Here is a 133,504-nt window from a genome sequence, read left to right on the forward strand (position 1 = left end):
AGGAAATCAAGTTCCCTGTAGAGCCGCAGAGGAAAAGAAAAAAAGGGAGGGAGAAAAATATTGTCTGTCTTTGGATGTGTCAGTTTTGCTTCAGTGTCCTGCTGCCTTTTAATCACAGAACAGACATGCTTTTCACTTTGTCCACCTTTAAAGAACAGGGAAAGAAGACCGTGGCTGTCAACAGTGTTGTAGCCCTGGTGTTTGTATAGTGTGTGGCATGCATGTTCTCCGATCTGGATATGTGTTCTGGTCTTCATTAGACTCAGACTGAACATCTTTGCGGCCTGACAGAGAGATCCTTTCATGTGTCCCCTGCCTGGTCCCACTCACCAGAGCCTAACCAGAAACATGCCACTGCCCAGGGCAAGGTCAGATTTCTCACCATACCACAGCATTAAAGCAACATTGCTTTTCCTAATAGAGGGGGAAAACACTCTGGTTATTTTTCATCAGTCTCACAGACAATATATTCCATCTCATCATATTGATGGAGTAGCAGCACAAAAGTCCAGGTGGAAGTAATCTGGAGGGAGCGCTTGTCTCTGCTCGATGATCTCACTGACCCGAAACTCGCATGAGAGCGAAATTTGGAGCTTTCAAATTGTTCAGGTTACGATCGGTGTGATCTCAAAAGGGAAAGTGAAGTCCATCAATTTTATTTTTTTGCCTCATACTTCAAAGTCACGCTAGGATTGTACCTATCATCTAAAACTAAATTCCATCCAACCTTTAGGGAGTAGTGTTACAGTTGCTCTGTCAAGTATCGTGGAATGATCCATAAAAGCTGCTTAGATCGATAAATAGCGATGCATGGCTCATTGCAATGTTAATCTGCAGAACGGGTGCCGAGAGGTCAGAGGAAATGTGTGGGAGAAACAGCCTATCTTTGTGCTCCTCTGAAAGGACTCACTGTGATATTCTCAATCCTATTAAAAAAAAAGTCCCTAATGTCAACCAGAAGATGGGCAAATATTTAACTCCAGGGATTATCCACAGAGGCAAATAAATATAACTGTTTTCAGAAATGCGTTTACATTTGAAAGCAATATTACCCTGCCTGACTTTTACAATAAAGATGCAATGTCATGCAAAGTGTATGAGCCCTCGTTGGCCTTTTACCATCAGAGACAAAGCTTTGGTACTAACGACCGGCCTATTATTTAGTTGTTGCATTTTTTTCCCCCATTTCTTTTATGTCATCTTGGACATCTTGCAACATGCCTCAAAGGAGGCTGGAGGCCCTATTGTTTTGAGGTTTTCACACTTGAGGGTCTTGGTATTTTGTGTGTGTAGAGAGAGACTGTGACAGCCTGAAAGAGAGAGAGGCTGGGCTGGCTCGCACAGAAAGGAGACTTCGCTAAACACTGGCCCGGCTCCTAGAAAAGAGAGAGGGATTAGTGTGCACAGACCAAGAAACTAATCTCCTTCGACATAATAGAACTGTACATAAACAACATCCCTGAGAAGTGAGCGGTGAAGCGCTGACTGACTGAAGAGGCCGAATGTGTGAACACAAGGGCTCGGAATAAATTGCTGTTTGCTGTGGAAAATGATGATGAGAATCGACTTCCATCCAGAGATTTGAACATCTGGACGGCATCATCCCTTTGCAAACCCGCACTTAGAAAAACAAGCACAAGCAAACACAAATATGCAAACACCGCAACCCCTTTATACAGTATAATAGCCACATTTGCATTAATAAGCTTGCGTTTGCGATAATAATTAATCACACTGATTAATTGCAACAGCAAATTTGGGAATCTAAGCTGCCAGTAGCAGCCTTGAAAGAAGACACTAACTGTCCATTTATCAAATTCAAACGTGTGGCCTGAAGGCGTGCACAACTCATAAGGTTGTGTTTTACCAGTCGACACTGAGTATATATAAAAGATGAATGAAGCCGCAATACGTTTTTTAAAATAAGACACTTTTTTTATTGTTTTTTTCCAAGGACAAAGTCCTACAGAATAGGGCACATACTTCCTTAACCTCCTAGGACCTGGCGTCCACATATGTGGACATCACATTTTGGGTTATTTAGACCAAAATACTGAATTTTGCTCTACAAGGGGCTGATATCCGCTTATGAGGACATTATACTGCTACTGTTCTATCACAATTTTAAATGAATATCCTCATATGTGGCTCTTATTTTTAAAAAAAAAAAAAAAAAAAAAGGTAAAAAAAAAAAAAAAATCTGATAATTCTTTGTTTTTACATTCATCGGGCCCAATGTGACCTAATATCAAAGAGAAATTAAAAATGCATGCCGTGGAAGAGTTCGGGTCTTAGGAGGTTAAAGGACTATTTATATATTAATAGAAAATTGTATTTAAAATGATTTGAATTGTTGAGTACTGTCACCTCAAAGGAAGAAGGTCCTGGTTTTGAATCCAGGGTTGAGTTTGAATTGAGTTTGCGTTTGAATCCTTTCTGAGGTTCTGAGCAGGTATTCCAGTTTCCTCTCAAAGACACACAGGGGTTTAGGTTGATTGGTGTTTCTGGATTGGCTGTAGCTGTAAATGTCTGTCTGTCTCTTTCTGTTAGCTCTGTAACTGTCTAGCGTGCACCCTGTCTCTGCCCCTCCAACAGATTGTATGAGTTTCAGAAATATAATAACAGAACATGATTAGCCTGCATTTTATTTTTTGTACACATTTCTGGGGGTTGGTTTTTTTTAGTCTCTGATTTTTATAATGGGAACAATATAACTGATGAGAAGTTGCCCTTTTCCAAACAATCACATTTTACATGTCAAACACATCCTGTGGTTTGAATGTTTTGAGTCTCTGTGAAAAGGACATTAAGGAGACTGAACCACCATCTAGTGAAGATGCACTTAATGCAATAATGGCTCATTGTAAGTTTAAAAAGTGAGAAATCACTGAGACTAATTTGAGTAGAATACAATGCATGCCTCCAGGCCTGGAAAAATATGATAAAATGCATTTTTTTTAACTTAAAGTACTTCTACACACTTTAACTATTAAACACCGTTTAGCATGCACTGCATTTAGGATTATCGAAAATTCACTCACAAGGCTTTCATCCAACATATACAAATAACTCAGCATGAGGTTTTCACACGCACTCAGAAATCACACCCTCCATGCGTGTACAGTACATTAGGCTCAACTGTGTCGCACGCTTTAATTTCTTGTAAACATTCCCACTTCTCATTTTATGACGGTGAAAGGCTGCTGAGCAGAAGAGGCGTTTAACGCTTTTCAAACACACGAGCTCAGAGAAGCAGCGTATTATGTTGATCAACCTCGGCAATGGCAAATTCACTCAGGCTGAGCTGCTGAGCTAGATGACCTGTTTATTTAGACTTAGAGAGCACGTGTCTCAGGCTCCTGGACCGATCAGTGAATATGTTGTACACAGAGCCTGCCACGATGGAGTTTACAGCCAAAATAAGCAACAGTAATTGCCAAATACTCGAGTATTGGAAGGGGAAGCAGGTCTATTTACTTCTCTTAGCAGCTTCAATTAAAGCAAACAGCCGAGAGGGCACAGGTTAAGGATTATTTTATTACTTAGCAGTTTGTACAGTTTCTACCATGGAAAAATAACATGTAACATAAGACCGTATTTACATTTCCATTTTTACAAAATGTCTTTACAAGATTTTTCTTTTTTTTTTGCCAGTTCCCAAAAAAAAAAAGAAAAGAAAAATGAGGCTAAAACACACAAAACATACACATTCACACACATCCAAACCAAACTTTGTAATACACACATAAATAAATATAGACATTCACTGACTGTCACGACAAATATTTCTACAGCCAAGAACATGTACAATTCATCATTTCCACACAAGTTATAATTTCATTAATAAACATTACATATTACTTCCAATATAATTCTTTGTTAATCTGTTAATGAAATATTGCTAACATATTAAAAAGAGGTAACACAGACATTTCATGCCAACAGAATGCTAACGGCTGTCATGCAAAACCATTACAAGCTTTCAATTTGAAGCAAGTAAATCATTTACAGTTCTAAAATCAAATGTACTACATGCAACATACTACGCGAAATATTCTGGGTTAGACAACGATGACTTTAGTTACATTGACCATCAGTACTGACTGTGTGCCAAAGAGCCTCTTTAACTGGTAACACAAAATAAATACTTTAATTTCTACTTTTCTTTCTTCATTAATTGTTTTACATTTATTGCATTTCCTATCGAATATTCCATCATCTTCAAACATGTTCCCAAATTATTTTGTTTATTTCAACCGTGTAATAGCCAAATCTAAATCAGTCATTGTTGTCTACAATGACTGCTTCATCACCAATTCTGGGGTTCCTGGATCTAGTTTTACTTATTACATGAACTCCTTATGGGATAAGTTGGGGAGCTGTGTACTAACCAACGCGGATTATGAGACTTCAAAATATAAATTTCACTCTATAGATAAACCCCTTCCGGTTACTTGGAAGTCAAGAGAGAGGGGCTATGAAGGAATAGCTGACGTGTTGTGGAGCCTGGAGGAGATAGACCCATATTTCACAAGAAGGGGGGGTCAGTTCATGGTCTGGTGCGCTGTGTTTCTGTTTGGTTCCACACATTCCTTCTTTGACAGACAGGAGCAGAGAGCCACTGGTACTTCTTCCTACTGGGTTTGCCTCGACTTCAAACTCAGTGTCTCTCTACCGACGGCTTCTGGTGATGAGAGTGGTGCTGCCGCAGCCGTGGTCCTTCAAAAAACACACAGATTCAAAGAACTGTCAGATACGACTTCAGATTGAATCACTTTGAATTGTTTTTTCAGGGAGTAGCAATGTGCTTCTTTTTGCCACTTGTATGAAACCTGGTGTTTAACTACAGCTTGCCCTATTGCAACATATGTAATGTGATTACTGTTCAGTAATATTACAGTTGCTAATCACCTATAGTTTCTAATTTTTTTTTTATGTTTAGGCAGGTCAGCCTTTAGCCACCTTGATTTTCCGAGACGAGCACTGAGGCTTGGTGCCTCTCTGAATTGCTTTGAGGGTTGTAACTCTGCTGGCTGCTTTGTGGTTTATTGAAGGTGCATAAAAGGCTGATCTTGCACATGCCGTAAGAAGGACAGGGATTTGCGCTGGCACGTCCCTATATGTAAAGTTTAACATTGTGTTGTTTACTTAATTTTAACAAAGATTCGGTAAATGCTCTTTTTTATATAATTGATTTGACTGATTGATAATTTTGTTCTGGCATTGAAGCCGATTATTGAGAATCATGTAGTTTTACTTATATTGGTACTGACTACTACATTTCTGATATAGTGGCATTCCTACAATAAAAAACAAAAGTTGAAGATTAATGTGACTTTTCAATAATACTATTATCTTAAACTCTTGTGGCCATAGCATTTATGATGGGAAAACCTGATATTGTAACAGCCCTAATAATGAGATGTGTATATGTGTATATTACACCTACATTGCTTTTCATGTAGCTATGACAACGCCACTGTTGACACAACACCTTAACATTTACATTTTACTTTCAGTAACAGCAAAAACATGCTGATTTACACAACCAGCAGAGGAAAATAGGTAGATTCATTACTTCACAAGAAAAATGTTCTTACATTTTATTAGGCATTAATACCATATATAGTCATATATTTACTGCAAAGACAAAACATAACTGTTTAGCGCCATGGTTTAAGCAGCTACAAATAGAAGATCTACTGTTCAGTATGCTATTAGGACTGAACAGTAACAGACACCAAACAAAAGAGTCTCGATATGAATTTCAAATGTTGAATCACTGGCATTATCATTTCAACTGAGCAAATTGAGGTGCAGCTCATAAATTATGGAAGCTGACAGTGACTTGCTACTTACGATGTTGTATGACAGGCAGTATGTTCGGGGTCTGAAAGGTCTTAACTGTGGCAGGACCTTCTCCTCCAGTTGTTATAACCTGCACCTCCAGTCTGTAGTAGGTGGACGGCCGCAGGTTGGACACTACAAGCAAGTTATGATCCTGCAAAACGAAGGAGGGGAGCAGGAGACGACATGCAATCAGATGAAATGCAACAGAACACGCCTTTGATTCTGACAGGACTTTAATGTGAATGGGCCGCAAAAGAGGGGAGTGTAGCTGTTTTTGCACAAGTCACAGACAAAAACAAAGACTTTGTTTTCATAAGGCTGTCTGTCTCTCTTTTCACTGCCAGGTTGATAAAGTGTGCGGTGGGTGGTTTTATTTATAGACAAGCTCTAGAGGCCGGGAGGTGCAGATAGGCGGAACGTGTTGTTGATGGAACAGATTATGTCAAAGAGCAGCTTTTTCAGAGCTTTCACGGAGGATGAAAGAGGCAGACGTGAAGGGAGATGAATACGCAGAGGAGGAGAACTTCCAGCAGGACAAAAAACTTCCTCAGATCTATCCCCGTGTCTGTCTACATACTACCGCTTATCAAAAGATTCATGCAAAGAAGCCACAACAGCATTATCCTCAAATCACGGTCACATCTGACAGATAAATTTCTTTTCCTGTTGCATACACTAATAGTCTTGTCACAACACGATCTCCTGTGGTTTCATAAAAACCATATTAACATTCAAAACTTTAGCTAAACTCCAATTCTGCTTCAGTGAAAACAGACTTACCGGTGGCAGGATCTGGGACTGGGAGATGATGCTGTTGGGCAGGCTGTTTTGCCGGCTTTCAGTTGTGATTTCAGCCCAAGTGACCTGGAAGCCTGTGATTCGCTGATGGGGAGCCAGCCTAGAGACGCGCCAGTGGAAATTGCCAGTGATGTTTCCCTCGTTGGTCGTGAAGGAAGCCGTCAGGTTCTCAGGTTTAGCAAGAACTTTCGGAAGCCCTGAAGCTGTTAGGACAAAGTTGGTGTTATTATTAAGAAATACAGCTACTCTGGTTTTGTAAGAAAGGTTATGTGAGAAACTATTTATCCTGAAAGTGTTAAACCTATATTTTAAGTCTATAGAGATTTTTTTCATCATCATGATAATAATAATGATATTCTAACAAATGTTTTTGTATCGTCTCCACTAATGCGGGTCGATTTTAAAATCCCCCCAAACAGCAGACTACTCACCTCCCTCTCCTGGGCAGGGGATGTGTTTGTGAGTCTTGCTCCGGATGGTAGCGCAGGATGGGGTGAGGAAAGTGGTGCTCTCGTCCTTCGAGCGCCTCTTGGACTTCAGCATGTGAACAGTGACTTTGTACTTGCAGGAGAACAGCAGGCCTGGGAGGTTGATGTAGTTCTCCTGTGCAAAGAAACACATTACTCAGTTCTGATGACTTTGACATGTCACCCAGGTCAGGTCCCATGGAGCTTGGGAGATAATTAAATACACGGTGCAGATCACGTTCCCACTCAGGCCCCAGGAACACGTACCGTACTGGAGGACTACTTTGAACTCTCACATGGTAGGGGTTAGGCTACTATTCTCCTATTCAAACTGTAATAGAAATGATTTTTTCATAGCTTCCAAATGTGGCACAGCATAAACACAAGAACCTCAACAAGAAGCAGCGATCAAAGCGAATTCATGCCTAATTTGAGACGGCCTGTAAATCCACGTTAATGGGTTCTTTGGAGCCATGTAACACTGACACTAATTTCTAAGTTTAATCATCTATTGATCTGAACGAGAAAAGCTTTTCTCAGCTCTCTGTGAAACAAAAAAAAAAAAAACCCGGTGAGTAGTGGATTTAGACTTTCAGTAATAGAACAGGGCCTCCATTAATAGACAACCCTTTGGGAAAGGGTGTGTGTGTATGTATGTATGTACATACATACATACATACATACATACACTCACTCACTCACTGATATTTAACAGCTTTGATTAAAAGTGAATGAGGCACTGTGCTCACATAAAAGCACAAGGCTGCAACCCTTCCTGGTGATCTATAGAAAATGGAAATGTATTTCCTAGCAACCACGGTGCTGGTTTCTAAAGAATGTGTTGATTACCAGGCCTCTGCCATCACGTATCAGCCTGAGCACAAACAGTTAACCCTCTCTGTGTCAAGCTCTCCAACACAGACAACACTGCATCCTAAAACAAAGCCCCACACAGTCGCACGGCTGGGGCTGCTAAATTCTGGGAAACATTGTTTAAGTAAATAAAAGTTACTGGCCAACACACCGCATGCGTGACCACACGACTGACTCATAATATTCAAAACAACAGCCACTGGTTTGCCTAGTGCAAATCTAACACAACAGGGCTCCTGATTCACTCGGCGCAGTTGTTTTCCTTAGTGGAGCTATTCTTCCTGAGCATCAAACAAAGGCTTAGGCACATGCTTTGCTTAACACAAAGCTTCTGACCATGCCCCAGCTGGAAGTGGTGTCTAACAGCTTCTGGGGACTGACCTGCGTGACGGACTTCTGTGGTCCTTGGGTCTCGTTGTGGCTGCAGTACTCTGGCATCCACTGGACATGGTAGCGACTCACAGAGGAGTCTGAAACAAAGAAAGGAGGAGAATAGAGAATGTAACAGAGAAATTACTCAGTAGTCAGTTATTTTTTTTTAATATAATTTAATTATGATGTGTATATAAAAGAAAGGGAAGTTGTGCGTTAAAAAAAATATTACAAAAAACTATGGGTGTATTATTACAGCACGTATGGACTGCCATTTATTTAGCACTTTTCTGGCTTAATGACCACTCAAAGTGCTTCAGAGCACAAGCCACGTTTAAGCAGATATTCATCCAGTGTGTCATTCTGCCCACTTTGAGCACTTCATCTACCTCATATCCACGGCCAATTTAAAAATCACCAATTACCTAACATGCACGTCTTTAAACTGTGAGAGGAAGCCAGGGTACCCAAAGGAAACCCACACAAGCACAGTAAGAGCATGAGTAACTAAGTGGCTGTAGCTCAGATGCAACCATGGCTGATTTTGATGTTTTTTAAGTTCTTGAACTTTTTGACCACATGCTTGAGAAACACTCGATTTACTCCCAGTGGTGGACATGACATATTCCAGTGGATTAAAAATTAGTATTTAAGCAACTGTACTTAGGATTGCATTGCAGCCATCAAAACTTTATCTGACATCAGAAGCAAATCTGACAGGCTGAAATTACTGATTTCCTTGTTTGGGATCAGATACTATTAGTATCTCTTTCCTAACATGAAAAAGAGTGAACTCAATTTGTTGTCTTTGCAATTATCAATTACAACTTTCCAGCTTCCTAGATCTGCCCTTTTGTCTGCTGAAAAGCTCATCGTGGTCCAAATCCTGCTTCTGCGAAACAGCAGCTGTACACGGCCCAGCTCCTGACATTTAGCAACATTCACTTCATTACTGTACAGTAGCCCAGCACAACCTCATCAGCAATATTTATCTACCTCATCTTATGTTACTGGATTTATTATTCATTCAGCAGTGTCCCTTGAATATATGAAATACTTCTCTGATTAATAATTGAGTTGTGCTATGTTCACCCCTCAGTAGGGGCCTGGGTTGTAGTTTGCAGATAAAAGGGGTCCTTTGAAGGCTTAGACACAGATCTGGCACTTAAAGCCCCAGAGCTCTTTGGAAGCAGAAGAGAGGAATTGCAGGGAACCGGGAAATCGGGGAAAGAACATAAACAAGATATGCCTAGCCCGGTCTGACTGAAGGAGGGCAGTGGTATGTAAAACAAGAAATAGGACATGGAAATCAGGTAGAGAACAGAACGCAGCAGCGTTCGATAAATCATGACTGGAAGCCAGCCTCTGAAGTCCCACCACAGCTGATCTGCCGTCTATTGTCTGGGTGTTAAGCAGACAGATATATTATCTGAGCTCGTGTACAATATGGTTCTCTTTCGTCTGCTGGACACAACCCAGAGGCTAGGCTGTTTTGAATCACAGAGACAATGAATGAGAGTTTAATCATGGTTCAGTTAACCTGTCGCTTTCTCTGTCACACAAGCCAGATGTCCAGAGACTCTTCAGCCCTCCTGAGGCCATCCGTATGTCTGTGTGTTTACGGTAGTGGAGCGCCCGTTGTCAGAGTCCAAGCCAGGGTCATCACTCAGACTAATGAGTGGCAGTGATGCACACGCTGCGGACGGGGACCCACGAAACAAGACACAGAAAGAGAAACTGGACCGAGATTAGCTCTTTGCTCTGCAACACCGTGATTCCCCAGGCATGCTTGATCCCGTCAGCATCACTCAGCTCTCTGAGACCAGGCCAACCTTGCTAACAGCTCTGGGCCAACTCCATAACCTCCCCCCCTTGTTCTGATTCAGCAGTTGGTGTCTCACCAGGCCTCTCCTTCAGCCAGGGTTTGCATTCTTGACTCCAAGATGTGGAGTTTGGCTTGGGCGATGACATATATTAGTAACATAACATAGACCAGTGAATGGGACTTGACAGGTTACCCTGAGAGCATCGCTTTCAAGGTTTCCATATTTTCATTCTGGTATTAACAGAAAGTTTTTGGGAGTGAATGCCGCAGAGACAGCCATTCCTATAGGTTTTTTTAACCTGTTCTAGTGCTTCAATCCACCACCAAGCCCGCTTTCTATGACATCAAGTCTCGTAAAAAGAAAATCGACCGCTTCAACGCTAATGCGAAGGCAAGAATCTATTAAATACAGCTGTCAATAAATCCCATTGCACAACTCTGACTCTCTGTGTTTATTGTTCTTTACTAAACGGTGGCTCTGCTTTACCCGTCCGTGTGCGGTTTTTGCCGAGCACTCACATTACACAGCTCTCACAAAGACACATTGTTTCATTTACACCATCTGATACCGCATTCATTAAAAAAAAAGAAGGAAATTTCGATTGTTTGAGTAAGTGGGAATCAGTCATAACATTTTATTATGGTACACATGAGTCATAGTGATTGATGGGCATGATGGGGTGCTAATTAGATTCTAACGAAGCCATAAATCACTACAGTAGGGAGCTCACCTCCTCTCTTCTTCCAGTAGACACGGACCTGCAGCTGGCCGTCCTGGTAAAAGGGCGTGCCTACTTCTAGAGGGCCAGAAGGGCGTTTGGCCAGGGTCGAACCAAGAGCGGATATCTCCTCCTTCTTTGACTTGAGCACAGATTTTGCTGGGATGAGAAATGAGAAATGTTTGTAGCTAAGACATGAAAGTGACTATGTTGCAGAAAACAGTCCAGCATGGTAACAGAAACACTATTATTTCTTTGTAAGATCATGGCAGTGAACAACATGTTCTTCATGCACAAATGTGCTGTAACTTGATTTGTACACAAAGAAGCAGGTTGGCAATTCAATTCATTTTAGAACCTCGTATACATTTGAAAAAAAAAGAAAAACACTCATACACACACACACACACACACACACACACACACAGATAGCTTTGAGGCTTGGCCTGCGCTTCCCAAGAGTTCAAGAACTCCAAATGATTGCAGATGTGCTGTCAGTGTATCTTATCTTTTCCAGCTTTTTTTGTTGCAAATCTCATGATGATTGTTTATCTCAAATTAGGGAAATTCAGCTATCATGGAAAGCAAACAAACAAAAAAGAAAACTGGATTCAGCTAGAATGTTTTTTCTCAAATCCCATGTGGTTCAGCAATTAGACAGCTGCAGCTTCATCCAAGTTTCTTTTGATTTCAGGTAGCGGTGGCCCTGTTTGTGCATCAACAGTAAGTGCCTAACCTCAGTTGTGTCAGTTTCAAAGGAGCTTTGGCTAAACATAAAGATTATGATTAAAATATAATCAATTCGAACATGTTGTAAATGGAAGTAAAAGTTCCACTCCTGTAATTTCTGGTTAATATTGGACTCTCGGGAGTTTAATTCCAAAAATGCAACTTTCATGTTTTGTTTTTCCAGTTTTCATTGTTTTCAACAGAAGGCATCAGAATAATATCCTTCCACCCTTCCATCCTCTTCTGCTTATCCAATTCAGGGTTGCAGGGAGGCTTAAGTTTATCCCAACTAGCATAAGGTGAGAGGCAGGGTACACTCTGGACAGGTTGCCAGCTTGTCGCAGGGCCAACACAGAGACAGAAAACCATTCAAGCTCACCTTCATACCTATGGGCAACTAAGAATCACCAGTTAACCCAACCCCACTAATTACATGTCTCTGGACTGTGGGAGAAAACCCAGACAAAAATGGGTAGAACATACAAACTCCCCACAGAAAGGTCCCCATCCAGATGGTGGATTCAAACCCAGGACTTTCTTGCTGAGAGGTAACAGTGCTCACTGTCTGTGCTGACCCCCAAATAATGTAAGATTCTTTTTTCTTTTCAGTGTAAATTTATTACAAAAGTTATGGGTAAAAAATATTTTATGTAAGCAATTATGATGCCATGCACCACAAGCCAATTACTACACATATGATTTCATGCATCATATGAGCCATCTGATATCTACCACCGCACCAACTGCTTCTTATGCACACGTGCAAATTTCCATATTGATAACTATACTTCTATCATGGGTTGTAGTTTTTGGGTGCAATCTTGGAAAAATGTGCATTAGCAGAATTCTGTTGTTTCAATTCTATAATTGTGAACCTGTTACAATTTTTTTTTAAATATATACAGCAGGTTTTTTTAATTTAGCCATTTTTCTCTGTTAGCTGCTCTTCCTTTAGGACCATCTCAAAAACGTGCTTTAAATGAATTCATGATTTATGCCAATCATGCTAGCAGATCTGAGGGGCTACGCTCAGGCACACTGGTAGTTTGAGTTAAATGTTAACGCCCCTTTACGTGCTAAAATGTGCAAAATAATGCGCTGTTTAGCATTTAAAAATCAGTTGGGTGCAGATTAAATGCTTGATAACATTTGACAGGGATTCAGGCACCAAAATGAATCACAGAGTCACGAGAATCAAGGCAGAATCAGTTATTTGGATTTTCACGATGTGACTTATGTCTGTTCAGAATTTCATCGACCGACTGACATTCTGTCTGTCATTCCCGAAGCCACGCTTCTAGCAAGGGTAAAGAATAGGATAATAATGTTTACCTGAGTCATTATTCTGACTGGTGCTGAAGTGAAGGGAGGCCTTGGAGCTCTTCAGACGCACCTGCCCCCAGTATGTGACAGCCTGCAGCTCCACAGTGTAACTGCTGTTTTGTTCCAGTCCCTCCAGATCTACCCAGTTTTGAGCCTGTAACAACAACAAAAAAAAACCACTTGGCTTTTGCCATTTGTATGTAACCACACTGTCACATGAGCTTATATTTAAAGTCACTGTACCAGCCACAGCTCCAGCCCAGCTCAATGCCAGACAACACAGGCCTGTGGGAAAGCCCTACTTATTAAGAACACATGTGGAGCTGAAAAAGGGGATGGTGGTGAGGAGATAGCCTTTAGAGCCTTAAGACAGAGCCATGTTATCAGAGCCTCCCAGGGCTTCTTCACTGTGTTTGGCTTCTAGCATTCCTCCATCAGCATGAACTTGATGAGTTCTTGTTATTGACTATGGGTGTTTTGACATTCCTCTGCCAGCAGGCTGCTTTCAAAGCCCTGAGGTGCCAAAGTGGAAACCAGTAGTACATGTGTCAATAGGTGTCCGGTGTCTACCACCTCAATCTCCTTTGTGGCACATCTGGTATGCATTTCAAAAATTAATTCAGGAGAAGACTCTATGAAGGCAGGTCTGGACTATCTCAGACCTGCCTTCATCCACTTTCTGAATGAAGGCAGATCTTTTGGCCGAGTCTCTTAATGACATCCTCCTGAGCCACATCTATACCATATCAGGTCAGATGCTAATGGAAATATTGTGTAAAATCTCAAACAAGTATTCCATTTTTGAGAGCAGCCAGTGATCTTGGTCATGTGATTTATGTGTAATGTCTACGCTAAAAAAGATGCCAAAGAAACTCTTGTTTCTGGCTGGTACAAACAGCTGAGAGCAAAATGTTCTAGCATGCAAAATAAACTGCTCCAAAGAATAACAAGGGCGTTAATAAAGAGGATCAGCACAATTCACTCTAAATATGCTATTCATGTCATTATTAAAGAATGTCTTAAATATACTTTGCAATGATTGAAAAGAAAGTAATAAGTTAAGAATTTTGAATGCAGCTGGATTTAACAGCTAAAATGTGTGTAAGAAAACGGATTTTTAAAATAACTACATTACACAATCAAATAATGAGCAGCAGAAAATGAAATGTACAAACATCGATATAAGAAGCACATACACACACCTTGAAATTGTGATTTATTGCTTTAAACAAGGCTATCCATCACACTAAATGTGCTTTCTCTCAAATCTTAAATCTGTGTTTAAAGGTTCTTTCATCAGCGTAAGGAATTAAAACAATCAAGAACTTATTGTATCACTCTGAGGATAAGTGATCTTCCCTACACATATAAATAAATATCATTCCGATTCCATGTTTATCTTTTCCCCCACTGCGGGCCCAAGCATATTTGCAGAGTTGTACCGAAACTGGGAGAAAAGATGCTGAAATAATCTTGGAAGAGCCCTTGTAGTCTTAGAGACCGGATAAAGGAAAGAAAGAAAAAAAAACACATCACTCAGACAGAGTGAGAAGATTACCCCATTGGTGGTCTTTCTCCTTTTCTTCTTGGATGGCACCATGGACTTGGTGGGCACGGTCCAGCTCCAGAACACTTTGTAGTGATGTATGGGGATATCGGGCTCCTCTGGCAATGTCCAGTTGAGACGAACTGTCACCAGGCCTTCCTCGCCCAGAGTCACGTTGGTGACACACAGACTGCTCGGGCTGGGAGGGGCAGATGGATCTGAAGACATAGCAACAACGCAGACATAGAAACAACACTGTGAGTTGGTGTTGATTCTAAATACATCTGTTAACACTTAGAGATGGAAACAAACTGGACTTCTAGTTCTTGGATATGGCAAATCTTGGTCCAAGGCACTTTTCAGGTGGAAAGTATTACAACCCAAGATACCTTTCACCTCCACAGCTGAGGAGGGGAACACGCATGGCACTGTGCAAAGTAATTAGTCCCCTATTAACAATCTGTCGTGAGGTGTTATGACAGGTGTCGTGTCATTTCTATGACAGCGTTCGGCAGGACTGAGAGTACAGGTCAAGGGTTAACAAACACATGCTGCTCACTCTGGCTGCACGGTCCACACTTAGAATTCCAGTACTCCTACTAATATGCGTGTGTCCAGCGTAAAGCTGAACCTATCCGTATGTGCAGCAACCCAGCCTACTGCTGTCGGCCGATGTAGCCCTGCCTGTCCTCCTGGTGCAGGAGGACAGGCAGGGCTACATGCCAGATGACAGACCAGAAGGGGAACGGTCTTTCTGTAATGAGAAAATGATTCATGCCACAACCCAGTTGGCTCTCCTCTCTCCTGCCCTCTCCCACCTGAAACATTTAATCCACTCTAAAAAAAAACACAATCGGACACATCGGTTCTCCAAACCAGCTGATGCTGGCCATGAAATATAAATAAGCAGTCAGCTTTTACAAATTGCCCTAACAAAGTATAGTAGTGTGAAATTGCATTCAGATGATATGACCGAACTATATAAATAACAGCGGCATGACAGAATGGTCAGGACTTCATCAAAGCCGTGGCAGCTCTCATCAATCTATCAACATTCTTGCAGTGATTGGCCTGATTGGAGGTCAGGTGGTCTGAAAGCCTTTCAAAATGCCTTGGGGAGCTACGACATGACAAAGGATTGACAGGACAGGTCAACACACCAGGAAACACACTAATACGTTTTGTACTTGGTACCATTTCTAGGATTTGGCAGAACATGGCGAGTACTCCACTAGAGAACAGTTTATGCCTTGTATATGTTTCACGATATACATCTAAAGACACTCAGCTCAAGGCCAATGAAGGCATAATAGTAAAACCTGCTGCCTTGCCAACAAACAGTATCTGATATAAATCAGATGCCCTGTAGACACAGTGTTACACTCCCAATCCTGTAATCCCTGAAGAACCACAAAACAACTGTCCGTGACTTTAACAAATGCCATCTGCAATACAACACAGCTATTTAAAATGTCCCAGCAGTAACACGGGATGCCATCAGAGTTCACTAATCTGTGGCAAAGATCTGAAATGTCCCTGGGTTACATCACTTTGTCTGGAAGCAAGACAACACTTGCATTCATTTGAAACCTGCTGTATCCTGACTAATTCAGACTTATTACATTTTATATGACTGTAAAAAGGGGAAAGCCCTGCTTTGAAGATGTAAGTAAAGATCTCATTGCAATACAGAAAATGAATGCTCTGTGCACCCAAGCACTCCTCATTACTCACATTCCACTTGGCATCAGCGTGAATTTCGTTTAGCTCACTGGGTAAACGTGTGGAAACTTTGGACGGGAGACATTTATTTACAATTCAGGTTTAACATAGTATATGAAAGAATTCAGCGGTTTTAAATCCCAAATTTAGTTTTAAATAGACATATTTAAACTGTCTAAAGCTATAATTCAAATTTAATAAATGTGTGTTTGGCTTAACCAGTCATGTTTCAGTCATAATCAATTTGCTGTTGCCTAATGGAGCTGCGGGACTGAAGTGTTTAGGACACACAATACACAAAACCAAAAATGTCTCAGTCGGTAATACAGAAGGCTTGTAAGCTGACATTCAGAGGGAATATTTACCAAATAGACCTGCTTAAAACACTTCCCCGAGGCTTCACCTGTTCCAAGGTCTCAAACATAACAAATGGAGGTAAGGAACCGACACACAAGGCAAGGCCACACACACACACACACACCTACACACACACACACACACACACACACACACACACACATATGCAGATAAACACACAGACCTCTGGAGGAGCGGAAGTGTTTGCTGGGTGCAGTAAAGCCGCGGGTCCCGTGGACATTGACTGCTGCAACTCTGAACTGGTACCATCTGCTAGCTCTGATGTCAGCCAGTTGGATGCGTTCCTCTGCAGTCTGAGGGACAGATGGGGGTGGGGGGAGCAAACCACAGGGGTCAGGGTTTACACAGGGTCACAGCCCCATGTGAGTGTGCTGCCACATCATTCATCTGTGTGTTTCTCATTGCCAAACTATCAAAGACACCGTGAGGAACGTGCGACCGCATGCTGCAGTGCAGAGCAGCAGTTTCGCAGCTGTGGCATGCTGGGACACGTGAAACTGTAAATTCATTCGGATACAAATGTGACGAGAAGGAGTCCTCGCACGACAGACTTCATGCATTTATGGGATTCTCCAGTATTTTATCTGTGTGGTGTATCGGTTTCTACCTGTGCGACTGTCTGCCACTCTGTGGCATCATCCTCACTGGGATGAATACCGTAGTTCCAGCGGCGTTGCACCACATACAGCACAGGCTCCACAGATATGTTGAACTTGGAGGACCAGCGGATCTCCAGCTGACCGGACGGGTGCTCCAAGAACACCAGCTCTTTCCTCGGCTTCAGAGGGACTCCTAAAAGTACAAGAAAGGATGTTGAAACACTGACAAGGATTAATATCGCCACTTGTGTGGAACATTGTTGGAGAAATTATACGTGATATGTCTTGTTTTCCTCTCCTGACTAATGTAGGTTGGAAATATGAATGACTCCCTCTGAATTGGACAGATACAGATTTCAAAATGAGACATGATCTCATCGCAAAAGATTAAATACATGCTGCGGGTCAACAACGTCGTCTTTCTACTGTGGCAGATTGGGAGATTTCCTGTGTTTTAGTAGCTGCGTTTCTTAGTGATGATACACGCAGTTTGCATTTAGGTATGCTCTCTTTCTCTCGCTCGCAGACGCAAAATAATCCAGTACAAGCATCCGCGCACATGCACGCAGCGTTAATTTGCATCACTGAACTTCAGATTCAGCCTTTCAGTCAAAGTCAGTGTGGCCATGTGCAATAAATTAGAGATTTATTAAGTGCGGGACCGGCCAAACATTCTGCCAAGTCAGACTGACTCTCTCAAGTAAATTTATTGCACTGGACACGTAGTGAGTTGTTGATTGAGCGTCGGGCACGGTGATAATGAGATGGAGATTGGAAAAGCAAGTTTGGAACTACAGGAGAAGGCCCAACACGTCCAACAGTTCTCCATAAATCACCTAGCACTTCAGAACATTATGTTGGACCTCTGTCGCTGCCGAACGGCCCACTGCTGCTTCGCATTTATGATCGGCACCTCTCCACGCTCAAGGCTATCATGTCGGTAAACAACATAAGAGTGCGATTTGCATTCAGAGCATCTGATAGGCTTATATGTCTATTCAGCCCCCTTGCAGAGCATGAAAAAGTGACTGATGCGCAAGAATCATGGAAGGAGGACCCCTTGAGTCATATGCATAAGGACTCAGTACTTTGTTTTGTCCCGTTGATAACAGCTTTCTGCATACTAACAGCTGGGGGTCATTGTGCTGTGGTTTCACAGCTCCACAGCAGAGCGTGCGCGAACAAACGTGTCATATTTCCTGCGCAATAATCAACACCAAGGTAACCGCAGCATTCCTCTTCCCCTTCTGTCTTCGCTCATCTTCCCACAAAGTCACACAAGTGCTCGCAAAGCTACACACGAAAATACAAAGACGCACACACGCCGCACGTCTCTTTGACAATACGTAGGAGGACAATTAATGCTTTTCTGTGAGATAACCTTCGTGACAGGTTTGGTCCAAAAATAAATAAATAAATAAATAAAATAAATAGAAAAATCACGCTTCATTCTTTTTCTTCTCCTTGCCACACACTTACTCCAAATCATGATGCAACTGTTGCTGAAGCACGATCAAGGGTATAGCGTTCATTCATGTCTTAATGATGCCAACAATTACACTCCAGGAATATAATTCTCAATACTCACGCACATACTGTCATAATGACTGCTCTAATTACAGGGGGTGAGGAAAACAGTGTAAATACTCCGTGTAGCACAATGATTTACAGTAATGCGAGGGGGGCTTGCGGACTGACTGACTTGTTGTGACAGTGTGACTATGGCTACATTTAATTAAATTCTGACATTCTCTCTTTCTTTTTTTTCGTCTCAGAAATAGAAAGCATGCAAAACGTGCAGGCTTGTGTCGCATGTCGAGCCAATTCTTCCCAGGAATGAGAAAAACTAGAGAGAACAATATGAAAACAAAAGAAGTATAAAAGGAGAGACTGTCTAATAAGCTGGTTATTTCTATTTCTATACACACTGCATATTTTATAAGGCAACGCTGGAGAGCAGTGGATGATGTGTATCTTATTGGTGCAAAAAATAAAAATAAAAAATGGGAGAAGAAGAAGAAAGTTTGTTAAACATCAAAAGCCCAGGGGGTCCAGTGTCTTCAAGACTTAAGTTTTTTCTTTTATTCTTTTTCTTTTTTCTTTTTTTTTGGGGGGGGGGGGGGGGGTGTCTCTCTCAGGGACTTTGACATTAACTGGGGACCCTAACCTGAACACAAACACACACACAAACACACACATCTGAGAGTGATCTCAGTGGGGGGAAACGCTCCATTTCTCCCCGCTTATGTTTGCTAATGGCTTCCAGCATCAAGGCTCATCACGGTGAAGACTACACGCACACTTGCGCACACACAGAAACAATTACACTCTTGAAGGCATGAGCATCTAATTAGACCTTTAACACTGAGGACCGGGACAGGAATTCCATCCAGACTTTCACCAGAATACTTGGTGTAATTCAGTGTAAATGCAACGCTGAAGGCGACCCATCATGAGCTCAGTGTTTGGGCTAAATCAGCAGGAAGGCTGCTCGATATGAAGGTCTCGCCGTGCCGTGAATGGTTTTCATTGACTCGGTCACTGTACAGAAATTCTCAAGGTCACGCCAGCTTTCATCTTTCCCAGATTAGGGTGCTGTACACCTTTTAGTGCATGACATCCACCATGACGTCCCTGAAGATCAAATCAAATATAAATGCTTCCATGTTCTACTGTGTGCACAAGCTCAAACTGACATATCACATGCTCTTGCCATGCAATAGTAAGCGTGCTACACAGTAAACCATGCTTAAAGTGTGATTCAAAGCATGCACTACGGTCTATCAGTGGAGCAGTTCAAAGCTTAATTTAGACTCTCCTACCACCGCTTCATCTCCTGAACTTTGTTATGGCCTCAGGGTGCCAGCAATTGTGTGCTGACAGCGTATATAATGCAGTTCCAGCTCCAATCTTCTGAGTTCAAGGGCCCTGGGTTCTCTCACATAACGACTCAGCACCCCCGGTACATCAAGTCGCCTTGGGCAGCACTATTAAACCATTTTACTGGAGCAAAGATTCTTGGGTACATCTGTGTCTATGAAACCCTCAAGCTTATCCTGCAAATTCAATGCTGAATATCTATTCCCATTTACAGCTGAAATGGCATGAGGGATGTGTGGGTGAAGCACAATGCAAAGAGATGAAATAAAGATTTTCAGGTTCTTACTGCAGTTGTCAAAAACCCTGCAAGATTATCTGTGTTTGCGTCACTGAGATTTAAAATAATGTTTAACAGGGAGGGATTAATTGGTTAAACGGTATTTATGAAAATTATGCAACCTGAAGCAGTTAATCATATTAAAAAACAAGACAGCTGCATTGAACCGGTACCAGATATGAGACTCCACATAACGAACAGGAAAAGTAGAAAAGCAGTGTATGCAAGATTAGGCTGATGAACCGTGTTATGTAATCTAGTCCTTCTTATAAGCCATGCTCAGCAATTATTATAAATAATTAAATAAATAAAGACAGCACTGTGCAAAAGTTTTGAGCCACTTCTCATTTCTTTATATTTTGCTTCCAAGGAGACTTTCTTGCAATACTTCTCCTTGCAAAGTTTTTCTCCATTCCTTGTACCTCACCATATTTACAGTTTGTTTGTGGCTATGAATGATTCCATTATTTAAAAAGGCCCCTAACTCAAGAAAAGAACTAGTGTTGTGTCTTTGTTAGTAACAGACTGTCACAAAAACACTTTTATTCTTCTTTAGTTGAATCTACAAAAATCACAATTTGACAGACACAAAAAGGTGATTCTCCCATCATGGTGTGGAGTGTGTCCTTAAAACAAACAGGACACATGGAGGTGCAAAAAGGCCTAAAAAAATCGATTAATAATAATAATGATAATAACAAACGCTATCTACAGCAGGTGAATAATATCTGAAAGTCTTTAAAAATCGGGACCTGAGAGATGTCAAGAAGCCATTCTTAAGGAAGAGAAACAGGGAGAAGAGGCTGAGGTATGCCAGATTATACAAGAACTGAGCTGGAAACGCCATAAAACCTGTAGCAACAGGTTTTATGGAGTTTTGAATCCAAATTTGAATTTTTTCAAATATGCACCTTCAAGCTTGTTAGAATTAAACAAAATTTGCTTTTGCCTAATATATTCTAATTCCATTCAAGTTTGCAAGTTTCAAAAAATTGTTGAATTTATTTCACATTTTTGTAGCAAAATAGAAAGAAATGAGGGATACCTCGAGCATTCCCATAGTACTGTGTGCCAAGTGACTGACAGTCAGCTAATCTGTGCTTACAACCTGATGTTTAGACACTGTCCCTTAAGGTCTGTCAACCTTGCTGACTATTACCCTGTCAATAATTAAGTATTAAATAAAGAACGATGTTTATTAAATAACAATTTTTAGAGCCTTCTCAATTGTCACAGAGCATTTGAACTCTAAAGGTTTCCCTCTCTCTGTTCATTGATCTCAAATGTTCTGCCGGCAACTAATTAAACCAGTGCTGCACAGCTTTCAAATTCACTGGATTTTACAGAGATATTTATAAAAAAAATGTACACAAGACATTTGGAAAAGAATTAATCAGTTGAAATGAAAAAGAAAAACATTAAGTCTTAGGTGCGACGTTTAATTCAATGTGAGCATGACATGGCTTCAACGAGCAGCTGGAACAAGCTGATACAAAATACCACTTAAAAGGAAACTAAATTGGGGACTTGGATGTCTAGAGTTTAATGTGTGTAGTCAGAACCGCAGTTAATTGCAAGCCTGAAACAAGCAAATAAAGGTGCTGATATATAAGGAAATCACAGACAGAGTTGTTTACAATACACAGTATGCAACCTTTTAATACTTAGGTTCTGACTTATTATAAACTGCTATTAATGCGGCAATTTAGGAATGCGGAAGTTACGATCCTTAAGACTGCCATTTCTGACAAACCTTGTTTATATCTGTGGACAACATTTGTCAGCATTAGGCTGTCAGTTTATTTACGTTCAGGAATGATTTCTCTGATGCAGTCGCTTTGATTGTTGGTGGGAGGTCTAGTTATTCCAGCGATGCTCTACATTTAATCAGGCTTGACTGATTTGGTTTTGTCTGAATGATAACAGCGTCTTTGATTACACTTTACTCTCCCACCAGTGGTGCTTCACATTTAAAGCATGGGAAAACACAGCAGGCTTTAAACGTGAAGCTGTCACTAGAAACGCAGTGCATTTGTCACCTGTATTAGTTACCAAAAATATACCAAGACATGTCTTCTCCTTGGTAAATCTTGTTAAATATTTCGGTAATGGAACAGGAAGCAGTGGCACTTAGAAGCAACACGCTGTGCCGCTCCAGCTTCTCGGAAAGGTAAAAAACTTTTAATGTGGTTGGAAAACTGCTTGCGTCGTGGGCGGGACGAAGCCAGGTCAAACAAAATGACTTGTTTCGAAATGGCTGCTTTTACTGTAAACCGATACCCCGGTTAGAGGTTTAACAAAGCAGCAGCTCAAGGAGTGTTTGCTGTTGTATTCATTAAACAACCGGGGGCTGCCAAATGAACCATATATGACTTCTTAAGGATTTACACGGCGATGTACTGTTGCAGAATACGATAAAATAATGTTTGATTTTATCTGCCTTCAGCATCACCTTTGTAGAGATTCTTTGGCAGCTGGCAGGTGTGGCCACAGCCATTGGAGCAGCACTTTTTGACAGCTGAACACTCTCCATCCTCCTCGCAGCTCTCCACACAGGCAGCTGCGAAGCCGCTGGCCTTCTCCGGGGCAGGGCAGTCACCCTGCTTCACTCCCTCCACAGACTTTAGGAACTCGCAGCTAGTGAGACACTCGTAGTGTTTCTTGGGAAAGAGGGGCTGAGGAAGAAGAGGGAAGGAGAAGGGGAGAAAAAAATATAAGTCAGACTAGTTTTTTAAGGCAGGGCTGTGAGCTAACAGTGATTCTCCTGTTTACATTTCTGCTCATGACTCACTGGAGCGGCGAGTACATTAAACAGCTTAGGCTCACAGAGGGTGTCGTTACAGTGCAAAACCAGTTGCTTCACACCCCTTTTCAAACTTTCCTCTTACTAAATCTTCCCAGTGGGCCTGAAAACCCCCCTCAAAAGCTCAAAATCTGAGGCAACCGCAGCATTTGTGGCAGTGACATACCTCACATAAATCTTGGCACTGGTTTTCCTTCAGGTCCCAGGATTCCTTGCAGGGCTCCAGGCACTGTGAAAAGGAGAAGGGTGTCAGTTCTTCAAAGAACCAGCCACATCAAAGTGTTAGTGCTGTGGAGATGGTGCCTACTTGTGGTGGGCTGACAGGCACCTCGCTTAGGCACTTCCCCTAGCACCTTTGCAGCAACCAAACACACCACTTTTTGCTACAGATAATGGCCGAACTGTCAAAGGGCACAAACAGTCCTCTACAAAAGCAGATATGGGAGAAAGTTTTTCTGTCAGGTGCAGGCTGTCTCTTAAAAACTCTGCTCTTGCTTGGGTTTTGCTTGGTGTAGGCCTTGACAGATTCTCTCTTCACGCCTTAACACTAGTAGCCTCCCATGCTGTCTACGCCTCCTTCTCGTCCTGCCACTTCCCCAGCACATGTCTGGGCTTGATACACTTTGGCACTGGCACTAAGCTCCCTACTTTTTACCATGCCTAACAGAGAGCATTTAATAAATGATACACTTGGTTTAATGTTCCTGGGATTCCCTTTTTTAACACGCGGAACAAATTTACTGAATGCTCAAAATAGGCGAGGGATAAAAGATAAACTTCAGCGTAAAGTGTAGCTCTAAGTCGTTTTGCCAAACATAATTCGGGATGATAACGTTTAAAATTAAAGTTCAGGATTCCAGTCAATACTCCTTTTTTCTTTTATACGCAGCTGCTCACCCCGAACTAATCAAATTCAATAAAGGTGAATGTAATATAACAAAAGGTCCATGCGTGTCCGATAGAATCAGGCAGATCCCGCTGCAGAAAAAGGAATGTGTTCGGATTGGGTTTGAGAAAAGCTAGGGTCTTATGTGCTCTTGCTCCTGGCCGCTGAGAACTGGTGTGAAAAAGAAGAGCGAGCTCAGTCAAACCGCTGCCAGGCTGCTTCTGTACTGCACTGGGAGCAGCCCAAACCGCACCAACGACCTGCCAAAGCCACTCATTCAACCCTGTTTAATTTAGACTCCTTCACCAGCTACAGTGCAGCTAAAGTAGGCACAACAGTACATTTTCAACGCTTTCTCCTACATTCATCATCTAGGACAGTTCAACATGCCGGCAAGTAATAGAGGCAAATATAACATGGATACCTGCCATTAGCAAAAGTCCACTTTCTGTTAGAAAAGGAGACCCCTGGATACAGATTATGAGAAGAACACAAAGAATAAGGCACACAGAATGATTAAATCAGGGCACCTACTGTAGTGACTGCATTAAACACTGGAGCTGAGGTAAGAATTTTTTCATCTCAGGCTGGGAGCCAGAGTTTTAGTTATTACTCTTTAATTCACTCATTAGCCGGCTCTGTCATTATTATGCCATTGCCAAAGAACAGTTTATTTGCTTTTTATGGAGTGTGGTGGACGGGCGCATGATGAAACATAAACCTTGCTTCTGGAGGAGCAAGCTGCAATCAGGACCGTGCGCACGTCTGCCAGCACTCTGCTTCTCTGCCGGGTCTCTCCTTTACCCAACCCTGTCTCAAGCAGCTGACAACCTCTGTGTGGACAGTGTGTTGAGTGCTAAACAGGCCATTTCCCGGGGGAGGAGAAGGCTGGGAGGGAAGGTATTTTCTTAATTACTTCATAGCAATATAGATATCACTCCAGCAATATAAAATATAAAGTGCCAAGAGGAAAAAATTGGACACCCTGTCGGGTTATGACAGCAGAGAGCTCCAAGAGAAACTAATGTGGTTTCTACAGAGCTGATCAGGTGAAACCGCTGTAACACCTCGGAGACTTAAGATGACATACGAGCTTAGCTGCGCTGTCCAAGTCATGCCTCATTCTATGCCGTTTTAAAATCATCTGCTATTCATAATATGGTGACCTTATATCATTAATTCTGTTCTCAATTGTGTCCTGCGGGAGCAGAGGCTGTGGCGCAGCAGCAGCAAACCTCAGCATCCCAGGCTCATATACGAGCCCCACGCTGCACCAATGAGGTGTTGAGGCAATAACTGTGTGCTTCACCGGTGTCTAAAGGATATTCTGCCAGTAGACGCACATGTTAAAGCCCCCAAAATCTCTTCTACAAATCACTGAACATACATACATAAGCCTGGGGATCAAGCTCATTTTACTCACTGAACGATCTTGTGTGCATGGCCAGAATGCATTCCAATGACTTTTCTTGAGGATGGAACCCTCTCTGGTTCACCACAATCACAACTGCACTGAGTGAAAATAGCATCATCGTTACCCCGAGATGCTCAGAGCAGCATGCCAAGCAGCATGAATTAACACAGCACATTGCGTACCATGGATATTGCAACACAGATCAGAATGCTGGCTGTGGGTTTAGTGTTGTCTCACCCTCAGTCTTTTTTCTTTCCTTTTTTTTTTTTTGAAATGTAACTCTTCGGGGCAAAAGTTCTTAACTAGCAAAAAGCTGCACAGTTCTATCGGGAACTTGTTTTTGCTGTACAAGTGGCTGCATCATAAGCGACACAAAGATAAGCATCTGTGTTGAGGCAGAGCTCCCTGCAGGTGTGCTGAAAACTGACAGTCTGTCAGCATTTCTCCACAGCCACACCTCCCAACTTGACATTTAAGGAGGGAAGATGAGGACCGACGACAGATGTCTTGCCAAAGCAAATAGGATGCCTGGATATAATTACAAAGGTGCGCTCATCAATCAAAGACCTGATTCCTATTTACACAGTTTGGTGCTCAATCTAAACCATGTTACTGATGCTGCCAGACTAATCCTTTGGATGGGCCAAGACTTATTTTCTATAAACTCTTGTGTAATTTCTTAAGGGTGTGCCACCTCCACCCCATCCCAGGCTGGTACACACACACTCACCTTATTGAAACAGTTCTTCTGTTTTTCTACATTCGACTAACAAGCACCAGACCCCCAGTTAAAAGCCCAGAAGGAGACACAATTGCTTTTAGGGTTGCTTCAGAAAGGGTGTCCAGTGTAAAAGTCTGCCAAATCAATCCTCTAGAGCTACTGGCTATGGTGACCTTTTGTGAATAAGAAAAATGAAAGTAGCCTCATTTTTAAATGCATTGATTTTTAAAAATGTTGTTCTGCTGACCTTTAGTCAATGGGAATTCTTAAAATAAATATTAAATACAGCAAACAAAAAATCCCAACTCAACTAACAAATGGAAATGTCTGGGGCTGGAAAATGACGCCAATGTTAACAAAAAAAAAAAAAAGTAATCAGTTGCAGCTTCCAGGTTAGAAATGCAAACTTGGATGCAGGAATAAACATGTTTACCGCCTGATACAAAAAAATGATGTGGTCTTACTTCCCCCTGTGTGAAAACTGTATTGGATCCTGAAAAGTATGCATTATTAGGTGCAAAGACACTTTTTGCTAAACTAAAACCGTGCAAACTGCACACTCATTGGTCAGTGACTTGTGATTCAAACATTCCCTTCATTTTGAAAAATAATATGACTAAAACTTACAAAATAAATTACATTTTCTATTCAGTATGACCCCAAAATGAGTAACTAAGCCAATAAATTTAGCAGGAAAGCACGTACAGAAGTAAAGGCAGAAAGCCATATTTCTATAGACTTCTATAGGATTGAGAGTCTTTATGCAACCATTGCTATCGCCATCTGGTGGCCTTCTGATAGAATGCTTTATGGCTTTAATTTTATATCCTGGAAGCCAAGTCCATGTGTAATGCTTCAAAACACTAGGTCACGTTAGTGGGGGGGTCATCCAACACATTTTTTTCTATTTGTATGTTACTCACCCCTCATTAGCTGCTAACTATGTCTTTGAGATGCACTTGTACAGACTCCAAACACCAAAGTGGTGCCAAGCAAATATTAAAATCGGGGACATCATAAATGAGTGGGTGCCATCACAGTGGTTTGTAGGGACAGTCTATCTATATCTAGAAGTTGTGTAAAAGTTCCTATATGAATAGCACCACGGTATGATCTTACGGTGAGTATCAGTGGATCCTCTGGAGATTTGAAGTACTCAAACATTTACATTTCTTGAACCACCAGCAACTAATGTTTAACTTCCGAAACATAAACTGGAAAAACTACACCACTGAACTAGAGTGGAGAACATAATTGACCGGGGCGTAGTGTATGTGCTGGTTCTGGGTGCCAGCATCGGGGCTCCCTCGAGCAAATTTCTCAGGCTGGCATCGGAGCTACCATCTGTTTTAGTATCACAAGAAATGCATGTAATTACTCTATGGAATGTTAACATATTTCAGGACAAATTTCACCCCCCAAAAAACACAAATGCTTTCCTTTTCTCAGAGATGTAAACAAGGGCATGGGGTTGTTTCTATGGACTTGAGCTGTTAGCCTTAACAAAAGCATTTGGGCGGCTGATTTCCCCTTTGTGCTCTTATCTTCCTGGCCAATGGTGACACATTCTGCATGGTTAAGTAGGAACATCCAGAGCGCTCTTTCACTCCCCATTTCACGCTGTAATAAAACGCAGCAGTTGTTACTCTGGGGGACCCTGAAAGGCATTCTGTGGGGCCGATGAGAGAGTCGGGCTGAATGGCAGCCAATGCCACAGCCCATCTTCACTTTTTCATGCCTGAGACGAGGCTGGGAGGGGGGTGACACAGGGACTGAGAAGGGAAGGGAGATAGAGCGAGGGAGGGGGGTCTGCCGTGCATGGAACTGCCTTTCTTAGTCATCGTATGGTTATCTCCACCCATTGTAAAATGCTTACTGCCCCAAGTGAGTGACTGGAATAACATAAACTATGAGAAGTGCATACAGAAAATGTCACACAAGTGTATTATTTTAGTTAATGAAGCATGAACTGCTACCAGTCAAGGTAGCCCCAGGCTTAACAATACACAGTGTACACAAAACAGGAGCCATAATTCAAACTGATGCGGATGACATTTTCCCATATTGCTCGAACATATTTGTACAGTCGCGTGGAGCTGTGTGAGACAGCTATGACTGATTCTGTCATTTTGTAAATGAAAATTCAGCAGACACAAATTTATGTGGGTACCTGTGCTTTCCCTCCAATCAACCTGCTATAACACGGGTCCCTGTAGATTTTTTTCCCACCGCTATCCCAAAAGCTTAGAGATGACATCTGGGAGATGAAGGTATTGATCCAGGCACTGATGGTGAGTGTCATAGCTTGAGTGCTGCCAACAAATATTTACAAGGTGCCTTTGCTGCTCCTTGGGGTGAAGCCACAGCTTCTTTTTTTTTACCTGCTCTGGTTGACTCAGATATGGTGGAATCTTTGTTGTTGATCACACACACATTGTAAATCTCACCTCCAATCTCATTGAGTTATGGCTATTTTTTGCTGCCCTGGGGCTTTTCACACTCCCAATGACTGTACTCAATTATTCCAGCAGTTCCCTGCTCATATCTATCGACCCATCCCGGAGTAAGTTGCTGGGTTTGCTCTCTCCTCTAGTGAAGCAGGCACGTACTCCATCTCTTCACTCACTCTATTTCACTTTTATTCAGCTGTCACCCCCCCCCTCCCCCCCAAACTTGCTCAGATTCTCCTAAATTGTTATATCTCCTCTTAATTCTCTATCTCAGCTTTTCATTCTCTCCCTCTCACTCTAAGGGCCAGGTAAGACCTGATAAATTCAAAAACTCATTTTTGGCCATCCATCTGAACTAAGCCACAATGTTCACGTCAATGTTTTCCAAAAATCTCTCCAAAGTAGAAACATGAGAAAACATGCAACTCGCACTGCAGTGTTGACAAAGAATTAGCTTTTTTTTTTTATTATGTAAGATATCTTATGCAAACATGGCCACTGAACTTTTACTTGCCTCCAGCTTTTGTCTGGGTTCATCTTTGTGTGTTTTCCAAGCCGTGTTTGTAACCAAGCACAGTGTAACTGACACTTTTTGTGCCAGCTCTAAGGCAACTGCACCGATACGAAAAAAAAAAAAAAAAGTCATTAAACAAATGTCAATCAAGAGACAAAAAGAGCAGACCTCAAGTGACATTGTGCAGCTTGGATCACATTTTTACTTTTTATACAATCTTGGTATAAGGCTGAAAATTCTTCTCTAGATCTAGAAAAACAATTTTAATCGAGTTGGAGGAAGGGCGAAGCTGAGTGGCAGCCTCCAGGGCTAAAAAATACAGACAACATAAAAGTGCTGAAGCCTGCAGTTCTTCAAACTGCCACTTGAAGCTGGCTTCAAAAGTGAGTCAATCCTCACCGACTCCCATTTTAACATGATCAGCTTTAAAGGAGAAATAAAAAGCATTAGAGCCTGGTACAACAATAACAACAACAAAATAATCTCCGTTGCAGATTTCCACCTACATAACTATGTGATTCTTTTCATCCATTTAAATATATTTCCAAGTCTCACATTTAAGGAAGTGGCCACTCTGAGTGACAGCTCTGTGTTGACACAGATAGTTACAGACGTTAGCTCTCTGCTAGGTTTCACCTGAGCTAAGGTCCCAGTCACACAGGCCTAAAGACTGGTCAGCAACCAACCTGAAACTAGCACTCACTAGGGAAATGTTTATTCCCAGACTGGTTGGCAACTGGTTGCCAGAGGCTGCTGGCACTGACTGGGTGTAAAGAGGTTTAACATTTAACTTTAGCAACTGAAGTTTGACGTAAGTTACTGAACTAGACTGTGTTTGTGGTGTTAAAATATTTCTGCGTAGTTAACTGTATTATGGTGATCTAGTCCAAACCTTCTAAACCAAAAAGATTTTTAGTTTGCTCAAAATTACAAAGTAGTGCTTCTAAATGTTCACACGTGGGCTGCTGAAGCTAACAAACCTCTTTCCAAAAAGAAAAATCTTAACATATAAATATTTTCAAATTTCTCTACATGACAGCAAGCATGACTTGGCATACTCTGTCTGAGCATCACTATTTCTCACAGTAAAGCCATAATACCGACCATTACTCTTAAGGGTTTTCCTGTTTTCTTTCATTGACCCTCCTTTAAACTGCTTTAAAAATGAGCTTCATTCTAATCCAAAATCCATAAAAATTAAAATTAAAAAAATAACAGTAAGCGAGACAGAGAGACAGCAACAGCGAGATTCACATTACACGTTAACCAGGTTAAAACATATTTCATCAAGCGCACGAGCTGTGATCTGATGGACTGTAAAATAATACACTAGTAAAGCCTTCCAATATATCTCTGACGTGCCATTATGTTTCAAAGTGACTGTAAAAATACAGCGAGTAAATCAGGAAGAAGATATCCTCGTCCTGAGCTGTTATGAAGTCTAGACACGCCATTTCCTCAACCTAATGTGACCTTATAGTCCATGAGATATCGCATATTTAATTTCTGCACCGCCGTAAATTAGCACAGGTGTGTGCTGCGCAGACAGTGGGTGGATCGTGTAGATCAAAAAGATTCAGTGTGCTGACCTGAGATGTGAGATTGTAACTCTATACAGCCTCACAATTTTCTTTTTTTTCCCCCATAAGCAGGAGCTTGCTTACGTAAATGCCACTAATTCTATTTAGGGCTGTAAGATTTATGTTGGTTTTATTGTTTCAGAGGCAACAGAAAAGCTATTTGCTGGGATGGAAGTGCATTTTTTATTCATTTTGTTTTGGCCTGTTATTTTTGGGGAAAGAAAGAAAGAAAACTATGCTGTAGCAGTTACTGTGAGGTGTTTTGTTCTGCGATTACATAAACCTCTGCAAACTAACAGGAAACCCACAGGGCTAGTGTCAGTGGAGAATTACTTTAGTCAGGAAAAACAAAAATGATGGCTTGTTTAGTGCTTCTGCACTTCATTTGTTCCAAACCAGGTAATCTATGATTCCAGCAAACTGGTAGCTGTCTGCCCTTCTCCATCTATCTTCAGGCGCATCCATACCACATGGAAATGTGGTATTTTCCACTATCACAACAAACCATCAGTCATAAGTATACGATGTGACAACTCTATTAAGTGATTGAGACTAGGATTTGCAAAGGCTTCTTCAAATTTCTCTTAAACAAATAATGACATATTTTCCAAATGTCCGTGTGTTTTACAGCCCTGTGCGGGACATATGCTGCGAGCATTTAAAGTGTCATAATTCCCTCTTCAATACAACCAACTAAAACAATGTTGTTTTCCAGGTCCAGTGGGGTGAAACTGAATTTATGCGATTCGAGACTTTCTATTTTGTTTGTCAAACCAGGCTCAGAGACGTTGAGTGAGCTAGCAGGTGGTGTCACAGACATTCTTTGAGGATCACTTTAATTATTAATTTAAATGCAGTTGAGGGCGCAGACAACAAAGAGCTGAATAGCAATAGCTTGGCAGAAAGTGAGAAGGAAAAGAGGAGGAGTTGGGAAGGGGGGGCAATGCATGAATTATACATTTACCCCACAATCAGAGGTGCCTGCCTTATTTATGAGCAAAAAAAGCCCGCACAGCTTTGCCAGAATTGTGCTTTGTCTACTGTGGAATGCAATAGGAGTTCACTTAATACTTAATGACTCTGAAGTTTCACCCAGACACACAAACACACCAATGCCCCACTGCCCTTTAAAGGGCTCCTTTTCTTACAGGTCCACGGGCGTCTCACGTTATGTTCTGCAGTGACAGGAGTCAAAATTACAGTGGCTGTAACCAGACCCTCAGTTATCACCTACTTCTGAGCTCAGTTTACATTTCATGACAATTAGACTCAACAGGATGTATCCATCATGTGGGGTCAGATTGGTGATAAAGAGGCTGCCATGAGCTTTTGCTGTGACACGGCATGGGAAAGCCAAACCCTCTCCACGGTTTTCTGAAAAGCATGTCAGATCTGCCTAACACATGATATACTGTATTTACACCAAAACAATCACGCATAATGTGTTGATGACAGATGTATAGAAGCAGAGTTGAAAGCGGGATCGCACGATAAAAACACTTCCTCATCGGCAAAGCCATTTATTCAGACTGTTTACACGGTTGATTTATGGCGACAACAGTGAACTGCTGCTTACCATGCATGGGATGAAAAATGAATTTCTGCCATTGTAGACTGAGGACATGGTAAACAAGGCAAAAGGCATTAGCTCTGCTGGATTGTTCCATAAAATGACCACTCAAGCCGTCTTAATCCCTTCCTGCTTCATCTCAAATCAAATGAGACCAGACCTGGAGATTCTGTCCCAATGTAGGCCAACAACATGTAAAACACAACATGCCACAGAGGGGAGGAAAGCCGTCTTAATCCCGTGCTCCAGTCACATTCCACCACTATCTCCAGTTGTTTATTTGAGTTTCAGACACACTTTAAATTCACTAATCCTACTTGCCCTCTCTAGTGTTCACTAAACAGCCCCTCAGCATTATCGGCATCTTTGAATTGCAACACATCCAGATTGAGAAATAACATGCAGACAAAAAAAAAAAAAAAAGTAGTGTTATAATGCATTCTCTTTGCTTGATGTGATGACTGAATTTTCTTTTACATGTAATTCAAAAAGCAGCGCAAAGACTTCACAAACAGAGGGCAAACCTGGGCATGTTGAGTACGTAAGATAAAGTATACAGCTGTGGAGAGCAAACAAAAGACAAAAAAAAAAATAGACTTTCTCTTCATCTCTGATACAAGTTCAGACTGGAAAAGCTGAAGTATAATCTACTTTGCTGAAGTAGTCATCTACAAGTCAGAAGGTTAAGAGATACATCGGTCATCAAGGCCCTGCTTTTCAGTCGTTCTGAAACTATCACACACAGCACTCAGTGTGGGGTTTATATGCGGGATGTAGCAGCTTTGAGTGCAGCTGGAATAAATTGATAAGCCCCCATCTACTAAGTACATCAGCTTAAAGATTCTTAAATTCTAATCTTTCTTTCACCAAGGCGACTGTTGGCACGATCGGTCTGGAAACGAAAATACAAACAACAACCGCGAATAAAGCCACCGAATTAATTCTTGCTACAGCACCTCTTAACACGTGATCTTAGGAAAGGAAATGATGGCAAAGTTAATGTGATAAGCACGCTGTAATCTGTGATGTTCAGCCAATACGTCCTCAGATTGAGAATAAACACTTGGATGATGGCAGATTGTCTCAGTGTGACTGGTCATTATTGCTAAAAGAGGATTTCACTGCAGCTTTGATTACATTAATCCTTCAAGAGAATTAAATCCTTTCTGACAGGGAGAACATGGGAAATCAGGCTATCTGTGAACCTTTGATTATCTTTAAAGAAAAAAATAAAAAGGCCCCTTATGCTCTGTGGGATCAATAAAAACAGACAGGTATAAGATAGCGAGCATATTTTTTTTCCTGAAGGATTTCCTGGCGCATTCATCACTCAGATGCTGAGCAGACAGGATTGCAAAGACGAGCTCTGGATTGAGCTTTCACTGCTGAAAAAGTCTCAACTGCAAGCCTCGCAGCCTCTTTGCCTCCTCTCCTGTGGCCACGTCTTTGGTGTTTCTTTTTTTTTTTTTTTCTGTGGGGGTTTTCATTCCCTGCCACCCACCATGTGAATAATGAGCTCCACAGATAGCAGCCAATGAAGCGACCCCCCCGTTAACCAATGAAACTTAACAACCATGTCCAGATCAGGTCCTTCCTGCTGGGACTGACCAGCCTTGCTTCACACTCCTCTACCACCCACACACAGACACTCACACTGCCTCAAACTACATAAAATACAAGGGGGGGGGGGGGGAGGCAAAATACATGGCTGTCTTTTTACATGATCTCTCAAAATTGAACACTCGGGTCACATATACGTGAAATGGGAAAGTGAATTAAGTCAGACTGGCTAGGGCTGTTTCGGGAAAAAAATTACACTCTGCTTACACGTACGCTGGCGGGCAATCCAGACACAGTCTACTTGACAGATTGATTTCTAGCCTGGCTTGCTTTGAGGTGTCGGTGCTGGTAATGTGACTAACACGGGGAAGTGCGATGAATGTCTGGCCTCAACATGACCAAAAGGTGCTTTGAAGTCTGTCTAAGCACCTAACAATCCCAGCCATGCCCAGCTGTAAAACTGCTAACCCTTACCCATTGTATCACATCATTTCAGTGCACCCCAACATGTCCTAACCACCAAGAAAAGCTTCAAGTGAAAGCGCCACTTTTCTGATGAATATGCATTTAGTGCTTCAATTAAGATGAACTGGAACCAGGAAATAATAATAAGGTGAGACTTTGGGATTTATTTTATAGGTTCATTTCACTCTGGGAAAAAAAAAAAAAAAGAACAAGTGATGAGGAAGTGTGATCGTTTTATTTTGGCGTGAGAAAATGTGTGGGTTGGTAGAAGGGGGGGTTGTGGTTGATAGTGTCTTTGAAAGACACTTTTGAATGTGACATAGTAGCATTCCAGCGATTGTTATTCAGGAAAACCGCTCCAAAGCTTCCAACATGTGAAGACGAAGGCGCATGTAATCCAAAAGAGTAAACACTTCTTATTCTTGCTCTGGAATTTGAAGCTTAGGGTGTGAGTGATAGGAAAGATCACTCAAAGGAGCCACCTGGTACACGCAAGGCATCTATGAAAGACATGCACGACTCATTGGCGTCGAATGGCAGCCAGACAATGCTGCTCTCTAAAGATTTTTCTCCCTGCAAACGCTTGATAAGTAAATATGGGGCTATGATTGGCTCACAGAAAAATGCAGGACTGAGTCAACATCTCCCCGATAAAGGATGGAATTTTTAAATATGGAATTTAAATATCATCCTAAATGGAGGGAAAAGTGAAAAATAGCCCACTTTCCTCCTGAGTCATTCTGATTGGCACCTTTCAGTGAATTACTGCAGGCCAACCTATCTAGGCATATAGAGTATGCCCTTTCTTCTCATCCTTCCCTGATAGAAGTTTGAGTAATGAAGCGCACAGCTTTCTTGCAGACATTTAGTTGCCTTAAGTCTATCCTAGCATTTGATGTGGAGCCTGGATCACACCCACAGGGAAGCACACCCTGCAAATATCAGCTACGCTCTGAACATGGAAAGCTTCTTGGCTTCTTCTGCATGCTCTCCCATGCTGTGGGCACACAAAATATATTTTCTTTGCCCCACCAGAAGAAAAAATAGAGAGAACACCCTGGAGTGTTTTTTTTTTTTTTTTTTAACTTTTAGGGAATACAGCCAAACTTCTCAAGAGGCAAGCTCTAACAGTAGGGAAACAAAATGACAATAGCTCCTACAACTGCTTGCCGTCTACTTCCCTGGCATTCCCCTGCTGAATAGACTTTGTCTGCTGGCCCACTGTTGTGGCATGATAATGACTCTCCAGCTCTTCAAATGCCACCTCGCTCGGCTCTGGAGAGAGGGCAAGCAGGTTAATTACCATTACAATGGGAGAAACTGAGAGCAGGGCCAACTCTGGACACTGCATACGAGATGACCGGGATGACTTTCTCATCACAAATGGAAACAGGAGGCTTTGATTTCCTAAAACACAGACAGATGGACAGGGTCACAGCATCTTTGTCTAAACTATTAGGCAGCCCTTCCTTGCATTTCCTTCACAGGCAGGGAGCTCTCAGTGGCTTCTTAACCGTTCTCCAGGGTGGACAGGCCTTCTGCCCTAACGCACTCCCCCCGAAGCTGTTGCCTTTGTCTTCTCTGTTTGACTGTGAGCTGTTCATGAAGTGAAGAGGCTAATCAGCGGCTGTAGAGCTATTCACGGGGAACCACTGTACAGCATGGGCCCATTTGGTGCAATTGTCAGAGTGGCAACAATAGCTCTCTGTTTTGACACGCTAAACACAGGCCCTGAGAGCACACTCGAGCCATTGATGTGGATGTGAAGCGTGGTGATGTTTGCTACCAAAATATTGACTTCTTGCTGCAAATTAAACTTAAGCACCATGCCCTGGCCCGCACCCTGAACGGCTGAATTGAAGCCTAGAATTAAATTAATTCGATTTGGAGAGCCCTTGAAATGGAAAGTAGCAGAGCATCACAGCTGTAGAACAGCAACACAAACATATCATTATTTTTAAGGGCTTACATCAAATCCAGCCTCGTGTATTTACAGTCTACAAGTAGGATAAAGAAGTGCTAACTGGCATGTTTGTTACAGCGGGGGAGACCAAGAAGTTCATTACAGTGTTTTTTGGGATATTTGCAGAGTTTCAGCAATGTTAGCTGGTTGATTATGAAAACAGTATGCTGTCTTAGACTTGCAGCCAGCAAAAGCTTTTTTATTTCTTTTCTTTTCTTTTTTTTTTTCAATCATAAAACTCTGAATTACTGAGGGATGACTGGTGCCAAGAGCTGTTGTTGGCTATCGCAGTGGAAAGGAGAGGAACAAGTTTCACAGCATTATGGTGAAAACAAAGAAGGTTCGCCTGCTTGACTGAAGCAAAATGTCACCAAAGTTTTAAAATAAAATAAATGACATATTTTCTTAATCACACATTACATTTTAGAACGAACTTGGATCACACACGAGCTTCAGACTGCACTCACTAATATGACTAATGTAATTTGACTACTTTATTCAAAGAGGATGTGCGACTTTTTGCAAGAATGGACAGTCAGAGCAGCATTAACCTGGCGTGTTTTCGATGGCAGGAGAAACCTGAGCTCTCGGGAGACCATGCAAACTCCAAACAGAAAGGCCGTGCCTGTGTTGGAACTGGGGGAGCACTATACAATGACATTTTACCCCCAAATTAGTACAGATTTAGTGGTGTTAACTGTGCAGAAGAATGTGCTGTAAGTGCGTGATAAATAGGACAAGTGAAACAACCCGTACAGAACACATGACAAAGCACTGTTGCAATAGCTCGGCTTTATCCAAGACAAATTCAAATTGCTCAAGAAACAATTTGAAATTCAAAAAAGGGAATTTCACTTTGCAAGGCTGTTGATACTAGACACTGATTGAGATTATTAAGTACTCCACATGAAGCCACATTAAGTAAGCACAAACAACCGCCGCCGCTCTGCATTTTAAGGAGTTTTCAATTAATCACAGTCATTGTAATAATGTGTTTTACACAAATTCTCAGCATGCATTCCTCTCTACCTGCAGACTGATAAAGGCATGCAAGGAAAAGTTATCGAATTTGTCCTCACCAAGCTACCTTGACATATAAGGTGGACATATAAGTGAGGAAAAAGAGAAAAAAAAAAGAAACATCTGATGCTTCATGAAAGAAAAACCTGTCTTCTTGCAAATATGCGTGTTGTGTATGTCCTATTTTGATTCAAAGAGGTCCAACATTGCTGGATCTTGGTTTCAATGCCTGTGCGTGGGAAATGAGAGCATTTGACAGATACCAAAAGCATTTCCAAGCATTTCTACTTGGACCTCCGCTAGCAAATCCTCCTTAGTTCAGCCCCATCACGTTCTCTGTCCACAGTCTATACAGCGCATCTCTGAGGACCTTGTCAACATCTCCAGGAGAGTCTGATAGAATATGTCAGCACCATCTTTTCAGAGGAGCTGTCAACACAGGCTTTGTATCAACCTTCTTTGGGACAGGGCACAGAACTCAAACAAGCCCTGCGGGAGACATACTTTAATGCATCCGAGTGAAACTCCAAATGACAGAAAGAAAAAACCAATCACGCTCTGCTTTCATAAGTTGACACACCTTTAATCTCTTCAGATCTTCTTTAATTGTATTCCAATTACAAGAGCAAATGGGTATCAATGAAAGCAGGAGCAATCAACTATGGTTTTTATCTCATGACAGTCTATGTCAACAGCTTATGAATCCCGCGGGCATGACAAAACTAGTCCTGTCGTGACTCGTACACTTTATGTTGTATTATTCTTTGATAACGAGGCATGTATGTAGCATGCGTCTCACTCATGGAAGAAATGAAACTGTTACCTTGGAGCACTGCTTGTGATTCTGGCACCACACCAAGGATCCATTATTCTGTTGAAAAGAAGGAAAAACATCATCAGTCATCAGACATACTGCTGAAAGAACATTTATAATAACCAATTCATCAAGTCAATGCAACTTTGACCCTTTCCTCTCCCTCTCACAATATACGTCCGCAGTGGCCAAGGCCTTTTTGATTAACAATAATGTTAACAGCACAGAAATCTGAAAGACTGACTGTGAGTCAGCTTTGTGTGCTGAGCGCATGCAGCCCAAGCAGGAAAGCAGGGTCACCACACTAAGGTGAGGGCAAACCTCTGGTCAGTTTCAGCAGAGCATGGTGACCCCAGCTTTTCTGTGAATTTGTTTGATCTCTCAACAGACATCTCAGAGGTCACGGAAGGAGGAACTAATGTCAGCACTTCTGCACAGACCGCAGATATAGCCAATTTGCTCTAATTGTGGTCGAAGTGCCACCTTCGCCACTCCGACAAGGTAAACATTTGGTCCTAATAGAGCCGTGTTTTTGTAAAGCTTCGATGTGTGAATACAGAGGACTATACAGTGGAGGACTAGTGGAGGTAAATGACTTGTTCAAGCCATTTCCCTTATTCCATAAGGACTGAGAATTATGCTGTTTTTCTCTGCGAACATTATTTTGGTTGGATACCAAGAGGAAGGCTCGAGCTTTAGCATAAATGACCTGGTGATTATGGCAAAAGACAGATCAGCAACAGCTGATTTTCTGCACACTTGCAAAGCAACATTGACATGTCATCACCTTATAAACTGACATGACAATGTTTCATACATTTCAACATTCAGCAGATGCAAATGACGTATTCATCTGGATTTACGTTTTTGGTTGGTTCGTAACCGTAACTCCCTTACAGCTCAACTCGAAGAAGCTGTAAAGTTGTGTAGCACACACGGGAACTGCAACATCAGTTGGTTTAATCACCCGTGACATTATAAATAATCATCTGACCATTGATTATTTCCTAGACTTAAGATCAATGACAGATTATCATGACAGTATTCTCAGTGGAGACTCTGTTTATAGAGTTACATTGCTGGAATGTATAGTCATTGACTTAAATCTGGCCTTGAGTTTTGGATGTTCCCTTTGCATCCCAGTGGAAGAAATGAAGCGGTTAGATAAAGCCAAACTTTAGGGGTCTGCAGGCAAAAGGTCTGCTTAAGTTCAATGTCAAGTTCAAAGCATTTTCTCACAATGTAATCCAGAAGAAATTTCCCATGAGACATTGAGAACTTATCATTAAAGGCTTTAATTTGACATCCAGTACCAGTAGGTGCTTTGCTTTTTGTGTCAAGGATAATGGTTGAAAAGGCTTCAAAGGAAGCCATGATTGGACAGTCATGTCTTCAGAGAATCTCTTGAAAAAACTATTCAGATAAGGATGAAAAAGTACTAAGGACACTTGGAATAGTTTAATTTTGTTACCATGTGAAGTAAAAAAAAAAAGGGAGTTAATCGGCTCAAATTTAGTGTGCACCAGCAGGTTTTCTGAAGACTTTGACGTGGTTTTTAAACATCAATCCCACCAAACAAACCCCGTCAGTGTCACCACATCAATAAAACTTTGACATTTACACTGGCAGGCAATGCCTCCAGATAATTTATACAGTTTGTCACAACTCAAGGCCATGTCCTAAATCATCAATCCTGTTTTTGACACCTTTCTTTACCCATCCATCAATGGAGACAGAGCCAGATCCACATAGGAGCTAATTTTGCTTTGTGACAGCATCCCCGTAGCAGAGAGGCTCAGCAGGATGTTGCCCCAGCTGTCCAGGCCTGACCCCACCATTTCAGGGACCAATGGGGGAATAATTATAGGTCAGGACTTCATCCCTCTGACTCACCATGACATTCCTCTGCAGTCTGAACATTATGCAGTCCTGAGGACTGTCAAGGACTCAAGTGAATAAACTCTTTCCAGATATTCTCCTGTGTGAGGAGACCAGACAGTGGCGCACAAACGCACAAAGGTGAACCATGCTTTGTCGATGACAGCGGAGTGACTAGATGAGGCATGTAAACAGGGTATTTATCACAAAGATACACTATGGGCATTGTCAGTTGAGAATTAAAGCAGGTGGGCAAGGGCGTGTTGCATTGTCTAGACAAACTGAGACGAACATGTACAAAGGCCTTTTGATCTTTGAGTAGTCCAATCCAGCTTTTGAAACTGGAAATATTTGTCTCCTATGGGCGTCTGATTTGGATTAAAAGCATTGCGGTTCCCACTAATCACATTTTCAAATTGCATTTCATCCAGCTGGTGTACAGGTCCCCGAACTTTTCTAGCCAAGTCAACTGGAGACTGGACTTCAAAGGACAGACTACGATCTCTCTCTGTGTCCTTTGACATCTCAGGAGTCGTCAGGCATCACCAAAATAACTTCTCCTTAAGGGAACATACGCAGCAGCAAAATATAGGAGCCTGAGATTTAGGCTTCGACTCGAGTGGGTGTGAGGGCTGTGGTCATTCTGCCCATTAATTATTCACATTATATGAATAATTTGTCAGACACTCTGAAAGTGAGCTAATGCGTTCAGTGCGTGTTCAGTGTTAACATTAAAGGGTGTTTCAGAAATGTAAAGCAACACTAGTGTAAAGTTGTCTCCACTTGGGAATGAGGCTTATTTGTCAAATGAGGTAGCTCAGGGTGTAGCAGCACTCTGGGCTGAGATTTACAGACATGACTGTCATGGTTTAAAAGCATTTATGGAGAGAGGTGAGGCCAAGCTACATAGACCCCTTATTCATCCGCTGTCTTCACTAATGAAAAACTCCACACATGAGACGAGCACTGGCTGAGGTTTGATTCCACCGCAGCTTATTTAATATCAAAGGCGAAAACAAGGGGACATGGAAAAACCACTCGCCAATGTTTTTTCTTGCCTTCACTTAAAACACAAACCTTTTAGGCAAGATGCTTGGACTTTACTATGCAGCACACAAGCGATGAATGACTGAATTTAAGATGTTAGATTTTTATTGCTCTGAATGTAATAACAAGACCTCGTGGACACACCTTGTTTTTGGCTTCACAGGTCCCCACATAAATAATCCACTACAAGGCTGATGCTTTCAGAATACATTATTGCACGGGGCTCCCAGCTCGCTCTTAATATTTTAAAGTGTCCGAGGCTAATATTTATGGTTGGGTGTTCCCCTCTGTCTATTGTACTAGGGTGACAAGTTCCCCAAAAGTGGAGTAAAATGCCGATAAATCTCTATTTGGAAATACTATTGCATCAATAAATCTAGTGATGCTATAAATCTGACAACCCATGGGTTTCCTAACTCAGCAACTCTATGCTTGTTTCCATTTCACACTAATTCAGAACTGGGGCAATTAAAACAAAGTCTCTGATTTGCATTCTGATTCAGCCACATAAAGAAAGGAAAGACGCGTGGGTGTTCATAACATCTGTAATAACATCTAAATTCTCCAAGTATCATTCCAGTCTTAAATTCCAGCTGCAAAATGTGTTAAGAGGAAAATTTGTCTCTTGTACCCTAACCAAAATAAGCAGCCCATATAGATTACCAGATATTGAGAAGACACAGTAAAATATTAAGAAACAGGAGGCAAACGTTTGACATGCAGCCAAGGTCTTTCATTTCCATTAAAATGGAAAGGCTTGCATGTCTTGGTTTTCCCACTGAGTATTAAATGACCCCTGAAGGATGTCCGAGATGAATTAAGAGGTCTGTCGTGTCGATCCTTGGAGTGGAGCTCCAAGCTGCCGTTGCTGTAATAAGATCTGGCAGAGGAAGCAGATCCACCTGTGGGTTGTGCTGACTGAGCCTGCCCCACTGTTGTGGCAACATTACATTAGAGCTTATCACATTTAGCACAATTGGGCGCCAGCATTTAGCAGGAAGGTGACCTCCTTGGAGCAGCACTTGGTAGCTTGATGTATATATCCTGTGCATGCCTATGAGGTGTGATGCTGGCATTTATTGGCAGGGCCAGGAGGGTAGAGGTTGGGGGTGGGGGATGGGGATTGGCAGGGCATATGTTTTTGCAGCTGACCAGACCCCCCATCCTCACATAAAAGGACTGTTGAGAAAACAGTGCATAAGACAGTTCATGCAAATTATCAACAATTGTCGTCTATTCTTAGACCCACAAGCTTGCTCCACCACCCTTGCTTATCACAAACCACAAAACGCCCCTCTCTTTAGACAAACACCTTCCTCTCATCTTCCCCTCGCTGAAGAGCGCCACAGACTCTGAGGCTCTGCAGTCAATTATACTGACTGTTAGCTGTTCATTAGAGGTGAGACTTCATCAGTTATTTGGCCTCCTGGCTGGTCACTAATTTAATCCCCCCAATTTTGCAACCTAGGGCTGCAACACACTGTATATTCTCTAAATTAATCCCTGACACTATTTGCCAAGTTGCACTTTAAGAAATACAAACTGTGGGATTTTTCATTGGAATAAAGACACTTCATCCGTCAGCCTTATTTTCCCTTAATATAATTCCTTTAAATTAACTGCAGAAGGTCTGTGTCCCACGGACCTGCATTACTACACCAAATCAATAAGTGCTTTCAGTGTAAAAGTAATTGGTACCAAAGAAATAAAGCAATGGGCTTTGCTGATTCATTAGACCTAATTACAAATTTACCTCGCCCCAGAATGTTTCCTGACAATCAGGGATTCATTAATGCACCTTGAGAAAGACATGCCTTGCAAATGCAAATGAAGTGAATATAAAGGCCGTCAGCAGACAGATAGCTGGTGAAAAGGAGCAGAGGGGAGAGGGATCAGTGACCAGCTCTTTTCTCTGGAGTCCTGGGAGAGAACAGTGTGTCCGGTGGAGGGTGAAAAACAACTTCTGACACCACATGCCAAATCAACCAAAGCATACATCTATTTTATATAGGAGCTTCAAACACGCTCGGGGTCACAGCACGCTTGCTGGTGGGACAACCAATGTCAAAAGTCTCCAAACGCAAGGTAAGAGAAAAGTTACCCACTACATAAAGAAACAGCAGCAAGTACATTTCAAGTGAGTGAGAGGTATCTCATTTTCCAGTAATTAGCAAGTAATGAATGGAAGCTGGCTCAAGTGAGAGGCATTCATAATGTCTCTGTCTCAAAACACTGAGATGGGTTAATTAGGCTTGATATAGCTTAAAGCCTCCCACTCCACACGTTCACACACACACACACACACACACACACACACACACACACACACACACACACACACACACACACACACACACAGACGGCCACACTCTGTATATAGCAACTTTGTAAGGAAGCCAGCTGTCATAATTAATGTGAAGCTCAATCTCCAAATTTGCGACAGGCTTGTTTGGTGACAGTGATTGTTCTTAACAGAGCACCAAACTAATGAACTACACGGGCTTCATTAGTGACCTGCTCCAGCCTTCTCACAATGGGCTCAGGATAAACAGGTTTGACTTAGGCTGTGTGGAAATCATCGACCGGCACATCTTCCCATTCATGCAGCGGCACGGCATCGCATTCGCTTCTGATTCCCCGCATATTGCCAGGAGTTCCCGTGAACACATGCTCGTACCTGAGAGTGCTTGAAAAACGCAGAGATGCGAGTGATGTGCAGACTGAGGCATCTCGAGGCGCATCTTGCTCGATAAATACTGGCAGTGAAGAAAGAGTCGTCCTGCTTCCTCGCAGACACACTCCCCGGGCTCGTTAGCGCCGTAATCCACAAACACAGGGTCACACACACGTTCAGGCTCCTGGAAAACATTGTCCCTGCTGCTCTGCATTTAATCCCCTCCGCGGATCGGACAACACTGCGTGCAGGCTCCGGCGAAGAAACTAAGGAAACTTCAATTATACACTGGGGAGGAGTCAACGGCTCACGAGCTCTGCTATTGGAGGATCCCGCGGTGACTGACAAGCACGAGGAGCGTTAAAACAGGTAGACTGCTGCATAGTCCTTCACTCTGTCCAAAGCAAAGGCTGTTTGTTTTAGGGAGCAGGCCTGCAAAGGAGGAGGAAGGGCTTGAGTAGAGTAGAAGTCATACTCTGCAATCAAAACTTGGAATGGGCAGATCAATAAATAAATAAACAACAGACAAGAGATGTTATGGAAACTGTAGTCTATTAAATCAGCACCTTCCATCTACCTAAGTATTTTTGTACTGGACATAGCTTTGGATTCCTAGTCTATGACAGATCTATAGTCTATCTGTAGTTCTGACCAGTAGCCTAAGTGTACGACAGCTGATCTGATTATATTTTTGTATAATAAGAACAAGTCTACAAGCTTTAAAGCCGAACACAATTAATTAAAGTATTTAAGCGGTTTTAGATCTATCGCTATACTGGATGAGAGACATATTAAAAGGAAAATGATCAAGACTCAAGCTTGAGGCCAGGATATCTTGACTTAATCTCCCAGAATCATTGAACGTTCATTAGACATTCAAGTCTTTAAAGCTCCAGTTTGAAATGCAGGGTTTCTGTTTTAATTTAGCAGTCTTAGATATAGCCTCATTTGACATCAACTTTAAAAAGGCTACAAGATATACTTGGTCTTCTTCTTTTGGCTGCTCCTTTTAGGGGTCGCCACAGCGGATCATCTGCCTCCATCTCAACCTGTCCCTCGCGTCCTCCTCCGTTGCACTAAACCCTCTGCAAATCCTTCTTTACCACATCAGTGAATCTTCTCTGTGGTCTTTTCCTCTTGCCTGGAAGCTCTCGGTGACAAGTAAACAATCTGTCCATCCATCCATACAAACAATCCATCCATTCATCCATCCAACCCCAGGTCTGGATTGCCATTATAAATTCATTTATGAAATCCTTTTTGGCAGCATATCAGCTCGTGTGCACATATAAATCTGTTTACGCTACATTATGTAGAAGAGTTAAACTTACTGATGATACAACTCATCTGACTGTTTCATAGATGGTCTTCTGTATTAAAACCACCACATATGGGCTTGGACACACTTGCCAACATCCCAGGGAAGCCCATTCCCCTCCAGCTCTCACCTACAAGCTTCACAGTAGCTTGGAAAAACAATTCTACATGGAAAACTATTAAAACCATCCTGACTAAATTCCTCAATATGGACTCCCGACTTCTGGCATCATTTCTTCGCCCCAGGTATGGAGAAAGTATGACATGTAGGAAAAGCTTGAAATCTTTGCTATTTATTGAAGTTAAGGAGTGAGTATTTAATTAGAAAGTTCCCTCAAGGGTTTACAAGACACTCCAGCTTTTGTCAGCTCCTGGAGTACTTTCCTGAACCCCATTACAGCAACAGCATAATGAACTTTTATAGCTGTTGCTCTTAAACTGTATGCAGAGTGGGAGTGAACACGCACTCGCACACCATCATTAGTTTTGGCTTAAATCACTGTCTTGCTTTGGGCCAGTTATACATGCCAAGTAGTTTGACCCGTTTCGCCACTGAAAAAGTAATATGCCCATATTTACACATCTTAAATAGCAGGCACTGCACATAGAGCAATGATGGGGATCATGAAAACACAGTAAAGGAAAAAATATCTCTTCCCATTCAAAAAAGGTCCCTTGACAATGATAAAAAGTCAACAATCTGTTCAGTGAGAGTAAGCAGGCTGCAGCATCGAGTGCTCTGGCCTGTCATGCTAAAAATATGTCTTTGTAATCATAAAAATCATCCCACAGTTCTCTAGTGATAAGATGGATGTGCATTCATTTCCCTGGTGGTCTCAGACATACAATGGAACTTGGGGTGAGATATCCCTTGCTACTCTTAAAACATTTAAACGCGGATGTCTGTGTACCTTAAAAACAGTATAATGGCTTAATTTGTTGGCTTATTACAGCCATGTGTGATGAATTGGGGAGGGGGGAAGTTTATAGTGAGTGGTGAAGGAAACACACTGTCTGTGTGCGGTCCTGATGTCTCCTGCAGCCTGTGGGACACATCTTCCTCCAACTCACTGCTTTCATTGACTGGGAAAAGCCTCTTCTAATTGCATACTAAGACCATAAAGCTATCTAAAAGAGGCCATGGTTGTCTGACTGGATTTTATCTCTGACACATATCACACAATTGTTTTACACACCCATGTTTACAATGGGTCTCCACTAGCAACATGTGTTTACCTCCGCAAATAGACTTCAAGGTATATAATTGTTCATGAGTCATATACAACATAGCACTCAGGGCACATAGTCTTAATGAGATCATGCTTGGCTTAGAGGATAAAACTCAAAGTAAATAGCATTTCATCAACCCTAACACTGCCTTTAATAAAAGACTCCTCTCATCTTTGTACTCTACCCTTAAGGGTCATTGTGTCCTTTCTCTCAATAACATCAACATTATGTGCTGAACAGCCAATCAATAACCCCACCTTCACATAGAATTATTATATAAAATGACTTCTCTCCTCACAGTGGGACCTTTTGTTCAAGAACACCCTTGGTAACAATGTAGCCTTTTTGCTCTCTTTTTAAGTCATTGTTCTGAGAGACGACTGGATATGCTGGTGTGGCGAGGGACCGGGTGCAGTCTCGAAGCAAAGAGGGGGAAAAAAGGGTTTCTGTAACATGAGCTCACAAAAACATCTCAGAAGACAACACACCAGTGTCAGTTTTCAGCCTGCAAACTCACTGACAAAGAAGGTGCACGACGATCAAACACTTGCCTATCTTTGATGAGTAAAGGGGCAGGTGGACTCAGGGTTCACGCTTTTGATGGTGGTGGTGGGGAGGCACTCGGATCAGGGGGGTCCACCGGCTTTTGTTGTGATCACTAGCAAACAAAAGAGATGGAGATTAGTTAAGCTTAAGGGAGCATTTGAACATGGAAGTGAAGTAATGCTGTAGATGTTGGCAGGCATTTGAATCAGTGTTGCCTGGGTACTTGTGATTAAACAGTAAATTGTCCTTGATCATCTAAAAGCATTGTTAATCAGGGAATGCTCGATGTATTGCAATGTATGTTAAAAAGGGCACACGGAATAAATGAGCGTATGAGACACAATAGATAGAATAATAGAGGAGTTTTATTATGTAATATTAGCTGATACTGAGTCTGCATTTGTTCCCCAATTAATATGATTTCTGATTAATCTGCTTTAAATTAATATAAATCAAATTTCTAACTGATAGCAAGTCTCCAGGGAAACCAGCTGCCACATTTCATCAAAAAGACATTGGCTATCTGTAAGAGCAAGCTACAACAATGACATCAGTGCAAGAGCTATTATCTGTAAGACTCACCCAGCCTTTGATTAAAAAAAATCTTTCATTACAAAGTCAAGCAAAGAAATCATAAATCTAGAAGCAGCAGAGGAGAGAAAAACATTCACCTTTCTAATTTTTTGTAACAAGCCAAATATGATGTTAGCACAGCACAATATCACTATCACACTGTATATTAATTCAGGATCTGTCATATTACTTGTGATAACTGCAGCTGGTTACCCAGCATTAAAGGAATGTGAATTATTCAATTTCTTATTCACCAAATACTGATATGACATGCAAAAGAGGTCACATAATGTTTTCTTCTTGCAGATAAAAAAAAAAGGGGCGAATATTGATTCACAATTTGGACGTGAAATCTATGCATTGTCTCTGGCCCCGAGAATCTCCCCATGATACACATGCACAAAGACATTCTTTCTGGTGAATCACGAGTAAATGGTTATGTTTTTAAAGTAATAAAAATAGTCCGTCTCATTGATAAAAACAAATACACTCATTGGCCTTACAGCCACCCTTTTGTCTGTTCATAATATCAAGTCTATTCATTGGTGCGTTCACAAGACTCTCTAACATTCCCAGTGAAAATATTTGTCTTGTATATGAGGTTGGAAAAACCTACTTGGCGTGCAGGACTTCTGAACACAAGTCCACATGATATATTTTCCTTCTTTCGCCACATCCCAAAACAATGCAGCATTGTGCAATCACTCGGGGGTGATAGTCCAGCAAAAACTGTTATTCACATATAAACCACCCACTCAGAGCTGAAGTTACATTTTGGTCTCGGTTTAGACAGTGATGGTTGACTGACAGCTGACCATCCCTCTGTGGCTGTTAGCAGGTTGGATGATAATAACCGCATAGGGTGGTGTTTATTTTCAGACTGGATACAATAAATAGACATAAGGAGGACACATTCAGGAAACCTGTGTGTTTAACCCATGTTAACCAAACAGGGACGTCTCAATATCTGTAATTTGTGGGAGGGTTTTTTGGTACCACTAGATGGCAATGTTACCACAGGCAAGTTTTGAGGTCTAGACAAGCCTTTGAGACCTCTCTCTCTTATCCACTCCCCCGCCCTACCTCTCTCTTTCTCTCTCTATCTATCTTTTTCTCACAATATTTTCCAGGAGATGATCCAGCCTTAATATCCAACAATGGAGAATTTATCAGGGGGGATTTTGTTCTCTTGTCTGAGGCAAACAATTATCAGATATGATGAAAAATAGAACACATTTTCAAAATTCAATGTAATCTTTCTGTGTCTGTGTCACACATGCATGTATGCACACGCGCTAAAACATTGAAATGCTTTTTTTATGTACCCAACTATCACAAAATGCTACAGGATTTATCAAAGTTTTATAACCTAATTTGGTAGAGAGGTGCTAGGGATGCACTCAGTTATGATTTTGCATATCAGCTTCACATGAATGACTTCTATTGTGACGTGTGAAACCCTTTCCTGTCTGAAATACAATTCAATCACTCTCTAAATTGTTTTTTGTCTCGCGCAGATCATCACAAGAGGCGACAGCAACTGCAGAGACAACTGCAACAGCCATCATCTTTGAAATCCGTGGGTCAGAAGAGTAATTATGTAGCATGACAAGTCACAATGCTGTATTGGGTGTCTAAGCGAGTGGTAGCTCATTACACACCATTATGTTGCCATGACAAAGCAAGAGGCTGAAACCAGCAAAACACTACACATCAGACATCCCCATCCACAAGCTTCTAAGCTAACAATACAGTGGATAGATAGACACAGCTCATCTGAGAACCTCCTGGCAAGAGTTCAGATATATGCTGGGCTTTCTAGCCTGGTTTCCATAGATTTTATTTAGACTAACTTAAATAGTAATGATAAAAAGCAGGAGGGGATAAATAAAACAAGAAAAAGCATGGTTAATCAAATAACATAACATTATATTTTAGCTATTGACATTTTTAGTCGGTTAACATAACAAACACAAAAAAGTAGTACATCTCAGTGGTTCTCAAATGGAGGTCTCAGGACCCCAAAGGGTCCATGACCAATAGCCAGTGCCCCCCATAAAATTGCTATAAATTATTAAGCTGTGTTTTGATATCAAACTGTGTATATTGGGGACATATTTACAAGAATATTTATACCTTAAGGATGCTGTGTTCATTATGTCTGGTCATCTCATCAGTGGCCTTAAAGAAGATAAGGAGGCCGGTATATCCTGTGAACATAGAACGCACAAATAGCTGCAATGGCAGTTAAGAGAACAAATGGGTCTCTTAATTCTAAGTCTCAGACTTAAGACTGTAGTTGAGTCTTGTGTCTGTAACTGTATAATTGTTATGTAATGTAATATATATATATATATATATATATATATATATATATATATATATATATATATATATATATATATATAATTTTTTTTTTTTTTTTTTAAATTTGTATGAGTTTTATTAAAATGTAGACTTTAATATGTCTGAAATGTAAAACTAGATTGAAACTAAGGTACAACATAACCATTATGGTCTGAGGAGCTTAAGGGGGAATTTCTTTTAAAAAGGCTTAAATGCCACTGTAAGAACAAAACGTTGTAAAGCCATTGACTGCTATTGTGCTAGAGGGGGAGGAAAGGCAAGGCAAGTCTGTTGGTTGCAGGTCAGCAACCCTTGACCTTTGTCCTCAATCCATGAATCTCTGATATCTGTCTGCTTTCCCGCCTTCTCTGCCTCCCTCCCTCCCCCCTCCCTGAATTCATTTTTGAGGAGTGTAGGAATGTGGCTTCCCAAAGTAACACAAATATTTTTCTTTTTTAAACAGACAGTTTTTCTTGTGAAAATTATTACGGCTGAGTGAGCAAGTGGCATATTTAAGCAGCGTGTTTGGAGCAGATCTCAAACGGAATGGCTGATTGGAGCGCCGCTCTGTCAACTGTTACATCTGTTTTTCTTAAGTGAAACCAAAGTGTTTCAGCTGCAAATAGAGATGTTTGTTCCCGCAGTCTGTTTTGCTTTGTCTGAAAAATAGGTCTGTAGGTTATGACATAACAGTGCACCACAAAAAGCCTTCTCTCTAGCTGGTGTGGATGGTTGGGGGAGGGGAGGGAGACAGTGGAGGAGGAGGTGTATTACAGTGTATTCACATACACAAGGTTTTTTTGTTGTTGTTGTTTGTTTTCTTTTGTTTTGCTACTATTGAATTTCCCAAGCTTGTACGTTTGTCTATTTATCAACATATAGACACAAAAATCATAAATAAGGGAGCCCTTTCTTCCAGACCGGGTCCAATGCTCGTGTTCCTTTTATAGTGTGAATAAAGCAGGAGGGTTTAGGGAACTAAATCCAGTATGTAAATAGACACCAGAGCACGATGAGAAATAGATACTCGACTGGATATTCCCCTGCAACTGACTAGGCTTTCCCCACACTTCTCCAGCCTAATAACAACACAAGACTGGTGTGACTAGCTGCTCCCTTCCCCCACCCTTACATATTACCATTGCTCCTCAGTGCTGTCTAGAAAGGTCATGTGACCCTCATCAGCTTCCTGCGTTGGGGGAGGGGAGGCAGATTGAACCTGTTCTTTGTTAGGAGGTCAGCCCCAGCTCTATGGCAGGAAACGCTCCTACCGTAAACCATGTAAAAGACATGCAAGGGGCAAAAGGCAGCGAAGCTACTGAGAAGCGTGTTTGACCATTTGTGCAGAGGAGAACACATACACAAGGCAACAGTTTTAAGTACTAAGATGCGCTTGTCAAAAGCAGCTCCAGTGGTTTAAAATTTAATAGACTGAACTTTTTTTTTATGACGGGAGTCTTATATTTTTAATAGTATTTTTGTATAAGAAATAAACAATGAAATCACACACGTTGGAAGAGATAGGCAACTAAACAATTAGAGAGGGTAAGGGAGGATTTGGTTATATAAGTAAGCTGCAAAAAATATATATATATGTATGGAGGCATCCCTTCATGCTACAATATGCACAGAAATTCATCCGAATTTTTATACAATTTACAGAGAAAATTGCCCTTCTAGCTTCATTAGACGGTAGCTTCAGGCAGTTTGCAGCAGAGTGTGACAAGAATGGTTTAAGGATCAGCACAAAATCCCAAGGGATAGTTGTTTGTGGGGGGAAAAAAGAGGAATGTTCCATAGGGTCGAGGTGGAGTAGATGTATTAAGTGAAGGAATGTAAGAATAAGGTCTCATTCTTGAATAATGGCAAATCCAGGTGGTGGGATCAGATGCAGTACAACAGAATCTGTAGTGCAATGTTTAACTGAAAAGTTATCTACAAAACAAAGCTTTTAGTTTACTGCTTAGCGTGCATCTTTCAAACTCCATAGAGGTACACTACATTACGCTGAAACACTGTACTGTCAAATACTAAAGCCCAGTCACAAGTGCTGTTTTCGGAAAGTTGTTTGAGGTGATTCACCTCGATGTCAGCTTGTATGTTATAAAGTTGAATTGATTTGCTTGTAGAGTTTCATGATTCATTTGGCAAACAATAAGACTTCCCTGAAAGCAGGCCTACAACTGTTTAACCGTTATTTACTCATTTTGTATCTCTGACTTTCAATCTGACAATAGCCATGACTTCAAGAATTACTAAGTGCAAACACTGCAGAACTGCTTATGAGACAAAAATTCAAAGCATCCTTATAGGGTGAGATAAACACTTGAAATTGCATTGTGCCTCACCACTTTAAAGTAGAAATGCTGAATTTAAACATGTAAGTTCCAGTCTTTCACTTCACTTCTATAATAAAATATTGTTCAGTCAGTGTGAGACTTTTGTACCTTGCAAATCACCCATAGCGAAACTGCAACTCCCACAGCGTACCACATCACAGAAAATAATTTTCAGTGCCCCTTGCAGGGCTTTTCAGAGAGCAATAATATCAGTACTTAAAGTAACCACATCATCTCAGGGACCTTTGCTATGCAATATACCCAAGCTGAGTGTATAAATGGGTCAAATTTCAAAATTTTCACTTTCTGGAAATCACATTCCTCCTTTCCACGCTGAAATCTTACTAAAAACGTACTGGTATAAAAGGCCCTGACTTTGTTATTTGGCAGATAGGAGAGCTTTTATCAGATATGTAATGCTCTAAATAACTAATCAGCTAATCAGATGAAGCTGTTGGTACAGCAAGATGCATATTAGATGGACATTTACACGTCCTCTGCAACTGTGTGTGTTTGTTATCACTGTCTTTTTTTTTTTAAAGTGTAACAGCTAGTGAGCATTAATAAATGTAACTGTCTCTGTTTCTTGTGATAATCATGTTCTAAAAGAGTACACAGGAAAAAACACCATGACAACAATCTCTTGTGGTAGTCAAAACCATAAGGTGCACTGACATTTGACAAAAGGTTAAATATTACATGCAGGAAATGGAAAGCTGGCGGAACTCTGCATATGTGTCTCGCTGTCACCACATTCCATAAAAAAAAACATCAAAGCCATTAATGATTTTGTACAGCTGGTGCTGTCTGTGCAGTCAAGCCAAATATAGCCCATTCTAAGCCACCAGACCTCCATTGTTAGTCAATCAATAGGAAATCAATGAGCCAAACCATTACAGTGGCTGACATGTTCCTTCATTACAATAAACATGGGTTGTGTAGTTTATTTGAGGTCAGTCCCATATAGATCCTCCAGGGACCACAAATACTCACAAGATCGCCATGTTTTTAAGGTCCAAAAATAACTTTGTAATCAAATAAAAACCAAAACATGTACAGACATACAAACTGTTCGGATTTGCATTTAGAGCATGTATTCACAGCTGGAATGAAAAAGGCTTGAGGCACACACAGGATAGAAACACTGAGACAGACTAGTTGTTGGTTTTGGTCTCTTCAGTATAGAAGTAAAGAATTTGTGGATATATCTTTTCATGTGTAGCACACATTGTCTGTAAACAATAAGCAGCCTCAGCCATGACCCTGATTAAATGGATAACTGACATGCTCATAAGTGGTATCTTATATATTGTGTAAGTTGTGTTGGTATAGCACAGAAAGGTTTACAGCACTAAAGGCATAGCTGATGCCACACATAGCCTTGTCTTCTCTGGACTGATTGATTGTCCCAGGCTGGGATGTTAGTTTTAGTCATACATCTGTCACAGTAATTACAGCTTTTTAGACATTGTATATGTAAGTGGTTCCACAGTGCAGTGATCGCCAGTTTGATTCTGGGAGCAGATACAAAGTCCTTTGGAGGGGGAGCCGGTGTAAAAACATCCAAATAAAATGTGTGGAGGTACCTGCTGTGGTGACTCCTTGTGAATAATGGAACAGCCAAAAGTAGCTGCTTCTTCAGACATGGAATATGTAAAAATATGTTAGCTGAATTAATCTGTAGGGACATTGGTAGAAATTAAGTATTACTGGGGGTTGACTTTTTCTCCTGCACAAAGAACAAAAGCACATGATATGAATGCAGAATCTACTTTGCGAGGAAGCTAAGGTCCTTTAACATGTTGGCGTGATGATGGAAATCTGTGATAGTATGATCATTTACTTTGCTGTTATCTGCTGAGGGCTTACATTAGTGCCAGAGATGCTAGCAAACTGCTCTCCGTCATGGACCACCCACTGCACCCGCTCCATTCTATACTACAGAGGCAGCAGAGCTTATTCTCTCTCAGACTTATTCAACCTCGCTGCCATAAAGGACACTTCAGAATATCATTCCAACTGGTCTATGTGAAACTGTACAACAGCTTCCATCTTCGTGACAGGTGAACACACCTGCCAAGACCCCACACGCATTTCAATATCAGACCTTCTTATTGCTGTTTCTTAGAGTTATAGTGTACATAATATTTATTAGTGTCATTTGCACCAAACCTTTGTACACCACCAGTCTTATTTTTGTTTTATTTTATTATTTTTCTTTATCACTGTTGTATATGTAAAAGGTTATTGTGCACTACTATTGTGCATTACCAGGCCTTCAAACCTCTCTCTCTAACCTACCTATCTCTCAATATATCAAAGTGCACGTGTATGCTTGCAGGCCAACCAACTAAAAGCTCGTAATACACCACCATTTCGGTTGAGGCTGGAGCAGTTGTAGCGTTTGTATGGAATATGGAGATGCGCAAGTATTCCTATACATACGGTAACCAAAGGAATGTGTCACACTGATGTCAACTTGTTATTTACTTTCCAAATCTGAATGACTGAGCAAGGCGAAAGGAGAATTAATCAACCGCTGTGTGACCAGGCAGGCGAAAAATAGCGGTGTGTGGGGGGATGGGAAGAGCCCCCGAGAGGCCAGATAGGCAACAACATGCTACACTGTAGTCTCAGCGCACTGTCCTTAAACTGAAACAAGATATCATAGTGCACTTAAGCTCGAGAGCCATGTTTTAATGGTATTAATTATACCGCCTAATCTATATGGGGGGAGGAGGGGGTCAAACTTAATACACGCTCTGCTCAATCCACACGTGCGCAAATATACAAAGTATACAGTAGTTATGCGTTAATAGCACACATAGGTTCCAGACAGCACGTGTATCTTTATATTTTCCATAAGGTGTTAACAAATTGATTTGGCTAATTAGGCCAATCGGATACAAATGAGATAAAACAGTCCCTGGATTATTAACCCCAGAATAGATCGTGTTTATAATAGTCAGGTTTATTAAAGACAGTTTAGCCTTCAACCCCCCGCCCCCGTCCCCCCGCGCTCTCTCTCTCTCCTTTTCTGTGTGTACGTCTCTCTCTCCCTGCCGTTTAGCGCTCGCTGCTGTCTCTTTCTGCTCCTGTTCTCAGTGAACGGTGAGGGTGAAACTCTACAGAGAGTAGCCTGCAGCCTCAGCCACAGAAACTCGGGTTTATTCCAACTTTACCGCCAGTTGTGCGTGTGTGTGCGCGCGTGTGTGTGTGCGTGTCTGGGTGAACACGCTTTGTTAGCACAGCAAATTTAGCCGGCAGTGAGTCACACACACACTCACACACACACCCGCGGTCGGAACTTGAAATGTGACGGTAATCAAAATGGGAGGAAAGTCGTAGCTAGCTCGCTGAAGTTGGAGGTTCTCCTTGTGGAAGAAGAAGGAAGAGGTGGCGGCGGACACCACGAGTTCACTCACAATAAAAGGTAAGCTAAGTAAAGGTCGAGTGGCACTGTTTTGGGCAGCACTGCATTCAGGCTGCTTGTGTGTTTATGTGGGTTAAAAGCGAAGAGGATAATGACTTTGAGAAATTGGTGATTACGGCGTTGATTAGGAGGATACTTGCCGGCACAAAGCTTAGTCACCCATTGACTCCACACGTGTGTTGAAATTCCCGTTTGCGCCTTTTAATTTAGCCTCTTTTGTTCATGATTTTTCAAACAGCCTACTTTTATGCTACATTGTTGTTTTTCTTAAAGAAACATACTCATGCTTAACCTTATGTAGCCGACCTGTGGACTACTTTTACTAAACCGATTTAAGTTTTAGAGGTTCAAGGTTGTCCCATTGTGGTGACTGATTAGTTTGTCTACTTTGGTGGAAATGTGCTACAGAAGTCAAACAACATTAAGCTGCACTTTAGGTCATTTTGTTTGAGCTAAAGCATGAATGATACATATTTATATTGTCATGCAGACTTAGGAAGCGCATGTGTGGGGGAGGGGAGAGAAATTCAACTGTACTAGACAGTGCCACCAGTTTCAAGGGCCAGTTCATGCTCTTGTATAACTCCAGTTTTAAATTGTTACTGTTAAGCTTATGACCTTCTACCATGCAGCACAGCACAGGCAGACGCTTTTAGAGAAACTCTGCTGTGTAGGAAGGAATATAAATTGTGATAATGCATGTCTACATAACACTCAACAAGCACAGACTACATTAGGAGAGAAATGAGAGATTGAGAAACGTGGTTTGACCTGCCTTTTAAGACTCTAAATAGTGCCTGGAATGATGGGATACAGCTTCAACAGTCTTGTCTGACTTAAGAGAATCAAAGTGCATCTTAATCCAGGTTATTCCAAGTTTTGGCCTTCTCCCAGTTGAATATATCCAAGATAATTAAAAACAAGGATAAACATTGACTTCTTTTAATTAAGAGGATAGGCTCTATGCCTAAACTACATGTGGACCAGTCATGCTTTTGTAACGGTTCACCAAGAGTAGAAAAAAAAAGTTAATGTTGCTATATAAAAAAGATTCAGATGCCAGGACTGGCTAAAACCCCTGCTATTTAAATTCTCTTGTAACCTGATTCTACTTCAGTGGCCCACATAAGTAATGTCAATGTGATGCTCCCATTTCTTGTTGACCTAGTGGCAGTATTTGAATGTTATTTGATCTCAATACGAGTTACATATTTTCTGGGATTTTTTTTTTTTTTTGCTGAACAGCCATGCCACAGCATGTCAGTTCCCTTTAGGGCAGGACTCCAAGACAGCCACCCTACAACAGGAATTTTCTTCTGTTTTAACCTCTCCATTGTTGGTTCATTTTTTTTTTTTTTTTGGCTTTGGGTGATTATCTTGTGTCATCACCCAACATCTCCTAAGCTTGAGGTCGTTGATATCAATCATGCCATTCTCTTGTAAATTTTCTTATTACTGTGTCAATTTCATTGTTTCTTCAAGCACTGTAAGGCGGGGTGGCCAATTAATTTTCCCAAGAGGCCACATGAGAAACTAGGAGTGTTATGGAAGGCTAAACTCAGTTTTGTTTATCACTTTTTGAACTGCTAGCAGTAAGAGTAAATGTCACAGTTGGGCCTTAATTGTGGCCCCTGAAGTAAAAATGCAGTCCCAATCCATAATACTACCTCCACCATACTTCACAGTTGGTCTTAGTGTCATCCAGTGAATTTTCTTTTCAAAGCAAGGAGTTTCTGCTTTTTTATTTATTTTTTATTTATAGCAGCAGGAATGTCTACTTTTACTTGGAGACATTTTTTATGATTTTGAATTTGCTGAACACCCAGGTCTATAAAAATGCTTCCTTTTCTAGCATTTTCCATTTTTATAATGGTTTTTCCAAGGTCCTGTGAAATTTGAGGCATAGTTCACATGAAGAAGTCTGTTTTTTTTCTTCCTTCTTTTTTTGACGAGACTAGACTTTTTTTTGAGGTTACAGTTTAGCAGCTTCCCAATCCTCATTGATGACCTAATTTATAAGGAGGTGCACGTCTACAACGGACACTTATAATCTCATTTCCAGCCTGTACTGTGACTAGTTTATTTTATGTGCTTAATAGTTTACCTTGCAAATTTACCATACATATGGAGTGTGTGCACACTGGATAGTAATGCCCGATTATCATTAATTGTTTATGTAATGTCACTTACAAAGAGTAAGGGAAAAAAAGAAAAGGTCTCATGTATGACCGGTGTGTAAAATGTTTGAGTTTCAAGCAGGATATTCTTTTAGATTGAGTTGTTTAAATGCACTTTCTTGTGCTGTGTTGTTTTCTAAAGATCTGGTGTGACGAGTGTCTTAAACAGTTTTTGCAACCAGTTGCTCCACTTCAGTCCAGTAGTTGGTGGGAATGTAGAAGACAACTGTGATGACTCAATATAAAGTAAGGGGTAGGCAACACTGCAACAACAGCGAACATGTAGGAGATTCAAGTCTTGCTGCAGTTTAATGTGATTTACTGCTTTAGAATTGGGGTCACTGACTCAGCGCAGGAAGAGAGATGAGCAATAGCAGCAAAGTGAATTCAGAACACCCCAAATGCTGGACTTCAAGTAAATAAACTTGCAAGCTGTTGCTGAGATTGTCCGTGACTTTATTGAGGCTGAATTAAAATGCTACTCCAGCCAAATTTACTAAGATCATTCACGCTATGTAAAATAATTTCTCCATAACCCAATCTAGACTGCTTACCGTGCGGTGAAAACCTGTCCTTGGTTGTACGAGTTGTGTTGAACTCTAATTACAGTAGTTACAAAAGGTACAGCTTCAGTGCCACCTGGTAAAAGAACACCAGGATTTAGTTTCAATGTTTTGCCTGTATTAATCTCTAATGTTTACTTCAGCATTAGAATTAATACTCTATAAAGTATGAGTAATGATACAGACTTTAAATCCTTCTTTTCTTAGTGGATTTATTGGTCTTTTTATTTGGCGTTCCAATAAATTGACACAATTACCATTTGTACTGAATCCTCAGGGGGCATAGCCAAATAACATTGTTAGCCTGCTTCGTGACAGGATCTGAGATGAAAGGTGTTCTTTTTAGCTTCCATGCAATACCTGGTCTTGTGTTTAAAAGAAGAAAAAAACATCTCATGGCCTACAGTCTATGAAACATAATAGTTCAATTATTATTTTATTTTTTAACTTATTTATATCTAACTACTGTAAGAAAATGTCAGCTCCACAGTGCAATGACACTGTATTAAAAACAGAAATGTATTCCCTCTTCATAAGTAGGGCAAGGAAGTCCTGTATGTCAGCCTTGTGGTGCTGCAAATCTCTTCACTGGGCTGTCCAAATATTTCTGTAGCAGTATTTATTTATGATAGACCATGGGGGAAGGTGGGCCATTCTCTCCCTTCAAAAGAGACATGCAGTGTTCAGTGGCGACCAGCCAACTGGTGCACTGGTGGTTACTCTAAAATAACTGCCATACAAGTACTGACTAGTTGAAGGCTGTAGTTATTTATTTGGACATCATTTGGTGTTAGGGTGGTGCTGTTTATCATTGTGTGAGCTACAGCCTATGGTGCCTTCCCTCTGTCCCTACTTAGAATAAAAGTAGAGCAAGTATATATCCCTTTAGGCATCTAAGCGCTAAACAAGTATTAATGTTTAGCGCTTTTCAATTGTAGGCAGATGATCACATCTCTTAAGTGTGACTTGCTTGATTTTTTTTTCTTGTTTTTTGTTACTTTTTAGAAGGATGAATGAAGAAATAGTTGGTGGATGACTTTTCAGGAAGTTGTGCAAGCACATACTTGCCAGAGTGGGAAAGTTCTTTACTGATGGTCATATTGTGTTTTTGTCTAAGTCTTAATCTTCATCCCGAGTCAGCCACGTAAGCTTATCTTATCTTTTGTGGAGCAATCAGTGTAGTTATGCATGCAAAGTTTGTCATCATCATCTTAGCCACTCCTTGCTACATCATTTAACAAAGACTTGTGCACCGTTTGGAAACTGGGCTTAAATATTGATTGAATATTGCGATTTGATATGTGAGAGAATCCCCTAGTTATGATGGATTCACAGTTGTTTCTGAATTATATTTTATTTATTTTAAAAAAAAATCAACATCTGTATGTTTTTGGTTTGTTTGTTTTTTAAAATCTCTTTATAATTCCAGTCACTTGAAAGGCTGTAATTCAAACTTTGCAGTTGCTTGGGCTTCTGGGTTTGCAGTATGCTGGTGGAAACCCTGCAGTGTATGTGTGCATGCTTGGGTTTTGTCAGTAACACTGAAATTCCACAGTTCTCAAAAGGACAGGATTATGTTAGGGCTGTTAGAATTGGCCCAAAAGACATTTCGTTATTCCTTTACCAAAATCCACTCGGGTTCAAACCATTATTGCATATTAGACGTATCTGCAGCATGTCTGCAAGCAGGCATACCACTACAAGGAGACATCATGTCTTACATAGTTATTTTATTTAAAGTTGTTTATTTTTAGATTGATTTGAGTGAAAATCACACTTGAGCTCAGCTGTGAACTCCCTGCCATCAAAACCACATGGTTGTTACAGAATTATTCACTCTTGTCAGACCCTGGACTTACATTTCATTTTCAGTCACTGATAGTGACAAGCTGTAACTTCTGTCCATGCTTTTAGACTGTCTGCTGGTGTAGTGCAAAATGTAAGGATCCTGATGACTGAATTTAGCCTGAAGTAGTTAGAAGAACTATAAAGAAGTTTGAAAAACGAAATTAAAATAATCAGGGAAATGTTGTGACTTAACACATTATTTACCTTATTGTGGAAGGCTTAATTGTTTGCTCCCTGTATTTCCTTGCACCAGCAGCTGTGTGTCTGAAATCTGAAGCAGCAAGCAGCTCTGCTGTTTCCACTCTGCCACTGTGCAACATTGTGGGTAAATATTTCCACATTAACGGTCCTGTTCCCAGCTGCTGGGTCTAAAAACTTTACTGGTAGAAACTCTGCATTGCATTCTGTGTGGCTTGCAAGATAAGACAAATGGCACAACAGTGTTGCTTGTCGTTTTTGTTTTTCCAAAGAATATTATTTATTTGTATGTATTTTATGATTTTATAGTTAGATTATATTGATTATATAATCCAATTTAGACTACTTGTTGACAGCCTCATGTTATGTAGGTTAGTTCATTCAACTAGCCAACATCCACCTCATAATAAGTGATTTCCATTTTATTTGTGGAGGTGGTGTGTAGGTGCTTGGGCCAGGTGGGCTGTCAGCCATGTACCACAATGTTGGAAACCCTGCATTAAGGTGAAAGGTATCTCTCTTGCTCTCTCTGTGGGCTGGCAATAGGGGTGCTGCAACAGCAGCACTGTCTTTGTGGACAACAGCTGTTCAGTGAGGTAGCTATATGCAGAGATTGAGGCAGGCAGTATGGCTCGAGCATCACACCAGTGCCATTTTTATGCCATTATACTAAGAGCAGGGCGATATGACCAAAAATATTTATCACGATATAGATTTGAAAATTTCCGATAACGATGTAACTGACTATAATTGACACTAGACAAAATACTTTACAACTCCACAATTTTATTAGTGCAAAAAAAAACATGAATGTATTTTCACTTAAACAAGCAGCTGTTTTATGCATTAAAGTTATATAAAAATGTAACAGTACAAATGCAAATTCCTTGCTGACAGTTTAACCAAAAGGCATTTCCAGTGAAAACTGGCTGACATATCCTCAGCATAACGAAGTATAATATCCACAAAACATAAAAAGAGCTTATACACATGCAATACGGTAATATTATGTTGAAGCACCGTACGTATCCATCCGCCGTAATGCTCCGACAATCCATCAAGCGGTGCGGCTTCGTAGTTTAGCAAAGTCGTACTAAAACATTTGACAGATTTTCGAGCACCGTGTACGACATAAAATCGTTTCGAGGTCAGTAAACACAACCAGAATTCATACATAAGGCACACGGGATTATAAGTGGCACTGTCGATTTTCAGAAAAATCAAAGGATTGATTTTAAGTGTGCCGTATTTCCCAAAAAACACGGTAATAATGACGGTCCACTAGCATGCTCTGCCAAAAATAGTGCTTTGTTGTGTATCTGACAGACGAAAGCTAAACCAGTTCCACACCACTGAAGTTGCAGCATTTTTACAAACCAGTTCAGGTTCATCCGTTTCATTCAACGATCCGCTTTCGCCCTTGTCATTCTCCATCGCCGCCGTGCCTTTTTCACCATGTGCATATGAAAACAAAGGCACTGCGCATGCGCGTTTTACCCATATTCTATTGTGATATTTCATTTTCTTGTCATTGCCCAACATTATACCGGTATTACCGTGAATGGTATGATATGGCCCAGCCCTAATTACAATACCACAGAGAGAAACCCAGTGATTCTCTTTGAGCAAGCATGTGGTGTCAGTGGGGATGGAGGGGGGAAAGCTCCTTTCAAAAGAGAAGGCAACCATCGAGCTTGACACTAGAAGTGAAGATAGAAAAGAAGACCACAGGGAAACAACAAACACTGAGCTCAGAGGGCTTGTATCTGAAGACCAGGAGTGTGCAGCTCTGAGTCCAGAGATACCGGCAGAAAGACACAATGAGAGAGGACATGTAGAGGAACAAAGAAGCACAAACTACAGATGGTAGAAGGCAGAAAGTTAATGCATGCAACTCTGACATTTAAATGCACGCCAACTGAAAGCCTTAATAAAGGCATTCAAAAAAACAGAATAGAGTTGAGGGGAGGCTAAGTGCATCATGCAGCAGCTGGATGTATATGCAACAGTATTTAAGATCAGTTTTTTTTACACAGCAATAGCAGTGTTTAGTTTTTTGTTTTCTTCGTTTATGCTTAAAATTGCAACAGGATATCGCAAAAAGACATTTTCATAGTTTTGGCCAAGAAGCAAAAATGAATGTACTTCTGTAAAATGTGGTAGTAGTATTCTGTGACTGTCTATAATTGTGTGTATTTCCATGACCCATATACTCATGCGGTTGCAAGAGGAAACCCTAAAATGTCCCAAACTTTTATTGCTCGTGTGCAGTCAGTTGTTCAGCATGGAAGATGCTGTGTGGAGAACACAGACAGAGGGAAATCTTTGGTGTGTTGGTGTTTGTGTTACACGGTGTAAATGCTGGCTAAAGAAGCAGCCGTGAGATGGCTTAGAATGAAGATCAGTTTTTCAGCACGCTTCTCTGACTTGTTTGCTTGACCCTGATGTCAGATGGAAGGAAAGCTCAAGGAGAGTGGGGGTATTTAGGGTGGCATGAGCAGCTGTTGACGGAGAAGCATGAGCCTTTGGTCACCATAGCAACACTTGTATTGCCCACACTGGTGTGTCTCGGTGTTTACAGCTCATTTGTGCTATCCTCATTTTGATGAAGAAAAAGAAATGCCTTGCAGAGGCTTCTGAAATGACTACTAACTTGTTAAGGATTCTTTATTACTATTGAATAAATACACAAACACTATAATGGTTACTTTTTTTTTCGGGTAGTGAAATAGTGTTTATGCAAAAGCTTGTTAAGACATACTGTACACTCCCATAGAGATGTAATACTTTCAGTTCCTGTCAGTGGTGTAGACAATGGCCGCATTTGCGTAATGTCAACACAGCCAAAACACTTCCAAATGCTCTATTCATTATTCATTTAGGCGTTTATTATCAGACGTGCAGATAATTCACTCTCCGCTTCGCTTGGTATGCACTGGCCTAGATGTAAAACCACATAAATTTGTGAAGTTCTAACTGAGCGATGGGAAAGGTGGATTTCTATGTTGTTTGTGTGCTGCCTTCAGCATGAAGGGAGAAAAAAAAAAACCTTTGTGTCCCAGAATCTCCTCCACACAATGTACTTATTTGCCACCCACCCCCACAAAGCCATATACACAGGCATGCCCTACAGTGACTAGTTCTCGATACGCTCATGTGAATGTATGTATGTATGAAAGAAGCTTATCTGGAGACGCCAAATTAATAGCTTACCAGTAACCTGGTTATTTTGTCTTCAGTGTAGCTTGTCAGTAATCAGATTTATTTCCAGTTCCATGCTGTATGCTTTTAAACTAATCCAATATAGTAACATTTTAATATATGCAATAATTTGTTGTACTTGCATGACAAAATGATGCATCTGTCATCAGCCAAAATGACCAAAATCATTTAGGCAAGAATGTGCCTAGGTGTGGGCAGGTTGTTTCATGTAGCGGATAAAAAGCTGTTAAGAATGATTAGAGCAATATAGCACTTTTTATTTTTAAGGAATAAAGATGCTACATTTAGACTTAACAGTAGTTAATAATTTTGTAACGTGTGAGAGAGATGGATGATCTCATTTAGATGTTTTTACTAGAAATAATCAGTCATTTTAGCCCTCTTCTGTTATAAAATGAAAGCAGTTTTAGAGTGTACTCTTTGATGATGAAAATACAGATTCATCTTCTTTTGAGTCATATGCTCTGTTTATTAAAATAATTGATATTTTGCTCTCTTATGGTTACAAATTTAGGGTCTGCGCTAATAGAGAAGACACCTGGGAATTCCCTGCTTTGAACACTATAATACTAGTTTGGTTTCAACTGAGAAAATTAAATGTCACCCGTATGCAACTGAGAGATGACATTTTTATTTGATGTTGACAAGTTTTGCATGAGGGTGGATCTTGGGTCCTGAATGGAAACAATTATGTTGGCTCCATCAGTGATCCTTAGTCTGTTGCCATTTTCCAATTATTTCCCAGGGAGAAACCCTCTTTTCCAGTGTCTTTCTTGTGATTGCAAATTCACTCATATTGCCGTGTCTAATAAGGAGTACAAATTTGACTTGTAATTTTGCGAGGATCATAGGATTGGGTGTGTTTGATGAAGCTCTAGTGGGACTGAATGCCCTCATTAATGTGTTATGTGGGATTCATGGTATCATGTTTGTGTCCATTTGCAAATGTATTTGGTTACACAGAGTGAAGGTGTATGGGTATACAACCTATGCAGACATGCTTGCATGTAGACTTCAAAAAGGAAAAAAGAACAAAAAAAAGGCAGACAGAAGCTGCAGTGGTCACACAACTATGCCAGCCGCTTCAGCCTCATGACTCATCATGCTGAAAGATCTAGTAGCCCAGTCCTTGTAGTTCCAGGCATGGTTGGAGACCCTATAGAAATTTTTTTTTTTCTTTTCCGCAACTCATTACTGTAACAGGTAATTTCACGTGTGAGATGCACTCATCCAAAGGTGTGGTAATGTGTGGGTGTAGTCACTGGTTGGAATGAAAAACCTGCAGACTTCCATTGCACTTGGCTGGCCACCCCTGGTAAACATTAAGTGTTTCCACCCATAGCAAGCATGGGAGAAGTGTTTCCCCTAGAGACCGAAGGCTACCATCCCCCATCATTTGCCGACCTACATTGACTGTCATTTAGTGAATCACTGAGAAAGGCAAAGGACAATGCACAAATGGTTGTTGTTGTGATTACCTGTGTGGGGATCATTATCACAATGCACCCTTCCACTGTCCCCTTTGCCCCCCCCACTGCAGCCCAAACCAGAAGCTTCAAAGGCGGGTTTTACTCAGCAGAGCAGTTCAAGAGAAAATGGCTGCTGTTTCCAGGTCTTGTTTGCACATCTGTCAGGAGTTGACTGTTCAGGAGAAAATGGGGTCCGTGGTATGCAGGGTTTTTTTTATAACATCGTTCTATTCAAGCCTGCATGTGTAAGAGATGCCTGAATGTGTGTTTTTCTGTGCTTTATTATTATTATTATTATTATTATTATTATTATTATTATTATTTTACAGCCAAATGTTGATGTTCAGAAAGCATTTGATTTGATTTTTAGTAAGGTTTTCACAGGAAAAGATCTAAGATTTCTGCACAAGGTATTATTCGATTTGCTGTGAAATTTTTTTCTATCTATGCACATTTTTTTAAATCAACACATGCTGTTTTAAATGCTTAAATAGTTGCATTTAAACGGTTTCATATGTAATCCTTTCATTTTCCTTAAGGGGAATATCAGTATTTTGTTGTTGATCTGTTTTTGCGCAGTTTAGAGAAGCTTGATATTTAAAACTCTTGGTTTATGTATTGAAGCAGGTTTCCGAGCTTTATAACCACCCCTTTTCCAAAAAAAGTTAATTAATTAATTAATTAATTTGAAATTTGACTTCATACAAATTAAGATTTGACCAGCTTTCATACCACTCTCCAGTCTTTCATCTGATATCCCTCTGTGGTCACAGTTCAAAATGTGAAGCTCAAGGAAGTTGGAAAAACGCTGTAACAGCATAGCATGACTATTTGAGTTCCCCCTCCCCCAACGCTGCCACCTTCTGTGAATTGCATCGTATGTTAGTCATGTCAGTTTCTTAGGAATGTACTAATTTATCGACAGAGCATCTGTAGAGGGAAGTGTTAGGTGCTGACTATCCGTGGTCTTTCTGCAAAAAGAATAAAAAGGAAAAGAAAAGAGACATCTGTTCTTATATCAGACATCCAGTTTCAGATTTCTTGTGAGTCTTTGAGTATCAGCTAGTACCTGCTATTTCTACATTCACATTATATGCTATGATAAGATCAAATCCAAAGCTGTAGTACCTGTTAAATAAACCAACTATGCAGTAACTGGGCAGAAAAACATACTGGCAAAAGTCTAAGTTGTCTATTTCAACACTGAAAATATCTCAAAGCATTCAGCCACAGCATTGCTGGGCATTGTTGTCGCGTTTTTTTAGCCAGCAGCAGAGGCACAGTCCTGGCACAATATTGCTTTAGTATTGTGCTGTTGCTGCACAGAGCTAACCAGACCCGTGTCTACATGTTGCCACTGTGTCACTTGGGGACACTGTCAGATATGTGGAACAGCCAGTAATGTGTGCTACTTTGTTCAGTTTTGGCTCTTGTTGGTTCTCTGGCTTTCGCTCTGTTGCAGAGAAGACACAATTCATAATTTAAATGTATAGACTGTTCTCTGCAGCCATTGTTGATGTTTTTAATGTGTGCTTCTTATTTATGTATTAATTTGTAATTTTGTGATTCTTCTTCTTTGTGGTGCACACTCACCACTCACACTTTCCTGTTTTAATCAGCTTTTCAACCAGTTGGCTTTAAACCTGTAATCTTGTAATGTCATCAGTCAGGCAACATACTGTTGGCTTTCTGAAGGACTGCACTCCAGCATCTGCGTTGGTTTCAATCCAGTAATTGTGTTATCTGTGTAGCCGTAGAGCTACACTTGACATCCACGCACGACCATAAATTGAGCAGAAATCAGAGAGCTGAATTGAGGTCTGGGTCATAGTGTGCTGGTATACAGGGATATGCACATGAATTCACATTAGCACATCACTTCGCATTAACATATCATGATTTCAGAAACAATGACGTGCTATGTGAACACTAAGGAGGCATTAAGCAGGCTTTGTTTGGTTTAGTGGGATGGTCAAAGGTGGATTATGAGGGCGTCGTCTTAGAGGCAATATAGTGAGAGTGGCTGCAGTGAGCCTGATGTCCTCAGCAGGGATGCTCATAATTGACACATTAGGTGATTTTTATCAACTCTAGCAATTTCCCTTTTTATTTATTTATTTATTTATTTATTTTGCTTTGCAGTCACATGTTTTCCATTTGACAGAGTTGATACGATTGTAGAGCTATATTTTCTTCCGCCTGTAAATGGTGTCAATATCACCATGCAGGCATGTTCGTTGTGATGTGGTTTTATTTTTTTGTCTGTTTTAATACCGTCTCTAAGACGAAGTGAAGACAGGAAACTCTTAAGATGATAATTGTAGCTTAATATAGAAAACAGATGGGTACTTCTGTAACTGTTGCTCACACGCTGATTTGTATTTCAGATGCGTCATCCGATTTCTCGTATGTGTATTTGTCACATGAAGACTGGTTTTGCTGGAGTGCAATTTGCTGCTTTGTTTCCGTTGATTGATAGGACATTAATCAAATCTGCCAGCTGAGAGACTGAAAGCATTTCACAAAGTAGGGTTACGTGTTTCATTGTTGAGTATTTTTCTCTTACCTGTGCAATAAGTGACATGAATCAGATTTCTATCTCAAACTAAGCCGTGTGGTTTACGATCAGTCAACAATGTCTTTGATTTTATTTGCATGTTGCTAAGCACATTAGACAGCCCTCTAATAAGTCCTACAAATCCTACGACCCTGTAAGCATACGATCAGTTTGAATGTCTCATGTTTTTTCTGTGCTTATCTGAGTTCATCTGAACTGATAAACCTTTGCAGGACAGAAGTTGGCATCTTCTCTGGTTAGGCCCAGTGTTTAGTCAAAGGAGTCTTGAATGCCGAGCGTGTTGTGTAATGGACGGTTGCATCATGTGCCCATCTGATAGAGGCTTTATTGGTGCTGCTGATGAGACCAGCATCTCTCTCTCTAGACTCTCATTTAATAATGTTGCCAGTTGTTTGGTATGTAGCTATAGTGGCCCTGGGAGCAGTGGCTGAACACTTTGATGTGACTAGTCTGTCTTAGTCCCATATGTAAGCTAATTAGCTAAAGGGGAAACATGAGGGCTGTGACCAGAACTGGGTACATCGATGAAGGTAGACAAGCTTAGCATTGTTTATTCTTTGGAAAAAGAGGGCAAAAGAACTCTTACCTTGAGTGAAATGTGTCTGTCATTATCATATGCTTCAGCAATCGAGGAAATGAGAATAAAACTGTTGTCCATGTAATGCTTCTGACATTCACTTATATGTTTTGCAGTTGCGAGCGTCTTTGCTCCTAGTATAATGGCATAGTCTTTTATGTTCAAAAATATAAAAGCAGCTTGCTGCACCAGTTAGAGGTAGCTATTATTCCAGTCCTCAGCATCTCTATGGGGCTACAACAAAGGTAGACCCAATTTGAAAGAATATACCAAGGTGAAAGAGTGAATAATTCATGTTGAGTAAAATGTTCAAGCCCTCTGGCTTTATGCCCACTGGTAATTGGGACAACACCGCTCTGTCTATTTTGCTCGATCTCTCTTGTTGCTATGCTACCAAAGGGAATCTTGAGTGGGCCTGGATAGTGTATGGAATGAAAGTTGGACAGCCATGCAGTCTTCATAGCTGACAGCATCCCTTTATGTCTCTTTATGGCGAAATGTCCATCTGTTTACCTCTTATTGGGAGAGCAGGAAATGGTTAGATGTGTGTCTTTGTGCATTCCCAGATTTAATTTGGTTCCTTTGCTTTGTTGTCTGCTGCTCTGACATTTTCGTTCTTGTGGTATTTACTATAAATTTGTGTGTGTTTACATTGTTTCTGTGGGTGTATATACAAGGTTTTTTTCCAGCTTTATTTACTCTGTTCTTGTAAAGCATGTGGAAGATTATGAACAGTACAGCAACATTCATCAGCCTGAGGACAAAAATTGTTAGAATTAACAATGTTACTCCTTCATTTTGATTTAATTGTTAATGTAAGTATTGTTAAATACTTGTATTTGTTTAAACTGGAAGGTTAGGTGGGCTGCTATGATTAATTGTAAGTCACTAGATGGGCAGTAGAGTCATGCTTGATATCCTAAAATCAAAGCTTATTCCATCTACTTGCTTTTTGTTCTGAATGTAGATTTTTGGGAGGAACTAATCCAGCGCTTAACAACATCAGAGGATCGACTCATGCAGTAGTGGTTAAGACCAGAGTGTGAATGAACTAACAGGAAGTGGAAGTGAGGGCTTTCCCGTGCGTGTGTTTGTTTGTCTGCGCATAGCTGTATCACTATGCAAAGACACATTGTGTAACTATTTTTACCAGTAGGAGATGCCAAATGCCATTCGGGTCAATAAAACTATGGATTTGTAAATGTCACATGCCAGAGCACAGACCTAAATATTCATCTCAGCTCCCAATTTTGATCTCTTCTCAGGAGTGAGCTCAGCCTTCCAACATACCTCCTCCTTTCACTGGGCTAAGATGAGTATTACCAGCGACGAAGTGAACTTCTTGGTCTACAGATATCTCCAAGAGTCAGGTTTGCCTCTCAAATGTCTTTTTTTTTTCTTCTTTTTTGTAAATTTAGGATGTAAGCACCATGTGATCTGGATCAGTCCCGAAACCCTAGCTGTTTTCTTTTATTACTGTTTATTGAGACTGTCTGAAGCCATCTGGCAGTGTACAAGCTACTAGCAGCTCTGAGAGGTCAACACTGAAAATTGGCATGCCTTATTGTACTCTCAAATGTCATGCTTGTTATTCCATTTTGTTGTTGTATTCAATTACTCTTAGCTTTGATTGGATCAGACAAGACTTTTCTTTGAATATTTGTGTTGTGTTTGTGCACATCTTGTGCTTGGCACTCTGCTGTTAATGAATGTGAATGGTGTTTTGTTTTCAGGTTTCTCCCACTCAGCATTCACCTTTGGCATTGAGAGCCACATCAGCCAATCCAACATCAATGGAACACTAGTGCCCCCTGCTGCTCTTATCTCTATCCTGCAGAAAGGACTCCAGTATGTGGAGGCAGAAATCAGCATTAATGAGGTGAGGGCTGGGACCTGCTGTTACTGACTCCCACAGATGTCTTCTGTTGCTTAATGATACAAAGACAGACTTTGATCTCAATGCCGACTTGCTAGGGTAACTGCAAGTGCTTACCCCCCACCCCCCCACACACACGCACACACACATTTATGTTGTCTTGTACTGGAAGAAACCCTGAAGTGTGTTTGTATTAGGCTGCCAATTAGGAAGCACTCTTCACCTTTGTAATTGACGATTATCAGGGAAATGAGACGAGTCACTAATTAAAAACCACACCCCTCCACGATGCGTTCTTAACTCCTCTTGTGATGACAGGACGGCACGGTCTTTGATGGTCGGCCGATTGAGTCACTGTCGCTCATTGACGCGGTGATGCCAGATGTGGTGCAGACGCGGCAGCAGGCCTTCCGCGACAGACTAGCCCAGCAGCAGACCACCTGTACCATAGCAGCTTCAACCTCTGGAATCCAGTCCAATGCGCCAAAAAATGGAGAAGCCACTGTCAACGGCGAGGAGAATGGTACTCACAGCATGAGTAAGTTGAACATTAATGTCGTTGGTCGCAGCTTACAGTCACCACATTTTGTCTCTTAACTTTAACCCAAATATCTGAGTCATGACAGAAATGGTGACTCATGTAATACATTTCTGAGGTCTGTTAATGTGACCTCATTTTGTTACAGATGTGTGTCAAGCTCACAGTCAGTTACTGTATATTCAGTTATGTCTGTAGCAGTGATAGTCATTTTCCATTGCCCAACACACGTGTGAAGTAATATGTGATGCATAGGTCAGAGTTTTCTTACTGGAATATAACAGCTTGAGAGTTGCTTTTAAAATTAGAGATGTCATAGTAGTTGAAGCACATCAATATATACTTTAGTTGACTTTTTAGAATAGATTACTGATTTTCTTTGTTGGCCCCCTGTTGCTTGAAAAGTAATATATTCACCTCCTTTGATAATTGTCTAAACTAAATACTGTAAACATTAATGGTAAATCTACAGAATGCTTAAAACTTGCTGAGAATTGTAGGCAAATCTATGTTTTGCGTGTATGTTAATGTACATAAAATATGTATCTGTCCACTCCTCAGATAACCACAGTGAGCCTATGGAGATGGATGTGGATGTTGAGATACCAGCCAGTAAAGCTACAGTACTCCGAGGCCACGAGTCTGAAGTTTTCATCTGTGCCTGGAACCCTGTCAGCGATCTGTTGGCCTCAGGGTCAGTCCCTGTCTGTGCTGAAACACATCTTAATTCATCCTGCATGAATCGTACTGTATTGTAATTATGCTGTGGTGTAAGACATCTAGCTTTATAAAAAAACACTGCTGATAGGTTGTATTTCCACAATCATTTGACCGCCTCCTGTTATGTTGATTGGTTCAGTTCGGGGGACTCCACTGCCAGGATCTGGAACCTGAACGAGAATAATAACTCAATCTCCACCCAGCTGGTGCTGCGCCACTGTATCCGAGAAGGTGGCCAGGATGTCCCCAGCAACAAAGACGTCACCTCCCTAGACTGGAATGTAGGTTTCAGATCATACATCACATCTTTCCTCTCGTACCTTTACCATCTGGTAAACAGGCAGTGCCGTCAGGTAACAGTTCTGTTATGTTGTCGTCCAACAGAGTGATGGGACTCTCCTGGCAACGGGCTCGTATGATGGATTTGCCAGGATATGGACAAAGGATGGTATGTCCTCCATCATTGTCACACATTGTTGTTTCTTTTGCCATTAGATTTTTTTGGCATTGTTGATGTGAAAAATGCAACCTTCGTGACAATTTTGTGAGGGATCTTTTCTAAGAGAAACTGATATTACTCTTATCCATTAGGAAATCTGGCAAGCACACTGGGTCAACACAAAGGGCCCATATTTGCACTCAAGTGGAACAAGAAGGGGAACTGTATTCTCAGCGCTGGTGTAGATAAGGTACTCCTAAAGATCCCCAGGCGTGGATTTGTCTTTCACTAACAATATCCTTATGTTTTGGGGGGTTTTGTTTGCTTTTTTTTGTGTCAAACCAGCCTTTTTTTGCTTATCAGACAAAGACTAAATCTCTGACATATCATTTTCTCATATCCATAACCTAAAATTCTTAACAGTATAAAAACAGGGAAAGAAACTTGAAATTTTTGGCTCACACATTCAATTTTCTTATCTGTCTTTTAAGATTAATTTGTCTTTTTATAGCACAACAGACATTTATTCAAATGGAATGGAGTAAAACTTTACCAAGAAAGGTTAAGCAAATAAAAACTGAGTCGGTGACATTAACTGCCGATGGGTTTATGGACCATCGAACGACAGATGAGGCATGCGCATTTGTGCAGAAAAGTTGAGCTTGTGTTTTAAAATGCAATTGTAACTTTTCCAGACGACAATCATTTGGGACGCACACACAGGAGAAGCCAAACAGCAGTTCCCTTTCCACTCAGGTAAAGCAAATTCATGTATCCAGATAAATGACTGTTATAGATAATGAATATGATACAAAGTGACTGCTGCTCAGTTGTGATCGTGCAACCTTAATGAGTATGGATTTGTGCACAGCCCCAGCACTGGATGTTGACTGGCAGAACAACACCACGTTTGCCTCTTGCAGCACAGACATGTGCATCCACGTATGTCGACTTGGCAGCGACCGCCCCCTCAAGACTTTCCAGGGCCACACGGTGAGCAGCTTTTCTGACCCCATCTCGCACACTAACTTTAGTTCTACTTCAGCATACATGCTAATGAGCGTTGTTTTGCAGAATGAAGTTAATGCCATTAAGTGGGACCCATCAGGTATGCTGCTTGCCTCCTGCTCGGATGACATGACCTTAAAGGTAAGACTAGTCTCCGGTCTTGGAGGTTAAAGAAAACAAACACATTGATTTGTATTCATACATACTTTGCTCTTGCCAATCCCCTCACGTGCAGATTTGGAGTATGAAGCAGGAGTCATGTGTCCATGACCTCCAGGCTCACAGTAAAGAAATCTACACTATCAAGTGGAGCCCCACAGGCCCCAGCACAAATAACCCCAACGCCAACATCATGCTTGCCAGGTAGGAGATTGACTATATATAACTCACATTCAATACCATACACGGCTGCCAATCACACGGGTCAACTTTTAATGAAGTCCTGGCTTGTTGTGTTCACTATGAGCTGTGTGTATGTTGAACCTTATAGATGTGTTTGCGAAGGCCACAAGCCCCGATGCTTCTTAACGAGAAGAAACTATGTCTCAGGCAAAATTTCACCCGGACACAGATGTGCATGCATGTATATATTTCCTAGTTTCTATACTGTGAATGTCCACGGTGCGTAATGACATCCTTGCACATCTGGCACAATTATTCTGCATTTACTTTCATCTTCAGTAAATTTAGAGTTTGATATAACAGGCAATGTGAAATAAGTTAGGACATGGCCTTTAAAAACTGAAATGATGCAAATGGGTAGCTTTCAATAATGGATTTTCCCCCTTTTTTTTCCCGTAACTTCCTTTGCAATATAAAGCAGTGGAAATAAAAACTAGCATTTATTGAAGAAACTGATTATTAGGATGTTTTGATGCTGCTTAACCATCTGATTCCTATCCTCTGTTCTCCACACAGCGCTTCTTTTGACTCTACAGTGCGACTGTGGGATGTTGAACGAGGGGTTTGTATTCATACACTGACCAGGCACCAGGAACCGGTCTACAGCGTGGCCTTCAGCCCTGATGGCAAACACCTAGCCAGCGGCTCCTTTGATAAATGTGTCCACATTTGGAACACTACAGTAAGAGCCGGACTGGAATTTATACTGTGCCAAACGACAGAGAAGAGACAATTAATTGTCATTTATCATCATTTGTTTGTGGCTTTGTTTCAGACTGGAGCCTTGGTGCACAGCTACAGGGGTACTGGTGGCATCTTCGAGGTGTGCTGGAACAGCACCGGAGACAAAGTTGGTGCCAGTGCCTCTGACGGCTCGGTAAGCTGTTTTGATTTTACAATTTTAATTTCAAATAAAACAAAAATGTCAGAAAGCTCTCATGACCAATATTTGAAGAACAGCGAGTAAAAATGCAGACTTGAAATGTAATATTAAAGCTATCTAATTTTTATTTATTTATTTTAACATTCTAGGTTTGTGTTCTCGATCTCCGAAAATAGCCCACTTGATGATTAATCCTGGATTGTGGAGAAAAATGCCTTCTCCTGCCATCAGCAAACACACACTCATTGCTCAAGAAAGGCTGTAAAGGTGAACTGAATGAAAACTCTCACTGGAATAAAACCAGATCACCGCAGCGGTTTTAACTCCAACTGAATTCAGCGCACCTTCCAGTCGATGTGTGTATTTTATGAGAAGCCTGTTTGAGACATAGCGGAAGCTGGCTAAGAGATTCCCCTAGACTGGACACAACTTGCTGGGTGCATCCATGTATTAAAATGGTTCCTTATGATGAAGTGCTGCGATCCCCACGGGCCACTGGTCCACCGTTTTCGGGTTGTGAGGGTAGAAACACACGGATGAGCCGAGATATATAAAGACAAAAGTGTTATTGAGACACTGGTGTTTGGCTGTGAGAGGAAACAAATTGCGAGGAACTTCATGTCCTAATGAAGTAACACAATGAAAGTAGCTGATACTGAAAACTGAATCACTGCTGCTGTCTGTACAACAGTGCTTAATTTCTCCCCAGTGGAGAAACGTTTGTTTCAAGAGTAATTCTCCCTTTCCTTTCCTTTTTTCTTTTCTTCCTCCGTCTTTTCTTTTTTCTTTATTTGTATCTATTTTCCACAGATGGATTTTTGAAAATCCTGAATGTGCCGCTACGAGGTAGTTCTTAGCTCATTTTTAACATCAGGTTCAACAACACAAAAGGAAAGGCCTGCCGAGAAATTGTCCTAACTTCCAAAAATGACCTGTTCGATTCAGTCGTCAGAAAACGTCATTCTGTGGACAAGATGTGAAAAGTGTGCTTTATACAGAGAATTATCTGCCACTCTAGATGTAAATTTAAAGAATGTAAAGATGTAAATTAGATTCATACACAGACTTATATACTGTGTATATATGTTTATATACAGCACACTTTATTGCAATCCTGTAGGGGCTTTTTAATGGCTAGAGCTATCAGATCTTTGCTGATAATTCAAGACAAGACCACTCTTTAAATGAAGTGCATATCTCCTGAGCTTCTTATGTTGCAGTCTTTCTGAAATCTGCCAGTCGTATCCATTTGATTGAGCTTACTTTTCGTTAAGTGAATCACAGAAAAAACATCAGGGAAAATGGCTTGAGCATTGTTGTTCTTCTCTGCTGATCACTAAAAGCCATGGAGGAAATGTACACCGCATCATCTGCATTTGGGAAGTTCTCTTGTTAAAGATATTAGCAGTCATCACTATCCTACTTAGCCTGCTGCTTTTATTTCTGTTTTGTGTGTAAAACAAGTCATCACGGGACTCACAAACCTGTAACTGCCAAGCAGATAAGCAAGGAAAGTTTCTGCAGCTTGTTTTATTATTAGCATGGTTCCTCTCTGGCACTTTTCCTCTGATCAGCCTACTGAAAATTCAGATCATTTGACCAGGAGGTGGATTTTATGCAAAAGCCTTGCTATTGTTTAATTATTTTTTTTTAAAAGGCTGATCAGGTGTGCTGAGCTTGAAATGTGTGTTGTGAGCAGTATGTCTGCCTGCTTGGATGTAAAGTAAAAGTATCTTCAAGCAAACCTGCTACCACTTTGATTTGCCTTTTTAGCTTTTAATATTTTTTTAAATTTCATTTTATTGTTTGATTTTATTTGTTTTTGTCTCACTTTTTGTCAGCTTCAGCAGGAGCAACATGAAGTGCACTTTTGTATCGGTGGGCTCAGAAAAAAAATCACATTTTGCTGAAAGTCAAGGTCCAACTATTTGTTTTTGTTTTTAATGTCACAATTGGATACTAATGAGTGTTTAATTTTTTTTTTTGACTACTTTTTTTTTATTTGCTAAGAGCCATTATTGTCTGTGTCAGACTGAGCATTGGGCTGTAGGTCAGTGGCCATTCTTGGCATGCTAAGGAGCCCAATATGGAATAAGCGCTGTGACGGCTACTATCTTTTTCACCCTGATCCAGGGTCTGTCACCTGTTTCCAAGAAAAAAAACAAAAAACATTGAAGTCATTCAGTGTCTCAAATAAATTACTCTATTTTGATAACAGAACTCAAGCCTTTGTCTTGAATTGTGTGTTTTCCCCCTTTTTCTTGAGCTCATTAACATATTGTAGATTGAAAGGTTTTTGAGTCACAAGGGTAAAAGATATTTAATATAGCATGAAATACATGTGTGTAAAAATACAACATGGACACCTGGAAATACAATAACTTTGTTTTAAGATTAGTTATTTAGCTTATTTCATTTTGTGGGGCTTTTACAGCTTAATGAAAATGATTCTTGTCACAAAATCAGTGTATGCAATTTAAAGAATTTGAAGAAATGCTTCTTCAAGCACTTAAAGTACTTATAAAGGTCAGCCGTGTTTGTTCTGGGACTGTTGAGTTGATGGGTCTGAAACGTAGCACTTTTCTTTTTTTTCTTTTTATTGAAAGGGATTTAAAAAAAAAGGATTTGACTCAGGAATGAGGCTTAGTCTGTCATACCAAATAATGAAACTCATGACCAGTTCAAATCTCAGCAGGAAAACAAAGGCTTAATGGGAGACCATCTACAAAAAAAGTGACTACAAAAACAATGCGGTGCAGCAAAGTGGAGGAAGGTGGTTTGTGGACGACCCCAGTTAGTGCCTCACGGAGTTCTCCAAGGATTCTCCATCAGCGTCTACATCCTCATAGTCTTGTATCTCGCTGGAAATGTGGATTTCAACTGTACTAGACTCTGAACCTAGCAAGACAAAATAGGGGTAGATTACTTGGTGCTTCTGCGCATTACACCACCTCAGCTTATCAAAACTGCGTATTTGTGTTAACATATATCTTTCCATGCAGCTTTTAATGTGGAAATGATGACTTGTGGTTTTTAAATGCATTAAAAAAACATGGTCTATAAATAAGAATGGGGGAAAAAACATATTCTTTCAAAGATTAACTTTATTTGTTAATATACTTAACATGTCAGGGACACTGGTGGTACAAAGCACTGAAAGGATTTTGTCCATGAGGTGTACGGTGCACAATTGTCACTCAGGGATCAAAATAACATGCAAATGCACATAAGTGTTGAGCTACAGTACATATAGATATAACTGGGAGTTGTTTCCACAATATTCAAAAGGACTCGGCATATAAAGTTTGAATATTCACAATGAAAAATGAGCTGAACTTTAAAACAGCTTTTGAGGGACTATAGCGTTATAATCTCTTCAAATTATAAGTTAGAATTGCTGCTATATTATGCACTGATGTCAAATTATAGACCAATTGTTGCTGTATTTGATACAATTTTTTTTTTTCTCATTTTAATAAGCTGGTGCAGCTTAATGGATGCTTAGCATAAAATTGTGTTATCACAGCTTGTCCAGCAGAGCAGCTTCAATTCCTTTTTGCAATTTTCACATCCTTTTTTAGCGCATGTAGCAGAGAATGAATCACAGAGCAGATGTGAAGCAGTGCGTCACAGTAAGTTGCAAACTTGTTTGTGAAATATATTGCTGGAAAGTCAAAGAATGAACTCGCCATTTTCTTTTTTCGATGTAATCGGCATACTACATCGAACGCTTTAGGTACGCCTCACTTGTACGGGGTTGGACCCTCTCTTGCCTTCAGAGCTGCCTTAATTCTTCATGCAAGGAATCAACAAGGTGCTGGAAACATTGCTCAGATTCTGCTTCATATTGCCATGACAGTTGCTGCAGATTTGTTAGCTCCACATCCATAATGCAAATCTCCTGTTCCACCAGATCCCAAAGGTGCTCTATTGGATTAAGATCTGGTGACTGTGGAGGCCATTTGAGTACAGTGAACTCCTTGTCGTGTTCGAGAAATCAGTTTGAGAAATCGGAGTCTTGACAGGAAGCATGGGGATGGAGGCAACCGTGAGAAGATGGGTACACTGTGGTCATGATCAGATGAACATTGTCAGCAGCAATACTCGGGCAGGCTGTGGCATTTAAACGCTTAGCTAAAAAAGAAAATATGCCCCACACCATTACATCACCTGAGCTTTGATACAAGTTAGGATTGATCCATGCTTTCATGTTGTTCATGCCAAATCCCAGCTTTACTGAATCATCAGACCAGGCAACTTTATTATTTTTAAATTTAAAAATATATCTTCTATTGTGGTGAGCCTCTGCAAACTGTAGCCTCACTTTCCTGTTCTTAGTTGACAGGAGTGGCACCAAAGTCTATTCTTCTGCTGTGGTAGCCCCTCTTCTAGGTTTGATGTGTTCTCTTCTGCCATAGTTATTTTGAGTTACTGTTCCCTCCCTGTCAGCTTGAAGGAGTCACTCTTCTATGACTGCTGGCATTAAGAAGGCATTTTTATACAGAGAAGTGCTGCTTACTGAATATTTTCTCTCTTTTGGACATTAAACCCTAGAGATGGTTGTGTGGGAAAATGCCAGAAGGTCAGCAGTTTCTGAAATACTCAGACCAGCCCCTTTTGGCTCCTACAATAATGCCGTGTTCAGAGTTACTTAAATCACCTTTCTTCCCCATTCTGATGCTCACATTGAACTTCAGTATATCGTCTTAATAATGCCTGGTGCCTAAAATGTATTGATTTTCTGTCATGTGATTGGTTGATTCGATATTTACATCAAGCAGTTAAACAGGCGTACCTAATAAAGTGGCTGTTCAAAGTATATATGCAGAATCTAATCTTATTTTTCCTGGCTAAAAGTCAGTATCAGACAAAGTGATGTATTCTACCTGTTTTTCTTTCTTATTGGCTTCCACTGCTCTCTGTTTATTATCTGCACTTAATGCGCTGTGTGATAGCTTGGCACCAGAGTAGCACCTTGAAAAACTGCAGCTGATGAAATTACACAGCATGTCAGTCATCTGTAAATAAAGCAACACATTCAGAGCGATAGCAGCAAAGTTCTAATCACTTTAGTTCATTCTCCACAGAAAATCTTTTAACTTCCTGTGCTCTGCAGTTTCCCATTGCTGTTGCATTCAGTACAAATAAAAAAAAAAGAAAAGAAATTAAGACAATTGTGGAGGGTGTTGTGTAACGTTACAGCATGATTCATGGTTCCACCCAGTAAGCGTTGGCTACAGTACAGCGGTACAATATAAAATTCTATTTAAAATGAATCACAGCGAGCTTTATGTCTGCTTTAGTGGCTCTCTACTGTGACTAGGCCATTGCAACACCTTGATAAAGCTAATTTATTTTTAAAAAAGACAAAACAAAACATAACAGTATTCAGATCTCAAAGAAAATACTAAACCGTACTTCATATTAAGGGGAGGTAGCCCATACAGTACATGATGCTGATATCTTTTTAGCATCACCAGCCCTGATATACTGGTGAGCTGCTACCACCATTGACATGCCGATTACCTTCTGAGAGGACGCTGATGGCATCAGAGTGGTGTTGCCCGTTTCCCATCATGTTCTTCTGTGATTCCTGGACGTGACTCTGGTAAAGCAGAGTAGTTCCCACCACAGGGTTATGGGAAGTCATGTTAGCTGCTGAAGTAGAGACAGAGTCCCAGACCAGCTCCCTCCTCTGCTGCAGGCTGAAGTCAATGTCAAAGCCTGTCCAGCCATGAAAGGCCAGGGTGTTAAGGAAAGCCTGCATGGGGTTCAGTATACCCTGAAAGAGTGGAATATAAAGGTTTTCAAGGCATTGCATGCAGGTTAAAGTAGCGTGCTGTACGCTGGTTTCCTGTTAAAACCCACCATGATAAACCATGTGATGAGCGCTGTGTTCCTGATATTCCTCAAACTATTGTCACTGATGTCTGTCTGCATCTCCAGGTAGAAGAGGAGGCTCTCATTAATGATGTTGGGAACCCAGCTAAAACATCGGAGAAGAAAAAACCCCACATCTTATTACAAGAACATTAAAATGTTAACGATGTTTCTTATTTACAAATCACTGAAAAGACCTAATGGTTAGGTAGTAAAAAGTTTGAAATCACAAATAATTGTTTTGCATGTTTTGGCCTGTTTACTGAAATTGAAATATTGAAATCTTTAAGCAGGCTTGGCTTTAGTTTCTGTGACTGTGTGAGTTTTAAAAATCAATTTGCCCTCAGGTTCATCCTCATAAACACAAAATTTAATGCAGTTAAATTTAAGTTATTAAAAGAATAACTTCTCGACCTAGCCTCCGAAATATAACCTGGCCTTTCTTACAGTGTGAAGTTGACAAAAAACTAGCCAAGACTGATAATTTGCTGTCAGTGGAAAGAATTAGTTTGGATCACCCATCCATAAAACTACAACGTTTTTTACATTCTGGTTTTTAAACCAGTTAAACCTTAGGCAGTATATAAAAGACGGGCATACAGTCATGGGAAAAAAGGTTTCTCATTATTTTATGCAGTCCTGTGGAAAAATAAGTGCACCCCACGATTCAATAGCTTGTAGAAGCACCTTTAGCAACAATAACTTGAAGTAATTGTTTTCTGTATGACCTTTGCAGTCTCTCACATCAGTGTGGAGGAATTTCAACCCCATCTTCTTTACATCATTGCTTCAGTTTATTGAGGTTTGTAGGCATTTGTTTATGCACAGCTCTCTTAATGTGTTGCCACAGCATTTCAGCACTGACGTCTGGAATTTGACCGGGCCATCACAACACTGTTTTCTTTTTTAACTGTTCTGTTTTAGATTTTTTCAGCCAAACTTTAGTATGACAGATGGCCTTACATTTCACTCATTTCACAGACATTTTAATATTATGATATTCAGAGGAGTTTATGAACGTTTGACATGCTAAATAAGGCCTGTAGAGTCCGATATCTAGCTAATGGGTTGTTTGCAATTAATCGGAGCATTGCATGGGGTCTGTATTTTGAATTTCCTGGGGAATTGTGGCATTGTTTACACACACCTGGATGCTTCAGCCCAGAAAGCTACCAAAACTTCACAAAATAAACTTCACAGGTTATTCACAGGGTGTCATTCGAGAAACTGGGTTGAAACCTAACCCATGAAACTGGGTTAGGTTTGAGGGGTGGAGCTGAATGAGAAATTGAGGACACGTCACACTGATATGGTAACAACTTCTAAACCACTTAGCAGCTGCACTCTGTAATTGTCCATTTTTAATCCAAACAGTACCATGATTTTATTAAATGATGCTATTTTGTGTTAAAAGAGACATGAAAAAAGCAAATGAGACCAGAAACTCTTTAGGAAAGTGTTCACTCAGCTCAGAAATCAAGTGAGATTTTTCTGTATTATACGGTGCGGTTCATGGGTCAAACAAAGGTGATTTAACATGTTAATTTGTGAGTGTCACGGCTGTGGATAGATTGATTTTGTTTCATCTTATCAATGCATTTCCTGTCTATGTTAACAAGCTGCCGGCTCGTAGCACTAGATTTATATTTACTAAATAGCAAGAAGCACTTTTTTCCTTCCCTAAACTAGTTCTTAACTTACCAAATAAAGAACACCAGCATAATTTTAAAGAAGCGTATTTTTATCTCATTCGCCAGCCGCCTCTCATTTTCCGTATAGATTCCTTGTCGTCCTTTCAGCAAAGATGTCACTAGGTGAGAGAGATGAGAAAGCATCTATTTCCCCTCATTTACATGTGTAAGAAGTTGCATTTGTCAGAGAAATTCGAGAGCAAGGAACTCACCAGTAGATACCGTTCGATTAAAAAACACAGGGTTGGCTATGAGAACGAGCAGCATCGGTGCGTATGTGGTGACATAGTGAGGAATAGCATGTTGGAGGCCCTGCTCACAGCTGGGAGATGAAAAAAAAACCCATAACATGTACTTAATACTTAATAATAGCCATACAACAGCAGACTTTTTCTATGGAAATAAGGACGTTTTTTAAGACATGGTTAGAATCACTGATATGTTTGATAAGTTCTCTGCTGTTATTTTATTGTGGCTGTTAATATGTGAACACGAAAATGTTAATTTTCTATTTTTCCACCAATGGATGCTTAAATGTGCCTGTCAGCAGGACAATTCAATTCAATTCAATTTTATTTATATAGCGCCAAATCACAACAAATATCGCCTCAAGGCGCTTCATAGATACAGAGAAAAGCCCAACAATCATATGACCCCCCTATGAGCAAGCACTTTGGCGACAGTGGGAAGGAAAAACTCCCTTTTAACAGGAAGAAACCTCCGGCAGAACCAGGCTCAGGGAGGGGCGGCCATTTGCTGCGACCGGTTGGGGTGACAGCAGTCAGTGGTATCTTACTCAGAAATAGATGGATAGTACAGCATGGCCACTCCTTCAACACACAGCAGCACAGCCAGGCCCCATGTAATCATGTGGTAGAGTATAATGGTGCTGTTGGGGGAGAAGAAAAAACCAAAGTCATGAGACCAAGCTCACACTACATGTTGTCGTTCTTTATCTTGAGGACATTTTCCCCCCATTTATTTGTTGTACAAAATGCAATTGAATATGACTGAGTGGGGAGAGAAGTACGAGAGGCTTGTAAAACTCAGACTAGAGCAACAATAGACAGCATGGAAACCTGCACCTTTAGTTTAGAATAAAAGAGTTGATTCAAACCAGTTTTATCTTGTGAAAACCAAAATATAAAAATACAGGTGGCAGTTGAGCGTTGTGAGAGAAAAATGTTTCACACTCTGCTTGGTAAAGATATACTGCTTCATCTTGCATCCTATCAGAGGAGAAGCTAAGGTGATAATGAATTGCGAATGGAAGGTGAGGTGGGGGGAACCTGATTCCTGCAGATGTTTTCACCACCAGGAAGACGTCAACCGCATAACAAAAGGTCCACCAGAAAGAAGCGCTAAAAAACAACTGGATCCACATCTGCAACACATAAATTGAATGCCTTACACTTATTTTACAGATCATAATAACTGATAAAGATATGTTGTTTACTTGGCTTATCAGCTATTCGTGTCATGTGTGATGATGCATTAAACAAAATGACCTCTTTTGTCCGTGAAGTGAATATTACTGGAACGAACAAATCTAAGTGTATTTTTCTACAATAATTTTTCTAATGTAAAAGTTATTGCTATCCTTTTGTCTTAATAACTACACATCTCTGCTTGCAACATCTGTGTTATCAAGGCATATATAAGTGTATCTCACTATTGCAAAAAAATACATACTGCGCTGCCTACGCAGAAGACTTCTGGCCAGACATCAGTGTTGTTGACTACTGAGATGTGGTCGGCGATGTTTGGCAGACCTAGCCACACAGATGATCTTACAATGACACCTGCAAGAAGGAAACAGTGCATGATCTTTAATTGTAACTGCTGAGGAGGAAATCCCGCTTTGCAAGCAAATATAATTAAGTCAAAAACAAGAAGGTGAAAACATTACCAGCAGATGTAAACTTGGTCTGGGTTTCATTACTTTTAAAACACCTCAGATTTATTATTTTCTGCTTTTATTATTAAGTGCTTTGACTAATTAGATTAAGTGGCAGCGTCCTTTCAAGAGTTATTTTACGATGTGGAAATATTAACGCCCACCAGGTGTGTTTTATAAGGGTGTTTCCATTTCCTCCATGAAACTTCCTAGCTTCACTGCCGAATGGAACAATGGAAGCACTCCCAGAATCTTTATTACTGTCATCAGCGGGTTTCAAGCTGCTACCCTGCAGCGGTGCATGGATCTCCATGGGCACCAAGTACACAGAAATCAACCCATTTAGAAAAAAAAAAAAGGTTGGGATGCTGTGTAAAATTTAAGTTAAAGAAATTAATGTATACAATTTAAAACATTTAAATGAAAAGATAAAACGTTAAAGCTTTAATGGCATGTCCATTCTGGATTTGAATGGACATGCCATCATTGAAAGTTACAAGTCACCAGAAAATCACAGGTTTTGCAGATGTTGGCAAATATGATAGAAAAGAGAAGATATAAAGTTTTTCTCTTTGTTTGCACTCCTTCTGAAACCCAAAGACTGTTACCAGACTCAACAGCAGCTCAAATACCAGTGAATTTGAAATGTTAAAATACAATATACTTGACCACTTTCCAGCATTGTTAATGAGTCCCACTTTGTTCCAGACAAACCGTGTTTGGCCCACATTTACTTTGTTGATATCCGCTCACTCTATTAATTAGCAACATCATAAGTACTCAGAGAGGGGTTTGCCACTCTTTGATAGACTGCCTACAAGAATAACATTTCTCAATATAAAAATTCAAAGAATATGGTTGCATTCTTTACAGTATGCAATAGCATCAAAGATTCAGAAGATGCAGACTACTCGACAAAGTCAAAAACTATACTGAATAGTTGAAATCCCAAGAAACTGTGGAAGCTTATTTTAGCCATAAAAAAGAGCCAACCATAAGTCTTCATTTTGAGTTACTAAGTCAACAATTTGAGATCATAGCACAAAATTGCAATTTATGAATGTCAAAAACAAGCTTCCAAAGAACTAAATAGTGACTTGGACATTAACACTAACTTTAACCACTGGCCAACAGCACAGTTTATTGCTGCATTCACAAATGTGAGCTGAAACTCTACAATGCAAAGGAAAAAAAATACATACAAGATCCAGAAACACTGGTGCCAACTCTGGGTCACGCTCATTTAAGATGGGCATAGGTGAAGTGGAAAACTCACTGTTGCATACCATGCAATCATGCTCTACTAACTGTTCTGTGAAGGCCCATTTAGTGATGAAAGATTCACATGCAGGCACTGGAAAGACCTTATAAGGCCTTACTTATTTCAGCAAGACAATGTCAAACCAAACCCTGCATTTTCTTAAACATCAGAAAATAATATTTGGTGAAAGAGTATGTGAAGGAAACTGGCCCGCTGTCACTCATCTAAAAAAAATGTGCTGGCATCAAATTCAAAATCCAAACAATTTTCAAAATACAAAAATTGCTTTCTCTCAGATAAGGATTTCAACAAAAATACATATGAAATAATCTAAACAATCATACTGAATACTGTTTTTATTTACATTTAATTTTTTACATTTGTATTTGGAAAGATTATCGTGTCATCCCTGTGTGACTGGATACTTTGAATCCGCCGCATTCCAATCAATCTAGGCCATCTAAAAGTGCAGCAGTTCTTCTGAGTTATTTCATCACTCACATGAGAGGATCCCGATTCATTCTTTTGATTTTAATTCAATTCATGACCCTGGGCACACATTTTATCTTGTAAAAATATATGTAGCATCGACTATTGCAGATTAAATCTCACACTTTTTCTTTAACAGACACATTTCTCATAGTTGCACCTATGCAATGCAGTGCAACAAAGGGGTTAAAAGGAAAATATGTGCGTAATTAGATCCAGCAAGCAAAACCACGCTGCGAAAACTAACTCGCTCTTTGCCTCAACTATGAAGAGAAAAAGTAGGTCAATGCCAGCAGTTTCTTCTCTACCTGTGCATCCCAGTATGTCACATATACTGATGATGAACAATATCCGCGAGGAGGACGCAGGCCTTGGCAGAGGATACTGCCCGAGTCTTCTGTATCCTTTGCGTTTTGGTAGAATTTGTAAAATAGCGAATAAGAGGCTTGAAGCCGCGCTTCCCAGACTTAAAGCGCCGAATAAGACGGGCTGAAAAGTGACCACAAACTCTGTCGCTGCGTCTCGGTTCGGGCAGCAGAAAGTCTCCATCCGCGGAGATGCCATGATGGACTGAAGGAAAAAGCAGCGGGGAGAAAGAGAAAGGAAGAAAATGAACTACCGTGCCAGAAGAAAGAAGACAAAGAAAAGAAAATGAGAGGAAATGACTGAGTCCATGACCCAACTGAGAAATCACGGGGTTGAATCATCATGTGCTTCCATTTAATCCCTGCAGTTGTAGCTTAACTGTGTCACACAAAGCAAGAATCCGACAAAGCGCCGTTGTTTGAAAAGGTCTTAAAAGGTCTTAAAAGGGGTGGTAAATCAACCACCCCTATGTAAATCAACCAATCAGTCCCCATTTCTGCTGTTAACTCCTTTGCATGACTAATTCCGTTCATTAGAGAAATAGTACTTTTTTTTACACAGGACGTGAAATACCACACAGACATCCCCAAACATTTAATCTCTGTCAGTCTCTTGGACAGCTGAAGGTTTCAAGTCGGACAGGTGTTGTGCCAAAAAGTGATTTCTGATGTTTCTGTGCATTTTTATGTGTAATATATTTGCTTATTTTGTTAAACAGACTGTAGTCCATTGGATTTATAAACAGTGTTAACAGAGAAATGTCCCATTTGTAAGTATCTTTATGGCTCTGCGTTATTGTACCAATGTATCAATTCAGGCCTCTATGGCCATTTAAAATATCTTCATAAAACCGTGATGTTGTATTTGTTGATCTTTCTGCTGCCCTCTCAGCCAGAGCTCTTTTGAAAAAGACATTTTTAAGAATGACTTGATATCATTCATCATAGATATATGTTTGACCAACAAGTCACTTACATCAGTTTTTAGGCAAATACAGGAAACCACTTGTTGTTAGTTGCTTTTTGGCACAACACATGATTAAGAAGTGTTCTTTGTAAAGGCAGAAGATCTATCCATCCATCCATCTGTATGTTTGAGTAAAATCCATGATGCCCTCCTCCTGGAGGTGATGCAAACCCCTTCATATCTGCATGCATAAACTGGGACTCCTCCACCTTTTGGTGAGCTGTGAATGGTCCTCTGGTGAGCTGTACCATGTGATCAGTAAACAAGTAAACCTAAGTGCTTTGAGTTTATCTATTTGTTTACATTTTCCCTAGTCGAATCAAGTCCTATCTGCACTATGCCCTGTTTAAACGTGATCCACGAGCACGGAAAGCTTGGGTCTAAATGGTCTCAACCCATTTCTTAGACTCCAGACAGAAAAGCTGACATGTGGTGCACTGTGCTTGCATGGGTTAGCTGAGTCTTGTATGAAGTCCAAATACAGGAGAGGTCATAGCTGCTGGATCTGCTTGCCTGGCCTGAGATCTGAGAAAAGTGGTGGACATTTGAAGCAGATTTATTTGGGGAACAAAGCATCAAGGGCCTTCATTATTCTGAAATACAGAGAGGGCATTCATTCAGTTTGCAAAGAGCTTTTCTAATCCATATGCACCTTTCCCTGACAAGGCACAAAGTCAATTGTACAGCGAGTGTGTAGCCTGTTGCCAGAGATTAACAGCTCCCATAGGAATACAATTACAGTATTGATCTGCTTTGAACATCTGCTCTCTGTGACTGCCCTCTGCTGGTCTGCATATATTCTTACTGTAGCTCTAAAGAATCGAGCTGATGTAATATGCAATTCTTACATTATGCAAAATACATTTTAATAAATATTTTAAATGAATTAGCTGCTACCATGATTGATTACAGATTTTATTTTCTGTAATTCACACAGGACACAGACTAGTAATAATTAAGCAACACATTTACTGTGTCCAGGTCCAAATGCATTTACTTTTCAGCTGTAATGTAAATAATATTAGGTAAGAAATTTAAAAAAGAAGGTTGCTTTTGGGTAAGAAAAGGTGTTAAGCAATTTATACATGAACAGTAGAGGCAACTCTAGAATGGAAAATGGACCCGTGGGTGTGCTAAATTAAAGGAAAGGTCAGCAGTACACCAACTCATGTCAAACAAAGTTTTGCCAAATCAAAGGTTCTAATACACGAGATTTGAACCATTAAAACATCAACAACCAACAGTCAGCTGTGTAAAGACACAGCGGAGGAATGAAATCCTTAGCAGGAAAGTCTGTGTGTGTATTATATTTTGAGCTTCTCTCCACGTGACTTTCTTCCTCTGAAACTGTTGGCCATCCCCAGAAATAAAAATGAGATTGCAGAGTGTATGAAAGTCTTTGGTACCATTTTGCTGCTTTCCTTTGCTCTCTGTGTCTCATGTCACATGTGCAACGACTGTAATTATTTCGTAAAAATACTATATAGAATAAAATAACTGTGTCACAGGGTGAAGTTGTAAAGACTGATGGCCACAGGTAGGAATGATTTCCTGTGATGTTATGTGGTAAGCAAACCGGGACAACATCCTCCTTTCTAACACCACCATCAAAAGGTCAAGCTCCACACCCACAACATTACTGGGCTTTGTGGATCAGTTTGTTGAGTCTGTCTGGTGCTTGTTACTCTCAGTCTGCTGCCCCAGCATACCACAGCGCAGCAGATGGCACCGGTCACCGCAGACTCATAAAGCATCCAAAGCATCATCCCACAAATATCCCACAAATATCAAAGGACCTCAGTCACCTCAGAAAATCCAATAATATACCATGGCATGAAGCATTATTGCTGAAGAAAACTTTCAAAATGATTAGAGCTACTTTTAACAAACCAGTTGCAACAAAGTGAGTGCTTTATGTCAAGTAACAATTTTCAAGAAAATGTAACCAAAGTCATAAAATCTGGGCATAATTTTAAAGGGCTTATTATATCTGATAACTGGAAACAATATACTGCATGAAGATGAAATTCTTTAAATGTAGAAAGTCACTCTTGCCTCCAAGTTTTTAAACCAATGATGCATAATTATTTTCTGAGCGGGGCACAACTTTATAATAAACACCAAATATTAATTTCCCTTTATTAAAGTTAAAACGCCAGAAACCCCCTCCCCCAGCGCCGCCCATGTTTCCTGCTGGAGAGGATGGGTGTGGAGGTACAGTGTCATATTACACACAAACTACAGACCTGCTCAACAGGCGTCTTTCTCTCGTTTTCTGCACCTCCATTGGCTGAGACTAAAACTGCTGCTTGAAACTAGCCTGCTTCCTGAATGGCAAACACTTTGTGTGACAGGAAATAACACTGACAGAACCAAGGTCAGTCACATATCTACTGAAAAAGATCAAAACAAAACAAATGAGGACAAAATATATTTAACTCCTAGTTAGACACAGTTCAGTTTAGGTTCCAAAGGCTGTGGCGAAAGACAACCGGGCCACAGAGGAGCTTTTGAACCCGCACTGTGAGTTATGTCTGCTGGACAGAAAAACACTCCGCGAGACCCTACATGTCAAAGTGGAACTGTTTTATTCTCAAACCCTTTGATGAGTGGTGAGTAGTAGCTGGCAGTGCAAGTTCACACTGCAGCTGGGGTCTATTTACTGCTTTATGCAGAGACTTTCATCCGGTCTTCTAATGTATTCATGTACCTATGCAGGTAGGTTTCTAAGTTAAATAACTATTTTATTTGTCTGCACAAAGATGTTGACTGGTCTCCAATTCACGAAGCAGCCTTTAACGGACGTTTCCTCACCCTGCAAAAGCTCATTGATCAGGTACAGTTTAACTGAATATTGTAAGTTGTGCTAAAAGAAAAAACAGTTGCCTTCCCATAATATTGGATGTTAAATAACCATGTGTTTCTCACTATGATGTAAAACCTTTAATAAGGCGACTGTGTCTTCATATGGCAGCTTGCTTTCCAAAAGTTGCCATGTGCATCTACCTCAGTGACTCTATATGTGCTGTGTTTTGTTCACAGGGTGCATGTGTAAATCTGAACACTCTGGATATGGTCTCACCTCTTCATGGGGCGTGTACAAAAGGTCACACGGCTTGTGCCAAGCTTCTGATGGAAAACGGTGCAAATGTCAGTAAAGCATCATCATGTGGTGTTGGTTTATTTGTGGTTTTTGGCTGAATTCATGAGAATCTCAAATTTGAGACGGTATGTTGTCAGTTTTTGCTTGAAAGAGACTCACAGTTCGTTCCCATAACAACCATGTCAATTATTGCCAATATTAACTTATTGATGGGAGACTGCAGTAAGATTTTAACCGAATACACAGCCACGGTTGTGCATGGACAATAACTCATCAACAAACAAACATCAGCAGATATATTTGTCCAACCACCATTATCAGAATGAGAATCAGAGTCAGAAATTTTTAATGATCTCTGAAGAAATTATGTAGTCACAGTCCTTCTAAGACAGTAAGAATAAGTAACTAAACAAACCAAAACATGTGTAAATATTTTTAGAGATTTTTTGATTCATTGTTAACCTTATTGCTATATCGCCATGCATCAGGTAAACAGCTCAACTATGGATGGAAAAACTGCCCTGACAGAAGCATGTGCTCAGGGGCACGTGACCTGTGTATCGCTGCTTCTTCAACTGAGCTGCTTCCATGGGGGCCAGCCAGTCCAATTCTCCAATTCATATAGCTGCAACAAAAGGTTCGAGGTCAGACTCAGATATGTGAAAAATCTATCCTGGCAGAAGTGCCAAAATCTCTTGAATGGCAGGCAAAAGCAGATTTTTACAGCAGAACCTTTCAAGAACATTTCTTATCATTGTGGTGATTTCTGTTTCCTCTCCCTAGGTCATCCTGAGTGCATTGAACCTCTTGTTCAGTACAGAGCAGATGTGGATCAGCATGTTGACGAGTTAGGAACCCCTCTCCAGATTGCCTGCTCCAATCAGCATCTGAGCACCGTGAGGAAACTATTGCAGCTGGGTAAGAAAGCTTCTCATTTGAACTTTTATTCCTCAAAGAATATCCATTCTTCCAATATCTTATCAATTGGTGGAAGACTTTGAGACCTTTTCAATGGCAAAAAGAGAGTGGTGCTCCATTGTGTGATATTCAGAGTGTAAGTCTAGTGTTCAATATTTTATTGAGAGAAGCGTACACAAAGCTTGCGTATAAAACCCTTTGTGGCTGCAGACAGGACTGTGGAAAATTAGATAAACCCCTACACATAACATCACATGAGCCAGCATTAGTAGGGGTTGAAGATTGGGTTTATAGAGCAGAGAATTAATTATCTTATTAGACCTGTTTGGTGGAGGCTAGCTGCAGGGGCTACTTTAGAAACTCTTGTAATATCATAGACATAACACACAATAGCAGTACAGGTAATGTAGAGGCTGGGTTTTATTAACAAGAAAGGTATATAACATGGAAATATGTGCCATGCTATGGTGCTGCGCAAAGGTTTCAGCCACTAAAGTGAAGATGTCTTGCAAAAATATCATCGGTACTTCAAACCTCAGTGTTCGGTAAACAAACCCAAATCATGTCAATATTTCTTGTACCAACATGGCTTTTAAGACAGTAGCTCTACTCTATTTGCATGTACTTTCACAAGCTTCCTTGCATGTTGCACTAAGAAACCACAGTCCTCTTGTGGCTTCAGGTTTTGTGTTTTTTCATGTAATCCCAGGCTTGGAGACGAAATAGCATCTTTTGCAGGACTCCTTGTCCTTATTCGTGTAAATTAAAATACAGCAGTTTTTTTCCTGACTTGGGTTGTTCAACTGTTCTAACAAAGAAAACCTTTACCTGAACCACAACAAAAGCTTTATTTCATGTAATGTGGGGACATCATATTTGGCCTTTTCTTTTCTTCAGGTGCAAATGTGAACAGCAGTGTGTCTGGGGACTCGCCTCTGCACATCGCCGCCCGTCAGTCCAGCCCTGAGTTGACATCCGTCCTGCTTGAACATGGGGCGGATCTCTTCCTTAGGAACTCAGAGGGCAGACAGCCACTGGACCTCGCTCCGCCCAACAGCCTTACAGAGAGACTTCTGAAACAAGCAGGAGGTAGTCGAGACTTTGCACTCAAGACTTTGCACTGGGCTGGTGGCGCAGCAAGAAGCTAACCATCTAAAATGGCTCATGCTTCTCCCCTGAGTGTCCCCAGGAGTGTCTCCTCTAATGCAGCTGTGCCGACTACACATCAGGAAAGCTGTGGGCAACAAGAGGCTGGGTGCGATTTGTGACCTTCAGTTACCCACAGAACTGATAGAGTATCTGCTCTACCAATCAGACCCTAGGGGAGATCTTAATGCGCTGAAATTCCTCAACCCTGCAACCTCAGATTTTGAGTCTTAAAGGTTTTTGGTCAATAGGGGGCAGACTTGTATAATCTTACATGGTGGCAACAACGTCCATGCTCCTGGTTGACGATGAACCACAATGTCGGAATTACTTTCAGTGAAAGATATCCTATATCTTTGTTGCTTCCCTCAGGAAGGGAGGCTGGATGGGAAAAACATCAATTAGTCTTGAAGTTTAATACAGGTGGATGATGCGCACAAGCTACCAGACGTTAGGCTACTAAAAAAACTAAGTTTTTGTTCATAGATATTTTATGTTTCGCTTAGAAATGTGTTGCTCTTAATAGTAAGGTAAATAAAAACGCACTACTGAATGCAATGATTCCTGTTCATACCTTTTTTATTACTCAAGTTTAAGACAAATATTCTACTGTTAAGATATCTTACTAATGACTTACTAAAAAAAAGCTGTTGCACTCTTAAAGAGTATATTTGAACAGAAAAACAACATAATTAGAAGCACAATGGATAAAGCTAAAATACCCGGCCCAGAAAAAAGTGAACTTCCTGTGTTTATCATGTAAATTAATCTTATGTCATCATTTCAGTAAAACCTATTTTTACATAAACACAATCAATACTCTTCTGTGTACCTGACTAAAAACTGGGCCCTTTATAGATGCTATAGTAAAGATGCAAGATTCTGTTTTTCTTGTGTTGCTCTATGAGGAAACAAGAGCATCAAGATAGAACAACACTGTACACAATGCAATGACTTTTTCTTAAAGGTCACCACTTATGGCTATTCCCTTAAGATGCAATGAGTAGAGGCAGTGGAGGTAGACGAGTTTAAATACCTGGGGTCAACCTTTCAAGATAACCGACAGTGCACGAGTGTGGTGAAAAAGAGACTGCAGGGAGGGTGGAGTGGGTGGAGACGAGTGTCAAGGGTAATTTGTGACAGAAAGGAAGCAGCAAAAGTGAACATTTACAAGATGGTAGTGAGACCTGCTATGATGTATGGTTTGGAGATAGTGGTGCTGACAAAAAGACAGGAGGTAGCAGAGCTGAAGATTTTGATTAGGAGTAACCCAGAGGGACAAGGTTATATCAAAGGAACAGCTCAGTTTGGAATTAGACAGGAGGGGAAATAGATATACTGAAAAAAGGGTGCCGAAGTTGGAGCTGGAAGGCAGGAGGGAAAAAAACAGCATAAAGAAGATTCATAGAAGTGGTGAGAGAAGACATGCAGAGTTGGTGTGACGGGGGAAGATAGGGTGAGATGGAGGCAAATGACCTGCTGTGGAGACTCCTAAAGGGAGGAACTGAAAGAAGGGAAAAAAGAAGATGAACTTATCTCCATTCCCCAAATCCAGTATTGACAATAAGCTGGCTGGTTTCGCAGTAAACATTTGTTCCAATGCAGAAACATCCACAGTTTTATTCAAGAATGTCCTATAACCAGGAACTTTGAGCAAGACATTACTTTGTAATGCTTAGTCCTAGCAGCCTGTAAGCTTGTCAACAACCTACCAAGTAAGCACTCACCGACTCTTGACCCATATTTTAATCAATACATACAACAGAACAGGAGCCAGAGCAGAAAAGAGGCTTATACTAGAAGTAAAAAGCAAGAAATGACTAAAGCAGACAATATGACTGGGATATGGATGCATTTTATGCATCTATCATTTTTATTGGAAATGAGTAATGCCACTGTATCAAAATCATTGATTTCAACAGGTCATTTACAGATGATGAAGGAGCAGAATGTGCTGCTCCGTCACCTCTGGACATCAACATGATTTTATTCAATTCACCCACAGCCTTCTTGTTGAATGCGGCACTCATTAACTTCCCATTGATCCCTCTGTCCCAATACGGCGCCCGAACTAAATCGTCACCCCCTCAAACACTGCATTATCGCCCAGGGCCAGGAACACACACACACGCACGCACACCGAGTTTCGATTTAACTGATCTTTAATGTGAAATCAATGCTACGGAGGAGTTTCTGTCTTCTGCAGCTGCTGGAAAAAAAAGACATACAATATCCACAGCTTGCAATTAGTGATATCTCGAAAATCAGATGAGGCAAGTCTGTCTGGGAATCACCGTCATATGACCACTTGAATAATTTCCCACTTCAGTCATCCTGGCTGTTTTTGGACTCTCTGCTATTCTTCTGAAATATTTCCGAGTTCAGTCACGTGCTGCATGGCACTAAGATGCACTCCAAAAATCAACCAAGCTATGTGTGATACCAAAGCTTTTACTTTTTTCCCCTCTAGAGGCACACACTCCATTAACCGCTATCCATTTTAGTGCATTGGCACTTTTTACCCAAATAGTGCAGAATGCACTTCCTAGCAAGGATGCAAGTTTTACATCCAATGCACATTCACTTAAAGCTATCCTATACCTTCTAGAAAGTGCATACACGAAGCTTTCACTTAAAGAAAGACAGCATATTTAGAGTTACCTCTAAAATATTAAAAGCTAGAGATGACAAAACACGATGCCATGTGCAGGGAAACAAAATAAATAAATAAATATTTTGTGGCACGTGAAAGCTGCCCAGTGTTCATAATGAAAGCCGGATTAGTTTACTCATTAATGCATGAATAATTCTAATCACCCCTAAAATGTAAGCAGCTACCACTGACTGTGAACAAACTGCAAGTTGTTAAAGCCAGGCAGCCCTTATGTGCACACATCTAATAAGCAAACCGCGATCACTCGTCGCGCTGCGGCTCACATCCTGATTGCTCCGAGCTGGATCTTGTTATAGATATCAGCGCTTCCCACTAAGCTACAAGTGGGTTGTGCCGTGTCCTTGCACTCGCCAGTAATTGCTTTGGTAATTTTAGTTTAGTTCAGTGTTGGGGTAATTAAAACAAATTGAGGCGATAGTGTAGACAGAGATCTCTTGTGGCTCCTTGCTCGGAGTGTGGAGAAGTTTAGTGAGGTCATATGTTGCGATGTTTTCAATTAGGCACCTCTGTACTAATGAGGGTTTATTAAGGAGCCTGAATATTTATGCAAAACAAGGCTGCTAAGTAGCCGAAACATCTATATTTGGTCAAATGCTGGCGTATTTAACTCCACAAGTTAATTTTTTCCCTCTTATTTTTACCTGAACTGATCACAAAGACAAAAGCCTTTTGATGTCAAATGAAATTAGATAAGGTGACCAAAGGTGTTTATTTTGTTTATATTTATATCATGTAAAAAATTATACAACGTGTTTGAAAAAATAACTAATACTTTCTACATATTGTGACTGTTGCAATTAGTTTAAGTAAATTACATTTTTCCATGAGCAATATTAAAAAGCAAAAACAAAAAAACAAACAAAAACAAAACAACAAAAAAACACCAAGGAATTGATGTCACATCATTGAATCTGACTGTGTCAGAAAAACAGAATCTCTCTTCATTTAGTTTTACTCCACAACAACTCACATGTCCTAAAGTCAGCCCTGCTGACTCTCCATGATAGCAGCTTGTGGAAAGGGCGGGAAAACATCAGATGACCGCCAATCAGGAAGTTCAAACGCGGCCCCGCTGGAACTGTGTATCTGGAATTCACAGAAACAGCTGATGGGGTGCCGTTGCACATCAAGATGGCCGCTGAGCTGTTCCCAGCAGGTGGAGACACAGCAGGTTTAGCATCACGAGGACTACCACCAACACAATGAGAACCTTCTGCAACCACAGGGTGTTGTTCAGCTTCTCCTCCAGCCGTGAGGTGCAGGCTGTGACTCGCATTAGCTGGTGAGACAAAAACTGGTTGAATGACCTCGTGTATGCTTGTGTTTTTCAAACAGGTCGTGGAAACTTGTGTTCAGGGAAAACAGGAACAGCTAACTGTTATGGTAAGAACCTCTCTTTGCTGACAGAAAAAATTTAGAAAATGAAGTCAGCATGTTCTCCATGTGTCTGCGTGGGGATTCCAACTTCCTCCCATAGTCCAAGAGCATGCATGTTAGTTAAGGGGTGATTCTAAATTTGCTGTAGGTATGAATGTAGCATGAATAGTTGTCTGTCTCTCTGTGTTAGTCATTTGTGTGATGAAGTGGAGACCTGTACTGGATTTACCCAACTTTTCACCCTACTCCAGTCTGTGAGCTGAACTGAATAAATGGATGGATGGATGGATGGATGAGTGTCTGTTGCTTAAGTGGTGTACACACAGGTAGACATGTGGCGACCAAAGACCAAGAAATGCCAACAAAATACGGGCACTGTTAGCAAACTAACAGTTAACTGTTCCCACGTTAAACTTGAAAGATACTGTTGATTGCCATGTACAGGGATGTATATTCATTAGGTGGTTACCAATGGAACCAGAGTCTGAAAAGTCTAAAAACTGACCAAGATTTCTGTATTTATTTATTTTTTTACACCAAAACTCACCGCTATATTTAACTCCTGCTGCTCGATTGGCATTGTCTCCATTGGGTTGTCCTTAAAAGATTTAATTGCTGGTTTAACACTCTCCAGAACATGACAGCGCAATCTATAGGAAAGACAATCTAATTAGTGTAGGATATCAGGAGGATGCAATCACTGGTCCACAGGAGTACTGTGTGGCAGAAACATAGTCCATCTTCATTTATTTCCAACATTTTAGACTTCAGTTAGCAGCTGTAATCCTTGTTCTGTGCTATACCCTTTTTGAGCTCGGCACAGTAGCACACAAACTAGTTTTCAACTTAACTGGCCCTACAGCTCAAAGCTGATATCCAGCTGCAGTGTAAGTAGGTGGAGATCCACTTCCACCACCTTTGGGATAGGATCCATTTTAGGGAAGCAGCTGAATGATATTGAGGCTGTTACATTAGCAAACTGGCTAGTGAAACAGCTGGTAGTGAAAATGAGACAGGAAGGGCTGGGACTAGCAGGTTAGTTGTGAATTAACTAGAAAAAAACAAGTCAGACAAGGATTTCTTCTTTCTCTCAGATGAATTAAACGAGCACAGAATCTAAAATAAGCTGCCAAATATACTTGGGAGGCATGCCAAAGTAAAAGCTTGGCATTACGTGTGGCCAACACTTCACTGCAGACCTGTGTTCCATGATTTTGGTTTTCGGTACTTCTTTCCAGAACTGTGAAAGATCTTGTGATCCAGCATTTTCCATCTCTGCAGCCATAATCAGAAACCTGTCCTGTGGAGAGGCCTGAGAACCTGCACAAAATTAGGCAGAGAAAAACAAAAAAACAAAAAAAAATTAACGTAAGCACAACTTACCGAGAAAGCTGTTGAAAACTGAATAATTAGATTTTTGTTTCAGAAAATGCAAAATAATAATTTAAATTGCTGTTAAAATCAACAACAAAACTAGTGCAGCTGACTGATTTGGTTCAGACACAGAAACAGAAGGTCTATGTTCACAGAAGTCAGTGTTAGATGTGACAGTTTTGGGGAGAAGAAAAAAAAAAAAACCCACCACAGCATAAAAGCTAGGAAAAAAAGTAACCCAAAATAAGCTGCACTGGTTCCTCTGAGCGAGCTGTGTTCAGCACATCATAACCTACAGCTGACATTTCGGTGCTTGAAGGGCACAAGCTGTTTCAACTCACGCAGCACTGCCAGTTGTCTGATGGTTTGTTTTGTAGAGATGATTCTTTTAGCAGTCTTGAAATATGCATGTCAGGCAGGAGAAAGTGGCTGCCTGCACTTTAGGAAGGTAATACACTGAACCTCTTGATTATTCCGAGGTTCAGCATTTAGAAACATCTGCTGTGAGAAGAGTGCAGAGCTTAAGTGCAATACCTCCATGTAGTGAAACAACTATGTCTACTGAAGCTCCTGGCTCACAGCAGCTGCTGCTCGGCTTCACTCTATACTTGTCGGGCGCCGTGGTCCGCACCTGTGAAGACATTAAAGGAACATTTAACAATGCTTTTTTTTCTGTCTCCTCAATTTATTGAATACATAAACGCAATAGTTATTCTGTGAACTGTGAGATCAAAGGGAACTGGTGCACGAATTAACTGTAGCAAGTGCCACACACTTGAATGTGAACGCTTTCAGACTCACCTTAAAGGCCACCTGATTTTTGACCACATTGTTCAGGATAATTAAGCTTTTCTTTTCAGTCTCTCCAGAACCAAAGCTGAGCTCCTCTGCAGGGCTGAACAGAGAGATAAAGAGCAAAAAGGAACTACATTAGACTGCTACATAGGTGGAAACCTGAGACACAATTTTATTCTTTTTTATTAAAAATGTAGCCAAATGTATTGACAATAGAAACCTCTAACAAATTACTTTTTCCAGGATTTTATTTAACTGAATGAAGAATCTGCTTCTTTAATTCATTGTAATTAATTGTTAACAATTTTATCATTGAATTAAAAGAGGAAACATAATAACAGAACACTGTGGTACTGAATGAGCATGGTACATCTAAATCAACTTTTACTTGTTTACTGTCCTCTTTAGCCAACCTAAACAAGTTATGTTACCGGCGCTCTGCTACAGCCCCTTTGAAAGTTTTATGACTTGTTCAACAAGCTTAGCTGCAGGGCAAATCCGGCTGTTTGTAAGTTATAAGGAGGAGACTTTAGCATGGTTGTTTTTCCAAAGTCTGTTGTGTACCAGAATATCAAGCTGCCCATTAGAACACTGATTTACTGCTACAGGAAAATATATTTAAAATAAAGCAATCTAACTTAGTATCCGGAATCAAGCTGTCCATCTTACTAGAGGGAGACCTCCTGATATTATGACTTGGATTAAAAAATATGAAATAAAATGAATCCCTTCTAGCATTTGATTTAGAGAGATTTGTATAATGTTGCAAAGGAAGGAACGAGCCATAGGAAACCTGTAAGGGGTCACGTATGCTTTGCTTGTCGTTAGCTCACAGAGTCTAACTTGGTGATATATATACATGCAGCATGCGATTTGATGAATTTGGCCTTGGTGCACATTGCATACTTATTACAGCGGGATCATATTATCTGCTATGCATGTATAAAGCTTCTCAATGATGCAGCCAGGCTGTTTTATGAACTAAGACCGCTAAGAACAAAGATTCTTTCCCTTTTTTTTTCTTTTCCATGTCCCTTATGGTAGGGAAAAAGGAAAAAAGAAAGAGAAAAAAAACGAGTAAGGCATGCTTGATCTCAAAGTGAGTCTTTGGGCTCTGCAAACCTCTGACAAACACAAGATGAAAGACCCCTACTCTCTCCTAAAGCCCCCAGTCTCGAATGAAGGCTACCACAACTCCCAAACATAATGCATTTAAGACTCATTTTAATCTGTTTATCAGTATAATTCACAGCCCAGAGCTGTCAAAATCCTCACATCAAAGCTTTAGCTTTGTAAACACAGAAATCAACAGACATTATTCATGAAAATGAAGAGTACACGTTATATACGCAAAATATTTACCCACGAAACAACCAGATCATTATGGGATTGTTGTACTCCATACTGAAATGCATATCTTCTGAACTCAGCAATCTATTTGCAATTTAATGAAGGTTCAATTAAAATATATGTTCTGTTTGAAAATGTGTAGGAGGGGGACTAGCACACCTTTCTTGAAGATAATTGATCAGAGAGCCAGTGAGTATTTATAGAGAGCCAGTGTTTCTTACTAATTAGCATAACACCAATTCATCTCTAGTCAATGAGCAATTGACTGTCAGCATCCTTAATTCCTGCCTCTGTTTGAACATATCAATTGAGCTATAAAGGTACAAAACATCAATAATGACTTCAGATGCAGTTAATCCTTTTGCATATGGCTCTTCAATTCATAATACACAGACCTGTGAGTCAACTGGTTATACCTAGTTACATGTATATTACAGCAAATCCTCCTTGATGTTCAGATTTTCCTGTCCTAGTTGGATGTAACTAATAAGCTGGTACACTTATTTAAACAGGGAAGGATGTAAGGGTCCTGAACAAGCTTTGGCATGTCTTACCCAAAGGGGAATTGGCAGAAACATTGGAAACCTGGGACAAACTCATAGATTAACCCATGGAAACTGTGTTGGACATCAAACCAGTTACCCTTTGGTGACCAGATAACACTTCTGGCTTTAGGTCTCCCAAACACAATAGAGTTGTCATTGCAGAACAAAGAAGCTGGCTGGTCTGTGTATTCAACCCAGGTCCACATCAGCTAGACTGATGCATTCACAGTCAACCATTGCTGTTTGCAGTTAAAACTGATTTCTGGCACGTTTGCCCGGTTAGTGCAGTTTTTTTTTTCAGGCTGCAGGGAAGGCGGCCAAGCAAATTCTGAAGCAGCTTAAACAACTAGGCTGGGTGCACCTGCAGAGAAGCAGAGTATGCTAGGTGCAGATCAGACCCAAGAATGTTTTAGGTGTTTGTTTAGGGTGAGGTTCATTTCTAAAGCTAGTATATTTTTAGTTTAGCTTGTGTGAAACTGCAATTGAATCGGGGTCCAGAGTAAACAAATAGAATTAATATTGCTCCATATTGGTATACTCTGGTGTGGTGTGGAGTTTGTGATAGCAGAAGTGGGAATTTAGCATGATTTACAAAATTACAAAAAATATATCTAGTATTAACAAAGGGAAGGAATCTGCAAAAGCAATATGTGTATATGTACATGTAGTCCTGATCAAGTTTAAGACCACTTGAAAAATGACAAAAAATGCTATTTTGCATGGTTGGATCTGAACAAGGTTCCAAGTAGAGCTTCAACATGCAACCAGAAGAAATAGGAGTGAGACAAAACATTTTTGAGCATCCAATTTATTGAAAATAATACTTACGTTTAGGACCACATGCCTTTAAAAGGCCAAATCTGTGCAAAAATGTGGATTCATTGTCATTTTCTGTCGGGTAGTCACACTGTCATGACGTTCTGATGGCAAAAGCAAAAACACGTTCCTTTTTTGAACAGGTCGGGCTGCTGAACTGCATAAGCAGGGTCTCTCGCAGTGCGCCACCACTGCTGAGGTGGGATGCAGTAAAACAGTAATTTGGAATTTCTTTAATGATCCTGAGGGTTATGGAACAAAAAAGTCAGGAAGACCCCAAAAGATTTCACTAGGACTGAGCCGGAGGACCCAATTGGCAATAATTTACCTTGATGGTCCTGATGGCTTCCAACGTTACTGATCAGCAGTTACTGATCAGCAGATCCCACCTGAGATGTTTTCTGCGTGCCACAGTGGAGGGGACGCCATAATGGATAGAGCTTCAGGAGGTGCAGGGGCGTCAAACGGCCGCTGGCTATCCACAGATTTTGCAGAGAGCATCCCTCATGACTGAGGGCCCTCATCTGTGTGGTAACAACTGGGTTTTTCAACAGGACAACACTGTTGTTGCATGTTGAAGTGCTACTTGGAACCTTGTTAAGATCCAACCATGCAAAACATGATTTCTTGCCATTTTTCAAGTGGTCTTAAACATTTGATCGGGACTGTATTTATGCAGAAATGTTAACCATGGAAACAGGAATGCCTATTAGCACATGAATGTGGGGATGCTCCATTGCTTGACAGTATCCTACTCAGTGAAATTTAGTAGTTCATTAAGTCCATTTAAAAGTAGCTGATAGTGGAATTCCCATAGTAGTAACCCCCTCCAAGACATAATACCAATAATATGGTATTATTCATCAAAAGAAGAGAAAAAAGGAAGGCCTGTCTGACAGGTGATTTTCATTAGGGCACCAAAGAAAGGAGGAGCTGCTGAGGCACATCATTTTTTAATAAAAATATTAGAAAAAATTTATTCTATATAAGGATAGAACAACGTCAAAACTCTAAATCTTCATCATTTAGTACTATGTTAGGTTTTTCCCATGAGCTTCGTGTGATACATTCAGTAAATGTAAACACATAAAAAGCATTACAGTGCTGCATGACCCAATGGCTGTTCCCTGAATATGATCTCACCATGTAGTCCACAACACTGATGATGCAGAGCGACATTCAAAAAGCTTTCCAACCCATCAGTTACTTGTCAGTCTGAAAGACTTCATGGTTACTCCCTTAAGGTGTGTTTGCAAAAAGCTAGTTTGAACATGAAATGAACTACAACTAAATGGCTGCAACTGTTCTGTCATTACTATTACACTGCTCAGCAAGCACTTTGCTACTGGGATTCTGTCACCTGTATTTTAACGAATTTTATTTGGTGATTCCTAATCTGAAAGCAGGTGCTATATTGCCACTGAAAATGCACTTTCTACATGTTCATATCGACTTTTTTTCTACCAAATTTGGCTTTGAGCGCGTGAAAACATTTTGAACAAACAATATCATGGAAACCTGAATAAAAGCATGATGGGTGACTTCTGTTGGTTCTTTGCAAAGAGAGATGGACGTGTAGTATAAGCGCAAAAGCCAAGTGGCTGCTCATAAGGGGTCGTCTTGTTGGGGTTTTATCTCACATGTTGTATGGTCTTGAACAGTGTAGTATTAGAATACAAAGGGAAAACACAGCAGATGTCGCCTGCCTGTGACAAAGTTATGGGAACTCTTAAATTTAGGTGTCCAAACTAATGCAATCTTGATGAGCTATAACCTACCTAACATCTAACAGAGAACCTTTGAAGGTGGTCAGCGGCTTCCTGGCACCTTTGGTCCTGGCGCTTGGATCTCCTTTATCATTGTCCTCTGACCTCAAACTTTGTTCCAGAAAATTCACCTGAAAGAACAAAAAGCATTTGATTAGAGAGACACACAATTTTTGTCATGTGACCATTATCTGGTTTTTCCCCTAAAAATGAAATGTGTGACCTTTGGCATTCATGCAGAGAAAGCCGTCATTGGATTCATGTACTGGCATTGATGAATAGTTTTTTTTAAAATGCGATAACGCAACTTAATATAATTTTGCATGGGAAATTCCTATGATGATCCCTGACCGTTGTTCCACTTAGCCTCCAGAGGGAACACACAACCACAATTAGCATGTCCATGAAGATGAGGAACCAAAAGTGACTTGTGACTTCTGACAAAACAAAACAAACGAAAGTAACTGAGGAGTCACAAGATGACTCATATACAGCTCATAACGTCAGCAAATTGCTTAAACTTCGACCCAAATTATTCACACAAATCTCAAGACCACACACCAGCTGACAGGACAGACGTTTCAAAATGGTTGCATAAATGGTAGTTATTTTAAAGTAGGTCAGTTCGGGAAATGGATGCTTCATGGTGTGTAAAACAGTTTGTGCAGCAAGCACAGCAGGTGAGGAATCGAGGGGGAAAAGGAAGGTGGGCAGGGGCAAAAGTGAGCAGACTCTACACGTGACAGTATTTTCTGTGACTCAGAGAGGAAGGGAGTTTAATTTCATGGCTGACCATCATGCAACCGCCAGAATGAAGACATCAACTGCTGATGAAATGTCTCAATTTATTTATCCATTTAAAGAGCAAGCTTAACAAAATGAAATGCGAGTAGAAAAATGTAAAACATAATCAAGTTTGAATTAAAAAGTGAAATGGTTTACTGTCTCAGATAGTGTTTAACAGTTATTTTAGTGATAATATCATTGGCATTATTTCTACTAGATCCATACTCCTCATACAAAATGTCATTACTTGTTAACAAGAAACAAAAGGTAATTAATTTTGAAAATTACATTTAAAAGGAATACACTGCCACAACTGGGTACAAGAAATTAAACTAAAATTACAGAAATATGTGATTTCTACACATTTTGTAAGGCACAGAAGGGACTGACAAATATAATAAAGTAAGAGCTGATCGGAGTGTTTTTTGGTGAAACAGTTCATATCAAGGCACAAAATAAGATTCTCTGTGTGATTAGCAATGATAAATAACAGACTTAAAAAGACATAGTGTTAGAGGACAAGACATAGACGGCTTTTGAGAAAAGCTGCCTCAAAGGCAGGCAGGATTAAAGATTTAGTGCTATAGGTTAATAAGTTGGTCTACTGTAATATAACAGTAATTACCTTGGCAGTTTTTTAAACTGAGAAGATACAAATAATGTGAAACTGCTAATGATCAGAAGTGAGTGTGCTACGCTTTCTCCACAGCTAATTAAACTGTGAAATGACTGTCCCACTTGGTTTGGCGTTTACAGGACATAGTGCAAATTAAAAGCTTCTCATTATTAAGCTGACATGCCTTGATAACAAGGTCAGAAATGTTATGCTTTCAAACGGAGGGTCAAATCGAAATGTAAGGTCCAGGACAGGTCAAGGGATGAACATGTCCAGGGGTGGTGATGACATCAGGAGACTGTGAGGGAGGTGCACTCACAATAATTCGACCCACGTGAGTACACCTGCCTTTCCAGCCTGCAGAAATCTTCCGGACATTGAGCTCCTTGTGTAGGCGAAATCCTACACTTCCTTACCACATCCAGCCCTTGTTTCAAAACACAAAGAAACTCAATTAGCTTTCTGAGGCCAAAAGGTTGTGCTAGTGATTACTGGTATCCAGAAGAATGCAGGTTGAGGTGCATGGTGCTGATGGAGGAACAGTCTCGTATAGTGACACAAGATGGTTGAGGAGCAGAAACGTCTACACAAGCACTGAGGAATGCGCTCAGACGGGCTTGAAATTCCAAGAGTTTCCAACTGTAAAAACACAGTGATTCACTCATAGTATGGACTACCAGAAATCAGGTGTAGCAGAATTGAAAACATGATGAACCCTACTGAGCAACCTGCTGATGCACAAGCTCTCATCTTAACATTGTCCACTTCTGATCCCATTCAAGTGTTTTGCTTTTTGTTCTATTGTGCTTCCTTTATCTACCCAATTTGGTCTTTTTCCAACAGGATAATAAAGCAACACAAAAATAAGTGCTAAGTGGTTATTATGCAGGTGCTGTGGATAATATGCAAACCTTGAATAAAGATGCCCGAGGCTCAAAAGGGAGCGATGGTGAATAACGTTTGCAGACTTAATTTCTAATGGGTATGCAACCTTAGGCGAGTGTCAAAATTATGCTTAATAACAGCTTACATGAATTTTTAATTACCATTACAACAAATTACCTGTCAAAGTGGAACCACTACTCTCTCACCCTGAATATTCACAACACCTAAGAGGCCATATTCAGATATTTCCTCCGTGTGTGTAAAGTGTCATCTCAGAGTGATTGTGTAACTTTACTTTGTCAGGCAAGCCTCAAAAATATCTTCAACTTTTCCACAGAGCTGACGCAAATGTTTTGATATGAAACCGGCCACCTCAGAGGCCTGCAGTACAATACCAACGTTTGGGAAATAACATTACGCAATTCATGGGATCTGTGCACGTTTTGATGATGTTATGTGGGGCAAGTTTAGGCATCTCTAACCAAAACAATGGCCGAGAGTTTGAGGTGATCTCACTTGTTACACTAAGGACATTAAAAAACATCAAACTTGTGACTGGAAATGACTGTCTGATGTGCATATCCCAGCTCTGAAAATCTAAACCAGTGTGGTATTTATTAAAACACACTAATACAATGTAAGTGCAACTTTCTTTCACAGGCGCTTTCAGATAATGAGTATATACTAAAGTAATCCCTTTGATAACATCCCATCTTCTTCCAGCCAGGCACTTTTTGCATGCTGCTCACTTGAAAATAAGCAAGGTTGACTTGGAAGGGTGGACTTAACACTCATTTCAAAAGGTGCTGTACAAGAGGGAGAGGGAGGTGATGAGGGCTCCAACACATTCAGTCTTTGGGGCATCTCAGCAATGGTGCTCCATCCTGCCAGGGAGAAGGAATCCAGCTCCAGCATGGAGTGGCTTAAGCAACAAACTCAACAATCTTTTAGTTCCTTGTGTGGTTGACAAAGACTGCTGAGTTTGAGTTTGAGTGGTCCATCTGTGATACAAGAGCTTTGGATATGCCTGCTGCCAATTACATTACAAGTCACCTTCACAGAGGCAATAGGTAGCAGCTTAATGTTTACAAAAATCAGAACCATTACCTGTTGCAAAGGAACCTGATTACATGTTGTTACCTTGTGTGCAGTTTAAAGAAACTGAGTGAAAGAAGGCACAGGATGAAATAATCAGTGACCAAACCTCACCTAATCTCCCTAGAAGCAGAATGCTTCACTACCCAAATCTAAAAAATGTTCAGAACTCAGTCTCAGTTGACATCGCGTACGTATTATTGTAGGGGCTATCTTACAATATAAAGCACCTTGAGGCGACTGTTGTTGGGATTTGGCACTGTAAATAAAATTCAATTGAATTGAACTTGAGAGCAGCTACTCTAATAACAACAGAAACACTAATCCTGCCAATTATATTAGCATCAGCATTAAAGGTCACATTTATTTATAGGCAATCAGATGCGATCAAACTAACTACACATATACTAAATATTGAGTGCCAAAGTACAGACTTGCACAACACCCAGGGAGCAGTTTTACTTTATACTGTTGTGTAATTAAATTGTGTACAAAGTTGAAATTATTTTTATCCACTATTTTTTTTCTTTGTTAAAAAAAGTATATTAATAACTAAAATGGAAAGAAAATGTACCTTTTTGGGCTTTACTACAACATCTGAAGTGAAGCTGGACTCAAGGGCATCTTTAACATCCAAGTCACCTTCTTTGCTCTCCCTGTCATCATCACTAACAATGGGCCCGTTGTCACAGATGGGTGTTTGGAAGTCATCGTCAGGAAGAGGTGGGTAACTATACTTGAAGGAATCCTAGAACATAGCCAAATAGGTTAGGTCACCACATGCATGGTTATTAAAGTGTAACACTTTAAATTCAGACATGTCTGCGTTTTTCCTAACAGATTAATCAGTAAATAGGATTTTGGTTATGTAAAGAAAGAAGCAAGGTAACTAAAATTGTGTTTAATATTTAAAAAAAGTTAGATTTCTTCATCACTGGCAAGAAAACTACTGCAGATACTGAAGGGAAAAAAAAAACATTTGACCCAGCGTTGACCTTAACGCTTCACAGTGCATTTGAATCCTAATCTTCTACATCATGGTCCACTTAACATGTTCCACTGTTACTTTCTAATAGGTCTTTTTAGATTCTATACAAAATGATAGCATTCACCTGATCTGCTCTGAAAAGGACTTGTGACTCATAAAGTTTCCCATCACATGTTAGATTTTCTAAAGCCTAAAATCAGAGCCCAGAGGGGGTAGAAGACTCTAATTCCCTCTCAGACGACTTGAATTACAACCTGCTGAAAGATTATTATGGATTTTCTTTTGCTAAATCACACCCAAACCATGTGGCCTACCCCAGTTTTAATATTTATCACACCTTCATCACACTATAATCCCACTGGAGTATTGACCATTCCATTGCTAATGCATCTTTTGTTAAACTAATTAACGCATAATTCAAAACCATTTTAAAACGCCATAACATACCGTTCCACCCATGTGAGGTGGCAAGTACTCGGGGCCTATGTATGTCTGGACCTCAGATTTGGATGCAAACCTAAGTTTGCTGATTGCCTCTGGACCCAACCATGACTTCACAATCTTCCACGCAGCTGTAGCAGAGACAAATGTTTTATTGTTGAGATGTCAGAATCGTAAAAACTAGTAAGGACTGCTTGAAATTTGGAAAATTTCAAGCCACAGTCTTACCATTCAGAATCCAAGGCATATCCACTATTATCATTTTGGCTGAAATGATTAAAAAAAAGGAAGAAGTTAGTAAGAATAATGTTTCAAAAGATCCAGATGACTTACATGACTTTTGTAACTTACATAAAAACTTTGGATAATATACTTTGAAGCAATTAATGATGTACTTCACAAACTCCATGTCCTGAAACACAAAGTGGAAGAAAGAAATTTGTGATTAATACCACACAAAAGGCTTAAAAAATAAAATATGCATCAACAAACCCCATTCGCTGGGGAAATTTTTTTTTCCCTCTCTTAACAGCCTCTACATCTGAAGCGACCCAGTTAATATTATATGGAAATTCATTGCATGCTCCCCTTCTCAGTGATCCCCTGCTCAGCCTCTGTCAACCATTGTCAGAGAAAGTCTTAAGCATGTATTTCCTCCATTTCTGAACGGCAATACTTTTATTTTTTTAAACAAAAATTTAATCTTTTCCATCTTGCTTTTTTTTATGCCATTTTGCCATTACTTAATGGTAACACGCGGATTTAACCATCAAATTACACAATCCTGCAATCCTGCTAAAATCAAATTACGTAAAAAGAGCTCCCAAATGGCTCAGATTACAGTGCATTTTCTCAACATAAATAATAAAAGGGCTTCTGATTAAAGCCCCTTAAACAGGCACAAATTTTAATCTCCAAGTCAAATGTTCAGTCACGCTTTAAACAATTTTAGATAAATATGAAAAATCTTAACCTCACTGTTAGGGATGGGTACCGGTGTCCGGTGCCATGATGGCACCGGTTCTGACATAAACGGTAGTAACCAGACCGAAAAGCAGCGCACATTTCGGTGCTTTATTTCGGTGCTTTTTTTTTCCCTGAGATGTCATACACTTTGAATTCTAGCCAATCATTTTACGTTTCGGGGATAGTAGGCGGGTCCAGGTGCGTACATTTTTTTTAGAGCAGAGCTACAGATTAAAAATGTCCAAGGCGAAGCGGTCAAAAGTCTTGCTGTACTTCACAGCAAAAGATGCAAACTCAGCAGCCTGCAACAAGTGCTTTAAGGTGATACTGTGGAAAGGAGGTAACACCTGAAATCCGATGAAACACCTGGCGACGCATAGCGTTTTTCTTAAAAGCCGAGAAATGCGCCGTATTTGATAGCTTGCTGCGAGACCTCACACCGAGCGCATCTACTGCAGGTTTGGTGCCTGTTATCGGACCCAGAGTTAGCAACATCCCCCAAAAAGCTGAAGAGGAGAGTCCTGGCCCCTAGCCCTGCCAGTGTAGCAGAAATGATGAGGATGATGATGGCAGCAGCAGCCGTTCTTCTCTGCGTGAGTAGCTTAATGTTGTTCGTGTATAATTTACGTTGAGTAGGCTAACCACGTTATTACATTAATGTATGTAAGGTGAACTAGCAAACATCATCATAGCTCAAGCGGCTGTCTTCTTGTTTGATGGCAGATACTCCCTTCACCCTGGCCAAAAAGGCTAAAATGACCAAATAAAAAGTGGGAAACAGTTAAACATGAGAGGTTTTTGGACAAAGTTTGTGTTTTTTCCATTGTTTAAGCACTGCTTCCAGCCAAGAGTGATACCATATATGCCCCATAGCTGCAGAAAAGGCTAACATTGTTATCTTTTTACAAAAGAAACAGCTGAACATGAGAGGTTTTTGGACCAATTTTGTGTTCTCCATTCTTTAAGCACCAGTTCGAGCACCGTTTAAGCACCGGCACCGTTTCAAAAGTACCGGTTTGGCACCGGTATCGGATAAAACCTAAACGATACCCATCCCTACTCACTGTTTTATGATAATTTAAATTATCAGACAAACAGCAAATACATCAATAGTAATAACCCCTATATCGCGGCTCAGCTTTACAATTGGCTAGAAGCCTCATTGCTATGCAGGAAATTCCCTCCCAACCCTTAATGAGATCATACTGGCTAGCTTTGCGCTGGCTCATACCGTGGTTCAACTGGCCTCAATAAAGCTGCTTTCCAAACTGATCATCTAATCTACTCATTTTATACAGGAGCTGCATAGCTCTTTATTCTTTTTGCCTTGTTTGTGTTGGTTTATTCGTCTTTAATTGAGCAATTTTTCTAGGGGAGAGCCAAGCTAATGAAATAAACTCGCTGACAGAGCCCTCCATCAAGGAGCCAATGCCTGTGACACAGCGAGCCTAAGGATTAGAAGGCCCGCTCGAGTTGACCATCAGGATTTAAAGGTTACTTTAATCTCTAACGTGTAATACCATTGAGGAGTATCAGCCCCTACAAGTCCACAGCTCAAGAAGCAAGAAGTATGAGGAAGGTAAACAACATTGCAGTGACAGTAACAGGAAAGCAACACACTTATACCTTAGAGGAAAAGACTGAAAACATAATGTGAGTTTTGAAGACCTGGATTAGACTAGAGCACGAACTGTAAATTATTTAAACACAAAAGACTTCCTCTTAAAAATAACTTTATGGACTTACTACATTGCTGAGGCCAGAGTCCGTCATGTCAAACACAACGGTTAGAGGCATCCCAGGTTCCTTCTTTGCATACCTCTCCAGCCAAAAGGCAATATACTTTTTCTTGTCTATGACAGTCTTTGCATCCTTGACATGCAGCTTCACCTTAAACCAGACTAAAACACAGGAAACAAATTTTAAGTTATCATATTTCATTTGTATTTTTTTTTTCTCAAATTGGGATCAAACATTTTTAGCGGGAAAGATAACGTTTCTAACAAATAAAGGCTGAGCTGAAGCATCTCTTTTAATAGATCAAGTGCATACAGAGTTTGTTGCCCTCTTTGTCGTAGCCATGGAGGTAGACAGCCCCAGTTTCGAACATCCATCTGGGAATAGTGCTCTCATTAATGTCTGAAACACACATGAGGACACTCATTACATTGTTATCCAGTGCTTCCATTCAAAGAATAACAATATGCAACATGACATTTTAGGCAAAGGGAAGAATCTGTCTTGTATCTTTTAGACTACTGCTGCCTTTAATTTCTTTGCCTCAAGGCCCAGGAAATCTTTAATTTGATTATTTTGTGTTACCCTAGTTATTAACAAATAAAACAGCATAAAGTGTATGAAATGTACTGTGCTAAATTTCTGAATCACTGCATAGTCCTTTAGAGAAGGTCACTAATTTGCCACATTTTAAGAGTATTATGAAGTCTTGCTATTAAGGGACCTAGATTCCCAAAAGTAGGTCATTTCAAAACTTCCAAAATTGATGGAAAATAGCACATTTTCTGTTAATGGATATAAATTCACCTCCACCCCCCCCCCCCCCCCCCCCCCCCCTGTTGACAACTGTTGACAAATAGAATTTGCTATTTAAAAAACAGACAGTTACTCTGAAAAGTTCCCCACAAGAAACAGTGGGGATTGTTCTTGGGTGTGTGGAGAAACAATGATGTTCTGTCTGAACTAATGCCAGGGAAGCACAAAGACAAGAAGCGGTTTGTACTGCAGGCTTATAGACATCTCAAAATGGTAATGTCAATATTTTCACTTTTAGGAAGGGCTTGTGATTTTTGGGGCTCAAATATAATATGCATGTAGCGCTGGGAATCAAACATTTTCCTAGTATTGAAACTATAAATTGTAAGCATTAACAACAGTGAGGTTACGTTGTTATACTGTGACATAATGCATATCATATTAGCACCTTACCATTTACCCCATACTCTTTTCTCCAATGAAGACTTTCATCAATCATTTTCAAGGCATCATCAACATTATAGATCCTCCATGTCAGGTAGCCCTCCACCAGACTGTCATCTGTCTGGAGCCTTTCCACGTCCCTGGGGTCATACTTCTCTGTTGAATCTGCAAACATTTACACGCAGACTGAATCACATGACAACTTCAAAATCGGTTTCAATTTCAAAGACTTAAACTTTCCCATTTAAAATTCTCATAGACCCACAATGTCCATATTGTGCCGCAAACTCAAAGCCCCCAGGAGGCCATGGTGTGACGGCTTAGCCTAAAATTAGTCTAAAAACTAAACTGCTACTCGGGGCAGTAAAGAGCTAACGCTTATCTGGGCTCTGGGTATTCGGGTCAACGTTTAAGCAACATGGCGTAAAGTAACAGTTAACTATTTAATGTACAATATCTGAATTTATGCAAGCTAGATGACAGCAACCAAAATGCATTCAAAAGCAAGAGATGTTATTGTCAGCTTGCCCGCAATAACTGTGCTACCTTGGAGCAACTCATTGTTGAATCTCTGCCTTGTCTCCTCGATTTTCTTTTCAAGGTCCTGTCAAAACAGAATTGGTTCAGGTTAGAGTCGTCTTTGGCTTTAATCGTGTAGTCGTTTATGACAATAAGTGATCAAAAATAAATAAATAAATAAATAACGGTTATCAGCGATACCTGCTCTCCTTCGTGTGGCTCAACTTCAGCCATGTTCAGCTGTCCACTGGTCTTTGGCAGTTCCGTGTACTGAAAGCGAGTTAGCTGACTGTTGTTTGTATGAATCAGTGCGAACTAACTGTGAAACTGACGCCCTGTCGTTGCCATGTTGGCTCTACCGGTTTAGCCACACCTCTTCGCGTGGCTGTTTGTTCGTAACCGAGGGAGTGTTGAATTGTGTTTAAGACCTGTTAAAAGCCTAACTACTCATACAAGAAGTCTGTTTAGATAAATGTTCCAGGTAGCGACACATTTCAACTTCCGTGTCGGTGCATGGCTGTTTTGCTTATAACTCTCACCCACAATGCATTTCGTCTGACAGGAAGCGTTCAGAGACCGTTGGCGCGCTACTTCGAGTGTGACCTCGGTGTAAACAAAAGTTGACACAAGTAAAATGAGCGTGTATTTAAACCTGTAACACTACCGTAATGAAAGTGACAGTTCCGAAGTTTACATTAACGTAGACTAAAGGTCTCAACGAGGCGGAAACGGACCCTTCTCTGCTGCATGATGGAGAGTGTGCTCTCGGAAGATTTGTATCGAAATCCCCATCGGCTCTCCCACTGTGGAAAGACTATTTCATTTAACTGCAAACGGGCTCCGGGCACAAATGACAACGAAGGAAGCGAGTTAATATTCTGCAGTCTTTCATTTGAACGGGAAGGGAACACGTTTCTGAAGGCAGCTGACGGAGCGGCTGTCATCCGCAGGAAAAGATTAGCTCATGTGGATATTGTGAAATGTGAAAGCGTCACGGACGCTCAGAAGAGAGCCACCGCGCCATGTGTTTTAGTGATAAAGAAGAGTGAGAAAAGGAGCAGTTTTCAGTACAGTCTTCTCACACTGAGCTCTTCAAACCGACTGGAACCCTGTGTGGAGTTTAAACTCCCTTATCAAATGAAGGGGGCTGTGTATATTCTCCAGGGTCCAACTGTGTTGTGGAGGCATGAAGGTGGTGTCCTTTATACATCCCCGCAGGCAGAAGGAGTGAGACAGGTTCCCATTCATTTCTCCCACTGTGTTGTAGGTGAACTCCCTCTCCATAAAGGACAGGTGTTTGTTCTCGGACTGCAAAAGCTTCCAGAAGAGTCCACTAGCCAAACCCTTGGCTATTTTGTTGAAGATGGACAAGTGTTTGATGGCAGTGTGATTTTACCTCATCTATACATTAGCATCACACAGTGCATCTTGGTGGTTGCGGCTGACCGAGTGGATGGTGTGCTTAAATGTAATGTAGTTGCAGCAACATCTAATCGGCAACTTGTTTATTTTGAGAATGGAGTAGTAAAAGATGTTTGTCAGTTACCCTTTGAGCAACCTGAAAATATTCAGGTAGTTAACACAGGAAGATACGGTTGTCTGTTTGCTGTATCCTTTTGTGAGGGGCATGTTTGCACCATATGGAAGGAAACGTTTCAGGTAGGTTTCATGATATTTTTAAAGTCCAAGTCTGTTGTCTACCCCTCATTGTGGTTTAAAAGTTTTAATAAAGTCTACTTTGTTAAACCATCTTCTCCAGATAGCTGCCCTCTGGTCAAGTGTCACCTCCATCCATGTGGATGACTTCCTGGGGTGTGGAACAGACCAGATGCTGCTGGTTTTTAAGGATCGAGTTATAGCATTAGAAGAATTCCTCATCACTGACCTTTGTGGTATTTCATTTTCTGTAAGCATATTTTTCTTCTTATGAGTAATGTTCTTATTCCTATTTCCACCAATTTCCTTTTCGGGGGCGTGGGGGGCAAATATGACAAGCCGATCTATCTGTGATGGATAGGCACCAGCAACACACAACTTTTGATTGGATAAGCGCTTAAAAAATGTAATGAATGAATGGAAGACTTAATGTTTTAGTTTACAGGAGTTTTTAGTTTAGGAGTTTCAGAAGTATGTCTAATTGAAAATACATGTTTCAGCATGGCCAGGACACTGAAGCACCAAAGACATCCCCTCCTCCATCAGAAAACTATCTCCTTACACTTAAAGCTTTGGAATCAAGACTGCAGGTGAGTCTTTATAACGCATTAATAGATTAGGTGTAGAAGCACTGCAGTAATATTTTTTTGTGTTAATGGTCATACATTATATGGTCCAAAGTATTGGGTCAAATTGGCCTCTTAATTTTTGAATTCAGGGTTTTTCATTGCAACTGATTTCACTTGTGTATGAAATCAAGAACTCAGCCATGCAGTCTCCCTTTACAAACATGTGGGTGAATAAGGGGTGGTTCTAAAGGCCTCATAGAATGTGAGCAGGGTACTGTTATAGGATGCCACCATTGCAATAGGTCAATTTGTGAAATCTCTTCCCTGGTAGATATTCTACAATAAGCTATAAGAGCTAACTGTATTGCAAAATGTATTGCAAAGTGGAAACATTTAGTGGGGTCACCTATTGCTAAAATTTGCTGACTCAAAAACTTCAGAGCTCTACACCTCCTCTGGCATTAACACCAGTATAAACACTGTGCACCGGGAGCTTCATGGCATGGGTTTCAAAGACCGAGCAGCTCTTGTAGGTGTAATGTGTAGATGGCCTAGTACTTTTTTCCATATGGTGTATGTATGTAATAGATTGTCTTCAGGGGTCACACAGTGGTGCAGTGACTAACAATGGCGCTTCACAGCAAGAAAATCCTGGGTTTGAAACCAGTTGCCCGCTCCCGCCTTTATATATAGAGTCTGCATGTTCTCACTGTGCCTGCATGGGTCCTCTCAAAGCCAGTGGCATGCATTGTAGGTCAATTGGTGATTCCAAATTAGATATTTGTGTGAATCCTAATGAGAATGGTTGTCTGTCTCTATCATGTGTTAGCCCTGTGATGGACTGCTGATCTATCTGTCTTCACACCCAGTGACAGTTGGGATAGGCTCCAGTAATACATAACTCTGAATTGGATAACTTTTAAGAAAATGAGCAAATTGATGAATGGAAGACTTTATGTTTTAGTTTAACCATACGAGAATGATGGTTACAGCATTATTTTTTTTTCATCTGAGTTACTTCTGATGTGTTGTGTGATAAGTCAATGTTGTCTAATGGTTTGTAACACTTGGATCTATTTCTATATGTATTTGTTATCTAGCAAAGTAGCAGTGACAAATTAAAGGAAAAAATCAACATAAAGCCTCTTAATAAGGGGTTAGGTTCCATCTGCCATCAGAACAGCTGCATAGCACCAATGCATTGATTCTTCAATTCTCTGAAACTTTACTGAAGGCATACATACCATTCTTTAAAAATGTATTGGTGACTTTCATAATGGCGGTTCAGAGTGCTATTTCACATGCTAATCCCACTGTGTTTGCAAGAGCCATGTCATATGATTCAGATCATTTTTCATTATTAATGAACTGTTCAGTGAACCCTCAGGCCTGTGGATGGAGGTCTTGTCACCCTGGAAGTGACCACTCCCACTTTGTACTGATTGTATTGATTTTCAGCAGGCTTTCCCTCCAAAGGGACTATTGGACTCAAGCTGTGTCAGCAAAATGCCCTTATAGCAAAACAGAGCAGCAAGATCTCGTCACTGTAGGGGTCAGGGGTTCAGGGTTTTCCTTTAATTTGTCGTTCTTTGTATATCAAAATAGAAAAATATTTTTTACACACAGTTTATTGTGATGCTAATTTGATTTAATCCATACTGGCAGTCACATTTGCTGCATAATTAAAGACCTGATGATGGTATTTGTATGAGATGTTGACCCCTCGTGAACCTAATTTAAGTTACTCACTGTGTGTTAAATTTATAATGTGCCCTGTCAATCAGATATGATTTGTAATTTAGAGTGGCTTGACCGTGCTTCAAGAGCTTCAGAGAGAAGTGACAGTGAAGGAAAGCGTTCTACGGCAGTCGGTCAAAGCCCTTACTGATGTGGTCTCAGAAAGAGAGCCTGTTCTTACACAGCATGAGCAGGTACTACAGTAACAACACATAATGCATGCTTTGTTGAAGTGTATTGAGAGAGTAAATTGTTAAACTTAAGCTCGGCATACACTGTGCAGTTTTTTTTTTCAGTCATGTTATTCAGCTCCTGCTCAAACTGTACGATTGAATCGCAGGGGTTAGAAGTTTGTAGGTCACGATGCAGGGTCTCACATTATACGGCCTGATGCTCTGATGCGACCTGAGTGCTCACACTGTGCGTCCATAACATGAAGCTTATAACACAAAATCTGTCTCTCGCTCTCCCTTTCTCTCCCTCTCTCTCCCCTCTCTCTTTTAATATGATCTCCAGGAAGTTGAAGTGAACAAACTGTTGGCCTCTCAAATCGAACAAACACCCACAACAGATGCAGTGTTTTCCCCAAAATAAATGTTTTTCAAAGAAAATTTTCAAATACTTTACATCCTTTTTTTTTCTTTTACCTGCATCATTGCATCTGAAGTCTGCTTTTTAAATAGCATTCATAAAGTCCACTGTGTCTGTGCCTAAATGCCTGTTGTTCAAATTGAAACGTCTGACATAAAGTGCTATTGCTGTCAGTGCTGTCACACACTTGTCACTGCTGATTATAGTCTTTGCACTTTCTGTCTAGGAAGGGCTTATTGCTCTGTGGGACTCTGATGATGAGTCAAAGAACGAGGTCTTGGATGACAAGATTCACGACATCCCAGTGGTGTCTTCAAAACCTCGAATTGACAAGCTGTGGCATCGCACCACTGAGGGCCGAATGGTTGTGGGAGTGATACTAACTACTGACAGATCAGCGTAAACATGATTTCTTTGTTACATTTTTAAAAAACATTTGATGGACAAACGTCCAAGGTTCTGAAACACACATTATCTAAACATTTAGTAGTGACACCTCTGAAATCTTAATCTGCTTGATACCTTGTCACTCATAATGTGTTCGTGTGGTTGAGTGGATCCATGAGTGTAGGGTGAAGACAGAGGCAATAACAAACAACATGGCATTCTGTGCTTTAATCAAGTGACAAGAACCACAGTCCAGCTGTCAGACGGTATCATTGCTGTCTGATTAGATTTATCTGAACTTAAACAGTTGCTGTTTGCTGTGAAATAATGTGGAATAAATCACATTACTTTGCGCTCAATTAAATCAGTAAGAAACCCTAAACATAATTTCTATCAGCACTAACTGGATAGAGATCCTTTTTTGCCTCTTTGATTGCCCCTCACTACAAGGCAGATGCGGGGTGACTAGGTGGTCACCATGGCAACAAGTTTTTAATATCTTTCCAACCTCCTTATGTGGGAACAAAAAGCTATCAGATTCCTCCATCCACCTGTTACAGATTTTTCATTTGAGAACATGTGAAGGAAAGCAACTTTCATGACTGTCTCAGATGCCATTTAAGTCCCACACATTGCTGTTTTGATTGGTGTACTTGTACAGCTGATGTAATTTCACTGCCTGGAAATAATCAATTCACAAGCAGTCGCACATTCAATTCACACAGACACACGCACACACCGTCTTTACTGTTATATCAATTTCCACTCTGAATAGCCACTATCTGTGTGATATCTGATTGTTAGTGATGTGCTATTTTTGTTCCAGACCAGTGACCAATGTGAGCTTATCCATCCTGACAGACACGGGCCGGTGCTCAAGGCCCGCAGTCATCCAGACCCAGAGCCAAGTGTTCTGGCTCCCTGCGGCCTGCTCCTCGCCATCATCATCCTCCTCCTCTTCCTTCTCTGCCTCCACATTCCCAGAGCCCCCAGCCAAAAAAAGCAAGCAGCACAACGCCATCAGCACCAATGATCTCAACGCATGCAGAGTGGCTGTGACTGCGGTGACCAAGCTGACACCTCTGTTGAACTCTGGCCGTGTCAAGTGCCATGTCATGCTCCATTACATCCAGACACCAGATGCTTTTTCCCTCATGAGCAACCAAAGACCAGTTGTGTTGCACTGTGGCCAAGTTGCTTTAGACATTCAGAACAATTTGCACACCGAGCTGCTTAAAACTCCCCAACTCATAGCAGGTAAAAGCACAAAGGTGTACGACTTGTGATTTTTACTCCTGACATGTAGATGTTAACAATTGTTTTGTTATTTTCTCCAGATGAGGCTAGAGAGGACTTCCTGAGTCTTTTAGCTGTGCTGGATCACTGGGTCTTCCATATAGACTCTCCTGAATACAGCTTAGGTGACATAAATGGCTGGATTCAAAAAAGAGTGGGTTGTAAGAAGATAGAAGTGAGCCCTCAGTATCTACTATTAAATTCTTCAGGACCATCTGCTCTCATGCTGCTGAACTGGCATCAGATAACCCCTTTCCAGGGAGAGCTGCATGTCCATTCCAGGTAAATAAGTTTCTGATGGCTGATACCAGTAAGGCTGTATTTCTGACTTCTGAGATGTATAGTTACAATTGAATTATCAATTTGGAGATTGAAAGGAGTATTTCTTGTAAATCTTAGAATTTAAGGGTACCGCATGGACCAAATAAACAAACAAGAAGAAAGAACATCTGTTACCCACAAGGATCTGTGCTATGCTATTAGATTTAGTCTTTCTATTCTGCTATTCCTTATATTTTCTTTTCTAGTTATCCAAAGCTAGATATTACAACCTGTAATATCACTGCTCAGTGCACTGAGCCACTTCTACTGGGGATTGTCGTGATGTATTAAATTTTATTTAAAGAAAAAGAAAGCATAGTTCTACGAGTAGAAGCCTCCACTGCTCAATTTATATTAAAAGATTCAAAGCTGAAATAGCTTTGAAGTTGACTAAGATGTATGTCAGCATGATATACCACTGAATATCAAAGAGATTAAGATTCTCTGGAGAGCAGAGCACTTAAAATTACAAATCCCCAAAATAAACTTTGAACTAGCAGCTGGTTGTGAATCAGCTGACAAATGACAAAAAAAGATTTCAACAAACTTAACTTCTTTAAATGTATTGTGACATGAATTATGTAATAACTTGCGAAATGTCACTTTTTTTTTGTTCACATGCAGCCAGTTACAGATGTTCCAGTTCTTGGACTTGCTGCTGGCGTACCTCCCCGAGTCCTGTTCCATCCAGCCTCTCAAAGGTTCTGGAGGTCAGGGTGCATCTAAAATGTTTGCCTTAGCGCTGGAAAAAGAGCTGGTGTCTCTCAGAGAGTATGCCTCATTACTACTCTGCGAAGAAGATGAAGAGAAGTTAAAGGAGAAGTGCTTTGGATATAAAGAAACCCCTGATGCAGGTTCTGTAGAGGGGCTCCAGAAGTGTAGAGCGATGTGCCAGAGGGACTTGGAGAGGAGCAATATGAAGTTGAGCCCCCTGGTGGATGTGGGGCAGTATCGTAGGCTGATCCAAAGCATGTCTAAAATCCAACTTAATGGGGATTTGGCAGCACTCTTAGACATTCAGTTTTCTCCACTAATGTGCTGCAGTGGTTTTCATGATTTTTAAAAATCCCACCTCTAAGTAGCTCTTTATTTCTTTATTGTGTCTGGTGTAATGACTAAAAAGATACATTTTACCACAAATGAGAACCTAGCCGCTCTGCACAGCCTCTTTGTATTTATACCTTTCTAGTTTCTATTGATAAAAGCCTCAGCCCATTTCAATTGGACCATGTGGGATTCTTAAAATGACACCTTTATGATGCAGCCCTCTGTTTAATTTATTCTTCTATTTATGTCCTTTTAGACTAATGTGTTCAAAAATGCCCTTTTATGTCTGTTGCTGCCTGCAGCCACATGCTAGACAGAGATCACTTTCATCCAGGAGTCAGAAACAGTTTGGGTTATAAATAAAGACACCACATGATTTCTCCTCACATAGTTGACTGAAAGCTTTTAGTGGTACTTTCCCCTCATGGTTCGGTTATTGTTGATGCGTAAGGATGTAAAGAAAATGAAGTCCTTGGAAGATGTTTCTGCTGCGATGCTGCACAGCCTGTCAGTGCTGTAGTTACGATGCCATTCATTCAAGTAAACATCAAATCGTACTCAAAACGGCCTCTGCTTTGCTCGATACTTAAGGTTTGTGACAGCTTGAATAGTAGCGTTGGATAAAGGGAGGGCAAGAGGTTATTTCCTCCCAGTGGAATTTAATTTAGTTTGTTCTGGGAGCTACTCCATCTGTATGTAGTACTTTTTTTCACACCTTTATTTTCTCTGCTTCATTGAGTTAAATGCTACTGCAGGATTCATTGTCACAGAATGGGAACATAATTACTTAAAGTGGGCCTATTGTGAACATTTTTGTAACCAGATGAGATTGGCAGGATTCACAGTTTGCAATAATGCTTGTTTGTCTTATACTGGACATTTCTTTATAAGGCAACTCTCCCCTTCAAGCCATTATGTGAACTTGTGCCTTAAATTATAATGTTAAGAGCTTCCCTCTATCTTTAACATCATACAGAGAGAGAGAGAAAAGAGTCTGAGCGTTTAGCTTTTTAAAAAGGTTTAACCACTGTAAGCACAGTATACAGAAAATAAGGACAAGCATAATGTATTACATTTAAAAGATTCAGATTATGAGGGATTCTTTATGTGCTACCATTTGATGGTAAGACTGTGAGCTAATGAATTGTTACAGACACAGGAAATACTTTATTTTGTTATTTTATGGTACAAAATAATCCTCGAAATTCAGCTGCTATGCAGGCTGATCATACACACCGGTCCAGAGTCTCTCACATACAGAAGGAAGCCCATCCCCTTTTGTCTGTGATATAAACACCTCTGTCACTTCTAGCCCTGAAGAAAAACTTTGAATCCTCTACAGTAAATAACACCAGTAAATGGCTGGAGGGAAACGGATCCACATGTGGAAAGGAAAATTCAATTGTATTGGTATTCCCTTAGAGCCCTGAGTGCTGCCACACAAATAAAAAACATGGTTTGTCGTCCTATTATTTCCTGTTAAATTCTATTTACTGTGAGTGGTACAGGACCTCTGCAGGGTTTCTGGCCTCCTCCTCCTCCTCACCTTAATCAGAAAATTTTCTGCCGTTATCAAACTTATCAGGCAAGGGGAAAACAAAATGTATGCGACCCATCTTGAGGCAATTTGCAGACAAATTGATAATGAACAGATTCCTACATTATCTGACACCTGTGCCGACGCCTCCCACCTACAGCGATTTTAGCGTGGAAGCCAGTTTCTACCAAAATAAATTAAGAAAATTAATCTTTTTCTTTCGTTCCTTTTTTTTTTTTTTAACGTTACTTGGAATTGAAATGCCATAATTTTGCTATCTAATTAGAATAATTTTGATGCTTTATTCCATATCTAATCTTTGTAATCCTATTTAAATGTCTTACACTCTGTGCTCAAAGTCAGCCCATTTTTTAAAATCTGAATTTTGAAAGTATTTTTGTGGACAATAATAAGCAATAATATAAAGATACCGTTGCACTGGAAAGCATTATTAAGCTCAGGTGAGTTTATATCTGCCACAACTAGATATATATCAAATAAGGATATCCCATTTGTTTACATCTGAATTACAGCTGATGTGATCCCCATGATGAATGATGCTTTTAACCATGCTTATACTGGCGCTCTGAGACGAAGGCACTGATTTTGTGTTTCCAGTCAACTTATTGATCCGGGGTCACAGGGCTTTTTCTCTGGTAGATTCTGGAACTCACTTGATCAGCCAAACGGTATGGAAGGGCATTGATTATCTACAACATAATGCATCGTGCACACACACACACAGGCTATATCATTCTGTATCCAGTGAGCTCCCATGTGAGATAACACTCAATTTCAAAGACGGAGAATTCTCATGAGTAAGCAACATTTGCATTTATTGTTTCCATATTTAAAGTATTTAACCTAGAAACAGTCTTTTTTTGGAACATCTCACCACAGATAATTAGAGATTTCTAAAACCAGTTGCAGTTAACAGTATTTGTTGAGGTTGCACCTTTTGCATACAAATTGCTGACATAGCAGGCCCATTGTTGTTAAGCCCTTAGGCCTAATATTACAGTCTTTATAGGGTTTTTCATGCTTTAGAATGGTCCACCAGGGGTGACTGTCATGGCCAGATTACAGTAATAAAACTGATTAAATAAACATAGTCACAATGCTGTAGATAGGAATAATACTGAATTTATATAATGTGAACATCATTTGGCCACTTTTTGTTAGCTTTTTGTTCAATACTGTGTTTCCCTAAGATAAGCAATTGAAAGGAATATAGTTGATGTCATGTTTTTTTTTTTTAGAAACAGTTTGCAGTGTGAGTTCATACACACTGGAGAGAAAAGACTACAGATCAATAGCAGTTTGTCACATCTCCCATTGATCCAATTTCACATTTAAAATAGTGGACACCGCATATGGAACAAAGTCTTCACAAAGACCGTCCCTGTTTGTAGTTTAAGTGTAATCTGAGCATCATGTAAGCATAATCCTCTGAAGAAACCCTGAAACTCATTCTGCCTTACCAGAATATAGTAGAAATTATGTTTTTGATTTAATGCAGTATTTATATCCAGGCTTAAGAGGCACCATTGGTGAAACCAGGCACAAGTGTTCTTAAGTTCATTAATTTCCTGCTTTCCTCTAAGTGGCCCTATCAACACTGGTGCAGTTACTATGGCAACCTTCATGTAATGCCTCTCAGACCTCACAAACCAGCCTCAGTAAACCTTGCGGATGATGGAAAGTTGTTTCCTCTTATAAATTATAAGCTGCAAATAATTTTTCTTTCATAAATCGTTCTACTGAACTTGATCGCACGAGGGCTGTTTCATCCTTGCATATTCAAACAGCAGTAACACTGGGCAGTGGTGTAGAGCTCTGGCAGTGTAATGGCTGGTGTTTCCAAGTGCGGATTAGTATCGCTGATTAGTTTATAATCCCTGTGTTTTAAGCACTAAAAAGCAGTTGGATGATTCATGTGACCTTCTCAATAAACTCACCACAGCCCATGTATTCTGCACTAAATAAAAACAGGGTCGAATGGATGCTAGCGCTATCAACAGAATGGCAATGACTACCATTATTGGACACCAAATATATTAGTATGCTCTTGTGAAAAAGAGTGTGCACACATTCTTAGTTGTAAAGTTTTGCATAACAGAGCATTTTTTTTTAAATAACCACAGTAACCACAACATCAGATGAATAACAACATGTCATATTATACTGTCTTTTTTTATTTAATAAAACTTAAGACAAAATCCAGAAACTGTGTGTGAAAAATTAAGTACATGCTTACTGTTCCATTGGATTTAAGATCGTAAGTAGCAGACTGATCATCAGTAAGTGTGAGCACATCTATAAAAGCAGATTTTTTTGGCAGTTTGCTGGTCTGGAACATTTAGATGTGTGTTAACATGGAAGAAAGATACCAATGCCAATGAGGAGGAACACGAGCAATGAACCCAGAGAAACAGTTGATGCTGACCATCAATCGGAGGAGGTTTATGAAAAATTTTCTAGGCAATTTATGTCTGCTATTCTATTGGAAAGTTGCCAATCATCGCAGGAGTGGACATCCCAGCAAACTGCAAGGTCAGATCATACAATGCTGAGAGAGACTGCAACAAACACAAGAGCTGCATCTCAGACAATAATGCACAGTGCCAAGTTTGGCGATAACCAAACACAGCATATTAGCAGAAACACCTCGTACCAGCTGTAAAGCACAGTGGTGGAAAAGTGCTAATTTCGGCTAGTTTACAGTTTACAGCCACAGCACCTGGATCAGTGTGTCCACTATGAACTCCTCTATGTAGCTAAGTATTCTAGAGTCAAATTGAGGCCATCTGTTTGACAGGTACAGCTTGGCTGAAGCTGTGTCATACAATAGGAGAATAATCCTGGGCATGGCGGCAAACCAACAAAAGAATGCTAAACGAAAAAGAATCAATGTGCCACAATGGCCCAGTCTAAGGCCAGACCTCAACCTGATTGAAATGCTGTGGCAGCACATTAAGAGCATAGTGCATAATTTAGTGGCCACAAACCTCAATGAACTGAAGCAATTTTGTAAAAAAGAGTAAACCAAAATTTCCCCAAATGAATACTTCGAGTTGCTGCTGAAAAGGGTTCTATAACCTCCCGAACCCCAGTGCTTCTCCATTTTCTCTCAGTTTTTTAAAATAAATAATCGCAGTGCTTATCTGAGGTGGTGTTTTAATAATCTTAAACCTGGGAAATGCAAGATAGTTGGGTTTTTTTCATTTTTTTTGTCCTGATACACAAAACCTTCACGACTGTATATCCATCTGTACATACAGGACTAGGGTAGTGGTTGCATTTGTTTGAGCACAAATGCTGTAACAACAGGTGTAAACCATCTAACGGACATATTTGTTTGTAAACAATAAATACATTTAGGTATATAATTGCCGTTTTATGCCTCTGGAGCCATGCCAGTATTTTCCCTTCAGTTAGCACGCACCAGCTGATGGAATCTGTGTATTACAGTGTGAAGTCCATTATCATGCATTAATGGAAACCTACTGTCAGATCATATCTATGTCACCTCAGGCCACCCAGTGATCCATGCCATGTGTCATCACCCTGACTTATCAGCTTGGCAGAGAGAAGTGGCAGTGTTTTTATCTGCAACCGAGCACAAAAAAGTATTTTTGCGTGTTTGTGCTGGTTTTTTTTTGGTTTTTTTGTTTGGTTTTTTTTCGTTTTTTTTTAAGGCATCCATCTTTTATTGATGTAGAAGAAAGCAATGCAAACTATAATCTCATCAACAAATGGATGAAAATGTCAATTCAGAGGACTGGTCACTTCTTTATAAATGACAGGAGACGCAGAAATAAAGTAAATATGGTGCACAGTCAATTTTATTGATGTACAGACCAATAAATAACCTTTTTTCATGAATAGCATTCAAGAAAAGAGTTTGTCACCACAGTATATAAGGAGTGCAAGGGTCATTAGCTGCTTTGTACCATTACTGTTATGCAGATCTGTCCTTCACTTTTCAGTCCATCTACAAACAAATATCATCAGCCAGCAACAAACAAGTGAAGGGAAACAGTCCACAGCGGAAGTATACAGAAAGATATTATTTTATAGCAAACATAACCTTTTCCCATTACAATAAATATTTTATTTGTCTAAATCTACAAAAACATAGCTCAAATTCTAAAACTATACCTTACATACCTGGGGGTATTAACCCTGGAATTTAAAATAATTCACGTGAATACGGGCGTGTGATAACATTAAGCAACATAGTGCATGTTCACAGTTTGTGGGCTTACCTATACACTTGCTCAAAATAAGCCATTATACCTTTTTCATGTGAGATATATGATATTTTGCTAAATAAACTGCACAAGAATGAAAAGCAAAGTTAAAGACATCAACAAAAGGGTGACATCATTTCCGAATATTTATAATTCACTTGGAGAAAAAGGAAACATTGTTAAGTACCTTTGGATGTCTGGCCACTGGTAGAAAAGCTCAAAGGCTGTGTTCAGCTGTGATAGACCGCCCAAAAGGGGAAAACAGAGAAGCGTAGCACTTTATCCGACCAAATTGTTGACATCTAAGGCCTCGAGATTTAGTAAAAATGCAGAACCCAATTCCTGATTCCAGATTTTCATCTGACTTATTCATACCCATGCCTGAGACATTTACTGCTGCTTAGTTTAGTGCTCTGCTCGTATAGTTCGAAACAGTGGTTCTCAAAGTAAAGCCAGGGGATCCACAAGGGCAAAATTATGAGCTAAAGACAGATAGATTGTTTTCTATCATTTAAAAGGGATTGGAATCATTTGCAGCACTAAATTGGGTGCACCCCATGTTATATTTGGGCCAATAGAAACTCTGGAATGATTATGACAGATGATACCAATCTTACGTGAAACCACTTACAGTGCTGTGAGAAAGTCCCCTTTCTGATTTCTTACTCCTTATTTATTTTTTTATTTGCATATTTGTCACACTTGAATATTTCAGATCATCAAATAAATGTTAGTGTTAGAAAAAAATAACCTGAGAAAACACAAAATTTTATTTTTAAATGATTATTTCATTTTTTAAGGGAAAAAAAGCTCACCAAACGTACTTATCCCTGTGTGAAAAAGTAATTGTCCCCCTTGTTAAATCATGAATTAACTGTGATTGACCACATATTTTTGGAAAACAACACAGAGAGCCTCATTCTGACACTGTTGTGTCTCCTTTCCCAATTTAATGGCAAATCCAGGAGGGGATTCAAAGGATAAAACATGGACTAATATAAGAGATGTAATGATTGAAGTTCAGTTTAGTTGGCTACACTCAGGCCTGATTACTGTGAGACCTGCAGAATCAATAAATCCCATTAACTAGTCAACTTCGCCTGACCAGGGGAAGTTGACTAGTTGACACTCATGCCACAATATAAAGAAACGGATGAGAAACCAAGTTATTGACTCATTGAAGGGTTTTTTGTTGTGTTACATATTGACATTGACTAACACAGCATTTCATAAAAAGAACATTATCCCAACGGTCAAGCATGGTGGTGGTAGTGTCATGGTCTGAGGCTCCTTTGCTGTTTTAAGATCTGGATGACTCATTTTAGTTATTGGAACCATGAATTCTGTACCAGAATATCCTAAAGGAGAATGCCCAGCCATCATTTTCAGCAGGTTATGCAGCAGAACAATGATTTGAAACACACCAGCATGTCTAAAATCTGAATGGCTCAAATAATTATCTCAAACTCTTGACTGTAGTTCTTACTGCCAAGCCTGGAACAACCAGTCATCGGGTTTTGGCTATAATCGCAAAGTTTTGAGTAACTATTTTTCCTTAATAAATGAAATCAGCATTTGAAAAATACATTGTGTATTTATTCATATTGTCTTTGTCTAATAATAAAATTGATCTGAAACATGTAAGTGTGACAACTGTGTAAAAAAAAAGACGGGGTGCTGTTTAGCTTGGCTTGTTAGCCATCTAAGTAGCAGACAAGCATTAAGAAACTGAGTTATTCAACATCATCCAGCGATTCTACCACATCAGCGTGTTACAATTGTTAAGGGCTTCTTGAAACATATTTTTTAGAGGTCCCTGGCCCCAAAAGTTATGTAATGCTATGTGAGAGCTATGTTTTGTATAAATAGGGTGGAAGTTCTATGACAGAAGTCCATTATAAAACAGTCCTATGCTACCTCGGTAAGAAAATTTGCAAAACGTCTTGAGGGCTTGACAGAGCTACCTTAGAGTTACGGATTCATGGAATGTTCCTGTGTTTCTTGGTTGTAGACCTCAAGGCTGAATCAATTCAAAATCATTTTGGTCCATCTTCTCCAGCATGTTAGTGAGTCTTGAGCTAAGACCTTTTCTCTATAATCTTCAGAAAATATTTTGCAGCAGTACAAGAACAAATAAAGCATCTGTGTCTGAACAACTGTTCACATTATCAAATCATGAACATTACTGTACGATTCATAAATATTGTATGTTATCCCTGAAAGAACACCACCATTACCACAATGGTGCCTCTCAATGCACAGTTTACCCTCTCATCTCCCTGTGCTTTCTAAGCATTTCTCAATCTGAGAAATGTAAAATATGTTCTCAGCCGACGGCAAAGTCTTTACTTTTTATGGATGTCCTCATGCCGGATGATCTTGTAGGTAACCCAGTAGAAGACATTGAAGATGAGGAAAGCCAGAGGAAAAGCGGCCCGTGAGATTGTGTCGATCCTCTTGGCTCTGTCCACAAACTTTTTCCTCATGGTGTCTATGTCCTTTGAGGCTGATTGTTGAGGGTTGGGAGCTGGAACAGCATTTTTAACAGCGGAGCCATCCTTTGTTGGCAGACATTGGCTCATGTTGTAGCCGGCAAAATTAAAGCGGCCTTCACGCAGATCGTCATCCTGAAAAGTGACATGCACATGTGGATGAGTTTGCTAGACCTTTTTAAAAGCCTGCAGCTCAGATGTTAGGCTTTACTTTGTAATGACTGAAGGTTTTTCAACAAACCCACATGAACATGAACATTAATCATGAGATATTGCACTTTCAAATTAATTTAAAATAAACTCCCAAGATAACCTGATGCACAGTGGTGAAAAAACATATACAGAGATTGCTTCGGGAGATGAATCTTAATCCATCCATCCATCCATTTATTTTCTTCTGCTTATTCAATACAGGGTCACAGGGGGGTGAATCTTAATTCAGACAAACAGCAATAAAGGTGCATGTGTTCAGCACCACTGACAAGTTTCTATGGCTATGATAGCAAATAGAGTTAAAGCTAATAGGAAGTCAGCAGTTTTGCAGGTACTGGGATAACAAAACAAGACCATTGTTATTACGTCGTATTCTTTTATTCTGGAGGAACTATAGCAGTTCCTCCTGGGTTGCACATGAGACTTTCTTTTTCTCCATTTAAAAGATTGTTATTCAAATCAACAGCTGAAAGATGGTAATTGCCACATACTTGTAGTTAGAATATGTGCTTTTTGTGATGTAAAACTAAACTGACTCACACTGACAATTCATCCAACTCTATGGACAAAATTTGGTAGAAAACCTCTGAAACATCTGAAATCACAAAGGCCAGTATCACGGTGGCCACAGTCAATCAGTTTGGCTGATTTTATTTTGGGACTAATTTTGAGACTGAGCCTACTGCCTGCCCCCTTTCTCATGGACAGTCTGCCTGTGTATGACCCCTGCTCATCCTCAGAGACACACTACTTCTTCTTCATCTTCTTGTTCTTGTTTTGGTTTCTTCCTTTAGGGGTTGCCACAGCAGATCATCCGCCTTCATCTCACCATATCACTGGCACCTCTCACACCAGCCCTCTGCATGTCCCCTTTCACTACATCCACCAGCCTTCCCTGTAGTCATCATTTTTTCCTCCTGCCTGACAGCCCCATATTCAACACCCTTTGCCCAATATATCCACTATCCCTCCTCTGCCCACGTCCAAACCATCTTAGCTATGATAATCAGCATGTTTGATTTGGCAAAGGTTTTACATCAGCGGCCTTTCCTAACACAACCCTTCCTATTTATCCCATCTTGAGAATGGCACTAGGAGTTCAATGGCTTGTGGGTTCCCAGAGACACGCTGCTAATGTGGCTAAAAAGTTTGAAGAGCAACCATGTGAAGACTTCAAAAGCCTACCTTGTGATTCCTTCTCTGTCTTCGCCTCAGGCGAAGGAACTCTTTCTGTTGCCTGGAGACAAAATTAACCCCAGCATATTCGAGCAATGCAGCAAATACAAAGAGCAGACACACAGCCATCCAGATATCAATGGCTTTCACATAGGAGACCTGTGAGAAAAACAGATGTTTTTTGTTAGATTCTTCAAGCTGACAGCATTGGCTAACAGTTAAAATAAAGTATGAATGTAGCCTTTAGCTGAGAACACTATTTAATTTTTGTATTTCTCTTTTATTAATATTAAACTTGAGTCCTATGTGTTGTTATCTATCAGTTGTTCCACAGCCACTTTCTCTGTTTTTCCTTTTATTTTGCTCCTTCAGTTAATTGTGACCTCTAAATAGCTGTAATTACAGATAATGTTTGCTAACAAGTGTGTCAGAGCTGCCAGCAGTGTCAGTGATTGCGTGGCTTTAACAGTAGCAAATAATTAATGTCTCAACCGCTAAAAGAAAGAGAACTGTGGCATTACTTTGTACCTGTAGTTCCCTGACTTTGATCTGCTTCTTTTGAGAAAGTGAAGATGAGGCTGAAACCTTTTTCTGCTCATCAGTGTGACCCCATCCTTTGATGACAGCTGATTAGCATGTGGAGAAACATCTCTGGTTCTAGAGGGCACTTAAGGCATATTGAATTGTTGTCCGTGCACTGAGGCTGTCAAAGGCTTGCCTTTAAATATTTATCAGAATACGTGTCTTTCATATGAGAATTTCTGACGAGGCTGAGGCCTTTTAGTGCTCATGTGCAGACTGATGTGTGACTGATCATCATCTGACTCGTGTTGTTTCTGCAGTACCTTTAACACTTGATCCAATTTTTTTTGTTACTCCTTGAAATGACCACAGTTTATGACAAAAATGTTAAATATTGTGAACTGTATCAGGCCCAGCTGTGCTTCTACAAAAACACAAAAATAGAGTATCTTATTCTCTGATGTATTACAGTGGCTTTCACAACAGCTCTGAGCTGTAGTTTAAACAGTCCACTGTGGAGAACGCTTTGATTTGCTTTGTTTGTTCTCTCAATTGGTTCAGTGTTTATTTTTGAGTTATAAATCCATCCTCTGTGTGAAATGTTGATGCCTGAGTCTCACACTAAAGGAGCAGCACCCATTTTCAGCTCATTGCACTGACTGCCTAAAGAAGAAATAGTAAAATCTGTTTGATCCACTGGTTGCTATTGTTTCAAGGTACAGCTGGGATTCTAGGTGCCTACAGCTACATTAATACTGCAGGGACCTACTATCTTTTTAATAAACTATGAACGCTTTCTAGCAGTGTCAGGCAGAATTTATTCAAATGCCGATTACATTTATGGTTAGAAAGTCTCTTTTTTCCTTGATTGCATTAATTCAAATGATAAATATTTATGACAACCACTCAAACAATATAATTACATAATGGATATAAACTTACAAAAAATGTAAAAACTCAGAGGTGGATTTATGTACCAGCGATCAGTCTTAAATAACAACATTTGATATTTAATAATTAAGCTGCTATTTGACTTCATACTGACTGCATACTCCGCTCTCCTAGCTGAGTGGCTGAAACCTGTCCAGGCTGTCATAGATCAGAGGGAGGGTCTCGAGCCTATCACAGGGCTCACCCAGAGAGACATACATCCAATTAACTTAACAAGCATGTCTTTGGACTGTGGGAAGAAGTCGGAGCACCTGGAGGCAATCTTGCCAGCAGACATATATTTAACTTGCATATCCATAACAAACTTTCACTTTTAAAAGAAATATTAATCTTTTAGGTTACTTCCTGTGTGCTCTCCGTTCTTGCTTTAATCACAAGTCTTTTCAGACCAGATCAGGTGAGTTGTACAAATTACTATAAACAGCAAAGACATCTGTGGGAACATGGTTCAACGTGAGACTCGTATGAGAAATATCTAACAAAACCTAGGGCTCAAGCTTCATATGTTTTTGTCACATACAAGGCTTGTGCTTATCTGCTGGAGGAAAACAAACAAAGGTTTTACCTTTGGAAGAGAAGCCCTGGACCCAGAGCTTTGGGTGGTCATGGTAAGCACAGTGGTGATTCCCAGCGCCACTCTGGCTGGAGCAGCATCCATATTAATCCAAAAAGACACCCATGAGAGGATGACAATGAGGAGAGAAGGAATGTACATCTGGATCAGGTAGTAGCCCATTTGGCGCTCCAGGTGGAATTTAACTTCAATACAGGTAAACTTCCCTGTTCATCAACAAGAAAACATATTTAAAAATGCAATTCAGCCATCAACCTGGGAGAAATGTTAGCTGTTTGAAACATAGACATAAATGCTGACCTGTGTTGTAGTGTTTGGTACAGTAGCCCAACTCCTTCTCATCCCTCATGATAAACTGAGGCAGGGTGAGTCCGTCTGACACCTGTACCGCACCGTTCTCCAGCCACTCAAACACCAAGTCATTCATGGTGTATCCAACTAGAGCCAGAAAAGAACGGGTGAATTTAGTAAGCAGATTCTCATTTTAGAAAGTGTAGCAAAAATCTGGAATATAAAAAGATCAGCACTTACAACTTTCCAGTTGCATTGTACAAGTTTGGACATCCATTGGAAAGTTCTTCAGATCCATCGGGCACGATAGAATGAGAGTCAACCTGTAATATGACACAAGGTCACAATGCAACAAACAACAATGTTATTTGATGTCAAAAGAAGGCTTATTAACACTCAAAATAGCAGCTCAACATGCGTATTGAAAAAAATCTTGAAAAATTGGATTACAGTTGGTACTTTTTTTTAGTTGTATCAGGTATTGGCTGCTCGTTCTCCTGTGTCATAACCTCCAACATATCATGTAGGATACCCTTCAGCAGGTTCCTATTACACTTTCATTACTGCAACTTATTGTTTCTGTGATGCATTGTGGTCCACAGTCTGCTCACTCTGTCATTTCTCTCATGAATGGAGACTGCAGCTAACCACCTTTCATTTTTCTTCTTGGCCCGCGATACCTTAACACCTGAGCACCACTCAGAGTTGAGCCGCTTTCTAAATGGACTCAGAATTGATCTGCTTTATATCGCATCGCTGCAGAGAAAATTGGATGTTGCATGTGGCTTTTGTATTGTAATAAAATACAGCACATTTTACAAGTTTTTTTTTTCTTTTTGGCCTGTACTTGTGGTGGTATGCATCCTAAGTTTTCAAACATCTTTTCATATTTAATAGAAGACCAGCATGGAGAAAAATACCCCCTTCCTTCTCAGCTCTAAGTTTGGGCTTTACTTTAGATTCTCACCAGCGCCCCTGAGATTTACTTGTCCTCTTGCAGTCGTATTGCACATGGGAATGTGCTGCGGTTCAGAAGATTATACAGTTTCAAAGAAATGATCACAGTGAGATAATAATCTGTTTCAAATTGCATGCTGCAGATTGACAGTCTTTGATGTTTAAGAGAAAATGTAAGAAAGGCAGTAAGAGAACATGTCCTGCGGTAATCTGTGCATTCAGCAGAGATTTCTGCTTCAGCTACACTAATATCAAACTGTGTAAAAGGCAAGTTATTATTGCCGCTTCCTAATCTACCAGTTATTTTTCTCGTTTTGTCCCTTTAGAGAACATTGGTGGTGAAAAAATGTCCAGAAACTTTTTTGTCCCAATATCACAAAAATAATAATTATTAAAACATTTTCAAATAATGATGCTCTAGTGAAGTTCTTCAGCCTTTTAAAATTTTCTTTAAAAACCTGTGAAGTACTACACCTGATGCTGTAGAGGACAGTCCCATCCTTGAAGATCCTCAGCAGCTTGTTGTCTGTGGTGACGTCATGGAAGTTGGCTCCTTTCTCATTGGCGAAGAAGAGGTCAGGCTTCCATATGGAGTCCAGCATAGATGGGTCCAGGTCAAGGGAGGAATCTGGGTATTTACTGTATGCCAGCCGAGGGTCATTCCACTTCTGCCGCAGGAAGATGTTCACTCTGTAATCCTGCGGAGACGACAGGCGGCTTTGCATATTTTGCAGCGCAGCGATTCGGGTTATGAGAATGCATGCTGATGGAGGAATGTCAATCACTGGTATCAGTTTTTAATATTAAATTAATATTTAATATTTTAACCTTCTTTTTAAAGAAGGTTAAAAAGAAGGTTTTTAACCTTCTCTTTGACAAGGTAAATACAGGAAATTTTGTATTTACTTTTCTAATACACAAATCATAAATGAAATGCATCTTTAGACCAGACAGTAATGAATATTTTTTGGTGCTTCCAATGTGTTTTGATGATCATTTTTTTAAAACTTTTATTGCAATGCAGAAGGATCAAAAGCAATCCCGTAACATCAGTAATAATCCATGAAATGTAATAAAAGGAAAATGAGTGACAAATGTGTTCCAATGCACATTTTGCAAAAATTATATCATTCAGCAATACCATCAAAATTAATCTTAATTATCATACACTTTTTCTCATGGCAACTTTCATGACTACGTATTGTTGCAAGCTGCATTCACAAGCCACTGACCTCACCATAACCTTTCTTATTCAAAATTATGCAAGAGAAGCTAAATGAGGTGTTTA

The 133,504-nt window shown here is 40.3% G+C and overlaps 6 protein-coding genes and 1 pseudogene across 11 annotated transcripts in view; 3 read left to right on the plus strand and 4 right to left on the minus strand.

Moving 5' to 3' along the window:
• Nucleotides 1-3,518: 3,518 nt before the first annotated feature.
• anos1 (anosmin 1) lies at nt 3,519-44,021 on the minus strand. Its single transcript, XM_085135812.1, has 14 exons — nt 43,721-44,021; nt 38,128-38,175; nt 23,328-23,390; nt 22,811-23,033; nt 17,210-17,394; nt 16,766-16,895; nt 14,515-14,720; nt 12,966-13,110; nt 10,917-11,063; nt 8,370-8,458; nt 7,080-7,251; nt 6,631-6,851; nt 5,860-6,001; nt 3,519-4,719 (listed from the first exon to the last, which is right to left on the minus strand). The coding sequence occupies exons 1-14, from the start codon at nt 43,910-43,912 to the stop codon at nt 4,661-4,663; spliced, it is 2,022 nt and encodes a 673-aa protein (XP_084991938.1). The 5' UTR covers nt 43,913-44,021; the 3' UTR covers nt 3,519-4,660.
• An 11,091-nt stretch (nt 44,022-55,112) lies between these two features.
• Nucleotides 55,113-75,639, plus strand: tbl1x (transducin beta like 1 X-linked). The gene is made up of 15 exons (XM_085136628.1): nt 55,113-55,501; nt 69,399-69,503; nt 69,867-70,012; nt 70,328-70,547; nt 71,109-71,241; nt 71,407-71,548; nt 71,652-71,715; nt 71,859-71,956; nt 72,402-72,462; nt 72,578-72,699; nt 72,781-72,855; nt 72,950-73,077; nt 73,633-73,798; nt 73,892-73,993; nt 74,149-75,639. The coding sequence occupies exons 2-15, from the start codon at nt 69,446-69,448 to the stop codon at nt 74,173-74,175; spliced, it is 1,542 nt and encodes a 513-aa protein (XP_084992754.1). The 5' UTR covers nt 55,113-55,501; nt 69,399-69,445; the 3' UTR covers nt 74,176-75,639.
• A 23-nt stretch (nt 75,640-75,662) lies between these two features.
• On the minus strand, nt 75,663-85,888 carry gpr143 (G protein-coupled receptor 143). Its single transcript, XM_085136634.1, has 9 exons — nt 85,526-85,888; nt 83,263-83,372; nt 82,860-82,954; nt 82,367-82,459; nt 81,783-81,892; nt 81,581-81,689; nt 79,868-79,985; nt 79,526-79,781; nt 75,663-76,897 (listed from the first exon to the last, which is right to left on the minus strand). Exons 1-9 carry the CDS (start codon nt 85,779-85,781, stop codon nt 76,794-76,796), a joined length of 1,251 nt encoding a protein of 416 aa, XP_084992760.1. The 5' UTR covers nt 85,782-85,888; the 3' UTR covers nt 75,663-76,793.
• A 140-nt stretch (nt 85,889-86,028) lies between these two features.
• LOC146500602 (ankyrin repeat and SOCS box protein 9-like) lies at nt 86,029-92,269 on the plus strand (annotated as a pseudogene). Its single transcript, XR_014869995.1, has 7 exons — nt 86,029-89,161; nt 89,312-89,385; nt 89,592-89,699; nt 90,141-90,289; nt 90,436-90,570; nt 91,468-91,659; nt 91,760-92,269. The product of XR_014869995.1 is annotated as an ankyrin repeat and SOCS box protein 9-like (transcript).
• A 2,816-nt stretch (nt 92,270-95,085) lies between these two features.
• Nucleotides 95,086-112,123, minus strand: mospd2 (motile sperm domain containing 2). Its single transcript, XM_085136626.1, has 15 exons — nt 111,848-112,123; nt 111,674-111,731; nt 111,137-111,292; nt 110,243-110,329; nt 109,937-110,091; nt 107,576-107,636; nt 107,453-107,491; nt 107,231-107,355; nt 106,370-106,543; nt 102,426-102,544; nt 97,943-98,036; nt 97,676-97,772; nt 96,967-97,087; nt 96,315-96,417; nt 95,086-95,669 (listed from the first exon to the last, which is right to left on the minus strand). Exons 1-15 carry the CDS (start codon nt 111,878-111,880, stop codon nt 95,517-95,519), a joined length of 1,575 nt encoding a protein of 524 aa, XP_084992752.1. The 5' UTR covers nt 111,881-112,123; the 3' UTR covers nt 95,086-95,516.
• A 52-nt stretch (nt 112,124-112,175) lies between these two features.
• fancb (FA complementation group B) lies at nt 112,176-120,993 on the plus strand. The gene is made up of 8 exons (XM_085136609.1): nt 112,176-113,305; nt 113,406-113,552; nt 113,803-113,892; nt 115,674-115,802; nt 116,426-116,598; nt 117,413-117,843; nt 117,924-118,164; nt 118,828-120,993. Exons 1-8 carry the CDS (start codon nt 112,394-112,396, stop codon nt 119,264-119,266), a joined length of 2,562 nt encoding a protein of 853 aa, XP_084992735.1. The 5' UTR covers nt 112,176-112,393; the 3' UTR covers nt 119,267-120,993.
• Nucleotides 120,994-124,605: 3,612 nt separating this feature from the next.
• Nucleotides 124,606-133,504, minus strand: part of glra2 (glycine receptor, alpha 2) — a 14,140-nt gene continuing 5,241 nt past the window's right edge. For all 5 annotated transcript variants that reach the window (XM_085136630.1, XM_085136629.1, XM_085136632.1 and 2 more), the window contains 6 exons: nt 132,691-132,914; nt 131,500-131,582; nt 131,269-131,406; nt 130,960-131,174; nt 128,931-129,080; nt 124,606-127,667 (listed from right to left, as the gene is read on the minus strand). In XM_085136630.1, coding sequence (XP_084992756.1) covers nt 127,386-127,667; nt 128,931-129,080; nt 130,960-131,174; nt 131,269-131,406; nt 131,500-131,582; nt 132,691-132,914 — 1,092 coding nt within the window. In that variant the 3' untranslated portion in view covers nt 124,606-127,385. The remainder of the gene's footprint in view (nt 127,668-128,930; nt 129,081-130,959; nt 131,175-131,268; nt 131,407-131,499; nt 131,583-132,690; nt 132,915-133,504) is intronic.

Source organism: Neolamprologus multifasciatus, chromosome 16 (genome assembly GCF_963576455.1).
Source record: "Neolamprologus multifasciatus chromosome 16, fNeoMul1.2, whole genome shotgun sequence".
Lineage (NCBI taxonomy): Eukaryota > Metazoa > Chordata > Actinopteri > Cichliformes > Cichlidae > Neolamprologus > Neolamprologus multifasciatus.

Excerpts from the sequence above, each read along its gene's own strand:
- anos1 (XM_085135812.1), bottom strand. The coding sequence starts at position 43,912 with ATGTTTTCCAGGAGCCTGAACGTGTGTGTGACCCTGTGTTTGTGGATT. Across the intron at positions 38,176-43,720 it reads CGTTTTTCAAGCACTCTCAG|AATAATGGATCCTTGGTGTG; the intron begins GTACGAGCATGT and ends TCTTTTCAACAG. Across the intron at positions 4,720-5,859 it reads ACTGCCTGTCATACAACATC|GACCACGGCTGCGGCAGCAC; the intron begins GTAAGTAGCAAG and ends TGTTTTTTGAAG.
- tbl1x (XM_085136628.1), top strand. The coding sequence starts at position 69,446 with ATGAGTATTACCAGCGACGAAGTGAACTTCTTGGTCTACAGATATCTC. Across the intron at positions 72,700-72,780 it reads AGACTTTCCAGGGCCACACG|AATGAAGTTAATGCCATTAA; the intron begins GTGAGCAGCTTT and ends GTTGTTTTGCAG. Across the intron at positions 73,078-73,632 it reads GCCAACATCATGCTTGCCAG|CGCTTCTTTTGACTCTACAG; the intron begins GTAGGAGATTGA and ends TTCTCCACACAG.
- gpr143 (XM_085136634.1), bottom strand. The coding sequence starts at position 85,781 with ATGGCATCTCCGCGGATGGAGACTTTCTGCTGCCCGAACCGAGACGCA. Across the intron at positions 82,955-83,262 it reads TCTTCTGCGTAGGCAGCGCA|ATGTGGATCCAGTTGTTTTT; the intron begins GTATGTATTTTT and ends TATGTGTTGCAG. Across the intron at positions 79,782-79,867 it reads TCATCACATGGTTTATCATG|GGTATACTGAACCCCATGCA; the intron begins GTGGGTTTTAAC and ends CCACTCTTTCAG.
- mospd2 (XM_085136626.1), bottom strand. The coding sequence starts at position 111,880 with ATGGCTGAAGTTGAGCCACACGAAGGAGAGCAG. Across the intron at positions 107,637-109,936 it reads ACTCTGGCCTCAGCAATGTA|GACATGGAGTTTGTGAAGTA; the intron begins GTAAGTCCATAA and ends TTTGTGTTTCAG. Across the intron at positions 106,544-107,230 it reads CACCTCACATGGGTGGAACG|GATTCCTTCAAGTATAGTTA; the intron begins GTATGTTATGGC and ends GCTATGTTCTAG.
- fancb (XM_085136609.1), top strand. The coding sequence starts at position 112,394 with ATGATGGAGAGTGTGCTCTCGGAAGATTTGTATCGAAATCCCCATCGG. Across the intron at positions 113,306-113,405 it reads TATGGAAGGAAACGTTTCAG|ATAGCTGCCCTCTGGTCAAG; the intron begins GTAGGTTTCATG and ends CATCTTCTCCAG. Across the intron at positions 117,844-117,923 it reads AACTCCCCAACTCATAGCAG|ATGAGGCTAGAGAGGACTTC; the intron begins GTAAAAGCACAA and ends TATTTTCTCCAG.